The 112,500-nt window shown below is 46.1% G+C and overlaps 5 protein-coding genes across 7 annotated transcripts in view; 3 read left to right on the plus strand and 2 right to left on the minus strand.

The window, feature by feature from the left end:
- The window catches only part of nub1 (negative regulator of ubiquitin-like proteins 1), a 33,722-nt gene extending 11,294 nt beyond the window's left edge, over positions 1 to 22,428 (plus strand). The window contains exon 15 of the mRNA XM_070553538.1: positions 22,233 to 22,428. Coding sequence (XP_070409639.1) covers positions 22,233 to 22,258 — 26 coding nt within the window. The 3' untranslated portion in view covers positions 22,259 to 22,428. The remainder of the gene's footprint in view (positions 1 to 22,232) is intronic.
- On the minus strand, positions 1,203 to 5,050 carry crygn2 (crystallin, gamma N2). The gene is made up of 5 exons (XM_054736205.2): positions 4,968 to 5,050; positions 4,190 to 4,281; positions 2,164 to 2,320; positions 1,870 to 2,015; positions 1,203 to 1,393 (listed from the first exon to the last, which is right to left on the minus strand). Exons 1-5 carry the CDS (start codon positions 4,986 to 4,988, stop codon positions 1,258 to 1,260), a joined length of 552 nt encoding a protein of 183 aa, XP_054592180.1. The 5' UTR covers positions 4,989 to 5,050; the 3' UTR covers positions 1,203 to 1,257.
- Positions 22,429 to 32,777: 10,349 nt separating the features above from the next.
- LOC107373612 (uncharacterized) lies at positions 32,778 to 100,061 on the minus strand. Its single transcript, XM_070553451.1, has 15 exons — positions 97,294 to 100,061; positions 87,431 to 87,675; positions 74,332 to 74,380; positions 73,042 to 73,151; positions 72,238 to 72,319; positions 58,900 to 58,958; positions 48,141 to 48,186; positions 47,997 to 48,051; positions 47,771 to 47,897; positions 41,610 to 41,775; positions 41,496 to 41,533; positions 40,195 to 40,341; positions 36,555 to 36,648; positions 32,961 to 34,569; positions 32,778 to 32,811 (listed from the first exon to the last, which is right to left on the minus strand). The coding sequence occupies exons 1-15, from the start codon at positions 97,790 to 97,792 to the stop codon at positions 32,778 to 32,780; spliced, it is 3,360 nt and encodes a 1,119-aa protein (XP_070409552.1). The 5' UTR covers positions 97,793 to 100,061.
- On the plus strand, positions 42,055 to 45,774 carry LOC139070747 (uncharacterized). 2 transcript variants are annotated; one of them, XM_070553541.1, is made up of 2 exons: positions 42,055 to 42,350; positions 42,445 to 45,774. In XM_070553541.1, exon 2 carries the CDS (start codon positions 43,390 to 43,392, stop codon positions 44,557 to 44,559), a length of 1,170 nt encoding a protein of 389 aa, XP_070409642.1. In that variant the 5' UTR covers positions 42,055 to 42,350; positions 42,445 to 43,389; the 3' UTR covers positions 44,560 to 45,774. The 2 variants fall into 2 exon arrangements, with proteins under 2 accessions (XP_070409642.1, XP_070409643.1); XM_070553542.1 differs by having other exon boundaries at positions 42,479 to 45,774.
- Positions 100,062 to 100,143: 82 nt separating the features above from the next.
- On the plus strand, positions 100,144 to 111,160 carry galnt11 (UDP-N-acetyl-alpha-D-galactosamine:polypeptide N-acetylgalactosaminyltransferase 11 (GalNAc-T11)). Of its 2 annotated transcripts, XM_070553540.1 has the most exons (13): positions 100,149 to 100,285; positions 104,528 to 104,656; positions 107,058 to 107,297; positions 107,412 to 107,535; positions 107,626 to 107,792; positions 107,866 to 107,991; positions 108,071 to 108,320; positions 108,447 to 108,564; positions 108,672 to 108,824; positions 109,066 to 109,281; positions 109,360 to 109,464; positions 110,512 to 110,649; positions 110,759 to 111,160. In XM_070553540.1, the coding sequence occupies exons 3-13, from the start codon at positions 107,090 to 107,092 to the stop codon at positions 110,888 to 110,890; spliced, it is 1,737 nt and encodes a 578-aa protein (XP_070409641.1). In that variant the 5' UTR covers positions 100,149 to 100,285; positions 104,528 to 104,656; positions 107,058 to 107,089; the 3' UTR covers positions 110,891 to 111,160. The 2 variants fall into 2 exon arrangements, with proteins under 2 accessions (XP_015832702.3, XP_070409641.1); XM_015977216.3 differs by lacking the exon at positions 104,528 to 104,656 and having other exon boundaries at positions 100,144 to 100,285.
- Positions 111,161 to 112,500: the final 1,340 nt, after the last annotated feature.

Below are 112,500 nucleotides of genomic sequence, written 5' to 3' on the forward strand. Positions count from 1 at the left end.
CGTACACACGCACGCACACACACACACAAACACCCACACACACATGCACGCACGCACACATGCACACAAACTCACACACACACATGCACACAAACTCACACACACACGTGCACACAAACACATGCACGCACACACACACGCACACAAACACGCACACACGCACGCACACACACACAAACACACACCCACACACACAAACACGCACACACACATGCACACACGCGCGCACACACACACACGTGCACACAAACACATGCACGCACACACACATGCACACAAACACGCACACACCCACGCACACACACACACAAACACACACCCACACACACATGCACGCACGCACACATGCACACAAACTCACACACACGCACGCACACACACAAACACACACCCACACACACGCACACACACACACACACAAACACACACCCACACACACACATGCACACACGCACACATGCACACAAACTCACACACACGCACACAAACACACACCCACACACACACATGCACACACGCACACATGCACACAAACTCACACACACGCACACATGCACACAAACTCACACACACGCACACATGCACACAAACTCACACACACGCACGCACATGCACACAAACACGCACACACCCACGCACACACACACATGCACACACGCACACATGCACACAAACTCACACACACGCACACATGCACACAAACTCACACCCACGCACACACATGCACACACGCACACATGCACACAAACTCACACACACGCACACACACACACAAACACACACACACACACACACACACACACACACATGCACACACGCACACATGCACACAAACTCACACACATGCACACAAACTCACACCCACGCACACACATGCACACACGCACACATGCACACAAACACACACACGCACACACACACACAAACACACACCCACACACACACATGCACACACGCACACATGCACACAAACTCACACCCACGCACACACATGCACACACGCACACATGCACACAAACTCACACACACGCACACACATGCACACACGCACACATGCACACAAACTCACACACACGCACACACACACACAAACACACACCCACACACACACATGCACACACGCACATGCACACAAACGCACACACATGCACGCACATGCACACAAACACACACACAGTGTGTGTAATGAACAGCCAGACATCTTCTCTTAGTCGTGTTTGTTTATTGGACCGGGTCACAGATCAGCTGACAGCAGCATCAGAAGTAGTTGACGACTCTGCGGATGGACTGGATGTTGGGGTTCTGGGCCTGCCACTCATTGGGGCCACAGTAGTTTCCACGCTCCACGATGTACATCCGACCCCGGAAGTTTGGCTCCTCGTACATCACCCACCTGGAGAGGGGGCGGAGCCACACACAGGTGTAAGCTTGGGGGTTTCCTTCAGATGTGACTAGTTCAGAAGAAGTTTGAAGGTCTGAATGGAACTTTGCTCAGCCTTTTATCAGATCTGCAGTTATTCGGGTTCTTGCTTTAACTTCTCATGAAGTCCAAACAGGTGGTTCTGGATCACACAGGACCAGAACCTATAAGCTTTGGATTGGACCCCAACCCCCAGGTGTCACTGTCAGTATCAGGACTATCTTCACCCTGCTGGAGCCACAACCAGGCTCATCTCTCAGGGACTAAACTCATAAAGGTTTCTCATCTGCTCTCACCTGTGGGGGGTTGGGGATGTCCCAGCCAATGAGTGGACCTGCCAGAAGGTCAGTCCTGGCCTGTCTGGAACTGTTTCAGCCCCTCCAGGACAGGACTGGTGGTTCAGAAGCTTCAGGTTAAGCTGAAGGAGTGTGTGCTTGTGTGGGACTCACGCGCCGTCTCCGTAGACCCTGACGGAGTTGATGCAGTTCTTGGAGAAACCTCGGCTCTGCAGGAAGGGACAGTCATCACAGATCTCCACACACTGTCCAGAGAAGTTGCAGCTCTCAAACAGCTCGATGCGATAATGTTCTCCATGCTGTGGAGATAAAAACCAGACTCAGTGGCTTGGGACTGTAATCCGGACAAGCTCCTGCGTGGAAGAGTCCTGATGGGAAGGTCATGAAGATGAAGAAGCAAGAATGACATGAACATCAGCTGCCCCTTTCACGCCGTGGGGTGCCTACCATGCGGATTGGCTTGCACGAGCCCATGTGGTCATTGTGGGAGTTCCACCTCTGGAATTCTGGGTACTCGCCATGCTCCAGGATGTACTGCTGTCCCTTAAAGTCGGGGTGGTCGTAGCAGATCCAGGCTCCGCTCTCCACACGGATGGAGTTCACTCTGAAAACGAAAACCCATGCTGCTTATTCAAATCAAAGCAAAGGCAGCAAAAACATGCTTTTATGGTGAAAAGCATGAGTGAAATACTTCCTAATGAAGAGTTGGTGAAGCCAGTGAACAGACTGGAGGGGACCAGTGGCGCTGCCAGGGAGTTTTGGGTCCCGTCACCAAAGGCGGGTTAGGGTTCCTTAGAGTACGCTGACAGGTGTTGGTAACTATCCAACATGCCTCATGTTTATGTTTATGTTTATGTATTTAGCAGACGCTTTTGTCCAAAGCGACTTTCAAGTGATAATCGGCATGTTGCCCTTGAGGCTAACAACAACAATAACAACAACAACAACAATAACAACAACAACAACTTGACATCAGTCATGGAGAGGAGGGAACAAGGAGTGGACAGTAGAGAGGGGGGCGGGTGCAGGGAGGGTGTTAGTTTAGAAGATGCTCTCTGAAGAGCAGGGTCTTCAGGAGTTTCTTGAACATTGAAAAGGAAGCTCCTGTTCTGGTAGTGCTCGGAAGGTCATTCCACATTTGTGGAACGATGCATGAGAAGAGTCTGGATTGTCCTGAGCGTGGTGTAGGCACTGCTAGCCGACCATCCTGTGATGACCGGAGCGGCCGGGCCGAGACGTAAGCCTCTGCAAGAGGATTCAGGTAGATGGGAGAGGTACTTGTTGCTCACCTTGGTGGACCTTTGGGTTGGAGACGTGAGGAGACACCTGCTGACATATCAGCTGCTGAGTCTGGTAAGGACAACCCGTTCAGTAAAATTTGGTGGTTCCTGTCACCGTGGAAGTCAGACTAGCAAACCCCCCACTGACTCCGCCCACCTGTCCTGGAAAAAAACTAGGGACTTACGACAATAATTCAGTATTTTATTTAGCTTCAACTGGGCTGCCTTTGAGTGGATTTTAATATTTAGAAAATTCTTAAGTTTTATTCATTTCAGTTATAGTTTGTGCGTTTAAAGTTACACACCTGTGGAAAAACTAGAGACGGGCATCTGTTCATCCCACATTTTACAGCTTTTTCTCATGCAGGGGGTGCAGCTTCTGTTAGGAGGACTAATTTGGCACAACACCGTCTGAAAACAGATCATGTGACTGATGTAGCAGCTGCTGGTTTGATGCAGCAAGAACATAAAACAACCCAAACTGGACTTCATACTAACGAAGCACATTTTAGTTTTAGGAACACTTGTTTTGTTTTTATTTCAGTTCTAATGTTCAGCTCTGGATTTACCGGTGGATCTACGTTCCTACCCTCACCTATGCTCACGAGCTTTGGGTTGAGACCCAAAGAACGAGATCGCGGATACAAGAGGCTGAAATGAGTTTTCTCCTCAGGGTGGCTGGGCTCTCCCTTAGAGATAGGGTGAGAAGCTCGGTCGTCCGGGAGGGGCTTGCAGTAGACCCGCTGCTCCTCCACATCGAGAGGAGCCAGTTGAGGTGGCTCGTGCATCTAGTCAGGATGCCTCCTGGACGCCTCCCTGGTGAGGTTTTCCGGGCACGTCCAACTGGGAGGAGACCTAAAGGTAGACCCAGGACACGCTGGAGGGACTATGTCTCTCACCTGGCCAGGGAACGCCTTGGGATTCCCCCGGAGGAGCTGGGGAGAGGGAAGTCTGGGCCTCCCTGCGTAGGGCTGTACCATTTTCCCACATAGAGACCTCTGATGTAGACTACACGTTATGAAAAGAAATGATTGTTTCTTCATTGGGAATAGAGTGTTAATTAGGATTTGTTTGGTTCGGGTAAATTTAATGTTATTTAAATTAAAATATAAAAATCTGGGCCCACTTCAGTCCTGGGCTCCTAAAATAGTTTAGGGTTTTCTGGGTCGAAATCCGAAACTAACGTGTTTCACCTGTTCATGAAGCCACGGTCCTGGAAGTTATCACAGTCACCTCTGACCTCCAGCTTCCTGCCAGTGAAACATTTCCCCTCGTAGAAGGTGATCTGCAGACAAACAGATGTGCAGTTTACAGGAGATGAGATGAGAAGCTCCGCCCACTGACTCGCTGCTCTCAGGTTTTTAGTTGTGGTCAGACGTAACAGATTCATGCCTTTCAAAGCTCCCACAGGCAGCAGAGGTCCCGCCCCAAACACACAGATCAGCCCCGCCCCTACACTGCAACCCTGAAACCAAAGCATTTGATTGGATGCTTTCAAAGACACACCCCCAGGTGCCTCTGTGCTGTTTTGAATTTAAAACTGCAACAATAAGAGTTTGTGAACTGAATTTTAACTGCAGCTGATGATTATCTAAGTTCACAGAATTCTTCCCAACGTGTTGAACTCAAATCTGTTTAATCTGGAAGCTTTTAGTTAGAAGTGATGCCCCCGCTGGTCCTGCCTCCACCGTCGGGCCTCCGGTGGACCCGAGCCGTCGAGCCGTCGGGCCTCCGGTGGACCCGAGCCGTCGGGCCTCCGGTGGATCCGAGCCGTCGAGCCGTCGGGCCTCCGGTGGACCCGAGCCGTCGGGCTTCCGGTGGACCCGAGCCGTCGGGCCTCCGGTGGATCCGAGCCGTCGGGCTTCCGGTGGACCCGAGCCGTCGGGCCTCCGGTGGACCCGAGCCGTCGGGCCTCCGGTGGACCCGAGCCGTCGGGCCTCCGGTGGACCCGAGCCGTCGCCTGTCACTCACCTTTCCTGAGTACTGCGACATTTTCACCCACTGGATGCCGTCTGAGCTGGCCCACAACCACACACACAATGTCACAGAGAAAAAGTTGGAAACCCCAATTTATATGTCGGGGGGCGAGGCGGGGCCCGGGGGGGGGGGCAGTCCTAAGCTGGAGGGGACAAAAGGGAGGGGGGGGGGGGGTTTAGAGGTTCCTGTTGTCTCAGCATTTCCCTTCATTCTGATGGGTGCTGATTCTGCTGCGTGTGTGTGTGTGTGTGTGTGTGTGTGTGTGTGTGTGTGTGTGTGTGTGTGTGTGTGTGTGTGTGTGTGTGTGTGTGTGTGTGTGTGTGTGTGAGAGAATAGAAAGTGCTGGTGTGCAGCTTTGCAGCTGAGTGCACGTGTCATGTTTCTCCACAGACAAAGGCTCCCAGCTCTTGTGATGTTTGTTAAACCAGAAAATGGAACCAGACACTTGAACTCTAATGAAGACCGGACGCCGGGAGTTCTGACTGCAGCTTCACCGTCTGAAGCTCATTCAGCCCTAAGAGTCGTGTGTTCATCAACAACAATAACTTGCATTCATGTCGGGATGTCTTGTGTGCCTGCAGCTCTCTCTCTCTCTCTTGGTCAGCTTGCTTCTCACATCAAACCTTCTGTCAGGAATCTTGGTGTGACCTTTGACCCAGCTCTCACCCTGGATTCTCATGTCAGTTCTCTTGTTGGCTCTTCCTTCTTCCATCTCAGGAACGTTGCTAAGCTGAGTCCCATTCTGTCCCGCTCTGAACTTGAGACAGTTCTCCACACCTTCATCTCCTCACGCTTAGACTACTGTAACTCTCTTTTCACGTGTCTGAGCAGAACCTCCCTGAACCGTCTACAGGTGGTTCAGAACGCCTGTGCTCGGCTTCTGACCAAGTCCTCCAAACACACCCACATCACCCCGCTTCTCCTCCAGCTTCACTGGCTGCCAGTCAACTTCAGGGTTCATTTCAAGATCCTGGTTCTGGTCTATAGGGCCTTACATGGACAAGCACCATCTTACATTGGTGATCTTCTTAGTCCCTACACCCCCAGCAGGTCCCTGAGGTCCAGTGATCAAAGCCTACTGGTTGTGCAGCACCAGGCTAAAGGTCAAAGGTGACAGATCATCTGCTGCTGTGGCCCCCAGACTCTGGACCTCTCTCCCCCTGAGCCTGAGATCAGTGGACTCAGTGGTCTCCTTTAAAAAGCAGCTGAAGACTCACTTGTTCAAGCTGGCTTTTGTATGACCTTCTTCACCTCTCTCTCTTTATTCTGCTCTCCCCACCTATTCCACCTTCCTCAGGATCCACTGGTTTCCCTCTTTCCTGTTCACTCTCTCTCTTTCTTTACATTTTTTAATCCCAATTGTCTATTTTTGCTCATTTTAAATATATTTTTAAACATTTTCTAAATGCTTTTTTATATTTTTACATATTTTTTGTTTTTGTGAAGCGCCTCGTGGTTTTTATCTTGAGAGGCGCTCTAGAAATGATATTTTCTTCTTCTGCTCTCTGGCTGGTCTGGAAGCATCAGCAGATGGTTTCTGACCTCCTCAGCTGCGGTTCCAGCCGGATCAGATTTGAATGATTACAAATAAATAATTTTCATTCCACTTTGTGTTCGTAACACAAAATCTAAACCATTTATAATAATAATAATAATAATAATAATAATAATACATTTTATTTAAAAGTGCCTTTCAGGACACCCAAGGTCACTTTACACAAAACACGTAATAAAATACAATAAAACAATAATAAAACCCAAAGAAGAAAAAACAAAGAGAGAAACAGTTCAATAAAATCAGAGGTTGTAGGCAGATTTAAACATGTGTGTTTTGAGTTTTGTTGTGAAAAGGGTGAAACTGTCGATGTTCCTGATGTCTGGGGGAAGTGAGTTCCAGAGACGAGGAGCAGAGCGGCTGAAAGCTCTGCTCCCCATGGTAGTGAGACGGGCAGAAGGAACCGCAAGATGGATGGAAGAAGAAGATCTGAGTGAACGGGACGGGGTGTGAATACTTATAAGGTCTGAGATATATGGAGGAGAGAGGTTGTGGATGGCTTTGAAGGTATGGAGGAGAATTTTGAAGATGGACCTGAATTTAACTGGGAGCCAGTGAAGCTGCTGGAGAACCGGCGTGATGTGGTGAAAGGAAGGGGTTCTGGTGATAATACGGGCTGCTGAATTCTGGACCAGTTGCAGTTTATGAAGGAGTTTGTTGGGGAGACCATAAAGAAGTGAGGTGTGTTGGTGTGTTGTGATGTGTCAACATGTTCAAGGGGTGTGGATGCCTTTACTTCACCATCAGTGTGAATACATGATTAACTGTTGTGTAAAACACACCGGAGTCCTCCGACTCAGAAAGATGCCCCGCAAGTGCAGGTCCTTTACCTTTTAATGGGCCTTACACTAGACCGGGGACCACGTTTTCTGCATTAACGTCAAACTTTGTTTTGGTGACATCATGATTCAGAGTTAATCTGATCCCAGGACACATCCTTGGGGTACACCTTTATCAGGCAGAATAAGCTTTCTCACGTTCTGATGAAAGATCCTCCCACCAACAGAATGTTCTGGTAGTTCTGGAGAGACTAGTCTTCCTCAGATGGATAAATCAGTACAAAGAGCTGCCACAAGTGGACAGGGACAACTGGACCCAGATGGAACTAACAGAACCGCCCTGGGTCATTCTTTTCTCAGCTGCAGCATCAGGGCCACTCTGGTTTCAGCGCATCCAGACCCATCACTAGAACAGAACCAGCCCGCTTGGGTCTGAAGGCTTCATGTGGACCCCTGAGGGGACAGACAGACCAGATGTGAACTAGCTGATGACAGAGACTGGTTTAGTTCTGGCGTACCAGTTGTAGCCCAGCACAGTGAGTGTCCAGGATTGTGGTCTCGGGCGGAGTACCCACACCACAGACGGGGTTATGTGGATGCCTAATGGGCCATTCCCATCTGTACCGGGTCGGCCCGGGCCGGGTAGCCACAGTCGGCCCCAGCCTGGCCCGGTTGATTCCACACATCCTTGTCTTAAGCCCATGTGGGCTGATTCTACCCACCAATCAGAGGCTTGCTCTAATGGAAGGTGTGGATTTGCTGTCAGCAGTGGGTGTGTTGGCCCTGGTCGGCCTGAAGCAGACCCCCTCGAGAAGAGGGCTGGGAATGAGCCTTGGTTGGCCCGGGAAAATACCAGGCCACCCAGATATGTAAACAACCTACGCTACCCGGCCCGGGCCGACCCGGTACAGATGGGAATGGCCCATAATGGGGCGCTGGAGAGTGTAACAGCATTGCCACCATATTGGATGGGTCCTACTCTCCAAACCCAACTGGAGTCAACGCAGAATAACTGTTACATTTTCTATTCTTCATTATAAACCTAGTGATGAGGGTTTGTTGTTACCTTTGCTGACTTGTGACATTTCAGTCCCGCCTTCGTCAGAGCAACGTCAAGCGAATTGTAAAAACATGTCAGCATAGGTAACAACAAACCCTTATGGGTCCTTTTCAGGGGACGTATGGGGTGCTGTAGCGCGTGGCATGGTGGAATAGCTAGGTTAATAAACAAAGGAAGCGCCGGTCGCTTATAAACCTGCAGAAAATGGTCCACTAGAGGGCGCCATGCTGCCGTCACAAGAAGGCAGAAAAGTTGCATATTGGCAGGGATGGCGTTAACTGGATAGTCTCCGTTGTTGACCGTTTATTTTGAGGAGCAATCGTAGGGCTGTTGGTCATTCTGACAGACTGGAAGTACCCGACACATGCAGGCGTGCAGACATTTTAAACGTCACGCACATGAGAACATCTGAGCATCATCTCAGACCTGGACACCGTGATCAGTGCAGCTCTGGGCGCATCTGTGGGTCACAGCCCAGCCGCAGGTGAAACCCTTTAATTATAACATTAATATGATGCTGGACACGCTCATCAGCTTGTTTATCTACTTTTGATTATTTATTATGTGAGAAATGAAAACGATCATGACTGTTTTTAACCTGAAAACAAACACGTCTAGCGTGACCTCAGCATGCTTCTGTACCTGCTTGTAACTTATATTAATAAGAACAGAGACGCGCCGTTGCTATCTGAGCTCAGCCAGCTTTCTTCTGCTGTCGGTCACCGCAATTATTTGGTTACTCTTTCTCAATGTTTTAGTTTGCCTCGTTCTCTTCTTTCATTTGTTTTTGAAGTGAACCGAGTCGACATGCGCAGGTTTCTGGTTTCTAAACCGAGCAGCTGCTAAGGCACTAGCGGCAGAAGCCGGCTCGTCGGTGCTTCTCAACTCGCCACAACCCCCCGTGTTCAGGGCAGGACTGGAACAACCAGTGGCACAAGCACCGCAGCCCCTCCTGCTGTCCCCGTCGCTACCAACCCAGCCGTCGCTGTGGGTGGCACAGGCCTGAACAGTAGCGCACCGTCCCAACCCACCGCTCTGGTTTTCCCCAAGCGCCATTTTGGGAAGAACATGCGCTCATTTTGCCCTCCTGGTACCGTGGGAGACCATGGCTGGAATATCCAGTAAAAATAGAAACGCTGCCGTTTTCATGAGGATAAACGAACGTTTCTGACATCAGAGTGGACATAACACGGCGTATTAGAACAGGGGCACATGTTTCAGTCAGCAGTTAGAGAATTCCTTTATAAAGGCGCGTTTATAAACCACACACACCTTAACTGAGCTAACGGTGTGTGAGAAGCAGGCAGGTGCTGCTGCGTTCAAGTGTTTCAGTTTTTTTATGAATTTGGTTAAAAATAAAGGCGCCCGGCCGGGTCCGGCCCGTGTCCGAGGTAATTACACAGTCGTTGGCCCGAAGCCCGGCCCGAGGGCCAGGCCGACCCCCAGGCCTGGGGCTCCAGTGCAGGGCTCTACAGCAGATCATGACCTTTAGGTCAAAAACAGGACATTCATGACGCTACAAATATATTGTTTTTGAATATTGCATCGATTTGTTTTCCACTTCATGTTGGGTTACTTCACATCCGCCACAATGAGCTGCAGCAATAATACGTGAAGCCACGTGGTACTAAAATACAAACCACGTGCATAGAATTAAAAAAAATACATTTTTAGTTTACATGCATCTATTTTTCATAGCCACGAACTCGGCTGTGAAAAAAGTGACAACTAAAATAACTCCCCCCAAACAAGGTCCTCACGTGCTGCAGATGTGCATCCATTCCACCGTGGGTTTTGGAGTGACCGCTGACATTTATATACTTTTATTTTATTGAGAATATTAAAAAAAATATTTTTATGTGATGTTTTTGCAAAATGCAAGCAGTTTTCTACCAGTCCTACTGTTCAAGAGAGCTGAATATAATAAACCGAAATAACTAATCAGGGATCATCATATAATAATTAACTATTATTATGAGGTTAATTCATAAACACCAAACATAAAAACATCTGAAAATATTCCAAATGACTGTAATCATTCTTCAGCAGGACGACCAGATCCCAGCTCACCACATGTGGGACAGAGACCGCTCCTTGTGGGACGTGAAGCTTCAGTCTAACCAGATAAAGTTAAAATGTTTATTTTTTATCTATTCTGCCTTTTATCTCTAACATGACTGTTAAACATACATACAATTATGATATAACTGATGTCTCATATATTCTATTTGAATTAAATGTGAACAAGCAAACAGCAAACGCTTTAATGCTGTTTCTCAGCTCCTCTCCAGCTACCACAGCCAGGGCTGGACTGGGACAAAAATTCAGCCCGGGCATTTTGACTGGAGACCGGCCCATCACCTGTTTTTTTTGGAAAAGACATTAAGCCTTACGCTGTTTCTGACACACACCAACGTACACTTTCTTATTGGTAGTATTTATGTATCAATCTAATAAACATAAACCTACACCATCCTTCCTATCCTGGTATTCTAAAAAGTAGGGTTGGGGGTAACTGATTATTTTTAAAATGATTATTCTGACGATTATTTTATCGAATAGTCGACTATTCTAATGACTATTTAGATGATTAATCTAGCGATTACTTTTCTATTGCACAATTAATAAAAACCAAAAAATTCTCAACTAAATTCCTCCCAAAAATTGATAAGTCGTTACTGTAAGAGAATAAACACTACAGGCCTTCCATTCTTTATAACACTGCTTTTATTGTGTTGGTTGTTTATGTTCTGGTGACGTGTAGAACTTGGGAGTGCAGGCTGCTGCCTGAGAGGTGGTTGGAGACGGAGTGTCTCCATGCTGCTTTGATTTGTTCACTTATGTGCATGAGGCAAGTGGTGTTACGACCCTTCCTGGGGAGTCACGTGTTTCTCCTATTTTAACTGTAAATCCTTCTAGCTGTTATATTTATAACAAGAAACAGATATTCGGACAGAATATTTTCACGTTTATTCGAATATGATTGTGGAACACACCCAGCATCATAATAAATGAAGTAATATTTATGCCAATTTAAGCCTTTATGGGTGACCAGGACTCTGCGTTTATGAATGTGGAAGACACCCAGCATCCTGTGATGGCACTAATAACATCAAGAGATAATAAATAAGGTAATATTTAGGTCAATTTAACCCTTTACACGTGACCAGGACACTGTAATCAATTTTTGGCAAGGGAAATTATCTTCTTTTCTTTTTTTTTTTTTCTTTTTTTTTTGCCATTTTTGGGGTGTTTTTGATGACACAGTAGGCAGTATGAGTACAGTAACATCAACAGATAATACATAAACCCTTATTTGGTCAATTTTAGCCTCCATGAAAATCTTAGCGATTCAATCACTTTTTGGCAAGTAAAATGCCATTTTAGTTGTCTACAATTAAATCATCAATAAAGAATTTAAAGATATTTTGAGGCATTTCTTATAGGTAAACGGGAGGGTGTAGTCTCTATTTGGCAAGTGACAATCTTAATTTTATGTGCTGAAGTGCTTTTATCTTGTTACTTTTAAATAGAGCAACGTAATGTTTAGTAACTTACAGTGTCATTGTAAAGCCAAAGCTTGATCATTTTAAATACTTTTTTTCAAGTAAAAATGTGCCCCAAACTAGTTAACCGTGGCTCCATGTCAAGTGGACTAAAGAAAGGAAGGGGAAAAAAGTTAAATCGCTGGAGAATTGTTTATTTCCATTTATACAACGTTTACATTCAATACAGGGTGCCATTTTACATTGTTTATTTATTTTTTTAGTATCAAGGCTGTAACATAAAGAAAGCCAGTTCTTACCACAAAGTTTGTGGCACAAACCATCTTTCAATCGCAAATATTGCAAAAAGGATTAATATATCCTCATTGTGAACGTTTAAGATAAATAGCAACACTTAAAACAACTTCCCAACTGGAAAAACTAATGTGGCAAGGTGCAGAAAGGAGTGCCCGGGCGGGATTCGATCCCCAGACTCCCGGGTGAGAGTCATACGCTCTAACCAGTCAGCCAAAGAGGCATCTCCTTGGTCATGTAGCCAGGGCGCATCATCAATCGGGACACTGTGGATGCTCACACTGCCACATCTTCCTCCCTCTTTCCACAAGCACGTCCTCGTGCTCCCGCGCAGGTTGCCACAAGCACTGCCACACTAATATCCGCGATAAACATCTGTTTAAGTACCGGAAGAGGTTATCTTTGCTTTCTGAATGTCCATATTGCTAGATATGCTGAGTTTTAGGGCGAAATCCTGGGGAATTTTGTCTAGAAATGCAATTGCCTAACCGTGCGCGATCCCGCGGTGGCTAATTGTTTTTTGGCAGCGAGTCAATTTATGGCACAACACCGGCTCGGGTTTCTCCTCCTCCTCCCTCTTTTCTTCTCCAACCTGTCGCTGGGCTGAGGCTCCATCACTTCCTAAATTGATTTTACTTGAACCTTCATTACCAAACAACTGTGAGATTTTAACACATGTGCCAGCATCAGCCTGAAGGGCCAGTTTCTTTTTAGTCGAATTTTCTCCGCTCCTCCTTTCCGTTTTTTGTTCTCCATTTTGTAAAGCTCGTCTGTCTGTTTACTGAGATTCACAAACAACTGGCGGGTGCATCAGACCTCTGGCTATTGGTCCAGCCCAGAGTGTATTATTACCAATTGGCCAATCCACCAACTTTTACGAGGCGTCGCGTGGGGCGGCGCGGACAAGTTGTCAGCAACAACTAGAGGCCAGGAAAAAAAAAAAAAAAAAAAAAAACAGACACCGGCCCATAAAAGATGAAAGGGTCGGCCCAGCGGGCAGTTGCCCGCTATGCCCTATGGTCAGTCCAGCACTGACCACAGCTTAACTCAGGCTGGACCTTTTACTGTGGCTCTGAGTAACTTTAGTTACAGTTACTTTAAACAATCAACTGATTTTATAAATATAGACAGGCCCACTATAAAATAATGAAGGTTTAAGCAGCTTTTTAAAGTTTTCGCTGAATATTTGTGCTGACTTTCAATTCAATTCAACTTTATTTATAAAGCGCCAAATCACGACAAGAGTCGTCTCAAGGCACTTCACATAATAAACATTCCAATTCAGGTCAGTTCATTAAGCCAATCAGAAATAATGTTTCCTATATAAGGAACCCAGCAGGTTGCATCAAGTCAGTGACTAGTGCCAGTGACTATACAGCAATCCTCATACTAAGCAAGCATGCAGCGACAGTGGAGAGGAAAACTCCCTTTTAACAGGAAGAAACCTCCAGAGAATCCTGGCTCAGTATAAGCAGCCATCCTCCACGACTCACCGGGGATGGAGAAGACAGAGCAGACACACACACACACACACACGCACACGCACGCACGCACGCACACACACACAAAGACTAGTAATGTGTCTATAGTTATATTGTGATGTCTTAGTAAATATTTTATTTGGTGGGAGATAAACTTTATTGTATTTATCCTAGTGGATCTATAATTAAACGGATAAACTAGTAGTAGCACATCCAACGTCAAGGAAAGCAAAAAGTTATTATCAGGAGAGGGAGAATGTATTAGTGGTTAGCAGCAGTGTGCTAGTCGATGGCCCCCTCCATGAGGCCACCACAGCTCAGCAGAACATCGTTGTAGCTTCTTCTGGGGAGAAAAACACTTAGAGAGAAAATAAAGTTAACAGCTGAAATAGCAGGAAATAATACAGTTAAAGAGCAGATAGTAGAAGAAAGTAGTAGAGTGTGGAAAGTGGTCAGTGTATCCTCCAGCAGTCTAAGCCTATAGCAGCATAACTACAGAGTTAACTCTGGATAATCTATCCTATTTAGATGGAGGCATGTTGGAGGCAGGGCAAGGGAGAGCCGTCTTTCCACAACAGAATGATGGTAAAAGTACCAGAAACATCTTTAGATCTATTTATGTTTAATTTCCACTAATAACATCTCATTAAGAACATATTCAAACTGTGTGGCAAGTTTTTCTTCTTGATTTCAAATCTCTTATATAACATGTAGGGAAGATGTGCCTAAAGGGTTTGGCCTGTATGTAGTGATGGGAAAAACAAAGCGAGGCACCGGAGCGTGTGTCGAGCAAAAGTGGGCGTACCAAATGAAGCCCTGCTTCGAGGCTTGTGTCAGGAAGAGGAAACCACATGACCGAGGCCTCGGTATGTGCCGGTGACGTCATTGGCTCAGCCAGCGTGTCGCTTCTTTATAAGCTGCGTGAAAAGCTGTGAAACTTTGTGGTGTTGTTGGTGTTAGGGGAGAGTGAGTGAGTGAGTGAGTGAGTGAGTGAGTGAGCGAGCGAGCGAAGCAGTCAGTCTGTAGCCAATGGTTAGATTTCTTTTAGGACACACTTGGGAGTAGGTTAAAATTTGTGTTTGTTTGAATGAGTTGTCACAGAATCTAGGTTTAAACACCATAAAAAAAAGATAATATTTTTTGCTGTGATGCGGAGCTATAAGCCAATGCAAGAGTATATCCCTCAGTTAATTCACACATTCTTCACCTTATTCTGAGAGACCAACTCATATTAAGTCATTCTGATGGTGCTTTCCAAAATAAAGGCCTTTTTAAATGGTCCACAATTGACCTACCTTTAACGATTTCAAATGTAGTATATGGGCACTTTAAAAAGGCCTTTATTTTGGAAAGCGCCATCAGAATGACTTGATATTGATATGGTATCACTGTGGGGTGGTGTAGGGTTGATCTAAAGTTGAATGACCCAGTGGAAACAGCATTTTTCCATTTTAGAGCATTTTGAAATCACTGAAAGTTTGGTCGTTTATGGGCAATTTATAAAGGCCTTTATTTTTGAAAGCACCATCAGAATGACTTGATATTGATATGGTATCACTGTGGGGCTTTATACTGTTGATATAAAGTGGAATGACCCAGTGAAAACAGCAATTTTCCATTTTAGAGCATTTTGAAATTTTTAATTAAATTTTTTTTGAATTGCCCATATACGACCAAACTTTCAGTGATTTTAAAATGCTCTTAAATGGAAAATTGCTGTTTCCACTGGGTCATTCCACTTTAGATCAACAATATACAACCCCACAGTGATACCATATCAATATCAAGTCATTCTGATTGTGCTTTCGAAAAATAAAGGCCTTTTTAAATGGTCCACAATTGACCTACCTTTAACGATTTCATATGTCGTACATGGGCAATTTGAAAAGGCCTTTATTTTTGAAAGCACAATCAGAATGACTTAATATTGATATGGTATCACTGTGGGGTTGTATACTGTTGATCTAAAGTGGAATGACCCAGTGGAAACAGCAATTTTCCATTTTAGAGCATTTTGAAATTTTTTATTTAATTTTTAAAATTTTTTGAATTGCCCATATACGACCAAACTTTCAGTGATTTCAAAATGCTCTAAAATGGAAAATTGATGTTTCCACTGGGTCATTCCACTTTAGATCAACAGTATACAACCCCACAGTGATACCATATCAATATCAAGTCATTCTGATGGTGCTTTTTAAAATAAAGCCCTTTTTAAATTGCCCATATACGACATTTGAAATCGTTAAAGGTAGGTCAATTGTGGACCATTTAAAAAGGCCTTTATTTTGGAAAGCACCATCAGAATCACTTGATATTCATATGGTATCACTGTAGGGTTGTATACTGTTGATCTAAAGTGGAATAAACCAGTGGAAATAGCAATTTTCCATTTTAGAGCATTTTGAAATTTTTAATTTAATTTTTAAAATTTTTTGAATTGCCCATATACGACCAAACTTTCAGTGATTTCAAAATGCTCTAAAATGGAAAATTGATGTTTCCACTGGGTCATTCCACTTTAGATCAACATTATACAACCCCACAGTGATACCATATCAATATCAAGTCATTCTGATGGTGCTTTCCAAAATAAAGGCCTTTATAAATTGCCCTTTTACGACCAAACTTTCAGTGATTTCAAAATGCTCTAAAATGGAAAATTGCTGTTTCCACTGGGTCATTCCACTTTAGATCTACAGTATACCACCTGTAATAAAAATGAACTTGTCATCTGTTGTATAATTGCTTTATACAAGTTATTGATCACTACTGTTTGTCAATCACACTTATCATGAGGATAATCATGGTAGAGCCGAACATAATGTGATCATGAGGATGTAATCAAGGTAATCTTGGTGGAGGTGTGCAGCTTTGCACGCACATCAGGGAATGTATAAGGAGCAGAGCAGAGCTCAGAGCTGTTAGAGCTGTTTGAAGGATTCTATTTGACGAGGTTCATGGATTACGTTTTCTAACTGGGGTGTTCAGCTCTCCACCCATAAGCAACGGTAAGAGAAATGTTTCGTTCATGATTGATAACTTGTATGAATGCCGGTTGAATAAAGCCTTGTTGTTCATCTGATATTCAAGTTGTGTTTCATTGTTTCTGGCGTCGACTTGACAACGATCCTGATTAAATAAATATAAAGTGTAAAAAGAGACTTTGAGTATTTTAAGGTAATTAAAATAAAATAAAACATTTTATTTTAGAACATTTTTGGCGTCACGAACAGGATCAGTCAAGCTATTCCAGCAACAATGAAGTGTTTTTGGAGAAGCAAAAAGGAGCCGAGTGCTTCTGGGGAGGGAACGCCGATTCCCGTGCCGATTCCCGGCTGGGAAACGGAGGAGTTCCGAACCATTGGTGATATGTTAAGGCAGCGCGGTGGACGCCCTGGGCCGTGGGGAGAGTTAAATGGAGTGGTCAGCCCCGCCGTGGTGCTGGACCGTTTGACGCGGATAGAAGTTAAAGAAAAAGCGCCGCTGGCAGGAGTGAGAGATATGATGTGGCTTTTTGCAGAAGCATGGAAAAAACAGGAGTTAGAATTGAGCAGTTGTAGAGAGCGAGCGGCGCAGGAGAAAATCCATGCTGAAGAAGTTGAAAAATCATGCTCAGAGTTTGAGCAGAGAGTGTGTGTGATGGGGAAAGAGCTAAAGCATGCTCAGAATGTTTTGGATAAAACGCTGACTTTTGTGTCTCGAGCGCAAAGGAAGGAAAAGAAGCGACCTCGTAGAGCAGGTCCTGCTCAGATCCGGGCGTTTGTAAAGAATGTTGGTGAAGATTGGAACCCTGAGAAATGGAACGGGGATCTTTGGGGGGATGATGAGGAGGAGGAGTGGGCGATTAAACCTGACCCACCACCTCAGCCCTTGTATCCATCATTACAGGGGATAAAGATGTCAGAACAAAGACCTATTACTAGGCGTCGGCGAGAACAGCAAATTATTCCACCAATACTGGTAGATATGGTGGATGATCAGGGACGGCCGGAACTCGATGAGGCGGGTAATATAAGAAGGATGTTACAACAGCAGCCACAACCCGCCCCTAGGCTGCTAACAACGCTAGAGGATTATTCACAAGATGAGTTAAATCACATGAATGGGAAGCTGAAACAGCGCCCAGGCGAACCAACTGACTCCTGGCTTAATCGCCTTATGGAGGATGGCGCGTGTGATATAGCCATAGATGCCGGTGATGCCATGAGATTTTCAGGATTAAGTACTGATGCACAGATAAATGCTGAATACCGGGCTACAGTCCGGGCATTGCCAGCTGATGAAGATTTCAATGTGGGGGATGCATATGCTCTGGCATGTCATGTAATCTATCCTACCACGGCGGACTGGTCTGAGATTAAAGGGCAATGGCAGACAGTGAGAGATGCCATTCAGCGGCTCACCAGACTCACTATTAGAGAGCAAGTGGCTCGAAACGGGGGAGCTGGAGTGGTGGACTGTAACATCTCTAAGGCAACTAGAGATCACCTCATCAGACATGCCCCACCACATTATAAACCCATGGTGACCAGCTTGTTGTTTGGCGCGGCAGACCAGACTTTTGCCGCGATAAAAGATCGTCTTGGCGAACTCACCACGCTGGGTGATTGGTCTGAGACGAGGAGAGAGGGAGCTAGAACTGAAAATAAACCCAGGATTGATCCACATTCAAGGGGTCGTAAAGGGGGGGCAATGGGCCCCTCTAGAACAGATCTGTGGAGGGCACTGCGACAAGCGGGAGTGCCGTTTGAGGAGATTGATGGATTGCCCACTAATGCATTGATGGAGAAATGCAGACAAATGGGACTTAAGGTCCATTGTCAGTTCAGACATTGTTCTGAAAAGGATGACAGGATGTCTGTGTCAGAATTGGTTGGAATGTTGCAGAATGTGATCAGGGAGGTGGCGTCGAAGCCTGCTGAACCTTCCGCCCCTCCCAAGGAATCTTCAGAGGAGGAGAGTTCAGATGAGTGTTATCAGGTGGCGGCAGTGAAGCGTAGAAAGGAAAAACAGCACCGAAGGGAACATGATGATGAATAGGATGAAGGTCAAGCTCGGGTTGTTGCCAGTGCCTCAGGATGGTCAATAAATGATATCAGACCACATGTGGAATTACAGATTTATTGGAAAAAATCAGTACAGACAGTAATGGCATTGGTTGACACTGGGGCGGAGGCCTCGGTAATTCATGGCAATCCTGATAAAATAAAGGGAAACATTGTACCTTTGACTGGACTTGGGGGGCAGATGTTAGTAGGAAAGGGAGTAACTTTACCCTTAAAAATAGGAAATCAACCTATTAGAAATTACAGTGTAGTAGTGGCTCCTGCAAAGGAATGGATTATTGGAATGGATATATTGGCCGGAATGACTCTTCATCTGAAACATGGTCGATTTTGTTTTGGTATAAACAGAATCCACACCATTTTGGTAGGCAAGGTCAAAATGACACCTTTTCCCATTCCTGAAGCAACACAGGTGGTATCACAAAAACAATACCGGTTGCCTGGGGGTCAGAAAGAAATTACGGACACTATTAAAGAATATCTGGAGGCAGGAGTTTTGAAAACATGCACCACACGGTGGAATAATCCCTTATGGCCAGTGAAGAAATCAGATGGTTCATGGAGAATGACTGTGGATTATAGAGCGCTGAATAAACATACTCCTCCTTTAACGTCTGCGGTTCCGGATGTTATCACGATTGTGGAAAGGGTGCAGCATCACTCTGGTACATGGTATGCGGTGATAGATTTGGCCAATGCTTTCTTTACCATACCTATCCCTGAGGACAAGATGGAACAGTTTGCCTTTACATGGGAAGGAAGACAGTACACCTTCACCAGATTACCACAAGGGTATTTGCATTCACCCACAATCTGTCATAGGATAGTGGCTGAAAATCTGTCGACTTTAAAGATCCCATCAGGCATATTGCTATCACACTACATTGATGACATCATGATTCAGGGAAACACTAAAGAAGAGGTTGAGCAATTGCTCCCACTTCTGATAACACATATGAAGAATCATGGATGGGAGATAAATCCAGAGAAAGTGCAGGGATCTGCACAGTCAGTGAAGTTCTTGGGAATTATCTGGAATAGAGGGGAAAGAGAAATAACAACTAAAGCTAAAGAGAAAATAGCACGGTTCCCAATACCACAGAATAAGACAGATGCTCAGCGGTATATTGGGTTGTTTGGGTTCTGGAGACACCACATACCTCATTTAGGACAGATCTTGCAGCCTCTGTACAGATGCACTCGGAAGAAGGAGCAGTTTGAATGGGGGCCTGATCAACAACAGTCATTTGAACTAGCTAAAGAGGCCATCCAACAAGCTGTTTCTTTGGGGAAGATGTTGTCAGGACCAGTGGAGTTACAGGTTTCTGCAGTAAATGATTATGCTAACTGGAGTTTGTGGCAAAAACAAGATAGGTGCAGAAAACCTTTGGGTTTTTGGTCTAGGAAATTGCCTGATGCAGGACAGAGATATACTCCATTTGAAAAACAGTTGTTGGCATGTTATTGGGCTTTGTTGGAAACAGAAGCCCAAACTGTGGGGCATGAAGTAATGATGAGAACACATATACCCATTCTAACTTGGGTCATGAGCAATCCTACAACTCACCGCATAGGGGTAGCTCAAGAGGCTAGCATCATAAAATGGAAGTGGTATGTTTCTGAGAGAATGAAACCAGGAGAAAAAGGAGTATCAATGCTCCACGAGCAAGTGGCAGACGTTCCAGAAATGGATGAAGTGCCTTTTGAGGTAAAACCAATCCAGGATTCTCCTGTGAAACTGGGGGTAAGATGGAGCGAACTCACCCCAGAGCAGCAGGAGCGAGCCTGGTTCACTGATGGTTCCTGTCAATATGTGGCAGGAACCAGGAAATGGAAGGCTGGGGCATTTAACCCTGGTACACAACAAGTTATGGAACTCACAGGGACAGGAAAGAGTAGTCAATGGGCGGAGTTGAAAGCAGTACACATGGTAATAATGGCGGCTGGGGTGCAGGGAGTAAGTATTTATACTGACTCCTGGTCAGTAGCCCAAGGAATGTTAACTTGGATGCCAACTTGGCATGCTACACAATGGAAGATACATTCAAAAGAGGTTTGGGGAGCTGACCTATGGAAGGACATTTGGGAGAAATGCCAAAATATTCCTGTGTCAGTATTACATGTGGATGCTCATACTAATAACAATGATCCTGAATCCCTGCATAATCAGACTGTAGATAAGATAGTGAAAATTCAGGCTGTAAGACAATCAAGTCCTGGATTAGCCAAATGGGCTCACGTTACTGCTGGACATTGGGGTGTGCAGGGAACATTGAAATGGGCGAGGGACAGAGGAATAGATCTCATCATTGATGATATTAAAACTGCCATAGAAGATTGTGAACCTTGTCAACATCAGAAAAAGAGAATCCCTCGACATATACAGGGACAGATACATCGAGGTAAACAAGCGGGACAGTGTTGGCAGATTGATTTCATTGGACCATTGCCAAAAAGTAAAAACTGTAAGTATGCATGTACAGCCGTGGATACGGTGTCAGGGGTACTGGTGGTGCATCCGTGTCATAACGCCAATCAGGAGGCTACATTGAAATGTCTGTCATTAATAGAGACCTATTATGGACTACCTTTGCAGGTTCAGACTGATAATGGTACCCATTTCACTGGAAATAAGATCAAAGAATGGGCAGAGAACAACGCGGTAGAATGGATCTATCATGTAGCATATCACCCGAAAGCTAGTGGACTCATTGAGAGAATGAATGGGTTACTGAAAGAGAAACTAAGGAAACTATCGGTTACTAATTCTTTGGACAAATGGAGAGAAAATCTGACTAGGGCAGTACATCAGTTAAATAACAGACCCGTGGGGGATGGAGTTACTCCACTGATGCTAATGGTTGCCAGGGCAGGAAGGGAAACAACTTCTACTGACCCTCCTATACGAATGTGGAAACTAACTTCTGAGGCAGAACTCCCTGTTAGAGCAACTGCGGGCTCTGTGGGATTAGATCTTAAAATCTTGGAAAGCATCACTTTAGTAACCAATAAAGTGACAGTGGTAAAAACAGGATTGGGAATTCAATGTCCACCAGGAACTTATGCTCATGTGTGTCCAAGAAGTGGTTTAGCTTTGAGGGGTCTAACCATTTTAGCTGGGGTAATAGACTCAGACTATCAAGGGGAAATAGGTGTGGTGTGTCAGCATACAGGTAAAGAACCGTTGGTACTGGAAAAAGGAGACAAGATAGCTCAGTTAGTAATCAAACGGTGTGTAATGTCCAAAGTTGAAGAGATTACTAAACCTACCACTATCACTCAGAGGGGTGAAACTGGGTTTGGATCATCAGACTTTACTGCGGGGGCAAAAGTGTGGGTGGAGCAGCTCAATGGTCCTCCCAGAGCTGGAGAGATTATTGCACAGGGAAAAGATGCTGTGGTAAGTGTATTGTTCCCCGGAGAGGAAAAATGGATTAATATTCCGATAAACAAATGTTACAGGAGAGAAAATTAATGCTTGTCATTCTATCTGCAGTTTTGTATGTATCCCATAGGCGGGTGTCTGAGTGACGGTGGTTGACTGGGTCCCCTTCCCCTACAAAAGGATTGAACCCTTGTCGAGGCGATGGATGGGCTCCACGGACCTGGTGGTGTCGGATGTTTGGTCATCGTCCTCCATGTCCTCGCTGTCATCGCACTGAGGGCACATTTCTGTTGGGGGCTCACGGAAGGACAAGTGTTGGAAGAAGGGGTCATGGGCCATCTGGAATTGGTTAGCAGTATGTCCAACCGCACTCAAGGCACATTCACATGCAGAGCAAATGACGCTTGCTACTTGGGAAACCTAACATCTACCGGTAAGATGTACCGGTGCAGAGGATGTCTTAAAATCCGAGGAAGGGTGATCAGCCCGGGGGTGTTGGTTCAAGGATCAACAGTAACCTTTAATTCTGCAGCGCGCATCTGTGCATACCATCAGGGGAATGGTACTTGCATACAAAATGGCACAAATTGGAGTATGAAGGTTGATCGCGATTTCCGGATCAGGAATGGAACTGTAATCACAGGAGGATACGCCTATTTGTACATATTCTGGGTGCTGCCCGACACAGCTAGAGCTACGCAGACAGCTGTAGCTCCCCTGGTTCACACTTGTCAACAAATGGGACAAATAAGGGTAGCCGAATATGTGCGATGGACTGTGAAATTCCCTCCTATTCCGCCTTGTAACAGGAGGAGGCGAGCATGGTATGACACCGTGCTAGGAGGAACTGGAACTTTGTATGGTCTGGCTAACACAGCAGACAATGAGGTGACACGAACTATGCTGTCCAACACTGGAGAATACACCGCACAAGCTGTCACCAAGACTGCAAGATGGATGCCTTCGACTGTATCTAGTCAGTTAGAAGGAAGTGATGTGTGGAAAAGTGTATTTAAATGGAATCTAAAGCTTTGGAATGAAACTTATGATGCATTGCATAATTTGTCACACATAGGTAATTGGACAGTCTGTTCCTTGCAGACTATTCATGCTGAGACACAGAGAAATAGGTTTCAAATACAGGTAATGAGTAATAACTATCATGCATGGCGAACATTATGGAACATCAGTAGTTCATTATGGCTACAGCTACATGCAGAAATGACGATTTGTAATAAATCTATGTGTACTGGATACTGGGATCAGTATAATATGACATCAGTAATGACTGTGTGTAGATATCAGATACTGCCGGTGATAACCACTAAAGGGTTTTGGTATCTCCATGTTAGTGGAGAGTGGTGGGATGTTAAAACAAATCGAACATATGAAGTAAAACACTGTGATGAGACTGATAAGGGTTTAGCCTGCCCATTGGTAAAAGGACATAGCAATCCATGTTTCACTGATTCAAGGGTCGTACTCTGTGATTGGACGGTCACACCCCCAGAGGAACAGTTTTGGCAGGTGGGTCCTAACACCTTATGCGTGGCTACAATGACCAATTCCCCACAGGTACCTTCAGTTCCCTTTTCAGGTTGTCTCAAGGGTATACATATGTGGGAATGGAATAACGTGACCTATTGGTTGAGTAATTACACTGTATCTAGTCGGCTGACTAAGATACAATGGGAGGTTTTACACTCCCCTTGGACACTCTCACTGGAACAATTCAAATGCGCATTGGATGGTTCCACTGAAGTGGCAAAATTGATTGACTCTCATAGGTCCAACCTTTCCAGGCTCATGGTGTCTACTCTTGTGGCACAAGGGGAAATAAAACATGTTGCTACATTGATTGAACAGGCTTCCGCTCATCATTGGTGGGATATATTTACAGGCATGTCGAGTACCGCTAATAAAGTGCTAATTCCACCTATGATTGCAGCATTAATTATAATCAGCATTCTAACATTGTGTATGTTATTCGATTAAGAAGAGAAATAAATTGGGTAATAATGCAAAGACTACGATGAAAATTAAAGTGGAACTACAAGGTATGTTATAAATGACGTTGGTTTTGATGGGGAAATGGTGATGGATCCATGATGTTACATAAATTAGATGAAAAGTTCAAGAGTGGAATGTAATAAAAATGAACTTGTCATCTGTTGTATAATTGCTTTATACAAGTTATTGATCACTACTGTTTGTCAATCACACTTATCATGAGGATAATCATGGTAGAGCCGAACATAATGTGATCATGAGGATGTAATCAAGGTAATCTTGGTGGAGGTGTGCAGCTTTGCACGCACATCAGGGAATGTATAAGGAGCAGAGCAGAGCTCAGAGCTGTTAGAGCTGTTTGAAGGATTCTATTTGACGAGGTTCATGGATTACGTTTTCTAACTGGGGTGTTCAGCTCTCCACCCATAAGCAACGGTAAGAGAAATGTTTCGTTCATGATTGATAACTTGTATGAATGCCGGTTGAATAAAGCCTTGTTGTTCATCTGATATTCAAGTTGTGTTTCATTGTTTCTGGCGTCGACTTGACAACGATCCTGATTAAATAAATATAAAGTGTAAAAAGAGACTTTGAGTCTTTTAAGGTAATTAAAATAAAATAAAACATTTTATTTTAGAACACCACCCCACAGTGATACCATATCAATATCAAGTTATTCTGATGGTGCTTTCTAAAATAAAGGCCTTTTTAAATGGTCCACAATTGACCTACCTTTAATGATTTCAAATGTCGTATATGGGCAATTTGAAAAGGCCTTTATTTTGGAAAGCACCATCAGAATGACTTGATATTGATATGGTATCACTGTGGGGTTGTATACTGTTGATCCGAAGTGGAATGACCCAGTGGAAACAGCAATTTTCCATTTTAGAGCATTTTGAAATAACTGAAATTTTGGTCGTATAAGGGCAATTAAAAAAAATTTAAAAATTAAATTAAAATTTTCAAAATGCTCTAAAATGGAAAATTGCTTTTTCCACTGGGTCATTCCACTTTAGATCAACAGTATACAACCCCACAGTGATACCATATCAATATCAAGTCATTCTGATGGTGCTTTCCAAAATAAAGGCCTTTTTAAATGGTCCTCAATTGACCTACCTTTAACGATTTCAAATGTCGTATATGGGCATTTTTAAAAGGCCTTTATTTTGGAAAGCACCATCAGAATGACTTGATATTGATATGGTATCACTGTGTGGTTGTATACTGTTGATCTAAAGTGGAATGACCCAGTGGAAACAGCAATTTTCCATTTTAGAGCATTTTGAAATAACTGAAATTTTGGTCGTAAATGGGCAATTTAAAAAGGCCTTTATTTTGGAAAGCACCATCAGAATGACTTGATATTGATATGGTATCACTGTGGGGTTGTATACTGTTGATCTGAAGTGGAAGGACCCAGTGAAAACAGCAGTTTTCCATTTTAGAGCATTTTGAAATCACTGAAAGTTTGGTCGTTTATGGGCAATTTAAAAAGGTCTTTATTTTTGAAAGCACCATCAGAATGACTTGATATTGATATTGTATCACTGTGGGGCTTTATACTGTTGATATACAGGTGCTGGCCAGTAAATTAGAATATCATCAAAAGGTTGAAAATATTTCAGTAATTCCATTCAAAACGTGAAACTTGTACATTATATTCATGCAATGCACACAGACCAATGTATTTCCAATGTTCATTACATTTAAATTTGATATTCATAAGTGACAACTAATGAAAACTCCAAATTTGGTATCTCAAAAAATTAGAATATTCTGAAAAGGCTGAATATAGAAGACACCTGCTGCCACTCTAATCAGCTGATTTACTCAAAACACCTGCAAAGGCCTTTAAAAGGTCCCTCAGTCTTGTTTTGAAGGCACCACAATCATGGGGAAGACTTCTGACTTAACAGCTGTCCAAAAGACAATCATTGACACCTTGCACAAGGAGGGCAAGACATAAAAGGTGATTGCTAAAGAAGCTGGCTGTTCGCAGAGCTCTGTGTCCAAGCACATTAACAGACAGGCGAAGGGACGGAAAAAATGTGGTAGAAAAAAGTGTACAAGCTCTAGGGATAACCGCACCCTGCAGAGAATTGTGACGACAAACCCATTCAAAAATGTGGGGGAGATCCACAAAGAGTGGACTGCAGCTGGAGTCAGCGCTTCAAGAACCACCACGAGGAGACTCATGAAAGACATGGGATTCAGGTGTCGCATTCCGTGTGTCAAGCCACTCTTGAACAAGAAACAGCGCAAGAAGCGTCTCGCCTGGGCCAAGGACAAAAAGGACTGGACTGATGCTGAGTGGTCCAAAGTTATGTTTTCTGATGAAAGCAAGTTCTGCATTTCCTTTGGAAATCAAGGACCCAGAGTCTGGAGGAAGAGCGGAGAAGCACAGAATCCACGTTGCATGAGGTCCAGTGTAAAGTTTCCACCGTCAGTGATGGTGTGGGGTGCCATGTCATCTGCCGGTGTTGGCCCACTCTGTTTCCTGAGGTCCAGGGTCAATGCAGCCGTCTACCAGGAAGTTTTAGAGCACTTCATGCTTCCTGCTGCTGACCAACTTTATGGGGATGCAGACTTCACCTTTCAACAGGACTTGGCACCTGCACACAGTGCCAAAACCACCAGCACCTGGTTCAAGGACCATGGTATCCCTGTCCTTGATTGGCCAGCAAACTCGCCTGACCTTAACCCCATAGAAAATCTATGGGGTATTGTGAAGCGGAGGATGCAATACGCTAGACCCAACAATGCAGAGGAGCTGAAGACGACTATCAGAGCAACCTGGGCTCTCATAACACCTGAGCAGTGCCACAGACTGATCGAGTCCATGCCACGCCGCATTACTGCAGTTATTGAGGCAAAAGGAGCCCCGACTAAGTATTGAGTGCTATACATGCACATTCTTTTCATGTTCATTCTTTTCAGTTGGCCAACATTAGAGAAACAAACATTTTTTCATTGGCCTTTAGAATATTCTAATTTTCTGAGATACCAGATTTGATGTTTTCATTGGTTGTCACCTATAAATATCAAAATTAAACGTAATAAACATCGGAAATACATTGGTCTGTGTGCATTGCATGAATATAATGTACAAGTTTCACGTTTTGAATGGAATTACTGAAATATTTTCAACCTTTTGATGATATTCTAATTTACTGGCCAGCACCTGTAAAGTGGAATGACCCAGTGAAAACAGCAATTTTCCATTTTAGAGCATTTTGAAATTTTTAATTAAATTTTTAAATTTTTTTTAATTGCCCATATACGACCAAACTTTCAGTGATTTTAAAATGCTCTTAAATGGAAAATTGCTGTTTCCACTGGGTCATTCCACTTTAGATCAACAATATACAACCCCACAGTGATACCATATCAATATCAAGTCATTCTGATTGTGCTTTCGAAAAATAAAGGCCTTTTTAAATGGTCCACAATTGACCTACCTTTAACGATTTCATATGTCGTACATGGGCAATTTGAAAAGGCCTTTATTTTTGAAAGCACAATCAGAATGACTTGATATTGATATGGTATCACTGTGGGGTTGTATACTGTTGATCTAAAGTGGAATGACCCAGTGGAAACAGCAATTTTCCATTTTAGAGCATTTTGAAATCACTTAAAGTTTGGTTGTATATGGGCAATTTAAAAAGGCCTTTATTTTGGAAAGCACCATCAGAATAACTTGATATTGATATGGTATCACTGTAGGGTTGTATACTGTTGATCTAAAGTGGAATGACCCAGTGGAAACAGCAATTTTCCATTTTAGAGCATTTTGAAATTTTTAATTTAATTTTTAAATTTTTTTGAATTGCCCATATACGACCAAACTTTCAGTGATTTCAAAATGCTCTAAAATGGAAAATTGCTGTTTCCACTGGGTCATTCCACTTTAGATCAACAGTATACAACCCCACAGTGATACCATATCAATATCAAGTCATTCTGATGGTGCTTTTTAAAATAAAGCCCTTTTTAAATTGCCCATATACGACATTTGAAATCGTTAAAGGTAGGTCAATTGTGGACCATTTAAAAAGGCCTTTATTTTGGAAAGCACCATCAGAATGACTTGATATTGATATGGTATCACTGTAGGGTGGTATACTGTTGATCTAAAGTGGAATAAACCAGTGGAAATAGCAATTTTCCATTTTAGAGCATTTTGAAATTTTTAATTTAATTTTTAAAATTTTTTGAATTGCCCATATACGACCAAACTTTCAGTGATTTCAAAATGCTCTAAAATGGAAAATTGATGTTTCCACTGGGTCATTCCACTTTAGATCAACAGTATACAACCCCACAGTGATACCATTTCAATATCAAGTTATTCTGATGGTGCTTTCTAAAATAAAGGCCTTTTTAAATGGTCCACAATTGACCTACCTTTAATGATTTCAAATGTCGTATATGGGCGATTTAAAAAGGCCTCTATTTTGGAAAGCACCATCAGATTGACTTGATATTGATATGGTATCACTGTGGGGTTGTATACTGTTGATCCGAAGTGGAATGACCCAGTGGAAACAGCAATTTTCCATTTTAGAGCATTTTGAAATAACTGAAAGTTTGGTCGTATAAGGGAAATTAAAAAAAATTTAAAAATTAAATTAAAATTTTCAAAATGCTCTAAAATGGAAAATTGATGTTTCCACTGGGTCATTCCACTTTAGATCAACAGTATACAACCCCACAGTGATACCATATCAATATCAAGTCATTCTGATGGTGCTTTCCAAAATAAAGGCCTTTTTAAATGGTCCTCAATTGACCTACCTTTAACGATTTCAAATGTCGTATATGGGCATTTTTAAAAGGCCTTTATTTTGGAAAGCACCATCAGAATGACTTGATATTGATATGGTATCACTGTGTGGTTGTATACTGTTGATCTAAAGTGGAATGACCCAGTGGAAACAGCAATTTTCCATTTTAAAGCATTTTGAAATCACTGAAAGTTTGGTCGTATATGGGCATTTTTAAAAGGCCTTTATTTTGGAAAGCACCATCAGAATGACTTGATATTGATATGTTATCACTGTGGGGTTGTATACTGTTGATCTAAAGTGGATTTTCCCAGTGGAAACAGCAATTTTCCATTTTAGAGCATTTTGAAATCACTGAAAGTTTGGTCGTATATGGGCAATTTAAAAAAATTTAAAAATTAAATTAAAAATTTCAAAATGCTCTAAAATGGAAAATTGCTGTTTCCACTGGGTCATTCCACTTTAGATCAACAGTATACAACCCCAGAGTGATACCATATCAATAAATAACCTTCGGAGGAATAGCTCCTTCATCACGTTACACACCGCATGCTTAAACTCCTGGGGAACAATCCCCGTCCTAAGGCTTGCATTAAGGATCTCCAGGATCAGTTGAGTAATAACTGGGAAGACTTCCTTCAGGAAGCGAGGGGGCATAACATCACAAGGAGAGCCAGAGGGCGTCATAGCAGCCTCTGTCTTCCATAGGGAGGAAGAAGAGACGGGGAAAACGCTCAGAGGAATATAATGGAGAACAAACAGGGGCTTCTGGGTGAGAGGGAGGCAGAATCTGAGCCCCAATTGTGGCAACTTTAGAGATAAAAAACTGCAAAAATTGGGTGCACCTTTCCTCAGACGTATTAGGCAGAGGAACGTTGGGTGACAAAAGTGCATTAACAGAGGAGTAGAGGACTCGCTGGTTACCCGAAAACTCGGTAACAATAGCAGCAAAATAGTCAAAACGGGCCTTCCGAGCGACGCGTTGGTAATTCCTCCAGGCCTCACGGAGAAGCTGGAAGGAAGCCGGAGATTCAACCTTTATTCACCGCCGCTCACATCTCCTACATTCCCATCTAGCAGTACAGGTATGAAGGTTGAGCCAAGGGTCAGAGCGACCGCAGGAGCGTCGGGATCTTAGAGGGGCAATCTGATCGAGCACGGAAGTGCAAGAGGCAGAAAAGAGGGATAGGAGGATCTCAGGATCAGAAGAATCCTCATAGGAAAACACAAAATCTGAAAATAAAGCAGAAAACTCAACTATTGAGGAAGGGGAAATGCGGCGAGTATGGCAAATCCCCACCTGCCTAGGAGAGACAGGCCGGGCCACATCCACAGAAAACAAAACAGGAACATGATCAGACAGAGAAAAAACATCAGGTCGGACCTGTTACATTAACGCCAAAAGAAAAAACTAAATCCAATATGTGAGACCCCCCATGAGTGGGGAAGTCAACCAACTGAGTGAGTCCACAGGAGTCAATGAAATTACAAACATCAGCCACCAGGAACTTCTGAGGACAACAGACGTGTAAAGTACGGGTCGTTTACATCTTACTTATGAACCATAAAATGTGAGATTCCATAGAAATATGAAATATCAATCTGATGGATCTTTGAATATTTTAACCAGAAGATCAGAACTTTTTATTGCAGGGATTAAGCGACACTTCGTATTAACTCAGAGGAAAGAGAGAGAGTCAGGTTCATGATAGTTAAGACATTTATTTCTACACAATTTAAACAAGACCAGCTTAAACACTCTGTGTACTGATGGACTAAGGTGGAGTGAGACGTGAGAGGATGGTGTGTGTGTGTGTGTGGAATGTTACTATCCGAACCAGTGGATCCGGAGAAGCAGTTAGTTCTGAGTGGGAGTGAATGTTTCGCTCTAAACTATAGTTGGAGATTTATAACACACACGAGACGCCATCTGTCGGTCTACGTACCCAGGGGAAGCCTCCGTTTAGATCCAGAATGTCGAGGTCCTCTTGGACCCTCCTTGGTACCGAAGTCGGTAGAAAAGCAGCGGTGCCGACCAAACTAGTCTGGGAATGCTTCCAGGTCACGACAGGTTATCACTGGTGTCTCCGAGACCCTGAAGGGGTCGTGAGGTTCAGCTTTTATTCTGAAGGAACCGTTGTGGTCAGGTGTAACGCAACAGATTTTATCCAGCTTGTCGAGGCTCTTTTGGCTGAAGAGGAAGTCCGGATGGCCGGTCCGAGACTTCTCTAGAACGCTTGAACTAAAGAAAAGGTGGCGTGGGATAGTTTTTATAGTTGTCATATTTTGGTTTACTGGCGAATCAGAATTTGACATGCAAAAGAGGGTTTATACAAACACCACAGAAAACCACGCCTAGCCAGAAACGAAGGTTCTGATTGGGTCAGACCAGAGGAAATGTGTCGTGTGACTGTAGCATTACGTGTCTTTTAGTGTCTAGTGCAAATGTTCAGGATTATAATAACTTATAAAATACTACTGATCACAGGATTGTAATATCAAGTAATAACATTGTTATTTCACAGATTGATTGAACATTGGGCTCACATTATTATTGGTAATAACAAAGTTGTTGATAATGTGTTTATGAAGAGAGTTCTTCATCTTTGTCTTAAGCTGTAAAGAGGTGAAGCAGTTCAGATGAGCAGAGTGCATGAAAGACCTTGGCCACTATCTCATGTAGATTAGCCTGTCAGAGACTTTATGTCTCTGCTTGAGCAGACGCAGCAGATCATGACCTTTAGGTCAAAAACAGGACATTCATAAAGCTATACATGAATATTAAAATCAATAAGTATAAGCACATGATCATACTTAAGGAGGACATCAGCAAGAACGTCCGAAAATTGGGAGAAGAAAGAAGAAGAATTTGCCTCAGGGGGACTATAATAATACACAAAGTGTTGGAGGAGACAATCCCAATTCAAAGGTGGACAGTTCGAATAAGTCACAATTTCCCAGGTAGGAGGTAGGCCGACAGGGAATATTAGCCTTAAAAATAGTTAATAAACCCCCGCCGCGGCCCGTTGGCCTGGGGACATTCAAGTAGGCACACCCAGCAGGTAACAGTTCGGCGATAGGTGCCAACTCACCCGGCACAGTCCACGACTCGGTGACAAAGAGGACGTCCAACTCCCGATCGATGAAGAAATCCTTCAAGATGAATGTTTTATTCCGGATCGAGCGTGCGTTGATCAAAGCGCACTGCAATGGCGCCGGCGGCTGAATGACAGGACCTACAGAGGTGTGGCAGTTGTTGACATGTCGGAGATTAGACGCCGTCACTCCTCGCTAGCATCTGTCACAGGTCCGGGACAGCAGCTCTGGGAGACGGGAAGCACAGTGAATGGAGCGACATCGAGGCCCAGATATCAGACAGAGATGCTGCGCTCTGACAGCGCAATCCAGAGCCGAACCTGGCGGCCACTACGACAGCCCCGCCGGCGGCGGTGTTATGGGAGTCTCTATTGAGGATGGATCCTCCATAGGGTGACAGGAACAGAGGGAAACTGATGTTGGAGCGTTTCCCGGAGGTTAATGCTGCCACGCAGGGGAAAACGCCCAGAATAACGGAGATCCAGAAGGGTAAGTCTGTCATAGGTCGTGAGTGAAGATCCCAGGGAGAGCACAAAACATAGAAGAATAAAAAGTAGAAAGAGTCCATGGACGGGTTCTGGCTCCAGAGCCAGTATGGTCCTGCCAGAACTTCATGGATCCTGATTCCTTTGTCTCATTCACCAGCAGAATCATGAAACTCTTCCAGAACCAAACTAAATAGAACCTTCCACTAAGACATCCCTGATTGGCTCCAGTAAGTGTCTGTCACTATCAGGCCCCTCCCACTCATGTAGCAGCTTCCCAATCACAGCCTTCTAGTAGACCGCAGATGGACCTGGGTCACTGAGTCTTCAGAGTCCAAAGAGACGTAGGCAGACGATGTCACACCTCCCCCTCACCATCCTCTTCCTCACCTCCACCTGTCTGCTCCCTCGTCTGTGCCTCCTCTATGCCCTCTGTCTTCTGCCCTGGTGTCCTGCTCTCTGCTGTCTCGCTACCTTGTTGTCCCCCCTTCTGCTAGCTCCTGTCCTGTTGTCTCCCCCTCTTCTGCCTCCCCCATTGCTGTCTCCCCCTCTGTTGTCTCCCCTTCTGCTAGCTCCTGTCCTGTTGCCTCCCCCTCTTCTGCCTCCCCCATTGCTGTCTCCCCCTCTGTTGTCTCCCCTTCTGCTAGCTCCTGTCCTGCTGTCTCCCCCTCTTCTGCCTCCCCCATTGCTGTCTCCCCTTCTTCTGTCTCCCTCTCTGCTAGCTCCTCTCCTGTTGTCTCCCCCTCTGCTGTCCCCCCTTCTGCTGTCTCCTGTCCTGTTGCCTCCCCCTCTTCTGCCTCCCCCATTGCTGTCTCCCCCTCTGTTGTCTCCCCTTCTGCTAGCTCCTGTCCTGTTGTCTTCCCCACTTCTGCCTCCCCCATTGCTGTCTCCCCCTCTGTTGTCTCCCCTTCTGCTAGCTCCTGTCCTGCTGTCTCCCCCTCTTCTGCCTCCCCCATTGCTGTCTCCCCTTCTTCTGTCTCCCTCTCTGCTAGCTCCTCTCCTGTTGTCTCCCCCTCTGCTGTCCCCCCTTCTGCTAGCTCCTGTCCTGTTGCCTCCCCCTCTTCTGCCTCCCCCATTGCTGTCTCCCCTTCTGTTGTCTCCCCTTCTGCTAGCTCCTGTCCTGTTGCCTCCCCCTCTTCTGCCTCCCCCATTGCTGTCTCCCCTTCTGTTGTCTCCCCTTCTGCTAGCTCCTGTCCTGTTGTCTCCCCCTCTTCTGCCTCCCCCATTGCTGTCTCCCCTTCTTCTGTCTCCCTCTCTGCTAGCTCCTCTCCTGTTGTCCCCAACTCTGCTAGCTCCTGTCCTGTTGTCTCCCCCTCTTTTGTCTCCCTCTCTGCTAGCTCCTGTCCTGTTGTCTCCCCCTCTTCTGCCTCCCCCATTGTTGTCTCCCCCTCTGCTAGCTCCTGTCCTGTTGTCTCCCCCTCTTTTGTCTCCCCCTCTGCTAGCTCCTGTCCTGTTGTCTCCCCCTCTTTTGTCTCCCTCTCTGCTAGCTCCTGTCCTGTTGTCTCCCCCTCTGCTAGCTCCTGTCCTGTTGTCTCCCCCTCTTCTGCCTCCCCCATTGTTGTCCCCCTCTCTGCTAGCTCCTGTCCTGTTGTCTCCCCCTCTTCTGCCTCCCCCATTGCTGTCTCCCCTTCTTCTGTCTCCCTCTCTGCTAGCTCCTCTCCTGTTGTCCCCCTCTCTGCTAGCTCCTGTCCTGTTGTCTCCCCCTCTTCTGCCTCCCCCATTGCTGTCTCCCCCTCTTTTGTCTCTCTCTCTGCTAGCTCCTGTCCTGTTGTCTCCCTCTCTGCTAGCTCCTGTCCTGTTGTCTCCCTCTCTGCTAGCTCCTGTCCTGTTGTCTCCCCCTCTGCTAGCTCCTCTCCTGTTGTCTCCCCCTCTTCTGCCTCCCCCATTGCTGTCTCCCCCTCTTTTGTCCCCCCCTCTGCTAGCTCCTCTCCTGTTGTCCCCCCCTCTGCTAGCTCCTGTCCTGTTGTCTCCCCCTCCTCCTTGGTGTCTTCTCCAGGCTCCTCGTCTCGCTCAGGTTTACACTCGGTCTCTGGTCTCTGATAGGGTGCAGACTGACTAGGGATGGACTCCTTCCTCCCCAGACCTGAGGACACAGAGACAGGAAGGTCAGAATCAAGAGCAGCTGGTGACGCTGATGAATCAGAACCAGGCTCAGGCAGAAGTTCTGGGTCTGCTGGAGACATCAACGGCACCACTCAGCATAATCAGCTCGGTACAGCGCGGGTTGACTCGGCTCCAACGGGTCGTTGGGTTTTCTCCCAGCTCCGAGACAAAGGGGGCTGCACCCCCATGGCAGGATGAAAGAGGGGGTCCTTACTCGAGACACCTAGCAGACAGTTGCATTTGTGGACCGGGTCAGTGCACTGAGAACCAACGATCCACCTGTGTTGTAGGAAAAGGCTGCAGCCATCCGAGTCACGCTGAGTGGTGCCGCTGGAAAACGCCGGTCCCCCACCGAGAAACTGTTACTGACGTGGACATAAGTCCTGTCAGCGGAGACCCAGAGGGTCTTCTGGACCACCATAAGTTGGACTCAGCTTGACAGTCCTGATGGAGCTGCATTCCGTCTCCCCAGTCGCTGACCACACCGGGATTTAGAAGGAACCAACAGACGGGCGTGGTGTCCAGGTGTTGAGGTCCACATGCAGGGGAAACTTGTACGCATGTCCCTCTGCAACCAAGCGTTGATGAATGCCATGTTTGTACCCAGGTGCTCATGTTTGTTCAGAAACACCCTCAATTTACCATATTTGGTCACACCACACCCTCTAAAGCTCATGCAGGAAATCCCTGTTCTTCCTGAAAAAAACCAGCAAGATGAAGGCTCTGGTTGTTGAAGTAGAAGTTCTCCCAGCTCAGGGGAACCAGTGAAGACAGAACGCTGCCTGGCAGACAGCGTCAGAGGTGATACACGCGGTCGGGTCAGAGGAGACGTCCATATCAGCAACAAAAAGAGGTTCCTCATACAACTGAAGAACCGTAGAGGACAGGGGGAGCACTCCTCGGATCCTCTCTGGTAAAGTCCATCAGGCGTCCTGGAGAGGAGGATCCATCAGATGGTTGTCTGGGCTGTGGAACACCGGGTTAGGGTTTAGCAGGACCCCCCCCCCCTCCAAAAGAAGATCATCAGGGGGTCTTTTGTTCCCTCTTCGGGGGAAACTCCCACTGGGTTTGAATCTGGGACTCTCCACCATTTGACCTTAGAACTGAAGAAGCCTCTCGGATGAGAGGTGAAACATCTCCAAGCAACTCAAAGAAGTCCAGACGCTTTTCTTTCAAAGCTCCTTACACGACTTTGGGTTTTCTGTATCAAGTGCCTCCATTTTTGTGAATGAGTTGATGGTCTTTCCACGTATCATCTGGGACTTCTTCACCCAGCCTCATCACTTCTTTGGTTTTCACAGAGAGTGAAGGGATTTCTGGACTGTAACAGACTTTTATAGAAAGTTTAGGTTTAACTCTTTCATACACCTGCGATAATACTGAATTTGATTCATGTCCTCCTCTCTTTTTTGTTTTCTTTAATATCCTCTCATCTGAAACCCAATCCTTTCCAAGGTCTTTGTTGTGATTCATCTTCCTGGCCACTGCTTAAATATACCCCCAGGTAAACCAGTGTTCATAAATCATGTTAAGGGGTTAGGGTTGTTTGAAAGACAACCGTAGATCCCGCCCCATGACTGAATCCCGTCTATGACCAGACTATACATGACGGCTAGCCAAGCTAGATTGTATACATCTAGAATTCTCCGGCAAACCAACAATAACACGTTCCATACCCAACGCTTTCGGACACAAACTCAAAACACACAACAACCTGAAGTCAGTTCCAACAGGACGCGATAACTGATGGTAACTGTCCCCTCAGCATCTCAGGTAAAGCCCCTGAGGGACAGAGCCTAACTAGTTGCTTCTTGACATTACCCAACTTCTCACGCTAGCCACCCCGAAATACCCCTTTGATATGAAGACAGAGACTTCCTGTCAGCAAGTCAGCATGAACCCCTGATGGAGAGGCTAGAAGTCAGAGTTCAACTCCTAGTGCTGTTTCTGCTGAAGGTGTGTTACCTGCAGGGGTCAGAACCAGCGCCTGCAGGATGTCCGACAGAGACACGATGCCGACGATGTGAGAGCCTTCATCCACGACCACCAGCCTGTGAACCTACACACACACACACACACACACACCCGCACACACACACACACACACACCCGCACACACACACACACCCGCACACACACACACCCGCACACACACACACACACACACACACACACACACGCACGCACGCACACCCGCACACACACACACACACACACACACACACACACACCCGCACACACACACACACACACACACACACACACACACACACACACACACACACACACACACACACGCACGCACACCCGCACACACACACACACACACACACACACACACCCGCACACACACACACACACACACACACACACACCCGCACACACACACACACACACACACACACACACACACACACACACACACACACCCGCACACACACACACACACACACACACACACACACACACACACACACACACACACGCACGCACGCACACCCGCACACACACACACACACACACACACACACACACACACACACACACACACACACACACACACACACACCCGCACACACACACCCGCACACACACACACACACACACACACACACACACACACACACACACACACACACACACACACGCACACACACACACACACACACACACACACACACACGCACACACACACCCGCACACACACACACACACACACACACACACACACACACACACACACCCGCACACACACACACACACACACACACACACACACACACACACACACACACACACACACACACACACACACACGCACACACACACACACACACACACACACACACGCACACACACACACACACACACTCTAGTTAACACTTTGTTACTAAGAGTTGCGTAAGAATCGATTCTGAATCGAATCGTCACCCTGAGAATCAGAATGGAATTATGAGTTAAATACCAGAATGAACACTGATGGTTTGAAATTGTGCCTCTCAGTATTAAGGTAAACAAATCTGTATAACGTGCTGTAAACATAGTAAACATGACAGGAAATGACATCATACCATTACAACGCGAGGAGGTGAACTAAAGGAAAGAAATGTTTTCAGGTGTATTTATTAGTTTTCCTGCACTAATGTACCAAGGTGGACCTCCTGAATGTTTTTTCCCACAAAATCACAAAACGACCAGATACACCGCTCCATCAGTTCGGTTTGGCTGTAGCTATCTGCTCCTGCCCTCATTTGCTCCCCCACCTCTCACTGTTGCCACTGTAACCATAGATGTATCTATGACCGTAACCTCTCCTTTCCACTGGATGTGAAAGCGGCATGAAGAAGAAGTTATGTTTAAGTATGTGGCAGACGCTTTTGTCCAAAGCGACTTACAGGTGATGATGAAACCAGCAGGTTGCCCTTGAGGCTAACAACAAACACTAACCAGCCAGTCCTAGGTGGCAGTGAGACAGCATGATGAATCATTAAGAGAAGCGAACATGGAGTGGACAGTAGAGGAGGGGACGTGTACTGGGAGGGTGCTAGTTTGGAAGATGCTCTCTGAAGAGCTGGGTCTTCAGGAGTTTCTCATCAAAGACGCCCTGTTCTGGTAGTGCTTGGTAGGTCATTCCACAGATGTGGAACGACACATGAGAAGAGTCTGGATTGTCCTGAGCGTGGTGTAGGCGCTGCTAGCCCATGGTCCTTAGATGACCGGAGCTGCCGGGCTGCGATGTAAGCCTTTCCTAGAGGATACAGGTAGATGGGAGCCGTACCATCCAGGACTTTGTATGCTGGTGACTGAATGTGATCTGTGCAGCTAGCGGTAGCCAATGGAGCTCAGTGAACAGAGAAGTGACATTTAGGCTGATTGAAGACCAGACACACCGCTGCATTCTGGAACATCTGAAGAGGTGTCACAGTCCAGGCTGGAAGGCCAGTTAGAAGGGCGTTAGAGTAGTCGGGGCGGGAGATGACTGTAGATTGCACCAGGAGCTGGATGGCATATTGTGATAGGTATGGTCTGATCTCTGGAACGAGCGACAGAGGCAAGGTGATATTTGAAGGTCAGGCGGTTGTCAATCACAACAGCCAAGTTTCGAACTGCCTTTGAAGGAGTCAGAGATGGAGAGTCATTTTGGATTGATATTGTGCCGTATGGATAGTTTCACTGGGACGACAAGTAATTCACTTTTGGAGCGGTTGAGTTGGAGATGGTGGGATTTCATCCATCTTGATACGTCAGAAAGACGGTCTGAGATTCGTGGGGAGACTGTGAGTTCATCTGGCGGGAATGACAGATAGAGGTGGGTGTCGTCGGCATAGCAGTGGTAGGAGAAGCCATGTGATCGAATGATCTCACCCAGTGATGTATATGGCAAAGAGAAGAGGTCCCAGTACAGAGCCCTGGGGGACTCCTGTGGCAAGATGGTGAACAGCAGAAGGTCAAAAGCCCTTGGGAGTGCAAAGTTTAGCAAACTAACAGGCACATCCGACTCCCTTTCACCACTGGCAACAAGTGAAGAGGTAAATGTGTAAAACAACAACATTTAAGAATGACAAAGGTTTTGTAACCGTTTGTTATAAATCAGTAAATGCATTTTGTCCTCTTGGGCTCCCATAAAAGGAAACATGGCGTCTAACATGGCGTTGCCCAGAGACCCGCTCCCATGTATGTCAGACCTGATTTTTATGGTTATATGTTACGAAGCCGCAAATATTTTTCAACAACTGGGCATCATTTCATTCATAACCAACAACATTTTGATGGATAATCCCAGAACTTGATGGTAAAAACTACACATGGTCTTTTTAAGTGTAGTTAGAGTGTATTAGCCTTCGGTGATGTCTGGTATTGGTTTGTTTAAATGCATCACACCGAACCGGGCTAAAAGGCTCTGCTTCACTCTGCTCCTTCTGCATGGACCAGGCTGCAGGAAAACTGGAAATTAACCGCGTTTATCTCCTTGACTACGTTTAAAACCAGACTGAGAACCCTTGAGACGGATTCCCTGTGTCGTAACTGTAGCTTCTGCTGCCTCTTGGCCGCGACTCCTTTGAAAATGAGGATTTTAATCTCAGTGGGACCTTCCTGGTTGAATAAAGAATACATAAATACGATAATGTTGTGCTCTCTTTCTAATTTAGACCACACCAGTTCATCAAAATAAAGTGATTTTCTGACCGGAGTCTGTTCACAGTGCCCTGAACCTAACCCATCGTAACATCTAACGTTTTCCTCCCAGCCACGGACAGCTCTTCCTTTTAAGCATCAGGTATGATGTCTGTGGCAACCGCTAGCTTGTTCAAACAGCGGCCCTCTCTGATTGGTTCTTCTCTCGCCTAGCCCCGCCTGTTCCATTTGCTGATTGGTTCTTTTTTCTGTTCTCCCATTGTTGTTGTCATGTTTCATTCAGTGATGAAGATGTGGATTCAATTCATTCAAATGAAAAAACCCAACCCCTAACACTAGCACGCAGCTGAAAACACACAGACACATATTACTAGGAATGCTTCCTATCAAAATAAAAGCTCTGAATAAGAACAATCAGCTGACCCACTTCCTGTCTGGTGTCAGCATCACATGACCCATCAGCTGTTACCTCAGCCTTCACAATACGGTCCACAATGGTCTCCAGGGTCTCCAGCTTGTTGCACTTCATGACTCCCTCAAAGTACTGAGACCTGTGTCTGAGGGCCTGGGTGACCGTCACATCCAGGTTGTTGTAGGTCTTCTCAGCCGCCAGGTTCTGCACAGGATGGGAGGCAGATCTTTTAGTTATCAGGCTCCTCTCCTGTGGAACCAGCTCCCAGCTTTAGTCCGTGAGGCAGACACCTTGTCTACTTTTAAGAATAGGCTTAAAACATTTTTATTTGATAGGGCCTATGGTTAAAATCTGATGTTAGCCTAAATCTGGACAAGTGGGGGAGTAGAGGGAGGTGGAGTGTACAGTCGGTAAAGACGGCTCTCCCTTGCCCTGCCTCCAACATGCCTCCATCTAAATAGGATAGATTATCCAGAGTTATCTCTGTAGTTATGCTGCTATAGGCTTAGACTGCTGGAGGACACACTGACCACTTTTCACACTCGACTACTTTCTTCTACAGTCTGCTCTTTAACTGTATTATTTCCTGCTACTTCAGCTGTTAACTTTATTTTCTCTCTAAGTGTTTTTCTCCCCAGAAGAAGCTACAACGATGTTCTGCTGAGCTGTGGTGGCCTCATGGAGGGGGCCATCGTCTAGCACACTGCTGCTAACCACTTAAACATTCTCCCTCTCCTGATAATAACTTTTTGTTTTCATTGACTTTTCATGTGCTAATACTAGTTTACCCGTTTAAATACTAGGATAAAAACAATAAAGTTTATCTTTCACCAAATACAATATTTACTAAGACATCACAATATAACTATAGACACATTACGTGTGTGTGTGTGTGTGTGTGTTTGTGTGTGTGTGTGTGTGTGTGTGTGTGTGTGTGTGTGTGTGTGTGTGTGTGTGTGTGTGTGTGTGTGTGTGTGTGTCTGCTCTGTCTTCTCGATCCCCAGTGAGTCGTGGAGGATGGCTGCTTATACTGAGCCAGGATTCTCTGGAGGTTTCTTCCTGTTAAAAGGGAGTTTTCCTCTCCACTGTCGCTGCATGCTTGCTTAGTATGAGGACTGCTGTATAGTCACTGACACTAGTCAGTGACTTGATGCAACCTGCTGGGTTCCTTATATAGGAAACATTATTTCTGATTGGCTTAATGAACTGTGAATTGGAATGTTTATTATGTGAAGTGCCTTGAGACGACTCTTGTCGTGATTTGGCGCTTTATAAATAAACTTGAATTGAATTGACTTGACACCACAGTCAGTGTTCTCATCTGGTCCACACAGCTGGCACAACAAGGCTGCACTCACAATCACGTCAAACTTGGAGTAGATGTCCACCACCTTCCCTGCAGACAGACAGAAGGTCAGAAGGTCAGAGCAGCTAAGCACACCAGGACAAGCAGGACGAGGGAGCAGGGGTACCGTTGTGGTCCACGACGGGCAGGGCGGAGACACGGCGGTGTGTGAACACGGACAGAGCCGTGATGAGAGGCGTGTCGGGGTGGATGTAGGCAATGTTGGAGTAGGTCCCCACCGCCAGGTCCTCCAGCGTCTGCTTCATGAAGGCTGGCATTGGCATCTCACACACCTCACACACACACACACACACACACACACACACAGTGTTTTAGATCGTCTTCTTGCTCTGATACACCTCTCTCTATTCCAGCCCTGCTCTGAAAAGACCGGTTAACCCCGCCCACTCGGCCAGGACATGAATATGATAATGAGCTGTTCGCTGATTGGTTGGATCCCCAGAAGGCCTCTGAAGGCCAGAAACTAGACGCTCCGGTTACAGCCGTGTGTAGCATTAGCAGCTAGTAGCCTGTGTTTAATTCTGCAGAGAACTAGTCTGGTTACTCGCAGGCACACGAGGGGCGGGACTAGCCAGCTGAAAAATAACCAATCAGAAAAAAGGTGTACCGCGTGACACTGTCGTTTCTAGCTGTAGTCAAAAATGGTGTCTGGTGCCATTTGTTCCATCTGCAGGTGCTTCTGAGGCTGGAGGGGGTGAAGCTCATATCCATAAGGAGGTTGGAAGGAGAAGGGCTGTGTGCAAGATGCAGCCGCCTGGAGCACATCAAAAATCAGCAATCTGCAGCTCTCCATGCTCTGCTGGAAAGAATCCCGGTACACTGCGTCCACGTGAATAACGTCATACAGGTAGAACGCCGGGCTCCCCTTAGCTCCCCTGTGTAGCGTACCCAAAGGACAAGTTTACACCACAAATGACCAGAAACTAACTTTTAATTTGCAGAAACAAACACCCCATCTGTCTGGTCTCCCAACAGGAAGCACTGCACAAGACCTGGTCACCGCACAAGGAAGCCATAATGTGTTTGCTCAAGGTCTCAGGCAGGAGACGAGACCTTTTACTCTCACTGAATAAAGTTCATCTTCCTTCCATCATAAATGACAAGTGTCACATAATCATCTCTTTTTAAATCCAAGGTGTGTGAATAACGTGTGCTTCAGTCAGTGACGAGTTCAAATGAATATTTTTCCTGCAGTGGTTCATGTCAGTCACCGGGTCAGTGTTTGTTGATTTAACAGGTTAGTCTACCAGCATACTCATGCATGATCTGATGAGGAACCAAGATGGCGCCGGTGTACGTGGCAAGCCGTCTGTCTCCTCTCAGTTATTTTATCTTTTTATTATTTTTGAGTGTTTTCGTGTGTAATGTGACTTTGCTGCTGACTTATGACCGAGAGGCTCTTCTAGAACTTCGGTCGGCTGCTGGCCTGGCGAAACTGGGTGCTTGGACGGGCTGGAGGAGTTCCGGTTTTTCGTCCTCCTGCCAGTGCCGCTCGGCACCACCAACGGCTCCTGGATCGGGCTAACTGGAGGAAGCGTTGTAGGGGTCGTGGAAGGCGTGGTGGACGGCGGGTGAGACTACGGTCCAAGCTGTCACAGTCCCGTAGGGAGCTTGCTGAGCTGACGGGTATCAGCTGTCATCTTGTGGCGCCGTCACGCCTGTTGGAGCCGGCCCCGTCCTGCCTCGTGCCGTTGGTGGGATTTGATGAGGAGACTGCGCACCCGCCCTTTCGTCCGGTGTCTCGGTGCCGATGGAGGGGAGTCAACCCAGCGAATCTCCACCCGGTGACCTGTACGGGGGTAGCACCCACGTCCCTGGGCTTAAACAGCGCTGGGCCGACGACTCCACATCTCACACGGCTGGGTCTGGTCAACGCCAGGTCGGTAATGAATAAAACTTTCATTTTGAAAGAGTTCTTTGTTGCACAGGGGTTGGAACTCCTGTGCATATGTGAGAGCTGGCTGCCCATGGGAGATTCGAGTGCTTTACTGGAACTACTACCAGTGGCTTGTAGCTGTTTTAATGTCCCGAGGTCTTCTGGCAGAGACGGTGGACTGGTCGTCTATAAATCTCACTTCAACTGTAAACAGCTTATTCTGTCGAATCCTCCTTCCAGCTTTGAAATGTGCCTGTCTGAACTTGGCCCACCTCCTCTGTTGCTCGTAGCGTTGATATATCGTCCTCCTAAGTTTGATGTGGACTTTTTAAAGGACTTCTCTGACCTCCTGTCTGTAAACATGCTAAAGTATGATCATGTTTTGATTCTTGGTGATTTTAATATTCATGTGTGTTGCCCTGATAAGCCATTGGCTAAAGTCATCTTACATCTGTTGGGCTCCCTTAATCTGTCACAGTGGGTCCTGGGTCCTACTCATGCGCAGGGACACACCTTGGATTTGGTGCTCTCTATTGGTCTCTCTGTTGCTGGTGTAGAGATACTGAGCCCGGTTTTTTCTGATCACTCGCCCATTCTATGTGATTTTAACTTGCCCTGCGTGTCTGCTGTGGCTTCCTCTCATGTGAGATTTTGTCGTGTTTTAAATGCAGCAAAGGTTATTGAGCTTGGCGAGCTCCTATGTGCAGAAGGAAGTGAGCTACACACAATGTCACTTAATGCAGAGGAGCTTACACTCCAGTTTGACAGTATCTGTAAAAACATTTTGGATAGAATTGCACCTCTTAGGATTAGAAAGCCGAGGCCTAGGCCAGAACCATGGCTCTCTGATGATGTTCGGGCCTGCAGGAGGGCAGAAAGGAAATGGAAGAAAGACAGACTCCAAGTCTCTCGTGAGATATTCAGAGAATCTTTGTTTAGCTACCAGCAAACTCTTAAGGAAGCGAGGGTGAAGTTCTTTGCTGATATCGTGGAAAAAAATTCTCACGATCCACGCTCTCTTTGTTCTGTAGTAAATTCGCTTCTTGAGTTCTCTGATTCTAGTTCTCTGCCTCCCACAGGTGAAACTTGTAATGACTTTCTTCACTTTTTTGTTGATACGGTTAGAGCTACTCGAGCTGCCATTACAAACTCACCATCTGACTCTCTACTCCCAGAGTAGATCTGTTTCTCCTTTATTGGACTGTTTGAAGGACATAAAATGTTGGATGGCTTCTAATTTTTTGCACCTAAATGAGAGCAAAACGGAAGTCATAATACTTAGTCCTGGCAGAAGAAATGGCTCAGGTGCTGATATTGACCTTGGCTCATTGACCCCCTATGAAAAGAAAATAGTAATTTGGGGATTAAAATTGACTCATCACTTAATCTTGACACTCATGTAAATACAGTGGTGAGGTCCTGTTTGTTTAACCTGAAAAGACTATCCGGGATCAGGCCTCTGCTGTCCAGAGCTCATCTGGAGTCTGTGTTGCATGCTTTCGTCCTGTCCCGTCTGGACTACTGTAACGCTCTGTATGCTGGTCTGGCCCAGTGCACGGTTGCACGGCTCCAGTTTGTGCAGAACTCTGTGGCTAGGTTCCTGACAGGTACTAGATGTCGAGAGCACATTACTCCAGTGCTGACTGCTCTGCACTGGCTCCCGGTGCAATATTGAGCTAAATTTAAAATCTTAACTCTCGTTTATAAGGCCCTCCAGGGCAGTGCCCCCTCGTACATTACTGCACTTTTGCACAGGTATGCTCCGTCTCGGTCTCTTCGCTCAGCCGAGCAGGAACTTCTGGTGGTCCCCCGGTCGAAATATCGATCGAGGGGTTATCGTGCTTTTTCTGTTTTGGCTCCAGCTCTGTGGAATGAATTACCATTGAGCATTAGGCAGGCGCCGTCCCTTCCAGTCTTTAAGTCTCGTCTAAAGACTCATTTCTATTTGATTGCTTTTCAGCGCCAGGGTTCTTTGAATTGCCCTGACATGATGGTTTTAATTCTTCTTTTTGACCAGGATGCTTGATCTTATTTTGTCCACCATTTGTTTTTAATTGATTAGTCTTATTCCGTTATCTCTCTGTATTTGTAATATTGTTTGCTTGATATTTTATGATTTTATGTTTTTATCTTGCTTTTATGCCCAGGTACTGGGAATGTTTGTATGATGATGCTGTTCAGCACCTTGGGCTTCTGAAACGTTGTGGAAGGTGCTCTACAAATAAAATTGATTGATTGACTGATTGATTGATCCATCATCAGACTAATATTAAGGTTTTAACTTTCACGTCACCTAAGAGTTAACCTCTCTGAGTATCCGAGGGAAGAGTGATTTCTGGTAACGCCTTTTAAACGTGTCCACTTCTGATTTTTTTGTTTATAAACAATGAAGGTGATAAAACAGGAATTACTTCCTGGTCTGGTCAGTCTTCGCTGTTCCCTTGACCAGGCCAGTCGGGTGAGCAAGCATTTTGAGACCATCCTCTCCTTCGACCTCACGGTCAAAGCCTCTCTGCAGCGCTTGTGAGTGATTTCAGACAATGCCGAACACCCTCACACGCAAAACAAGCACTCCAGCCTCCTGCCGTCACCTGGAGGTATCTCAGACTAGACGGGTTGTACCGGAGCTAATATACAAGTTCCTGGTACCTAGAGGCTCACGCCACCGGCAGTGTCCACCCCAACCTCCTGACCCTCTGGATCGCTTGGGGATCTTCACACCAGGGTGCGTCGACTCGGCACATACTGCGTCAGAAGGTTTTATAAAGAAACTTTAGCTTATTAAACCAAACAGCCAAACTGATTTTATAGCCCAGACTCCACTATCTCTCTCAGATACTTAAGAGTTAGCTAAAACATCTAGCTCCATTCCATCCATCATCTGTTATCGACACAACCATCAGCTTGTCAAGTACAATCATTTAGTTTAGGAAAACAGAATAAAAATCATTTTCATAAACTTTTCTTGACTCTGTCTGAATTATATGAAGTGTTTTAAAACGTGTAAATAGGTATATATTAGTTTATGTTTGGTGATGTTCAGACAGTGGTGCACGTGTATGCATGTGGAGGTCCTCTTTTGTTTGCCATTTATCTGCTACCTCTGGGGTCAATCTTTCGTAAACATGGCCTATCATTCCATCTGTATGCTGACGATTGCCAGATTTACTCTCCATTGTGTCAGGAGAAAGGTCACTCTATCCAGTCCTTTGTGTCCTGTATTAATGAGGTGAAGTCTTGGCTAATGGCCAACTATCTACATCTGAATGAGGGAAAGACAGAGCTCATTGTTTTTCACCCCAACAGCAGGAATGTGGATCGTTATGTTGATCTTGGCCCTCTTTCTCTGTACTCAAAACCAGTTGTTACCAGTTTGGGGGTGAAACTTGATGCTGGACTTAAATTTGATGCTCACATCAATTCAGTGATCCGGTCCAGTTTCTTTCACCTGAGACGCCTTGCTAAAATCAAGCATATGCTGTCGAGAGCCCACCTGGAGCGGGTACTGCATGCCTTTGTAATTTCTCGGCTTGACTACTGCAGCTCTCTCTATGCAGGGTTGTGTCAGTCATCACTGCGTCGCCTACAGGTTGTGCAGAACAGCGCAGCCAGGTTCCTGACTGGGACCAGGAAACGGGACCACATCAGTCCGGTTCTGGCCTCCCTGCACTGGCTTCCGGTTCGCTATCGCTCACAATTCAAAATCCTCGTCTTTGTTTATCATTTCTTCCAGGGTGGTGGTCCCCCCTATCTAGCCACTCTCCTGAACAAACACTCCCCATCCCACGCTCTGCGCTCCTCTGACCAAGGCCTGCTCGCTGTCCCTCGGTCTAGGTGTCGTACCCGTGGGGACCGGGCTTTCTCAGTCCTAGCACCGTCACTCTGGAACCAGTTGCCACCCTCAGTTAGGCTGTCCCCATCTCTGCCAGTCTTTAAGAATCACCTAAAAACCCACCTCCTCCGCTTGGCGTTTCCTGAACATGTTTGATTTTGGCCTCTTTTATGTTGATTTTATCTCACAGTTTTCATTGGTTCACTCAATCCCTTGTTTTACACATTTGTTCTGTGCCAGAATGTTTCATCTATCTTGTAATTTATATTTTGCAATTTGTATTGTGTAATTTGAATTGCTTTTATTGTTGATTTATTCAATATATTTACTTACAACTGTACCATGTTCAGCGCTTTGGGCTTCCTGACAGGGTTGCGGAAGGCGCTTTATAAATAAAGCTTTGATTGATTGATCCTTCCCACGGATTCGGACACACCCTTTGTCACTTCTCACCAAAGGAAGTGCTACCATGGTAACAGAGTAAAACTATCAGGAACCCCCCCCCCCCCCCCCAGTAAGGTTTCACCCAGACTGTTATGCCCCCCAGTCATTGACTCACAAACAGCTGTAGGAACTTGAGGATCCTCTTGTGGGTCAGGATGTAGAGAGCATTCCCACTGATGGGATCGATGACAGGGAGTCGGTGGATCTTGTTCTTTATCAGAGAGTGGACCGCTTCAAATATACTGGAGGTGGGGTGGGTAGGATATGTCTGGTCAAGACTCTGGGATGTTTAGGGTGTTTGTGGGTTTTTCTCTGCAGATTCACAACAAGAACTAAGATACCTGGCATCAGGTGGGATGTGGACTAGGGGTTTGAAGGTCTCCTGCAGGTACAGCTCTGTGAACACGAACACAAGCAAGTTATTTCCAACATGTTAGTATAAAAGGTATATTAGTGGCTGACCTGTGGTCAGTGAGATCTCCCACCTCTCCAAGTCTCAATCTTGTGTTCCTCTAGCTCGTAGATCTGCACCTGGTGAACACAAACACACCTGAGGGTCAGAGCGAGGCCAGGTCCCAATCTAAAACTAACCGATATTAGAAATAAATATTAAAATTAAATATCAAAACTAAATTATATAAAACAAAACTGAATGATACCTCTCCCTGGGCTTCCACCTTACCGTTGTAATGGTTTAATTTACATGTTATTTAATGAGCCATAGGATTCCATAGTAAATATGAAATCAACCTTATGGATCTGTGGGTACTTTTAACCAGAAGATTGGACCTTTTTATTGCAAGGATTATGTAACACTTTGTATTAACTCAGAGACAACAGAAGAGAGAGTCAAGTTTAAAAGTTTAAAGATTTATTACTAAACAAATTAAACTAGACTAACTTTAACACTAAATGTATGATGTAACTAAGGTGAGTGAGACGGAGAATGGTGTAGTGTGGAATGTTGCTCAGAACCAGCAAATCCGAAGAAACAATTAGTTCTGGTGGGAAGTGAAGGTGATGTCTTCGCGCTAAGCTTTGATTTGGAGATTCATAAACACATAAGACGCCATTCTGTCGGTCTACGTACCCTCAGCAGAAGTCCCCGTCTAGATCAGGAGGTGTAGAGCAAGGGCGTAGGAACCGGGGGGGATGGGTGGGACGTGTCCCCTCCAATATTTGACAAACGCGCATTCGTCCCCCCCAATAACATGGAGAAGAAAAAGAGTGATTTTTAAATATTTGACTCGCGAGCTTTTATTTTGAAAGACACCGCGGACTTCTCTCCGACACAGGGCCTCCCCTCAGGGAGTTAGACAGGCTGGCTGAGAGAAGCAGGAGTCAGAGCCGGGGCAGACAGGTGTCAGACAGACGGCAGCAGCGCAGCGAGTTCTTCTCATGGGCAAAAAAAGAAAGAAAGGAATTGTGAGTTGGTAATAATTTAGTCCAAGAGTATAATTTTATTTCTGATCAAACGCTAAAATGGCTGACTAGCGTAAACATCTTGCTAGTTAGCATTAAACATTAAACAACACTTCTAGTCAACAAAAAATGGCGAATTTTACAGTAACAGACAAAAACCATTTGACACGAAATAAATAAAAAAGTAGAATCTCCACATAAAAATGGAGTTTGTAAGTGTGACTGTTGCTTGTTTGTGACATTCTCATCACATTTCATTTTTAAACCTTATTCATGTCACTTTTTTCATATAAGAGACCAGAGGAAGTTCAGCAGGAAATGATGAAGAAGGTGAGACAGGCAGCATCAGACCTGCTGAGGTGCAGGTAGGTGCTACAGTGGAGTGAGATTTTAGATGGTTGATGATGAGAGGAAGATTCGAGTATGATAACAAGTGAACACGACTAAATAATACTATAACAACCATGATTTTAATGTTGCACTAGTCGTCCAACAGTATTTTTACTCCTTATTCCTGTCCACTGTTTTTATATTAGAGATCAGATGAAGTTCAGCAGGAACCAGTTGAGGGTGAGACAGGGAGAGCCAGACCTGCTGAGGGTGAGACAGGGAGAGCCAGACCTGCTGAGGGTGAGACAGGGAGCGCCAGACCTGCTGAGGGTGAGACAGGGAGAGCCAGACCTGCTGAGGGTGAGACAGGGAGCGCCAGACCTGCTGAGAGTGAGACAGGGAGAGCCAGACCTGCTGAGGGTGAGACAGGGAGCGCCAGACCTGCTGAGAGTGAGACAGGGAGAGCCAGACCTGCTGAGAGTGAGACAGGGAGAGCCAGACCTGCTGAGGGTGAGACAGGGAGAGCCAGACCTGCTGAGAGTGAGACAGGGAGCGCCAGACCTGCTGAGGGTGAGACAGGGAGAGCCAGACCTGCTGAGAGTGAGACAGGGAGCGCCAGACCTGCTGAGAGTGAGACAGGGAGAGCCAGACCTGCTGAGGGTGAGACAGGGAGAGCCAGACCTGCTGAGAGTGAGACAGGGAGAGCCAGACCTGCTGAGAGTGAGACAGGGAGCGCCAGACCTGCTGAGGGTGAGACAGGGAGAGCCAGACCTGCTGAGAGTGAGACAGGGAGAGCCAGACCTGCTGAGGGTGAGACAGGGAGCGCCAGACCTGCTGAGGGTGAGACAGGGAGAGCCAGACCTGCTGAGGGTGAGACAGGGAGCGCCAGACCTGCTGAGAGTGAGACAGGGAGAGCCAGACCTGCTGAGAGTGAGACAGGGAGAGCCAGACCTGCTGAGAGTGAGACAGGGAGCGCCAGACCTGCTGAGGGTGAGACAGGGAGAGCCAGACCTGCTGAGAGTGAGACAGGGAGTGCCAGACCTGCTGAGAGTGAGACAGGGAGAGCCAGACCTGCTGAGAGTGAGACAGGGAGTGCCAGACCTGCTGAGAGTGAGACAGGGAGCACCAGACCTGCTGAGAGTGAGACAGGGAGAGCCAGACCTGCTGAGAGTGAGACAGGGAGCACCAGACCTGCTGAGGGTGAGACAGGGAGAGCCAGACCTGCTGAGAGTGAGACAGGGAGTGCCAGACCTGCTGAGAGTGAGACAGGGAGAGCCAGACCTGCTGAGAGTGAGACAGGGAGAGCCAGACCTGCTGAGAGTGAGACAGGGAGCACCAGACCTGCTGAGAGTGAGACAGGGAGAGCCAGACCTGCTGAGAGTGAGACAGGGAGCGCCAGACCTGCTGAGAGTGAGACAGGGAGTGCCAGACCTGCTGAGAGTGAGACAGGGAGAGCCAGACCTGCTGAGAGTGAGACAGGGAGCACCAGACCTGCTGAGGTGCAGGTAGGTGCTACAGTGAAGAGTGAGATGGTTTTAGGTTACTGATGAGAGGAAGATTTGAATGTAATAATAAGTGAACACAGTTAAATATATGTAATCCCATTACAAGCAGGGCTGGGCAGTACGGTTTAAGAATAAATTACATTCTGTACACGCTTCCTTAGAAATATTAGAAAAATAAGTGTTAAACTCTGCTTTCTGGTGCATTTAGACTGCAGTTTTGGCCACTGTTTGTTTCTTTTGTCCATCTGAATAATAACGTAGTTCCAGCTGTTGTTGTAAGTGAATTATTTCTTTTTCATTCTGTCAGAAACAAACAGATTTTTCTGATTGTTGGTCAGCATTGTTGGCTGATGTAATTTAAAATATTCTGATGAGAGTCAGATCAATTCAGACTGAATATTCACAGCTTTAGTCTGGTATTAAATCTGTTTACACGTCTACCCATAGGAATAAGATAATATATCCTACATTCATATTATTAAAATATATCCTACATTCATATTATTAAATAAAAATAAAACACTACTGACACATAAACAGCTTTTTTATAATTAAAACGTCCACGTTGGCCGGTAATCACCTGGATCTGGCTAATGGGGAGTAAGTAAGTAAGTAAAAGTAAGTAAGTAAGTAAAAGTTTATTTATAGAGCGCCTTTCACAGGCATAAATCACAAAGCGCTGTACAACATGATAAAGATCAGGGCAAATACCACTAACCAATAAAAACATCAGAAAAACAATAGCAGTGATAAAATAGTAAATAAAATCATGAGTATAAACAAAGTGAAGGTGTGAACCCGAACAAAGCCATCTTTTTGAAACATTTAGGGAGGGAACGCCTGGATGAAAAGGTGAGTTTTTAGATGGTTTTTAAAGACCTCTACAGTGTTAGAGAGACGGAGATTTGAAGGTAGACTGTTCCAAAGTCTGGGTGCAATAGTCTGAAAGGCCCCGTCCACTTTGGTTTTCAGTCTGGTTCGAGGAACAGCCAGGAGGTTTTCAGATGTGGATCTAAGGTTCCGAGAGGTGGTGTGTGGGGATAAAAGCTCAGATAGGTAGCTTGGAGCCTGGTTGTTAAGAGCTCTATAGGTCAGGACTAAAACTTTAAACTGTATTCTATATTCTACCGGGAGCCAGTGGAGGGACTGTAAACCTGGAGTGATGTGAGCTCGTCTGCTGGATTTGGTTAGGAGTCTGGCTGCTGCATTTTGGATGGCTTGAAGGCGTGAGAGGGAGGTTTTGCTGAGACCAGTAAAAAGAGCGTTACAGTAGTCTAAGCGTGATGACACAAAGGCATGGATGATTTTTTCCAGATCTGCAGTAGAAACCAGTTTACGGACTTTTGAAATGTTTCTCAGTTGAAAGAAACGAGAGCGGGAGATGGTTTTGACGTGTGAGTCTAAACTTAAAGCTGGATCAAAAATAACTCCTAGGTTTCTAATGTTGGCCTTGGCTGATGGGCAAAAAGAGGCAATTTCCTGCTCGATTTCTGGCCGAAGTTCCGGGGGTGCAGAGATCAGGGTCTCTGTCTTGTTAGCATTGAGGACAAGAAAGTTGCTGGACAGCCAGTTACTGATCTGGGTCAGGCAGAGTACAAGGGTGGCCAGCCTGTCCAACTGGTGTAGCATAAAGGACATATAGAGCTGAATATCATCAGCGTAGATGTGGTAGGAGATGTCTGGGAAAGACTGAATGATGCCAGCTAGGGGAAGAATATAGAATGCGAATAGTAGAGGCCCTAGAACTGAACCTTGTGGGACCCCACATGTTAGAGTGGCAGTATCTGAAGAGAAGGTTTCGCACTTCACTGTGAATGTTCTGTTGGTGAGATAGGAAGAGAGCCAGTCTAGAGCAGAACCTGAAATCCCAGCCAGGGCCTTTAACCTGTTTAGTAGAACGTTGTGGTCTACAGTGTCAAAAGGAGCCTAAGTCTCCTCCCCTTCTGGCTGGCTCATGGGTCCCCGATCAAAAAAAAAAAAAAAACAGAATGTTAGTGAACTGGGCTATAAAAGTTATTTTCTTGTCTTTCTGGGCTTTGCCTTACGCCCTCAGTCACATCTGTCAGACTTTTCTAATCCTAGAGTTTCACCGTCTATCAGATTTTCTATCAGAGGCTAAAGCAGGAGATAGCGGCAGGAGACTATGTTCATGTTCAGCCTGCATGAAACACTCAGTGACACGTTAGAATCAGAAATAATCATTTAATGTATTTTTTCAGTGAAGTTGACCTACGGTATATATTGACCTAAAACAGATTTGTTAGATTTCCAAAATGTGTTCCCCCCAATATTAAACTCGTTCCTACGCCCTTGGTGTAGAGGTCCAGCTTGGACCCTTTGGAGCCGAAGCTTGTAGAACAGCCGCGGCAGCCGACCAGTCCAGTCTTGAGATACTTCGGGGTCACGACAGTTTTGTTGGCATCTAACAAGACCCAAAACGTGATGATTCAGCTTTTATTCTGAAAGGAACCGTTGCAGCAGGTGGAACAGCAACAGATTTTATCCAGCTTGTCGTTGGTTCTTTTGGCTGAAGAGGAAAGTTATGGATCGGCCACTCCGACAACTTCTCTAGAACACTTTGAACTGGCGTTAAAGATGACGTGGGCATAGTTTTATACTTTGGATGTTTTGGTTTATGGTCGAATGAAAAGATGACAGATTTACCAAACACCACCAAAACCACGCCTCCGTCAGATCTGGCAGATTCTGATTGGATCAGTAAAGCAATGTGTCATGTCTTAACGCTACGTGAGATCAGTCCTAGTGGAAACATTTAAAGTCATATTACTTATTTTATTCTATAGGATTATAATAAAGTAATTAATATTGTCATTTCACAGATTGGTCACATCTTATTATTGACTAACACTTTGTTTGATTAGCTTTATTAAAAATAAAGTTCTTCGATTTATTAAAAAGAGAGAGTCCTTTTCTTCATTCTTCTCTTGAGCTGGAAAATAAGCAGTTTAGAGCAAATGCATGAGATCTCGAGGCCATATCTCATGCAGAATAGTTCTGTGTCAGAGGAGAAGGGGAAATGACTTTTAGGGGGAAAACAGTAATTTCATTCTGTTACACTGTGGTGGAGGGGTTTGAGTGTCTCAATGATCCTAGAAGCTAAGTTGTCTGAGGCTTTCTGCCTCTGGTAGGGTCAGCCATGGCAAACAGGTCCTAGGTGAGGGATCAGACAAAGAGCAGCCCGAAGACCTCTTATGATGAATTATATAAATGGAAACCGTGTTCCCTCACCTGGACGTGGGTCACCGGGGCCCCCCTCTGGAGCCAAGCCTGGAGGTGGGGCCCATTGGCGAGCACCTGGTGGCCGGGCTTTCACCCATGGAGCCTGGCCGGGCACAGCCCAAAGAGGAGCGTGGTAGTCGAGGGCGGGGACCTTGGCGGTCTGATCCTCGGCTACAGAAGCTGGCTCTTGGCACATGGAATGTCGCCTCTCTGGTGGGGAAGGAGGCTGAGTTGGTGTGTGAGGTTGAGAGGTTCCGACTAGATATAGTCAGACTCACCTCAACGCATGGCTCTGGCTCTGGAACCAGTTTCCTTGAGAGGCGTTGGACTTTCTACCACTCTGGAGTTGCTCCCACTGAGAGGCGCCGAGCAGGGGTGGGCATACTAGTTGCCCCCCATCTTGTGCCTGTACGTTGGGGTTCACCCCAGTGAATGTGAGGGTAGCCTCCCTCCACCTACGTGTGGGGGGACGGGTTCTGACTGTGGTCTGTGCTTATGCACCAAACTACAGTTCAGACTACCCACTGTTTTTGGAGACCTTGGAGGGTGTGCTGGAGAGCGCTCCTTCCGGTGACTCCCTCGTTGTGCTGGGGGACTTTAACGCTCACGTGGGCAACGACAGTGAGACCTGGAGAGGTGTGGTTGGGAGGAACGGCCCCCCTGATCTGAATTTGAGTGTTTTGTTAATGGACTTCTGTGTCAGCCATGGATTGTCCATAATGAACACCATGTTCAGACATAAAGGTGTCCATATGTGCTCTTGGCACCAGGATACCTTGGGCCGCAGCTCGATGATTGACTTTGTTGTTGTTTCATCTGACCTGCGGCCGCATGTCTTGGACACTCAGGTGAAAAGAGGGGCGGAGCTGTCAACTGACCACTACCTGGTGGTGAGTTGGCTCAGATGGTGGGGGAGGATGCCGGTCAGACCAGGCAGGCCCAAACGTATCGTGAGGGTCTGCTGGGAACATCTGGCAGTCTCCTGTCAGAAGGAGCTTCAATTCCCACCTCCAACAGAACTTCCAAAATGTCCCGGGTGTAACGGAATGAAATGACTGTTTTCCACCTAAAATTAATTTCCCCCCTCTCCTCAGCAGGAACTAATCTGCATGAGACTGCCTCAAGGACTCATGCATTTGCTTCTAAACTGTTTTCCTTTCCAGCCCAAGAGCACAATAAAAAAAAGGACTCTCTTTTTAATAAATCAAATAACTCTCTGTTTTAATAAGCTAATCAAACAAAGTGTTAGTCAATAATAAAATGTGAACCAATTTGTGACATGAAAATATTAATTACTTGATATTATAATCCTATAGAATATAATAAGTAATGTAACTTTAAATGTTTCCACTAGAGACTGATTAAACGAAAGGTTAAGACATGACACATTGCTTTTACTGATCCAATCAGAATCTGCCAGATCTGATGGAGGTGTGGTTTTGGTGGTGTTTGGTAAATCTGTCATCTTTTCATTCAACCATAAACCAAAACATCAGAAGTATTAAACTATGCCCACGTCATCTCTAACGCCAGTTCAAAGCGTTCTAGAGAAGTTGTCGGAGTGGCCGATCTGTAACTTTCCTCTTCAGTCGAAAGAACCAACGACAAGCTGGATAAAATCTGTTGCTGTTCCACCTGCTGCAACGGTTCCTTTCAGAATAAAAGCTTAACCCTGTTTTGTGTCTCGCTAGATACCAACAAAACTGTCGTGACCCGGAAGTATCTCAAGACTGGTCTGGTTGGCAACCGCTGCTTTTCCTACTGGCTTCGGTTCCAGAGAGAGTCAAGCTGGACCTCGACATTCCTGATCTAAAGGGGACTTCCGAAAGGGTACATAGACCGACAGAATGGCGTTGAATGTGTTTATGAATCTCCTAACCAAAGCTTAGCACGAAGACATCACCTTCAATCCCATCAGAACTAATCGTTTCTCGGGATTTGCTGGTTCTGAACAACATTCCACACTACACCATTCTCCGTCTCATTCCCCTTAGTGACACCATACATGTAGTGTTTAAAGTTAGTCTAGTTTTAATTTGTTTAGTAATAAATCTTTAAACTTTTAAAACTTGACTCTCTCTTCTGTTGTCTCTGAGTGAATACGAAGTGTTACATAATCCCTGCAATAAAAAGTTCCAATCTTCTGGTTAAAAGTACCCACAGATCCATAAGATTGATTTCATATTTACTATGGAATCCTATGGCTCATTAAATAACATGTAAATTAAATTCTTACACGGGGGAGGCGGGGGACATTAAGTCTGAATGAACCCTGTTCTGTGCCTCCATTGTTGAGGCGGCCAACTGGAGCTGTGGTCGCAGGATTGTCGGTGCCTGTCGTGGTGGCAACCCCTGAACCCACTGGTGGACACCAGCGGTTAGGGATGCTGTCAAGCTTAAGAAAGAGTCCTATCAGGTCTTTTTGGCCTGTGGGACTCCAGAGGCAGCTGACGGGTACCGGCAGTCCAAGCGGAACGCGGCTCAGGTGGTCGCCAAGGCAAAAACCCGAGCATGGCAGAAGTTCGGTGAGACCATGGAGCAAGACTTCCGTATGGCTTCGAGGAGATTCTGGTCCACCATCCGGCGCCTCAGGGTGAAAAGCAGTGCGCTACCAACACTATCTATAGTGGGGACGGTGTGCTGCTGACCTCTACTCAGGATGTTGTGGATCGGTGGGCAGAATACTTCGAAGACCTCCTCAATCCCACCGACACGTCTTCCAGTGAGGAAGCAGAGTCTGGGGACTTTGAGTTGGCCTCTGGTGCTGAGGTCACTGAGGTGGTTAAAAAGCTCCTCTGTGGCAAGGCTCCAGGGGTGGATGAGATCCACCCAGAGTTCCTTAAGGCTCTGGATGTTGTGGGGCTGTGTTGGCTGACGCGGCTCTGCAATATCGCGTGGGCATCAGGGGCAGTCTCACTGGCCTGGCAGACCGGGGTGGTGGTCCCCTTATTTAAAAAGGGGTACCGCAGGGTGTGTTCCAACTACAGGGGGATCACACTCCGAGCCTTCCTGGTAAGGTCTATTCAGGGGTTCTGGAGAGGAGGGTCCATCGGATTGTTGAACCTCAGATTCAGGAGGAACAATGTGGTTTTCGTCCTGGACGTGGAACACTGGACCAGCTCTATACCCTTAGGGGGATCCTGGATGGTGTGTGGGAAGTCGCCCAACCAGTCTACATGTGTTTTGTGGATTTGGAGAAAGCGTTTGAGCGCGTCCCTCGGGGGCCCTGTGGGGGGGGGTACTCCGGGAGTATGGGGTACCGGGCCCCCTGAAGCGCCTCGTGATTTTTATCTTGAGAAGTGCTATAGAAATGATATTTTCTTCTTCTTTTCTTCTCTGATACGGACTGTTAGGACCCTGTATGACCGGTGTCAGAGCTTGGTCCGCATTGCCGGCAGTAAGTCGGGCTCGTTCCCAGTGAGAGTTGGACTCCGCCAAGGCTGCCCTTTGTCACCAATTCTGTTCATAACCTTTATGGACAGGATTTCTAGGCGCAGCCAAGGTGTGGAGGGCATCCGTTTTGGTAGCCTGAGGATCAGGTCTCTGCTATTTGCAGATGATGTGGTCCTGTTGGCTTCATCAGAACGTGATCTCCAGCTTTCACTGGAGCGGTTCGCAGCCGAGTGTGAAGCAGCTGGGATGAGAATCAGCTCCTCTAAATCTGAGACCACGGTCTTGATTTGGAAAATGGTAGAAAGCCTTCTCCGGGTCAGGGATGAGGTCCTGCCCCAAGTGGAGGAGTTTAAGTATCTCGGGGTCTTGTTCACGAGTAGGGATGGGTACAGAATTTGGTACTTTTTAAGGTACCGACCGAATTCCACAGTACTGACCGAGCACCGATTCACGTCATTTGAAACGGTGCCTCGTTTCGGTACCCGTCCTTCATAACGAGAACTTGCCAAGACAGTTGCGCATGCACAAGAGCGTTATGTCGTCGCTCGCTGCGAGCCAGTTGTAAACAGAGCAGCATGGTAGAAAGAACGAAAGCTAAAGCTTGGGTCCACTTCACTAAATGTGATGGGTAACTGGGTGAAGATGAAACCAGCAACAACGATCTAAGTGTGAGGCATCATCGTTTTAATCTGCTCCAGCAGTTAAATAAACTGTTTAAGATAACGTTAGCTTGGTATGTTAGCTTCCATTGCCACCGTTGTTATCAGCTAATGGTGCGTTCGCTTTCTCCTCGGAAATTCTAACTTCCCAGTAGGAAAAATCAAATGAAAAAGGACGGCAAAAGGAATGAAGATACACAGTAAATTTAGTTCACAGTAAAGATGTTTGCTTCAGTTTAATTATCAGCTTATAAAACTACAAGGACGATGTTAAAATACAAACAGTTGAATGTTATTTATCGTGATATTTATCAAATATGGTTATATAATGAGAAAAATATATATCTAATTATAAAAGAGAATTAAAATAATAAACACTCAAAAGTATCGAAAATTGGTACCGTTGAGTACCGGTATCGATTCGTAGGTACCGGGAATTAGTACCGGATCGATTCAAATGTCAAAGGTACCCATCCCTATCATCACGAGTGAGGGAAAGCTGGAGCGTGAGATTGATAGGCGGATTGGGGATGCATCTGCAGTGATGCGGGCGTTGTATCGGTCTGTCGTGGTGAAGAGAGAGCTGAGTCAGAACCCTGATTTTGTGTGTGTGTGTGTGTGTGTGTGTGTGTGTGTGTGTGTGTGTGTGTGTGTGTGTGTTTGTGTGTGTGTGTGTGTGTTTGTGTGTGTGTTACCATGGGGGATTTGTAGTATCTGGTCAGAATGTTGATGAAGTCTGTGATGGTCAACATTCCTGAAACAGAAATACCAAAGTTAAGGGTGCAAGTTGTTACCATGGTGACAGATGCAGCAGAGGAGAGGAGGGAGAGCAGAACCAGGGACGTGGCTCAGAAGAAGTCTAGAGGGGCAGCAAAGGGTCCGACTCTGAGCTAGGAACGCCAAGTTAACATCTACTGTGTCTTCCTGGACTGTTGTCTATGTAACGTCCAGCAATGGTCAGTTTTTAGGTACAGTTTGACCATTCAACATCTGGTCAACATCTGGTCAAAAAGGAGACACAAGACTGCATGTGTTCCCTTTAAATTGGCCTGCCTTCATCCCATCAGATGGAGCTCAGAGCGTGCAGCTCTGAACGCATGATAACGGATTGTCAACAATAATGTTCTCTCCTCAAGGTCCATCCTTATCGTCCTACAGGATTCTTCATGGCTTTGAATAAGGAACACTCGCAGCTCAGATCAGTTGCTAAATCAAAGAATGACTTCCTAAATTAAATGTGAACTTCTACAACTTATAAGCTAGATAATCATTAAATAAACGTTTGTTTATTGCTACTTATAATAATTATAATATAATGAAATGTTTCATTAACATGCTCATTGATTGAAGTTTGAAATGAATGTTATGTTATGATTACAGTGATTGAAATACGTTTCAGCATGTTTACGTGACAAGGTAATCACCATTTGCACTCACACAAGAACAAGTAAGGTAAAGTTAAACTCATGACACATAGATAGTCCTTTACCCAGATCAGAGCTTCCGGTATCAAAGAAGGCGTGTTTCTGAGATTCTTGGTAACATTCCTCAAACTTGCCAACCTCTGGTTGGCTACACAAATCATAACATGAGAACCTTAAAACCAGATCACTCTGGTGATTCCTCAGTTCTAGAGAAAGCTTCAGACAGGCCACCTGAAGCAAAACCTCTTAAAAAATATATATTTTATTTATGTATTTGCAATTTTACAGATTATGTGAATTGTACAGTTGATGTGAATGTCAACAGTGAAAGTACAAATAATGAGGCGCTAGAGAGCACCACATGGAATAGACGCGTTCTTGTCGAGCTCCGCGAAACCCTCGTTAAATTTGCTTTTAAAATTGCACTTGCATCACCTGAGCATCGCCATGGGCAAGCCTAAAGCCAAGGGTAAACCCACTATTCCTGACTCTCCTGCTGAGGAAGACAATAGAACAACTCTGTCGGCTGAAGAAGGAGCTAACCTCAGAGGCTACTACCGGCATCAACCAGCGCCCTAACTCACAACCAACGCTCGCTAACGTCCTGGCTGCTATCACGAGGCTGGAGTCGGACTTAACAGCAAGATTTGATGGATTCGACGCGAAACTACACCTTGTTCAAACCTCCCTCACCGACCACACCGCACATATTACCGACCTGGAGGGAGCGGCAACAGACCATGAAGGCCGCATCACAGACCTGGAGCAACGCTACAAGGAAATATTGGATTCCAACACGGCCATGAAGCGAAATCTACTTGACCCTGAAAATCGTTCAAGGCGCTCAAACATTAAAATTACGGGCTTACCAGAGACTGCCGAGAAGGGAAATCCAACTCACTTCATAGCTGATCTCCTGCCAAAACTTCTCGGACCCGACAGCTTCCCCAGCGGCCTCAAGGTAGACCGAGCACACTGGATAGGTGCAAAATCCTCCTCGGCATGCCCGCGCGCAATGATTGCCAAAATCCATCACTTCCCAGCGAAAGAGAAAATACTCAGCCTTGCCCGTCGGCAATCCCCCCTGCTATTCAACGGAGCCCGGATCAGCATTTTCCCAGACTTTTCTCCTGAAGTCTCTGAGCAACGCCGGGCCTTTGACGATGTGAAAAAGAAACTGAGGGAGGCGGGTATAAAACATGGCATCCTCTTCCCTGCGCGACTGGTCCTCACGTTGGGGACCGAGCAGAAAATATTTCTGAAACCCGCCGAGGCTGAAGAACTCATAGACAAGTTCGTCACATCCACTGCTGCTGCACAGCACACCTGAGCCACCCGCGGAGTTGCCCGGCACAGGATCAGCTGACTGTCTGCGGTTTCCCCACATGAAATAAATACTGTTGTTCTCTGCCCAACTTAATTTATCTGCAAGCTGTGAGACATGAGGGTGAACGGGCCACTCGGAAAGCTCACCGTTAAGGTACTTGTATGTTATGGTTACTACTAGTCACAACGCCAGTTTAACTGGACTTTTCCATGTAGTGTTAGTACGTTTCCCAATGTTTATGAGGGTGTTTATGCTCTGCTCCGTTTGGGGGAGCAGACAAGGGGATGGCGGAAGGGAAGGGTTACTATTTTGTTGTTGTTTTTCATTGTTTTTTCATTCTTCTTTTCAGTACTAGCGGCTTCATTATTGCGGATGGGTCATATTAGTTTGGTAGTGTCTCTACATGGCTATTGATACTGCTCCGTCTTCACCACAAGGTGGCACTCTAACCATGCTGAGTTGGAATGTTAGAGGTCTGAGAACCAACCTGAAAAGAGGCAAGGTTTTTTCTCACCTGAAGTCTTTAGCTGGGGACATTATTATTTTACAGGAAACACATATTAAACATACAGAACAATGGAGGCTAAAATATAACTGGATCTCTCAAATTTATCAGTCAACATTTTCTTCTAAAGCCAGAGGGGTAGCTATATTACTACGGCGAAATATCTCATTCCAACACATTTCTACAATCTCTGACCCAAACGGTCGCTATATTATTGTAACAGGCCATATTTTGACGCGACATGTAACTTTCGTTAATATATATGCGCCCAACTTTGATGATCCCGGATTTTTTAGAAAAGTTTTTAATCTCATCCCGGATCCCTCCACCACTCATTTAATCGTAGGTGGGGACTTCAATACGGTACTGGATTGTTTTACTGACAGACTTTCTTCATGCCCAACTGTTCCTTCCAAATCCACCTTTACCATAAACAGTCTGATTAACTCTATGAACCTCGTTGACATCTGGAGGCTTCAACACCCCACTGGCAGGGACTACGCCTTCTTCTCCCATGTACATTAATCATATACAAGAATCGATTATTTTCTAACAGATGCTAAACTGACTCCAGAGGTAACTGACACCAAATACCACAACATTTTAATTTCCGACCATTGCCCCGTTGAAGTTAAAATCAGCATAGGCGGGACCAAACCTGTTTTCGACTGGCGGTTCAACCCACTACTACTTAAAGATGAGCATTTTCGCCAATACATGGATAATCTTATAACGGACTATCTGTCCCAGAACGACACAGGCGACGTCACAGATTCCACTCTTTGGGAAGCTTTTAAAGCTGTCGCACGGGGCCACATCTTAGCCTATTAAGCTAAGCTGAAGAGGGAAGAGCAGAGAAAAATGTCAGAAATTAATACCCAATTATCAATCCTTGAGAGTGATTACCAACAGTCTCCTTTACCCTCTAAACTAAATGAGATCTTGAAACTTAAATTTAGATACAACACTATCCTGTCTAAGCGAACGAGCACCATGCTATTAAAAATCAGACAAAAAGCATTCGAACTGGCCGACAAACCACACAAACTGTTAGCTCGTCAGCTCAGAAACAATCAGGCTAAACGAGCAATTCACAAAATTAAGACAAACACAGGCATAGTCACCACTAACCCAGCAGATATTAACAAATGCTTCCAACAATTCTATCAAGACCTTTATTCATCAAAAACCGCAGCGGATACCACACAAATCTCTGACTTCCTTCACGCCCTCAACCTACCTAAACTGAGTGCCACGGCTCAAGCGGACCTAAATGCAAACATCATTCAGGAGGAAGTTGCAGAGGCAATACGCTCCTTTCCCAGTGGAAAAGCGGCCGGCCCAGATGGCTTTAATATAGAGTTCTACAAAACATATTCAGATAAAATCACCCCTTTTATGCTACGGATGTTCAATCACTCTATCACTACTGGGCTGCTTCCTGAAACTTTGTATCTAGCTAACATTTCCCTTATACTGAAAAAAGGTAAGGATGAATTGGACCCTGCCCCATACCGCCCTATTGCTCTTCTTAACTCGGACTTTAAGATGTTCACCAAAATTCTTGCTAACAGACTAAATAAACATATATTGACCATAATCCATCATGACCAAACTGGATTTGTCCCAGGAAGATTCTCTTTCTTTAACGTTAGGCGGCTGATAAATATAATGTACACCAAATATGATAATAAATCCAAAGCCTCTATTTTAGCTTTTGATGCAAACAAGGCTTTTGACCAGGTCGAGTGGAAATACCTTCTGGAGTTTCACTTGAGTGAAACTTTAGCCTCCTGGGTTGAAATGCTGTACGCCTGCCCGAGAGCCTCGGTAATAATTCAATTCAATTCAATTCAAGTTTATATATATAGCGCCAAATCACGACAAGAGTCGTCTCGAGGCACTTCACATAATAAACATTCCAATTCACCAACTATGATAAATCAGCTACTTTTTTATTGCAGCGCTCCTGCCACCAGGGCTGCCCGCTGAGCCCTCTGCTTTTTGCATTAGCAATCGAACCCCTTGCCACTAGTATAAGGAATCACTCTTCCATAGCCCCGCTAATATTAGGCACACTAGACTATCATATCTCGCTCTATGCGGACGATATAATACTTTTTCTCTCTCAGCCTGAAGAATTTATCCCTCCGTTGCTTGAGTTTATTAAAATGTTTGGTGAACTATCTGGTTACACTGTGAACTGGGATAAAAGTGAATTTCTGCCCCTAAAAAACAACTTGAACCCACATTTTCTCAACAGCTTGCCCTTCCATATTGTTACAGACAAAATCCGATACCTGGGCCTGATTATTCCTAAAGATCCAAAGCCGATTTATAAACTGAACTATTTAAATTTATTAGAAAAACTTAAATCTAGTACTGAAACCTGGAGGTTGCTACCCTTATCTGTGATTGGGCGAGTCAACGCCATCAAAATGATGGCTCTTCCTAAGTTTCTCTATCTTTACCAAAATGCACCAATATTCCTAACTAAAACGTTCTTCAAGCTCCTAAACTCTATAAATTTCCCGTTTATTTGGGGATATAAACCACATCGCATTTCTAGAAAGCACATCTTCAAACTTAAATCCGCGGGAGGTCTTAACCTACCTAACTTTCAGCATTACTATTGGGCGGCAAACTGTAGAGCCTTGATGTACTGGCAAGACGCATACCCCGGTAATATCACGGACTCCACTCCTGCATGGCTTGCGATCGAACAGGACCTTCCAACGGGCTCTCTCCCTGCCCTTCTGTTTTCGACCAACATACCTCCAACGGCCGTCACTGGCTTCGGCTTTGTAGTGGTCAGCTCCCTAAGAATTTGGCGACAAATAAAAAAAATATACAATTTGCCAGAATTTTCAGTTTATACCCCTATCTGTCACAACCCGTCCTTCCCCCCATCTCTGTATGATAACACTTTTGCAATCTGGAAGAACAAAGGCCTCATCACTCTAACGGACCTTTATATTGACAAAGAATTTGCAACCTGTCCCCAACTAAAGGGAAAATTTACACTCCCATCTTCACATTTCTTTTGCTTTCTCCAGATTAGAGATTATACAAGCAAACACATAACAGATTTTGAAACACTCACTGCCTTTACAGATTTGTATGCACTTATAAATCAGGCTCCAGACTCTAAGAAACTTGTCACTCGTTTTAACATTTTTACGGCTTGTGAGCCTGTCTCTACACACCATCTTAAGGAAGCCTGGGAGGAAGACTTGGGTGTCACATTTAGTGCAGAGGACTGGGATGCCTGTCTTCTGGCCATTCACAGCTGCTCAATAAAACTCCAGACTTCAGCTCATCCAATTTAAAGTAACCCATAGACTACACTACTCATGCACTAAGCTACACTCATTTTACCCTTCTGCGTCCCCAACATGTCCCAAATGTAAAGCGGCCGACGGCACTCTTGGTCACCTCTTCTGGACTTGTCCCAAACTAAGCAAATACTGGTTAGACATCTTTAGTTGCCTCTCCGTATAACTGTGATCTTATTCCAGACCCTTACATTGCTATACTAGGCGGGACTCGACATCTCATTAAGCTAACCCAGCCTCAGCAAAAAGCTATACAACATGGCATGGCTATTGCCAAAAGAAATATTTTAACAATGTGGAAAAATGAAAGTGTACCTTCCTTTGCGACCTGGTTGACAGAGATTGTACGCTTGCTGCAACTGGAGAGGATCCGTCATGATGTTTGCCTAACCTCTGCTACCTTTAATAAAATGTGGCAGCCTTTCGTATCTTATCTGTCAAATCTGTAGCCTTGTGAGTGATCGGCAGATGTGTTGTACTGACTAGTACTGATAGTCCTACTGACAGTGCAAATATTTAACATGTTGTATTTCTTTGTTGCTGTTGGTTTGTTTTTTATTATTTTTTTTTTCTGTTGGTTTTGTTTGAAAGGGTGTCTGTAGTAAGCAAAACCTCTTTAACCATTGTTACGTGCAAAGAGTTTTTGCTGGCAGTTTCTATAGCTGTTTTCTTTTCCAGGTTCAACTTGCCTGATACACTGAGGTGAACCTTCCCTTTTTGTCGGTGATTGGCTGCTGTGTACCTGGTTGCCCAATCAGCTGTGGAGCCTGCCTTTAAATAGCCTACACCTGGTGGACACGGCGGCCATTTTGTTCTGATCCTGCCTTTGAGCTCAGAGTTTTTTTTGTCCCTGCTCTCTAGTTGTGAAGTTGAAGCTTCACCCTAGACTGGGGGGGGAACGTAACAAGTGGGGGCTCGTCCTTTCCCGGCGCTATTTGACAGTCGCAGTTGGATTTGGTGGAGTTTGCTACGGACCATGATGAGGTTTGATTTGCAGGAGTTTCTTGATTGTCCTGGTCTGGAGAAGCTTGATTCTTGTCGCAAAGATGACTTATTGTGTATTGCTGCACATTTTGATGTCTGTGTGGTTAGGTCGGATGTCAAAAGGGACATTAAGGCTGCCTTGGTGGCTCGTCTGGTGGAACTGGGGCTTTTTGACGGCTCTGCTTCTGATGCGGGGGTTTCTGTCGTGGATGTTTTGACGGGTCCGTGTGTTTCTCCAGTAGGTGTGGCGGTGTGTGGGGCCCCCCATACCCCACAGAGGCCGGAAAAGGATGATGTGGCTTCTCCACCAGCCCTTCTGCATTTTGGTCCATTGTCTCCTGATCGCCAAGGGTCGAGCATGAATGCTGGGCTTAAGGTTCGTCTGGCTTGTCTACAACTGGAGGCTCAAGAAAAGGAGCAGGTGCGAAAGGCAGAATATGAGCTTCGGTTGCAGGTTCGTAAAATGGAAATAGAGGCTGACAAAGAAATAACGTTGAAAGAATTAGACATAAAGGCTGCCCAACTTTCTTTGAACAATGTACCTCCTTCTGTTTCTGCTCAGGCTATGGCTGTTGAAGCTGGAAGTCATAAGTCAGGGTTTGATGTCAGTAAAAATATAAGTTTGGTACCAACATTTCGTGAAACGGAGGTGGATGCTTATTTTAGTGCTTTTGAACGCATAGCTATCGCTCTTGCGTGGCCCGAAGAGATGTGGTCTATTTTGCTTCAGTGCAAATTAGTTGGTAAAGCGCAAGAAGTAGTTTCCTCCCTTTCAGTCGACGATAGCTTGAAATATGGGGTGCTTAAGGATGCAATTCTGCGTGCATATGAGCTGGTGCCTGAAGCTTATCGGCAAAAGTTTAGAAATCACAGGAGGTCTGACAGCCAGACTTTTGTTGAATTTGCGAGGGAGAAGGGGTATCTTTTTGATAAATGGTGTTCTGCTAATGATGTCAAGGGTAACTTTGACTGTCTCCGCCAGCTGATTTTGTTGGAAGATTTCAAGTCTGGCCTTCCGGAGAAGATGGTAATCTTTCTGAATGAACAAAAAGTTTCTTCTCTGTCCAAGGCGGCAGTCTTGGCCGATGAGTTTATTCTAACTCATAAGAACACGTTTTCCTCTTTTCAACCAGCCAGAACTGTGGTACCTCGCTTTGTGAGGCCTGACCTTGATCATGATTCTCTAAAAAAGCAGAGGGATCCCCAATTACCATCTCGTGGCATTCGTGAGTGCTTTTACTGCCATAAGAAGGGTCATATCGTTGCAGATTGTCTTACTTTAAAGCGCAAACAGTCTCTGATGAACACTGACAAGCCCAAGGGAATGGGATTGTTTAAATGTTTGCCAGCTCCGGGCCCGGGAAAACCTCCAGTTGAACAGCGTGAACCTGACTCCTGTTTTAAACCCTTCATTTCACAAGGTTTTGTGTCGGTGACGGCTGATCTGAAAGATCAGCGCTTGGTAACCATCTTGCGAGACACAGGTGGTTCTCAGTCCATACTTCGTGACGGTGTCCTACCTTTGTCTTCCTTGTCCTCATGCCAGTCATCTGCAATTGTGCAGGGTATTGGGATGACGTTTGTTTCAGCTCCCTTGCATAAGCTTTATGTCCGTTCATCATTCATTAACATTCATTGTAAGGTCGCAGTTCTTCCTGCCTTGCCAGTAAAAGGGGTAGATTTTATCTTAGGCAATGACTTGGCTGGTGGGATGGTTGTGCCTGTTCCAGATGTGTTGGAAAATCCTGTGACGAGTGCTGGATCAGAAAGTTCGCAGATTGGTGCTGAGATTTTTCCGGCATGTGTGGTCACAAGAGCTCAGACAAAAAATATGGTCTTGATCTCTCTGACTCTTTTATTGTTACACAGTACCCTCCTGACCAAGTGGACGATGAGGTTCAGCTTAAAGTCGCAAAGCAATGTCTAAACTTGCCAAGTTTTGAGGGACTGAAGTTACCGATTTCTCGGGCAGACTTTATTGAAGCACAGACGAATGATGAGACTCTAAAAAAAATGTCATGCTTCTGTTTCTTCAAATGAAGCCATTGGGAAGAAAGCATCCCATTTTGTTGCTGATGGCATGTTGATGCGTCGATGGACTAGGGGAGAGTCTGAAGACTGGGACACAGTTTATCAGGTGGTTGTACCCAAATGTTTCCGTTCGGAAGTGCTACTTTTAGCTCATGATAATGTTTGGTCAGGACATATGGGGGTAACAAAAACTTACAAAGTCCTAAAGCATTTCTCTTGGCCAGGACTTAAGTCTGATGTTGTTAAGTACTGTCGAACCTGTCATGTATGCCAGATTGCAGGGAAACCGAATCAAGTGATTCATTCAGCTCCTCTTGTTCCCATCCCGGCAGTGGGGGAACCATTTGAAAGGGTGATTGTTGACTGCGTGGGACCTTTGCCGAAAACAAAGTCTGGAAACCAATTTTTGCTGACTGTTATGTGTGCTTCTACTAGGTTTCCTGAAGCTGTACCATTGCGGAGAATAACGGCACCAGTTATCTCCAAGGCGTTGGTAAAGTTCTTCTCAGTGTTTGGCCTACCAAAAGTAATCCAAACTGATCAAGGTACCAACTTTAAGTCAAAAACTTTTGCAGAAGTGGTTAAAATCTTGGGTGTCACTCATGTTACGTCAAGTTCTTACCATCCTGAGAGCCAGGGAGCTTTGGAACGTTTCCATCAAACTCTTAAATCAATGTTGTGCAAACACTGCCAGAGTTCTCAGAAGGATTGGGATGATAGTGTCCCACTTCTGTTATTCGCTGTCCGTGAAGCAGTTCAAGAGTCACTGGGTTTCAGCCCAGCGCAGTTGGTATTCGGACATGACGTAAGGGGCCCTTTGAAGGTTCTGAAAGACCAGTTGACTTTGCCAGAGAGGACTACTAAGACCATCCCAGAATATGTAGTTAAACTAAAAGATAAACTCCAGAAGGTTCGCGCTTTAGCTGAAAGTGCTCTGGCTTCATCTCAAAAGAGAATGAAGCAACGTTATGACAAAAAGGCAGTCATACGTTTGTTTAACCCAGGTGATAAAGTCCTTGTCTTATTACCTGTTCTTGGTTCTGCACTCTCCACCAAATTTGCAGGTCCATATGTCATCAGAGAAAAACTCAGTGACACCAACTACACTGTCAACACTCCTGATCGCAAGCGGCGAGTAAGGTTATGTCATGTGAACATGATAAAACTGTACTGTTCCAGGGAACCTGACCCGGTGGGGTCCACGGCGAAGGGGGAGGAATCCGTCTCTGCGGTGGCACCAGTGGTAACAGTGGAATCCCTCAGAGTTGACGAAAGTGTTGGTTTGGTGGAACCGACCCTTATGAAACATGGGGCCAGACTTGCTAATACAGAGGTGTTAGCTAATCTTTCTGAGTATCTTTCTCACCTTTCAGATGACCAGCGGAAGGACGTGGAAAAACTCATTTATGAGTTCCCTACACTTTTTGGTGATGTTCCTTCACAAACTGACCTAGTCTTTCATGACATTGTTCTGGTGGATCCAAAACCCATCAAGCAGAGTGCTTACCGGGTTAACCCTGTAAAAAGAGAGCTGATGAAGAAAGAGGTAGAGTATCTCATTGAAAATGGATTAGCAGTTTCAAGTAATAGTCCATGGAGTTCTCCTTGCCTGTTGGATATGAAACCCGATCGAAGTCCAAGATTCTGTACGGATTTTCGAAAAGTGAATGCTGTCACTGTGCCTGATGCACATCCTCTGCCTCGCATAGATGACTGCATCGATGAAATTGGTCCTGCTACCTACGTTAGTAAACTGGATATGTTGAAAGGTTACTGGCAGATCCCATTAACTGAAAGAGCTTCTGATGTTTCTGCATTTGTAACACCTGATCACTTTCTTCAATACACAGTGATGCCTTTTGGATTGTGTAATGCTCCAGCTACCTTCCAGAGGCTTGTGAACCTACTACTGGGAGAGGTGCAAAACTGTCAAGCTTATCTAGATGACATCGTGGTGTATTCCGACGACTGGACGAGACACGTTGCGACCTTGAGGGAGGTATTTCAACATTTATCGCACGCTAACTTGACTCTCAACCTTGCCAAATGTGAGTTTGGTAAAGGAACTATCCTTTACCTTGGTCAGAGGGTGGGAGGAGGATGTGTCTGTCCTGAAGATGCTAAGATCCAAGTGATTAATGCTTTCCCTGTTCCAAAATGCAGAAAAGAACTCCGCCGATTTTTGGGTATGATAGGTTACTATCGCAGGTTTTGAAAAACTTCTCATCTGTAGCATCTCCGTTAACAGCCTTAACCAGTCCATTACAACCTTTTACTTGGTCTGATGAGTGTCAGCAGTCTTTCGAGCATCTCAAAGCCATGCTCTGTTGTACTCCGGCGTTGTCTGCTCCGAATTTCTCTTTACCCTTTAAGATCGAGGTTGATGCCAGTGCAGTAGGTGCCGGAGCTGTCCTTCTGCAAGAGGATGTGCAGGGAATTGACCATCCTGTGAGTTATTTTTCTAGAAAGTTCAATACTCACCAAGTTAAGTATTCTACTATAGAAAATGAAACCCTTGCACTGTTACTGGCCTTACAACACTTTGAGGTTTATGTTGGTTCGAGTTCTGAACCTGTTAAGGTTTTCACTGATCATAATCTAGTGTTTCTCTCCAGGATGTTTAACCAGAACCCCCGCCTTATGCGTTGGGCTTTGATCATTCAAGAATACAACCTGGAGATCCATCACAAAAGGGGTTCAGAAAATGTGTTGGCTGACGCTTTATCTCGTGCAACTTCACTAAAGTAATAGATTCAAACGGTGTTTGACCTTTAAAGGGTGGAGGTGTTACGTGCAAAGAGTTTTTGCTGGCAGTTTCTATAGCTGTTTTCTTTTCCAGGTTCAACTTGCCTGATACACTGAGGTGAACCTTCCCTTTTTGTCGGTGATTGGCTGCTGTGTACCTGGTTGCCCAATCAGCTGTGGAGCCTGCCTTTAAATAGCCTACACCTGGTGGACACGGCGGCCATTTTGTTCTGATCCTGCCTTTGAGCTCAGAGTTTTTTTTGTCCCTGCTCTCTAGTTGTGAAGTTGAAGCTGAAGTCCTTTTAAAGCTGATTGCCAGGTATGTGGTGGGAAGGTTGTGGACCAGGTAAGATGGGGTACCCTGTACATCTGCACACGTAGTATCTGGATGTCTAAAAACACTAGGTAAGCGTGGGTAGTACCTCTCTTGTACTGGTTTTAGAACACCATTTTTGTAGATAAGTAAGTTAGGGTTTTCTTTCTCTTTTTATTCTCAGGATTAAGAGTTCAGTTAGGGTGTGTTTTGTTTTATTTATTTCATTTATTTGGTCAACCCACAGGTCCCTACTTTTCCCCCACATTAGTTTTTTTATTATCTTCAGCAAATAAACTTTTTTGCTCTTTAGCAGAACGGCCTCCTCCATTATTGTGACTGTCATGTTGCTTCCCCCACACCCTAGACTGGGGGGGAACGTAACAACCATCAAAGCTTTTGACACGTCGTCAAAACCTTTTTGCACCTGCAAAGCTGATACAGCAAACAGTTCCTGCAGAATGAGCTGATAGTGTTCAGGCTCCATCAGAGTCCCAGACACGCGGTTCCATCCATCTGTCGTGACCCGAGACATCTCTTGACTGAAGAGTCGGTGCCACGGTATTCTACAGCCCTTCGGTGCCAGAGGTCAACCGACCTCTTCGACCTTCGGATCCACCAAGAGGGTCTCCAGAACGAGTGAAGTAGACACACAGATGGCGTCTGATGTGTTTTGATAATAATCGACTTCTTAACTTAACGCAAACACAATTCTTTTACATCCAGAACTCGGCTCTCCTAGATACGGAAGTTCTGACCAACATCACATTCACACCTGCATCACATCTAGTTCCATCCATCACAGGAAATGTTAGTCAACCTGTCATGTTTTAATTGTTGGTCAAATAAATTCTTACTTTTATAAACCTGACTCTTTTCTGGATCTAAACGAAGTGTGTACATCCCCCGATAAATAAAGAACCCTAGAATCTTCTGATAAACACACAAAGACCAAGCAGGCTGATATTCTATGTTTAGATCGCAGCTTATTGGTCATAAGTAGAGGTAATATATACGGAGCTCTTAAAGCACTACATTTACCAAACCCTACATCTACGTTTGCTGACTTTCCTCTGTAGCTCATAGCTACATCAGGTCAGAGTGTGTTGGGTGTCAATCATCTGACTCCACCCTCACAGCCCCACTCTCAGCTCCAATTGGTATTTTCCAGGAATGACGAGACAAATGAGGTGGCCAAGATAGCAGTGGTGGGAACCGCCCACTGGGCTTCCACTCTGCTCTTCAGAAACCTACGGGTGACCGAGCGAGGGTTTGTCCATCTTTAATACAGTTTATATATCCCACTCAGAAACAGTGGAGCTTTTACTTTGAAGGTAGCCACAACAAAACATCTTGTCCAAGCACTTACCCACAAAGCTTTGCTTCTTGCTCTCCCACAGTGGAGCAGCTCGTACGCCGTTTGCCACCAGAGCGAAGAAGGCCTTCTTCACCTGAAACGATCAATCATTGGTGGATTGGTTGTTATTGAAGCCATATTGCTGTGTGTGTGTGTGGCTCCTGATCTTGTCTGAATCAGGAACTCTAAGAATATTAGATTTTTGACTTCCATCATCAATATTTCAAGGATTCATCTGTAATAAGGGCAATTCCTGCTGGTGACCTCACTGAAGGTAGGCGGAGTCTATCAGAACAGGAAGGGGTCCTCTAACTTGAGCAATACTCATGACTAGCCCATAATAGTAGCTAATCTCCTAGAGGGAACCCATCGTTACCAGGCGATGGCCCAGAGCACACTGGTCATCTGCAGCACTCACAGTCTGCCTCTATCAGTCATGTGTGCATCATCTTTTCTCTCGTTATCACTAAATGTTGCTGTTTGGTTTAGAAAAACACCAAAGAACATGCAGGTTGAATCCAATCAGCAGAAATGATCCAGTGGTAGGGATGGTGGTGGTCACCGTGCAGCTTCAGTAGCAAATTACAGTCCCCACTAGATGCATGACTGCTGGAACCACCAAGGTCACTAAATCAATAATCACCAAGCGTGTGATCCAACAAACATCAGCTGTGGCTTTTCAGCTCAAGACCATGCACCATGTGACTTCTGGTGTGCTGGAGTCCCTCAGAGCTCTGTCCTTGGACCGGACATCCCCTCGTGGCCAGCTGGGCTCGTCCTGTGGAAACATCAGAATTGGGGTGGAGAGGGTCTCACCTGCAGGGTGGTGTCAAACACCACCAGTTTGGAGCTGGTGGGGATGATGTCGTAGCATTTATGACATTTCATGAAGCGCATGTAGATGTCCCTCTCTGACTCGTTAGAAGCTGTGGAGACACAAACCAGATCAAAGACCTGCTAAGAGACCAGCAACCAGGAAACGGGTCTACGGCCTGGTCCAGAACTGAACAGGACACAGCTTCATCTAATTAAATAGTAGAGTCCAATCAGGTCCTGGTTCTGACAAATAAGGACCTGTGTGATGTCACTTCCTGTTTCTCTGATGAGCATCCTGATTGGCCACTGAGCAGATTCACCCTGTAGTGACTCTGGGTCAGAGTTTAACCTTTGACCTTTGCCTCCATCCAACTACACATCTTGGTGAAGTCCAGGGAGACATTTGACATCACTTCATGTCACCTGATACTCTAACATGCTGAGTCATGGAGAAATTAGAAACAATGGCCGTCTGTCTGCATCTCTATCAGATTATCATAATAGCGTTACAAGAAAACTAAGTGTTGTTGTTTCTAATCAGTTCAACTCAAAGGTGCTTTATTAATCCCAGAGGGAAATTAGAGTTTCAGTACACACAATTCTGAGATCAGACATACATGGGCAAGAGATCAGACATACATGGGCAAGAGATCAGACATACATGGGCAAGAGATCAGACATACATGGGCAAGACACATGACAAGAATTGGTGACTGTGGTCATTTGCAACCCGAGTCGCGCTACCATAGAGATCAGAGGGTTTACATAAGGACTGAGTCAGGTGGAGGAAAAAAGGCACTTCAGAGTTACCCTCCACAGGGAGGGCAGCTTTGCTCTGCAAAATGCAACAGACTTCAGACATCACACAACATAAGTGTCCACCAGGTGGGGTGGTGGGTTTGGGACTCTCCACACATCAGTTCCTGCAGCAGCGATAAGCAGCGCTCGTCACCTCAGTCTGGACAGGGGAAGGAGTTCGTTGGGTTTGGAGGGCACAGTGACTCCTGGAACGATTCAGCGGCCTTCACAGCTCGCAGTCCCGCCCAGGCTGGGATAGGGAGACAGAGTTGCCATGGCGACGGCAGCATTCCACATTCTGAGGGGGAGTATTCATTTCAGCCTCACAGGCTCAAGGGCACCAGATTCAACACCCCGATCAGCTGAGCCTAAGCTGCCTGTTGCTATGACAACATCACACCTGGCTGTCAGGCTCAGTAGCACCTGCCTTACAGACACCACTGAGGGCACAGAGCTCCGGTTAACTTTGGAGTCTTCATCATCATCACCTACCGGCATCATCCAGGTCCGGCTGGTCCGACATGCCGTCTGAAACCTCCACCTGTTGAGGAACACACAGAATGAGCCGTGGTGAGCCCCATCACCCTCACCCCCGGTTGCAGGAGGTAGCTCCGTTCCAGGTGTTGTGCTGAGAAAAGAATACCTGCTGGGATTTCTAACATGTTTACCCTACAGAGTCAAACATATCTGAAACCAGTCATCATCGTACGTCTTGTGCTGCTACACTCTACCACGTGACTTACATGGCAACTTAAGAACTCTAGATGTTCTTCTAAAAGCCCATAAGGATAACCACCAGCCCAGCGTACACGAAACAACAGAAGCCCTTGTCATCAAACTAAAACGACTGAAATCTGGAGACCTGGTTGACTTGTTTCTGTTTAAATCAAAAACCAACCCCTACCGGGAATTCTCCGACAGCGTTTCCAGCTGTTCCCTTAAGGAGCAGAAAGTGACATCTGTCCTAAACATGTGCACTTGTTCGGGTTTGATCCGGACTGCCTCTTTAGGGGTAATCGTTCTTATTTCTGTCTGGTGCTTTAATAATCAGATTACTATAATCTGGACCAGCTGATTTAAGACTTTATGAGTCATCACGTGATCCAGATGACACTCACTAATGAGTCGGAGCGAGTTTGTTCATTAGGTCATAAATAAAGCAGAGCGCGTATGTAGAGCTCAGCTGTTTTCCACCACCATGGATGTCACGTGATTTACTGCCCTACGTTCAGCACCGGTGCGCGCTCCCGCGATAGCGCGCGCGGTGCAGCGTCCGCATCATGAACGCTAGCGGCTTCAGCAGCAGCAGGAGGTGTTGCGCAGCATCTGGTCACCATCACGTCTCCGTGTTAGGGTTAGGGTTAGACGGTCACACTACCGGTAGGGTTCGGTGCTGGGACCAGCGTGAGGAGGTGACACCGCGCTGCCTATGACGTCAGACCGTTTCCTTGGTAAAATGGGTTAGATTCGGCGGTGATGAGCAAGTCAGCACCTACCTGACCTCCGCCGTCCACCCTGTCGCTGCTCTGGCCGTCCCCGCACGAATACATCAAATATTTACCGTTCCGTCTTGCGCCTCAGCCCGGTTAGGGGGCTCCTGCGCCGGTAAACGATCGTCTACAGTCGGTAAAAGTCGTGTGGGTCCGTCCACAGTCCACTGTCAAGATGCTAGCATACTTCCGGTGATAATTTTCACAATAAAAGTTCTGCGATTAGAAACCGAATGCATTAAAAAACGGGACAAGACACGGTTCTGTTATAGACGGTATTTGTAGATAGCAGTAAATAATTATGTGTTCATCCCATTAAAGTCCAGATAAAACACACACACACACACACACACACACACACACACACACACACACACACACACACACACACAGGGGGGTGTACAGTGGAGTTCCAGCTGATGGCCTCCAGGAGAGAATCAGCAGAACACCAGACCAACTGTAGCTTCTCTGGGGAGAAAGTAGTACTAGTTATCTCCTCTCCTCTAGTCTGTGACTAGTTATCTCCTTAACTAGTGTGTGACTAGTTATCTCCTATCATCTAGTCTGTGACTACTTACCTCTTATCACCTTTTCAATGACTATCTCCTTTCATCTAGTCTGTGACTAGTTATCTCCTATCATCTAGTGTGTGACTAGTTATCTCCTATCATCTAGTCTGTGACTAGTTATCTCTTATCACCTTTTCAATGACTATCTCCTTTCATCTAGTCTGTGACTAGTTATCTCCTATCATCTAGTGTGTGACTAGTTATCTCCTCATCTAGTTTGTGACTAGTTATCTCCTATCATCTAGTCTGTGACTAGTTATCTCCAATCATCTAGTGTGTGACTAGTTATCTCCTATCATCTAGTCTGTGACTAGTTATCTCTTATCACCTTTTCAATGACTATCTCCTTTCATCTAGTCTGTGACTAGTTATCTCCTATCATCTAGTCTGTGACTAGTTATCTCTTATCACCTTTTCAATGACTATCTCCTTTCATCTAGTCTGTGACTAGTTATCTCCTATCATCTAGTGTGTGACTAGTTATCTCCTCATCTAGTTTGTGACTAGTTATCTCCTATCATCTAGTCTGTGACTAGTTATCTCCAATCATCTAGTGTGTGACTAGTTATCTCCTCATCTAGTTTGTTACTAGTTATCTCCTATCATCTAGTCTGTGACTAGTTATCTCCTATCATCTAGTCTGTGACTAGTTATCTCCTATCATCTAGTGTGTGACTAGTTATCTCCTCATCTAGTTTGTGACTAGTTATCTCCTATCATCTAGTCTGTGACTAGTTATCTCCTATCATCTAGTGTGTGACTAGTTATCTCCTCATCTAGTTTGTGACTAGTTATCTCCTATCATCTAGTCTGTGACTAGTTATCTCCTATCATCTAGTGTGTGACTAGTTATCTCCTCATCTAGTTTGTGACTAGTTATCTCCTATCATCTAGTCTGTGACTAGTTATCTCTTATCACTTTTTCAATGACTATCTCCTATCATCTAGTCTGTGACTAGTTATCTCCTATCATCTAGTGTGTGACTAGTTATCTCCTCATCTAGTTTGTGACTAGTTATCTCCTATCATCTAGTGTGTGACTAGTTATCTCCTCATCTAGTCTGTGACTAGTTATCTCCTATCATCTAGTGTGTGACTAGTTATCTCCTCATCTAGTTTGTGACTAGTTATCTCCTATCATCTAGTCTGTGACTAGTTATCTCCTATCATCTAGTGTGTGGCTAGTTATCTCCATCATCTAGTGTGTGACTAGTTATCTCCTATCATCTAGTGTGTGACTAGTTATCTCCTCTCATCTAGTCTGACTAGTTATCTCCTCTCCTCTAGTCTGTGACTAGTTACCTCCTCATCTAGTTTGTGACTAGTTGTCTCCTATCATCTAGTCTGTGACTAGTTGTCTCCTATCATCTAGTCTGTGACTAGTTACCTCCTATCATCTAGTCTGTGACTAGTTACCTCCTATCATCTAGTCTGTGACTAGTTACCACTTCTCCTTTATTCAGTGACTAGTCATCTAGTCTTCTCTGGTCTGTGACTTGTTATCTCCTCTTATCTAGTCTTTAACTCAATATCTCCTGTCCTCTAGTTTGTGACTAGTCATCTCGTCTCCTCCAGTCTGACTTGTTATCACTTCTCCTGTAATCTCTGACTAGTCAACTCCTCTCCTCCAGTTTGTGACTAGTCATCTTGTTTCCTCTAGTCTGACTTGTTATCACTTCTCCTGTAGTCTCTGACTAGTCAACTCCTCTCCTCCAGTTTGTGACTAGTCATCTCGTCTCCTCTAGCCTGACTTATCACTTCTCCTGTAGTCTCTGACTAGTCAACTCCTCTCCTCCAGTTTGTGACTAGTCAACTCCTCTCCTCTAGTTTGTGACTAGTCATCTCGTCTCCTCTAGTCTGACTTGTTATCACTTCTCCTGTAGTCTCTGACTAGTCAACTCCTCTCCTCCAGTTTGTGACTAATCATCTTGTCTCCTCTAGTCTGACTTGATATCACTTCTCCTGTAGTCTCTGACTAGTCAACTCCTCTCCTCTAGTTTGTGACTAGTCATCTCGTCTCCTCTAGCCTGACTTATCACTTCTCCTGTAGTCTCTGACTAGTCAACTCCTCTCCTCCAGTTTGTGACTAGTCAACTCCTCTCCTCTAGTTTGTGACTAGTCATCTCGTCTCCTCTAGTCTGACTTGTTATCACTTCTCCTGTAGTCTCTGACTAGTCAACTCCTCTCCTCCAGTTTGTGACTAATCATCTTGTCTCCTCTAGTCTGACTTGATATCACTTCTCCTGTAGTCCCTAACTAGTCAACTCCTCTAGTTTGTGACTAGTCATCTCATCTCCTCTAGTCTGACCTGTTATCTAGTCTAGTCGGTCGGCAAGATGGTGCCTGTGCTTGGCCTAGCCGCGGTCACCGGCCACTTTTTCAAACTTTTCTCCACTATCCTCCTCTTTTCCACCTTGCTCCTGTCTGCGATCCTCTTCAGTAGTGTCCCCGCTACCATCTCCCATGATCACCAGACTCTTTTGTCCTTCCGTTCGTTCACAATAGCCCAAGATGCATCGAGGATGTACCATCCTGTTTGTTTACCTGAGCGGCGCACTGGCCCGGAAGCAACCGACGATCCAGAGCTGCGCACCTCTAGCGATGTTTGTCCGGTCCCGGGAAAACGTCGGAGGAAAAGAGGTAAACGAGCAGGAATCCAGGTGAGAATAAGACTTCTCTTAAAGCGTGGTTTATCTGGTAAACATCGGCGTGATCTTCTAGCTTCTTGTCCTTTGTTTGGTGACCTGAGCGCCACTTCCGCATTCCCGCCAGGCCGCGTTGCGACGCGGTTCATCCGTCCAAGTTTTTAAAGGTAGGTTTGTCCTCATTCCTCAGTGGTTTCTCCTGTTCCCTCCATAAGTGGTTTTTATAAACACCGTGGATCTAACCCTGCTAATTTACGTCCACTAACTCCAGCTGGTTCTGTAGTTTCTGATTCCTCCACCTCACTCAGCATGGCTCTATTAAACACCTGCTCTGTTAGCAATAAGTCCTTCCTGCTCGATGATCTAATTATGTCTAAAAACCTGGATTTTCTGTTTCTGACTGAAGTTTGGCAGCAAACATCTGATTATTCTGGTCTGATTGAACTCTGCCCGAGTGGTTATTCTTTTCTTAGCCAGTCCCGGGGTTCTGGTCGTGGTGGAGGCCTAGCTGTTGTTTTCAGAGACCATCTTCCATGTAGCTCTACAACCTCTGGTCACTTTGCTTCCTTTGAACTGCAGCTGATTAAAGTCGGGCGTAAGGACCCGTTCTACTGTGCTGTGGTCTATCGTCCACCTGGTCCAAACAGTTCTTTCCTTCAGGAGTTTAGTGACTTTCTATCCTCCACTGTGAAGCTGTCCAGACTGGTGATTGTTGGTGACTTTAACATCCACGTTGATGATCCCTCCGATCTCTTTGCCATGAATTTCTCCAGCCTTATGGACTCCTTCAGCTTTACCCAGCATGTTTCTGGCCCCACACACACCAGGGGGCACACTCTAGACCTTGTTTTTACGCTGAGTCTAAATGCGGACAGTGTTTGTCCTGAGGACGTTTATATTTCAGATCACCATTGCATTTTCTTTAACTTGTCAGTTTCTGCGTCCCCACCTCCTGCTCGCCGTATGGTTAGTTCTCGTTTTCTTAATGAGAGCACAGCTAGCAATTTTTCTGCTGCTTCTGATCCACCCTGTTCTTCTGATAACGACCCAGATTCCTTAACTTCTCAGTTTAACGAGCACTGCCTCTCCATTCTGGACAACATCTGTCCTGTCAGAACCAGATCAGGTCCTGCAGTGAACCCTACTCCCTGGTTTAATGACAGCCTTCGCAGCCTGAAGCGCCAATGCAGAAAAAATGAGCGTTTGTGGAAGAAAACCCATCTCCACGTCCATCTGCTGCACCTAAAGGATCTTCTGACATCCTTTAACTCTGCAGTCAGAGACGCCAGGGTTTCCTATTTCTCCAACCTGGTGTCCCAGAGCAAAGGGAACCCCAAGGTGCTGTTTAACACCATCAGCAGCATCGTCTCTCCTGCCTCTCCTACAGCCTCCATCCACTCTGTTGCAGACTGTGAGAACTTTCTGTCTTTCTTTGTGGACAAAGTCAATAAGGTTAGATCTAGCATCTCTCCTTCAGCCTTATCGCCGCCTCTCCCGACTCCAACCAGGCCCATCATCCTAGATAGCTTTGCTCCTGTTTCTTTGCCTGAGTTAACCAAACTAGTTAACTCTATGAAGACCTCTGCATGCCCCCTCCACATCTTACCCTCATCTTTGTTTAAAAGTGCTTTTCAGTCCATCGGTCCCAGCGTGCTCTCTATAATTAATGCTTCTCTGGTCTCTGGTCAGGTCCCTGCTTACTTTAAGAACGCTGTAATCCACCCGCTTCTTAAAAAACCGAGTCTCGACCCCTCTCTCCATAGCAGCTTCAGACCCATCTCTAAACTTCCGTTCATCTCCAAGATCTTGGAAAAGGTTGTGGCTAAACAACTCACAGCTGCTCTTGATGAACATAACATCTATGATAGCTTCCAGTCAGGTTTTCGTAGAGCTCATTCTACTGAAACAGCTCTTCTTAGGGTCTCTAATGACCTTCTGACTCACAGTGATGCAGGGGACTGTTCTGTTCTGGTCCTGCTGGACCTGACTGCAGCCTTTGACACTGTTGACCATCACCTGCTACTGGAGAGGCTGAGAGACTGGGTAGGCCTATCAGGATCTGCTCTGGAGTGGTTCTCCTCTTATCTATCTGAGCGCTCCTTCTCTGTGGCCGTCTCCAAGTTTAGGTCCTCCACCACCTCTCTTACCCATGGTGTCCCACAAGGATCTGTGCTGGGGCCTCTGCTCTTCCTCCTCTATCTGCTTCCTCTTCAGCACATCCTGAGCTCCTTCAAAGAAATCTCCTACCATCTTTATGCAGATGACATCCAACTGTACATCTCCTTTAAGCCCCATGAGATGTCTAAGCTGCAGCTGTTACACACCTGCTTAGACTCTATCAGAACCTGGATGGTGGGAGCTTTCTTCAGCTGAATGAAGATGAGACTGAGATCCTCATCTGTGCCCCAGACAAGCTGGTTCCCAAAGTCAGAGACTCTCTTGGTCAGCTTGCTTCTCACACCAAACCTTCTGTCAGGAATCTGGGCGTGACCTTTGACCCAGCTCTCACCCTGGATTCTCAGTTTTCTTGTTCGCTCTTCCTTCTTCCATCTCAGGAACGTTGCTAAGCTGAGTCCCATTCTGTCCCGCTCTGAACTTGAGACAGTTCTCCACACCTTCATCTCCTCACGCTTAGACTACTGTAACTCTCTTTTCACGTGTCTGAGCAGAACCTCCCTGAACCGTCTACAGGTGGTTCAGAACGCCTGTGCTCGGCTTCTGACCAAGTCCTCCAAACACACCCACATCACCCCGCTTCTCCTCCAGCTTCACTGGCTGCCAGTCAACTTCAGGGTTCATTTCAAGACCCTGGTTCTGGTCTATAGGGCCTTACATGGACAAGCACCATCTTACATTGGTGATCTTCTTAGTCCCTACACCCCCAGCAGGTCCCTGAGGTCCAGTGATCAAAGCCTACTGGTTGTGCAGCACCAGGCTAAAGGTCAAAGGTGACAGATCATCTGCTGCTGTGGCCCCCAGACTCTGGACCTCTCTCCCCCTGAGCCTGAGATCAGTGGACTCAGTGGTCTCCTTTAAAAAGCAGCTGAAGACTCGCGCTGCTGCGAACCGGTTCCGCCGTCACATTCCCGCAGAAACTGGTTGATCACACCGGGGCCAGACTACTAACATGTGGCTTTACAACCACAATGTCCTCAGAACTGAAAACGCTTTTAAAAGGGAGGGAGGAGTCCTAACTGTTGCTGCAGGCGTGTTGTGTGAGAGTGCAGTTATATACTGGTTAATATATGTTTGGGTTCAGTTGCTTTCATGTGGCCTAATGTGAGTCTATTTGGGATCATTGGAATGATCAGCAGCATTTCTTGATGTGACTTTATGGCAGTTGCCCAGGGCATCATCGCAAGGAGGATGGCATTCATTTACTTTTGTTTTATTTGGTATTTTTTCAGTCATTTTTGGAAATAGTGATTAATTCACAGCCTATGTTTAATTTCATTTAAAAATTAGTTGTTTGACATCCCCAATTATAATAAATGTCTACAGATGAGATCAAACAAAACAGATGAGAATTGCCCTTAAAGAGCAAGTCACCCCCAAATAAACTTTTTTTTGCTGATAAACTAAATAAACGAGTGTCTAATCGTGCTGCAGACACGTGTCGTCAATAATTTGGCACTTCAGTGCATCTTAGTTAAAATTTAAATATTCTGCCTAAAACTGTCAGTGCTGTGCCGTTGTCAAAAAAACTGCACTGTATTTTAATTTAAATCTGCCACCGCTATTGGCTAAGAAGTATGCTATGATGTAAACTGGTACATTATGATGTCACATTGCTGTCGTGAGCCTGAGTGTGTGTGTATTTGTTAGCGGCTCCGCCCTCTCGGTCTGCCAGGCAACAGCATGTGTTGGATTTTTCAAACATGAAGTGGGAGTGGAGTTAGACTCTGGTAGGGGGTGACTTGCTCTTTAAGCTGTTTAACTTGGACCAAGCTTTTTAGGTCACAGATAGGTGTAGCTTAGGGTCTCTGTCTATACACCTTATTAGACAATTTAGGTGATGGCATGTTGTTTTTCTGCTATTGAACTGTTTTCTAATAATGTTGTGTTTAATAAAGTGAAGGAAGGAGAGAAATAACGTTTACCTAGCTGTTTTTAAAAATGTCCCCATGTAATCCGATTAATCGATTAATCGTGTCGAGACCCCATCCGATTCATCGATTATCCAAATAATTGTTTGTTGCAGCCCTAAACGACAAGCTGGAATATTCTTTGCTGCTCAAACTGCTGCAATGGTTCCTTTCAGAATAAAAGCTGAACCATCAAGACCCAGGCTAGGGTCTCACCAGACGCTAACATTGTCGTGACCCGGGAGCATCTCACAGACAGGTCTGGCCGGCAACTGTTGCTTTTCCTACCGGCTGCGGTTCGGAAAAGGTCAAGCTGGACCTCGACATTCCTGATCTAACGGGGGCTTCCACGAAGGGTAGGTAGACCGACAAATGGCGTCGAATGTGTTTATGAATCTCCTAATCAAAGCTTAACGCAAAGACATCACCTTCAGTTCCCATCAGAACTAATCGCTTCTTCGGATTTGCTTGTTCTGAGCATCACACGTCATCCATTCACCGTCTCATCCTGCTTAGTTACACCATACATGTAGTGTTTAAAGTTAGTCTAGTTTAATTTGTTAGTAATAAAATTCTTAACTTTTAAACTTGACTCTCTCTTCTGTTGTCTCTAAGTGAATACCAAGCTGTTATCTAATCCCTGCATTAAAAAGTTCCAATCTTCTGGTTTAAAATAACCTCACAGATCCATAAGGTGGATTTCATATTTCCTATGGAATCCTACGCCTTATGGCTCATTAAATAACATGTAATTTAAATCATTACTGAATGGCGAGCCATAGGCTGATATCTGTACATTATGAACACTTCGTGCTCATTCTGAGACATTTTTAAACAGTAAAACACAAACTTATGTTTCTGGTTGAAAACGGGACGATCTCGTACTGCGCCACTAGAGTGCAGCATCTCCATTTAAAACAAGGAGGCGCTGATCCATCTCTCTTCATCTAAGTCTGACGTCATACACAGCCATTTTAATTCCACCTACAACCATTGGAGTTTCTAGCAAAGAACGCATTTTTTCCTTCTGTCATCTTGCATGTAAATATATGTTTGAATATGTTTTTGGAGTAATTCGTGACACTGTGTGATAACTTGTGTAATAGAGATAGAGATCTCCACCGGGAGTTCGCTTCCAGATTGCCGATTTGATCGGTAGTCAGCCCCGTTGAGCTGCTTAGCAATAGCTGCTAAATATAAGCTTCTTAAATGGAATAGCTTCCGGGCAATACGAATTGTCCACGCTAAATTAGGCCGAATATTAATACGAATACTCACGAACGTTCGATTATTCGCGCCGGCCAGTTCTACTGCAGAATTGGACAAAATCGCCTGATTCAGCTGACAGGTCCTGCTAGCTTAGCGCTTAACTGCTAAGCTTAGCTTTCGATTTCGGCAAAAACAGAGTTGCAAACCGTAGCTGAAAATCGATCGACACAGCGCTCCCGTGTCTTCTAAATCCGCTACCCACAAAGGGATAAAAATTTGCTTCGTTCGAGTTGATTTAGCAGCATTTTTAACACTTCGGTGTGAGAAACGGACCTCGGTAGCATTTGAGCCACCGCCAGTGGACGGACGGCGCATGCGCACCAAATCGCCATCTTGCCTGGTAAGACCACGCAGCTCGACCAGGCATTTGTGGTAAGGTCAGTAGAGTGACATTTCGGGGTCATTACTGTTATGCCTGAATGTTCATTCAAAACACAAACATTTCTCCTGTAACAAAGCTAATTTACAATCAACCGGTAAGAACTGTTTCTTATTCAACTTCCATTAATTTTATAACAAATTAAAGGACTGGTGGTATTAAAATAAGTTCAGAGGAAATTAACCATTTAACATCCCTCATTCTACAGATGAGAAATGAGTTTCAACTGCAACTTTCTGAACTGAAAGATATGCAGCTTGCTGAGATGAGAAGCATAAAATCGCAGCTTTTCAATCTGCAACAGGAAGTCACAGAAATCTGAGATTTTGGAAATGATTTTCAAGTGGGAGGGGCGGCAACCCTGTGTTCTGCTGATCTGCCAGATAAAATGAGAACGCTGCAATCGGATGTTTTAATTGGCTCTGAATTACAGGAAACCCTCAACACCTCGTAATTCACTCCATCCACATTGATGATAAGTGACACCCCCACGGACAGTGGCCCGTCGCCCCCTGGTGTCGAGCCTGATGAAATACTGCTGGGACCGCTCCTGCCACAGTAGATGTCATTTTGCAACAGGTGCTCCCCTGCAACGCACTTTTAGATACAGGTTCAGATTTTACTATCATGAGCAAGTCTCTTTATGGCCATGTCTGCTTGGATGTGGGGGGGGGGGGGGGGGCGCCCTCCAGAACTGATTCCCTGTGCATTAACTATCCGTGATTTCTCTGATTCTACAGTGCTCTTGTCTTCTAAGACTCTGCTCCAGTTCACGATCGGGCCCATGAGCTTGACACACCCCGTGTACAACTGTGAGAGTGGGACCATGCCTTTGCTCATAGGTATCGATCTTTTGAAGTGCTAGGACGCTTTTATCGACATTGGAGACGGAGAACTGAGGGCAGGTGTTAGAAGACCTCGACCGTTCACTCCACCTTCTTTCCCTGACTCACACTGCCTTGCGGTAAGTGGTCCTGAGCGGAGGGAAACCGCATGCTCACTGCCGAGCTCAAAGCCATCAGAGACTCCCTCTGATGTTCTGTCTCAGATTGAACAGGTTGTGGACTAAGCAGATGCTCTTACCAACGATGTCGAGCGAGACAAACTACAACAACTTTTGTTAAAATACAAAGACTTTCCTTAACTCGACTCCTTGGACTGTGGTCTAACCTCTATCCATGAGGTCAGGATTCCTACACTGCCACACGCTGCGCCGACTTTTGTGGGTCAATACAAGATTCCCCTGGCGTCCCACGGACCAGTCCAGGAAATCATTGGAAGTCTCTTGGCTAAAGGGATCAGCCGACCCTGCAACAGCACCTACTCGGCTCCATTGTGGCCATAAAAGAAGCCTAATGGTGAGTGGCGACTAACCATTGACTACAGGCAATTCAACAAACAAGTTCCCTTGTCTAGGTGGCCGATGGCGCGCCTGGAACAAGAACTTCCAAAAGTGAAAGATGCTAAATACTTCTCCACCCTTGACATTGCGTCTGGATTCTGGACAATTCCTATCCATAAATTGGACCAACACAAACGAGCCTTCTCCTTTGCCAACCACCAGTACACCTTCACTCTGTGTCCTTTTGGTTATTCCAACTCACCAGCTGAGTTCAAAATCTTCTTGGACAAAGCCTGCCCTGATGCTCGAGAGTGAGGTACCCTCATCTATGTTGACGACATTCTTGTTCGTAAGCGTACCTTGGATGACCACCTGTCCGAGCTGGACCACGTCATGGGTCAACTCGCAGCTGCAGGTGCAAAGATTTCTCTCACCAAAGGTCAGTGGTGCAGGTCACAAGTTCAGTTTGTTGGCCTCCTAGTGGGACCACAGGGAGTGCAGCCTCAACTTGGCAAAATTCAAGGTGTGGCCACCATCGCACCTCCTACGAACGTCTCTGAACTTCGGAGCTTCCTAGGTGTGTGCAACTACTCGCGCTTGTTCGTAGAACATTACGCTGAGATAGCGAGACCTCTGACTAATCTACTGAAGAAGGATGTGCCTTTCGAGTGTACTGAGCAGCAGCAACAGGCCATGGATGACCTGAAGGCCGCGTTATGCTCAGCTCCGTGCTTGGCGCTCCCCGATTGTGACAAGGAGTTCCACCTTGAGGTCGGTTTCTCAGCTCACAGTTTGAGTGCTGGTCTCTACCAAGTATATGACTGCGACAGGCGTGTTGTAGCCTATGCTAGTAAGCTCTTGTCCGGTCCTGAGTTGAAGTACTCTGGCTGTGAAAAAGTTTTGCTGTCCACCATGTGGGCGGTGAAACATTTTCTAGCTACATCGGTGGACAGAAAATCATCATTGAGACTCAGCACCAGCCAGCGACCTTCCTTAACAGTCAGCACATTAGAGATGGTGTGGTGACCAATGCGCAAATCGCGTCATGGCTGCTGGTTCGTCAAAGCTTCGACATCGAAGTACGCTACGCCCAGAACCGCCGTAGCCCTCTTGGCATGGGTTTGGCTGCGTGCCAACACTGCTCGGATGACGCTGTCGCGTCAGTCCTGCCAGCTAGCCCTCCTCAGACTCTTCTAAACCCCAACCTTCACTACTTCGATCAGTCTCTCTGTGTGGGCTTGCCGACCGTGTGCATTGATGGCAGTTCTTTTCGACACGGTGCTGCGCCTAGGGCAGGCGTGGGTGTCGTCTGGTTGAACGCTGACCAGAAGGACTCCCGATGTTACTGGTTGGGTCCTAAGACCTCACAATTTGCAGAAGTGGCTGGGATTTTGATAGTACTACACCTTGCTGTGGACCGTGGGGTCCGTGAGCTAGTGATTTCCACTGACTCAGACTACGCGCGTCTCAGTTTCATTTGTCATCTACCTTCTTGGAAGAGTAACGGGTTCCAAATCTCTAATCGGAAGCCTGTTAAACATCAGGGCCTCTTCATGGCTTGTGATGCCCTAGTGACGGCACATGACATGAACATTTATTGGCGTAAAGTCAAAGGACATTCTTGTGCACCTGGAACTGATAAGGATCTGAACGACCTTGCAGACTATCTTGCCAAACAAGGCGTGGACATTACATCACTTCTCCTGTAGTCCCCGACTAGTCAACTCCTCTCCTCTGGTTTGTGGCTTGTAATCTCTTCTCTAGTCTGTCCCTTTGGAACCTGCACACAGTGCTGTCCAAACCAACACTCACCAGCCTCTTCATAGATGGAGACGCAAACATGGGTGGAGCCTGAGGAGGTGGCTGGCTGCAGGTGGAGGAGAAAGAAGAGACTTGGAAGGCTCCCAGTCCAGGATCAGGTGGGGAGGAGAATGAGCGCAGCCTCCTGGTCTCTGGACGCCGTGGCTCCGTGAGGTATGTCTCCAGCTCAAAACCACTGAACTCCTTCTGATAAGTGGGTGGAGGAGCAAGTGGAGTAGTGGAAGACAGGCTGTTGGCTGCAGGGAGGAGGAGGAGGAGGAGGAGAGAAATTCAATTCAGTTTATTTCTACAGCTCCACATCATTGAGTCATCTCAAGGACCTCCACACAGTAAACAATATAGGTCATTAAGCCAGTCAGTAACAAGTTTCCTATATAAGGAACCCAGCAGGTTGCATCAAGTCACTGACTAGTGTCAGAGTCTTTACAGCAATCCTCACACTAAGCAAGCATGCAGCGACAGTGGAGAGGAAAACTCCCTTTTAACAGGAAGAAACCTCCAGAGAATCCTGGCTCAGTATAAGCAGCCATCCTCCACGACTCACTGGGGATGGAGAAGACAGAACACACACACACACACACACACACACACACACACACACACACACACACACACACACACACACACACACACACACACACACACACACACACACACACACACAACGCGCTTATTGTCAAACGGGGGCAAATGTTATTTTAGGTTTGTGTGAAAAGACGTGTAGGACTACAAATGCGTCTGACCACACGACATTATTGAACCAGATACGGAATCTTCCATTGGAAGGGGAGGAGCCTAAGGCTCCCTCCATCTAGAATCTTTGATCTGAAGTAGGTCTCTACAGGCTGATTGTAAACTCAGTTGAAACCCCATCACAGATCTCCCTGACTGATGCAGGAAGTGCTCTCCATCAAGGCCCGGGGTGTTTCTCAATGTCAAGGAGCCTCGCCTTGATGTCTTGCCCCCCCCCCCCCCCGCGGTTGCCTAGGAGATACGTCATCAGGAGCTGCCAAGACGTGTTCCAATGTTTATGTTCTACCGAGGCGTGTTCTCCATTTGTTAGCCGTTTAGCTAGCTGAGCAAGGATACACGGGAGGTGTCTTGTAGCCTAGCCTTGGTCAAAAATTACCCAGAATACACCGCAGATTTTTCAAAAGGACAGCAGATCAGAAGCCGGCAGCTACTTCAGGACAAATTTCAAGTTTAAAGGTAAGTCAACTAATTTAAAATGTTTTTTTAGATCCAAAGAAGTTATCTATGGTTGGTTAGTAGCTTAGTAGTTGCAGCTTCGGTGGCTAGCGGGTAGTAACTCACTTATATTTGTCATTTAGTAAACATAAACACAATTTAAAAAGTAAAAGGTTCATTATATATTTATGTTGAAACTAATACGTATAAAAGAACACACGCCTCGGTAGAACATGAACACTGGAACACGTCTTGGCGGTTCCTGATGACATATCTCCTAGGCAACCGGGGTGGGGCCAAGACATCAAGGCAAGGTTCTTTGACATTGAGAAACACCCCCTGTTTAGTCTAGGTCATCCATGTTGGTCCAGGAGCATCAATCATCACTTCCTCCGTGACTGATCCATCTCGGCTGAGCTGCTCCAAAAACCACAGCAGTCTCCATGACAACAAGGGTGAAACAAGGACAAATCTGAAGGACAGCTTCAGGGGCAGATGAGAGTACAAATGACAGGATGTCAGTGAAAGCAGCAGCAGCTTTGCTCTGAGGTGGTTTACTTGCTCAGGTTTCCTCTCACATGGGAGTTAAACTCACCTCAGCCTGATCCCAGATCAGTTCCAGAGAAAACCTTCAGCTGGTTTCCTGGAGCGTGATGACTCAAGTGTGATCGGTTGGACAGAACACGGCGAAGCACAAGGAGATTAGAACCCGGTGAAGTGATACACACCGACACGCGGGGCAGATGGGCCGAGTGTGGGGCGCGGCTGAGCTGGAGCTGACAGCAACAACAGGATCAGGTTTGTTTTCACATGATCCTCCTTTTCCTGAACTTTCAACACTCGCCAGTGAGGAGCAGAACCCTGCAAACTGGTCTCACTGCAGAAACCAGCTGCAGGCCTAAAGGAACCCGGGACAGTCCAGGCTTGCTTTAGCACCCCCAGTGTCCGGTTTAAATCCCTGTCCTACAAACAAACGGACCGCCTTCTCTTCACACTGCGGTTTCTGACCGTTCTGCCTCTACTCCCGTCTTCTTCTGCAGTTGTGTCCTCCTTCTCATTTTCCAGTTTGAAGTTAAACTGAGTTTAGTCAAAATCATTTCCATATTTATTTATGTTTGTTCTTGTGAAGAGCCTCGTGATTTCATCTTGAGAGGTGCTATAAAAATGGTTTCTTCTTCTCCAATAAACCCCAACCATCAAGAACTAGGGATGCACCGATGGATCGGCATTTGATCGTAATCGGCCGATAGCTCCCCTTTCGGTTTTGATTGGAATTTTCAAATAGATCAAAGCAGACCGATCAGGTAGGGTTGTCACGGTAACCAGTGTAGTGGTAAACCCCGGTAAAAAAAAAGTTGACAATAATAATAACCGTCTTGTTTTTAAAAAACTATATTATCTTGGTGGATTACCGTGGCTGCGGTGTAGGCGCGGTGACCCTTACCAGCCACCGTATCATCTGCTGAAGTTGCCGGCGGCACATGCGCACTTTGTTGTTTACAACAAAACTTTCTTGAAGCTAAAGCTGAAATAATGGCCAAAGGAGGAGACGGCAGCGCTCGGGACATTTATTATCCCTCAAAGAAGACAAAGTGGGAAGTACGGACATCTTTTAGATATCTGAAGAATGCCGAGGGACAGTTGATAGAAGACGGCTATCCTGTTTGCAGCACGAGCAGAAAAAGAGTCTGTGAAAGGCAGCAACGCTTCAGATCTCATGACACATCTGCGTGACCATCACCCACAACTCTGCAGTCAACGCAAGGCAAGCTAACGTTAGCGTTTTAGCTAAAATGCGTGATCCGAGGATTTGGGTTGAGGGAGAATGCAACGAGTGGCTATATAAAGCAGCCGCAGCGCCGCTACCTGCATATAAACCGTGTCGCGGACACCGCCATGTTGAAATGACGCTATGCATTACGGGGCTCCCAGCGGCAGATAAGAGTTGGTCTCTCTCCTAGAATAATTATGAATTTAACAACGATTACTGCCTGATGACATTTTCCCACATCTGCAAAGCTCACTGGAAGGACACAAACCGAGGACAATATTTTCCTGATATAGGGTTTATTACTCAAGTAAGGGTAAAAAAGTATCTGATTAGAAGGCTACTTGAGTACTGAGTATCATCTGATCTAATATTTTTAAAATGATGACATCAAACAGACATAAAATAAGAAGTTATGGGCAAATATTGGTATTTTAAAGACTAAAGGGGAAAAATGTAAACAAATAAACAACATAATTACAAAATAACACATTTTAGGCTAAATTTAGACACAAACTGAGGACAATATTTCCTGACATACAGGGTTTATTTAATCGTGTGAAAATGTAGCACGTTTAAAAAAATACAGCGATAATACCGAAAACCGTGGTAATTTTGGTCACAATAACCGTGAGGTTACATTTTCACACCGTGACAACCTTAATACAGACCATTTTGGATTAGGTTACATTCCCTTTATTCCCAGATTATGTAGTTTGTAGCACTCATTATAATGTTGTAGAAAATTTCTGGCCAATCCACGTGATCGGTATCGGTGATCGGTATTGGTGATCGGCAGCAAAAAACCTGATCGGTGCATCCCTATCAAGAACACAACTCTAACAGTGCACATTTAGTATAATTAGAAAAGTGCAAACAGAAAGTCTGGAGAAGCTGTAAACATATTTGTGCCTCAAAGGCCTTGACTGTAGCCTACAGTTGAAGTTTAAAAAAAAAGCCCAAACTCATGAACTCAAAAGCTCAGTGCTACATTATGTGAAAACAGACTATTTCCTCCATTTGTATTTCTTTTGAGGTCTTGCTGCATTTAGGAGTTGTTTGTCTTTCAGTACTGCAGAATAAAACTGAGCAAGACATGTCATAATTTAGAGTGACAATGAGCTCACATCTAATTCAGTAGAATCAATCAATCACTCACTCAATCAATCAATCAATCACAGATACTTTATTAATCCCAGAGGGAGATTAGAGTTTCAGTACACACAATTCAGAGATCAGACATACATGGGCAAGACACATGACAAGAATTGGTGACTGTGGTCATTCACAACCTGAGTCGCGTTACCTTAATAGAGGTCAGAGGGTTTATATGAGGATGGGTTCAGATGGAGGGAAAAAAGGCACTTCAGAGATACCCTCCACAGGGAGGGCAGCTTTGCTCTGCAAAAAACACCTCAGACAGATATGCAACAGACTTCAGACAACACAACATAACATTTGTTCCGCACATCAGTCCACTTATTCTTCACGAGAGAGAAAATCCTCTCTGCAAACCCAGTGGAAGATGGGATGCTGAGTACAAAGGATACAACAGGCTGGATGTTGGGGAGGTCAGCTGCCTGAAGAATTTCCATCCACTGCTGTTCCCTTGAACTGCCACTTTTCCTTCTCCTGAGGTCCTTTGGTGAGGTGCTCCAGAAGGCTGGTTGCAGTGACACACTCGTCATAAAGCTCACCCATAGAGATGTTTAACCTGCCAATGGAGATAAGAAGTAAACCTGGGTTATAAGCACCACATAGAACACTTACAGTGGTAAATACATGGAAAACATTTATTGTATATTTATTGCATTGTATAGCATTTATACTATACAATAGCTGACTTCATTTATTATATATTTATCCATCCTTATATTAAGTATATGAACTGTCTGAATTTGTAAAATAGTGTATAAAAGACTGCATGTTTGTATGTATATATATATATATACTCCAAAGTTATTGATTATAGTTTTAGTTGTACATGTTATCAATTCCATTTAGTTATCTGTAACCATCATTCATTTTAAAACATGGTTTATCGTATCTCCAGCAAGTGTTTCCTTCCTACCCAGAGGCGGAGCTGGCCTAAATGGCGCCCTGTGCGAGATTCCCCCCCCCCCCCCCCCCCCCACACACACACACACACAAGAAAAAAAATTACACCTACAACTTTGTTTCAAATTGCGTGGAGTGTATTATATATAACAACGTTTGCTAACTGAATACAACATCCAGCTCCTGGCCACCTTCTCACCACTTGTCAAAGTTCTACTGAAATAGTGATGATGACAACACCTGCCATCGCCTTCATTCCTGGGAAATATGAAAGTAGTTGGCACCTTGGTAGGTCCTCTTCGAACTAGCTCTGTGTGTATGCTGTCGGTAATTGGTGATGACCACTTGGCTGGGTCTGAAGAAGAGGCTCATCATCACCTTCAATGGGACTCATTGGTTGATCGTTCAGGCTTCTCTATTGACAGAAAACAGAAGCGTAACTCAACACATTGCTAAGTGGACCATTTCACATATTCTATTAAAATACAATATGTGACATTCAAATTTCTCTAATGTTTGCAGGACACACACACACACACACACACACACACACACACACACACTTGTGCAAACCTTACCTGACGTATCTTGTTGGGGAGACGTGGCAGCTGGCTGTCCCTCATCAAGTTCACATATACTGGTAGGTCTCTCTATTGACAGAAAATGGAAGCATAACTCACCACATTGCTGTATGGAACAATTCCCATATTCTGTGAAAATACTATTTAAATGTCTATAGCTAAATGTTTGCTGGACACACACACGTGTGCAAAACCCACCTAAAGTATCTTCCTGGGGAGATGTGGTGCCAGCAGACTGTCCCTCCTCAAGTTCAAATACTGGCCTACTGGTATGAGCAGTGGAGGTAGATGGCTGTTCCTCAGTGGCAGCTGATGTCATCCCAAAATATCTGCGTAGGGCTGCTGATGTTGCATAAAACAAACAATACAATCTTCATGTCACGTCTGTTGCTTTAGCATTTTAATTAACATGTTACAATGAGCATTTACAGTTTTCAGCAGTGGTAGAAAGAATTCTGAAAATCTGTACTCAAGTACAAGTACTGTTACATTGCTAAAATATTACTCATTTACAAGTAAAAGCACTGGTGTTAGAGAAATACTCAAGTAAAAGTAGAAATTATTCATAAAAACGTCAGAGTATTATTTATTTTTAACGGCTGATGTCACCATCACTTCTCCAGACTGGGGCTGCCTGGAAATTGTGTGTTTTCCTTTACCAAAAGTTAAAACACCAACAATCTATTAATCATTAATAATTGATAAAATATAAAACAAGTGTTTTTCCCTAATTTTTTTGTCATTTTAAGTTTTTATTTCCTTATTCAGCAAATGTCTCCGGCACACAAAGAACTAAATGACCAGAGGAGCCACAACTATTGATTAAATATCCATTAATCCATTTTAACTGGTTAAATTCTTCAACTCTCCCACGCTGCTTCAAGGACACTGTGAGTTAACATAGCCGCGGTGTGCTGTGCAGCACACTTAACGCAACACGATGACATCATCGACTTGTACAGTGCTGAAAGACGAGACAGTCTCAACTTTCAGCTAAAAGAAGACCGCTCTAGCTATTATAGTTTTTATTTTATGGCAGTTTACAGTTTAAACGGGATCTTACTAGCAGGGCACCTCCAGCGGCCCGCTGCTGCTCCGTTTTTCGTGGGGTAAATAATACGTAGCTCATTTCCCGAGTCCAAAAGGAAAGGCGAATGGCGCCGGCGCGAGACCTGCCGCCCGCCGTCAATGTATTTCAGCAAAATTCTCAAAGACTCATTTTAGTTTGATAGCGTTTGGTTATCAGCCTTTCGGTTTTCCCACTCTTAGCTTTTCATAAAAGCTCATTTGACAAAGAAAAAGCTAGCGGTTGGAAGTAGTTCTAATTACATGCAACGTAAGAAGCTAGCAAAAGACATCTGAATTAAGGGATCATCATAGCACCATGCAAAACGTACAGATTAGAGAGGTTAGTTAATCAATAAGTTGGGGGACAGGCGGGAAAAATACCAACTAAATAATAAAGAGATGCATACCTGCATCTTTTCCTCGTTTCTCCTCCTCTTTTTTTCCGAAATTGGGCACCATGGCTTCGACCGTTTCTTCTCCATTATGTTTGAGTGGTGATATGTGAAACGGTACCTGTATCCCTCCATCATCACTCTCCGAGATCCCTCCGCCCCCCACCTGATGAAGGGCGCTATAGAGCGCACAACAGAGGTGCGGCGGACACAAGGGGGCGCAATAAAATCCCAATATAAACGCAAACAATGACTTTGTTGTGCTTTTATTACAGAAATATTATTATTATCATCACTAATCACTATTATTATTATGAAGAACATGTGATTTCTATGTTTTGTTGATGTATCGGTTGATGGAAGAAGAAAAAAAAAAAAAGAAATTAAATGCCGCCCCCTCCAGACTGCCGCCCTGTTCGGCCGCACATGTTGCACATATCAAGCTCCGCCACTGTTCCTACCTGCCAACCAGGTGAAGCCACTCAATGATGTTCTCCATGACATCAAACAAGATCTTCCCAGATGATAGAGAGAGGGGCTGCAGGTGGAAGAGCCAGTTTTCTTCTGAGAAGTCAAACCACTTCCTGACATAGCAGATGGCCGTGTCTAGGAAGGCTGTAAACTCCTGCCTGGCACCTTCAGTATCGGATGGCGAGAGACGCTGGAGTTTCTGTCTTGTTAGGTACCCGCAGAAGCCATCATCTCTTCTCTGAATAAGTCTGTTCAGGAAACAGTCCATGATGCAATAGAGGTCCACATGTGGCAACATTCTTCTCCAGTTTTTTCACCACTTCTTCAAACAGACACATGATATTATTACAGAAGAGGAGGTAGACCTCCACAATGTCTGCCTCTCCTTCAACTCCAGCAGCATCTTCTGTCAACTTCAGCAATTCCTTCAGGCGCCTTGGACACTCCTGACCAATGCTGATGAGATACGACTTCAGCGGGTCCCAGTTCTGCAGAAGGCGGGTGATTGCAGGGTTGAGTGACAGCCATCTCGTCACAACATGGCGCAGGATTTCGTGGAATTCAACGTCACAAAATTCACAGAACTCCTTCGGGTCTCTCTCCTTTTGGCAGAGGTGGAAAGAAGCTGTATATCTTAGGGACACTATTTTCCACATCAACTGAGAGCGTGTCTAGGGCTTTTTTCTCAGTGTTATGGACAATATGTGCATGACAGATGCCATGAAGTCTGAGTTGTGGATGCCATAATTGACATTTTCATTGTCAGCACTGAATGCAGAAACCTGATCTAGGGATAGCCCCACGTTTTCTAGAGAGCTTTGTATTAATTTTACTATTCCCTCTGCAGACTCATCTGGCCACTAGCTGGATTTCCTACCTCCTCGACGGAGGATAGGCTGGTGTTAGCATCGGAGAGGCTAGCCATTAGCATGTCTCAGAGAGTCACTAGAAAGCTAGTGGCCAGCCTAGGCACACTAATGGCTAGCCTCTCCAATGCTAACACAAGCCTGTCCAGGCTAACGCTAGCCTATCCATGCTAATAGACAGCAGAGGGAGTGTGAACCAGTCAATGACCAGCCGAGGGCTGCTAGTCCCTAGTGTATGTAGTAATAACGCCGGTAAAGGTGCTATTCCTCAGTAAGCAGCGCCAGCCTCTCAGTTACCGGCGCCAGCTTATCATTAATCAAGTCGGTAGTTTACTTCAGAATTTATATAGCCTCCTGCTGCTGGGCAGTAGTCTTAATTTTGGCCCCCATACCGCGCCATAGTACACGTCAGGCGGCTCTAGGCAGTGCAACAAGGGCTCATGTCAGAGCTACACCAGGTTCAAATAAAACCTGGACTCAGGTGTGTTAACCAGGGCCCCCCTGCACAAATGCTGGATTAATTAATCCAGCATTAGTGGCTGAGCTGAGAGTACAAGAGAGTCCAGCCTTCACTGGTTGAACAAAGACCGGGCCAAGATGAGCAGACATGGGTTCATTTTAGGCTCCCTCAGACAGACCCTGCAGCCGATCACAGATTCACCGATTCACCGTGGAGAGTAGAGCGGCTTACTTTTCCCGTCAGTCAGAAATCTCATGGATGCACGAGCAGGTGAGCTGGAACACAGATTTACTCTGGTTTCAGAAGCAAGGCTATCCTGAAGCCCCTCCCATTCACCATGGGAACACGTGCTGGAGGCAGGCTTGCTGAAGCTTGGTGAATATGATTGGACGAGGCATGTTACGTCCCTTTTGCATTGGCGCCACCTCTGGTCCACAGCGGATGCAGCAGCTTCAGCTATTTTCTTGGTGGCCAAATTATTCAGGAAGTAGAGCGGGTTGTCCAGTAATCCGAAGGTTGCAGGTTCGATCCCAGCTCCTGGCAGAGAACTCTACTGTTGTGCCCTTGTGCAAGACGCCTAACCTTCCCTACCTGCTGGTGCCTGTGCACCCCTGGGCAGCGGCTGTAGCCACGTGCGATACGAGTGCGGGTCAACTATATCATTTAAACGTCTAACTGAATTATGTCTCATCATTCTAAGATGGAGGTCCTCTGTGACATCACGTCTCGTCCAATCATATTCACCCAGCTTAAGAAGCTTTGCAGCTAGCCTGGTACAGAGCAGGCTTGTCCCCTTAGTGAATGGGCGGAGCTTCAGTCTGGGCTAGAGCGAGACAGGGCCCGCTGTGGTGGGTTAACTAGTTGGAGTTAAACCAGGTGAAGGTGGTTTGTAGCGTCCTTCAGACCCCTGCTAGCTCTTCTACTGAATGGTAAGAAGCTCTGTGCTGATGGACAGAGCTCAGCTGGTTACCATGGGGATGGATAACCATGTGTGTGTCTTACTGTTTGATGAGGATGTCCTCCTGGTTACATGACTGTCCCCCTGTCTCCTGTTCACCTCCTCGTTACAGGACATTCTGCGTCCTGTCCATCTCTTCCTGCAGGAAACAGGAAGAACCTGGACCTGCAGGACACCACAGGGCTCTGACCGGCGCCTCGCTGTCTTCCTACCAACTTCAGCTGGATCCTCCACCAAGAAACAGGATGTAGACTTTCTCTGCTGTGTCCCTCTACTCGTCTCCATCCTCCTCCTGTCCTCCTCCATCATGAACTCAGACCCTCTCCTCTCATTCTTTTTCTTCTCGGTCTTTTCATCTCTGTCGATTTGTCCACATGGCTCAGAGGTCCTAAGCATCTGCCTGTGGGTCTGTCTTTGTCTCAGGTCTGTCTTCTCTTCGTCCTCTTCCTCTTCTCCACCCCTTGAAGGCTCACTTGTCCTTCTTTCCATCCATCTGTCCTTGTCCTTACACTTCCTCAGCCAAACGCTGCTCAGACGCCTCATGTCAGTGAAAGCGGATCGATCCGGGACGTTTCCTCACCTCTGACCGGACCGCGTGGAGTCTGTGTGTTTTCATATGTGGGTCCAGCTGATTCAGGGTCAGCTCAGGCGGAAGCCTTTCCTCCTGTAGCTGCAAGCTCCTCCCCCCGCCCTGACCAGCTGTTCTCTATCAGGTTCTCACTAATGATTGCTCCATATGTGTCATTTAGTTTAGTTTTATTCTGATTTAGTTTGTTTTCTTATAAAAAAGTATTTAAAATGTTAAATTGAACCAAATAATAAAAACTCCAAACAAAACAAATAAACAAAAACAAACAAATAAATGGCCTGTATTTGATACATTTCTCCTAGAGTCCTGGAACCCCCCAAGGCTCTTTAGACTGCAATCAGCCATTCACACGCTGGTGATGATGAGCTACGATGTAGCCACAGCTGCCCAGGGGCGCTCTGACAGAGGCGAGGCTGCCGAGCACAGGCGCCACCGGTCCCTCCGACCACCACCAGCAGGCAAGGGGGGTTAGGTGTCTTGCCCAAGGACACAACGGCAGACTGAGCGGGGCTCAAACCTGCAACCTTCCGATTACAGGGCAAGCGCTTAACTCCTGTGGCACTGTCGCCCCAAACTAAACAAACAAACAAACAAACAAACAAACCACTTCTTCATATAAAAACAAGCGATCATAATTAAAATGTAATAAATTAGAAGTAGTAATGAAACTAAACTGAAGTTAAACAAACGGAGGTCTGAAATAAATCTCTAAAGTAAACAGCCAATCACTGCACCCAACCAACTGATGCTCTGTTCTGATTGGTTCCTGCAGTTTTTCTGTTGACCTTGGTGAGTTTGTAGTGAAGTTGGTCTGAACTAGACCCGAGTCCCCAAACACCAATCAGATCTCCTCTCCGTACTTAGCTCCGGTACCTCTGCTCCTATGTCCCCCCCCTCTCTGTCCTGTTGTCAACAAGTCTCTGGGTCAAACCCTCAGGGGCGCTCTGACCCGGTTACTGATCAGAACAGACAGTGTGGAGTTTGAGGACATATGGGATACTGGACGTTCCCGTGTCTCTGGGTTTGGACTGCTGCCCAGGTTAGCCCCGCCCCCTCTGCTCTGGGTTATGCCAAAAGCTCAGCAGGTGAAGTTCTGCCGGCTGAAGGAGAACGAGGAAGTTAGAGACCCATGGATGAAGCTTTATCTGCTCAGCAGAACCAGAATTGATTTCTGATCCAATCGTCGGGCTACCCTTCATGGTGCCACCATCATTATGGTTCGGCTGAATGTTGGGTTTCCATCTTGGTGAAACATAATGTATGTTCCCTGCTCCTGATGACATTCCCGTGACTGTGACCTTCATGCTTCACCCTCACATCATCAGCACTGAAGGTCACGTGATCCACTGCTGACTCTGGATATCTGGAGCAGAACCGATGAAGCTGTGGGCTCAGTGTTACCATGGAAACAAAGACAGAAGCCTTGCCCCAAATGGTCCAGACCCACTAGATCCTGGGGTCCCCCAGTTGTCCTGAACTTCAGCTGCATCAGTGATGAAATGTTCTCAGTTGCACACCTACTTTGTCTTCAGCATATGCACGTTTCTTCAGTTCTGGGTCTGCCGGAGACGCTTGCAGCATGTCTGAAACATTTAATTGTGTGCAAAGTGCGCTCCAAAGACCCCTTACTAAGATAAACATTGATGGATAGGGCTTCCTCAGCAGGACGGGGGTCAGCAACGGTCCGGTCCAGCAGGGCTTTTACTGATGGAGCTCAGCTGTCCACCTTCCCATGGGCTCACCACTAGGGGGAGGGGCCAAAGAAGTTGGGGTGGTGGCAGAAGGCCTGATCCTCGCCTACAGAAGCTAGCTCTCGGCACGTGAAACATCATCTTCCTGGCGGGGAAAGTGTGTGAGATGGTGTGTCAGGTTGAGGGGTTCTGCCAGGTGGTTGGACTCACCTGGATGCATGGCTCTCTGGCTCCAGAATCAGTTTTCCTCGTTCACCCTCCTCACCTGCCGGTGGTGGTCGGAGGGACCGGTGGCACCTGTGTACAGAATCCTGTCCAGGAGTCCTCCATCTGTCTCCACCTGGTGACTAACGCAGCTGGATCGCGCTCAGTGAACCAACTCCGGCATGAGTGTTTCAGAGGATGAATGAGTGAACACGCATAAAACACAAAGTACGACCAGAACCAGAAGCTGAGCTTACACGTGTAACACAACTTTCTGAAACTGTTTCATCCAACCGTGGGGGTGGTCCTTGAACTAACCACAGAAACGATCTTGATCCGTTTATATTTTGAAGTCTTATTTTGAAGGTTTCAATAATTTCCTTTTGCGTATCTGACACGTTTTACTTTGAAAGAGGAGCTCAGGTCACGTGGTTCCTGTGGCTCTGCGGCTCCGTTAGAAAGTCGCGGGTTTTGGCTTACCTGCCAACGGGATTCTACCGGAGTGCCGCTGAGCAAACAGCTCGGGGCTCCTGGACCGTGACTACAGAGCAGGTGAGTCAGGTGTGGCAGGCTGGTTGTGTTGTTTCGCTTTTTACTGAGAGCAGCTAACATCGGCTAAGCTAACGAGTCCCATTATCGGACGCAGGACTTCTCACCTGTAACCGGGTCCAGGTGAGAAATTCAAACACGGTTGCTTGGACTGTCTCAGTCTCACTAGAATCAGGTTCAATCTGGCTTCAGTTCGGTTCCGGTAAATCTGTTGTTGGACCGAGCTAAGTCAGAACCTCCGCTCTGGGTTCTCATACGGATTTGAACCGCTGTTAAGACACCTGACTTTTGTCTTGAAGTGTTCACAGGTGAGCAACAGGTTGAATGAACATAATCCTGCTGCTCCTGGCCTCCTAATATAATCCCAAAAGTCCCAATATGCGGATGAAGTTCTGAATCAGGACTCCCTCCCTCCTGTTTCATGAATGTGTGACGAGATCAGCTGATTTCCATGAACCATTAAACGGCTCACTTGACACCTGTCCTCAGGTGTTGCTGACATCAGCAGTCACATAATCTGCCCTCTCACAAGGCAGAGCAGGTTGTCCCCAGCTCGGTTTTAGTTTGTTGTATTCATGGGTAAGGCCACCTGGCCCAGGTGAGTGCTGGAGGTGGTCAGGGCTCCATGTTCTAAGCCAACTCCACGCACGCACGCATGAGAACACGCCAACTCCACGCACGCACGCATGAAAACATGCCAACTCCACGAACGCATGCATGAGAACACGCCAACTCCACGCACGCACGCACAGGGAGAACACGCCAACTCCACGCACTCACGCATGAGAACACGCCAACTCCACGCACGCACGCACGGGGAGAACACGCCAACTCCACGCACGCACGCTTGCATGAGAACATGCCAACTCCACTAGGGCTGCAGCTATCGAATATTTTTGTAATAGAGTACTCTATCGAATCTTTTTTTCGATTAATCGAGTACTCTAATAAATGACCCTTTTGTGTTTGTAAACCATTATATCAAATAGCATGTTATAAAATATGAAAGACCTCTCAAAATGAGCAATTGCCAGTTATTCTTCAAGTTTTATTCAAAATTAAGTTTGCAAAACTTCAGCACTTCAACTTTACTTCACAGTGCAAAAAATAAGTAAACAACCTGAGCCGATTTTCCCCTCGTGCGAGAATCTACCAGCCTGCAAGCCAGACAAAAACTAGGAGGATAACTGCTGAAGTAGCGCTGCGAGCGGCTGCGGCCCAAACAGAACCAGAACCGCTCACGGCGCAAACAGCTCGCCGGCTGTTTCCTTATTAACACACGTTCGTTTTAATTTCTACACTTTTTTCTCACACTAACAAGGATTGTCGAGAAAGCATGTTTGCTGTGGTTTTGTCCAATTATACTGATCACACAACATTTGTTTACTTTCTTTCGTTTTCCTCTCATAAATACCCGTGTCCTCCTGCAGCAATCCTGAGGGACAACAAACATCAATAACAACACAATAAAAAGTCCGACATGTTGTGTAAAAACTGATATTTTTTAGCACATTTTAAGTCCGACGTGTTGCTACCAGACGTACGGTGTGAGCTGAAACTGACTGCTACAAACGAAAAAGTCGCACAGCATCTGCAGAATACATAGAAATAAAGGCTAAAATGCACTATCTTGTAGAGGCTCCGAGTCCGCTTGCAGAAGTGACATTTACAGGTGCTGCAGCACGGAGGATGTGGTGTTGTGGTAGGCTAAATCCATTTTACAGTATTTATACTGGACTACGTTTTCCACCTTACGACGTGAAAAATGGTTCCACATCTTTGACTTTTTCTGTCTTTTTCGCACTCCACCGGGGTTCAAGTTGTCCACCATGGCTTAAGAGAAAGTTGAGTTACATTCGCTACTCGCGTGTGCATTCAGTCCAGTGGGCATGTGCGTCACTTATTTCAGTCCAGGTGAAACATGACCCCGTGCGTTTGCAAAGCCATGAATTAATTAAATATGAATTAAACGAATCCTCGAGGCAGAGAATTTGACTCGAGGATTTTTTGTACTCGAATTATTCGAGGTACTCGAGGAATCGTTTCAGCCCTAAACTCCACGCACTCACGCACGGGGTGAACACGCCAACTCCACGCACGCACGCTTGCATGAGAACATGCCAACTCCACGCACTCACAAACGGGGAGAACACGCCAACTCCACGCACTCATGCACGGGGAGAACACGCCAACTCCACGCACTCACAAACGGGGAGAACACGCCAACTCCACGCACTCATGCACGGGGAGAACACGCCAACTCCACGCACTCACAAACGGGGAGAACATGCCAACTCCACGCACTCACGCACGGGCAGAACATGCCAACTCCACGCACGCACGCTTGCATGAGAACATGCCAACTCCACGCACTCACAAACGGGGAGAACACGCCAACTCCACGCACTCACAAACGGGGAGAACATGCCAACTCCACGCACTCACGCACGGGGAGAACACGCCAACTCCACGCACGCACGCATGAAAACATGCCAACTCCAAGCATGCAGGAAGAGAACATGCCAACTCCACGCACGCACGCATGAAAACATGCCAACTCCAAGCATGCAGGAAGAGAACACGCCAACTCCACGCATGCACACATGAGAATGCGCCAACTCGACGCACTCAGGAAGAGAACACGCCAACTCCACACATGAAGAGAAGATTCAGAGTCCAGTCCTTACTTTGTGGCTTCTACAGCTGATTTTTGTTTTTGACCGGTGGTGTGTACTAGGGACGCACCTGTAACGATACTCGGTACTAGTATCGTTACAGGTGCGTCCCTAGTGTGTACACTTCTAAGCAGTACCTTCAGCTTTTGGTACTGGGCTGTTTCCAGGCTGCACAGTACCGTCTCAGCACATCCTTGAATGATTTAAAGGATTTGTGGTCCCTTGTGGCCTCTAGTTAGGGCAGCGGTGGCCCAGGAGTTCACCTGTAGTTGGTGGGTTGTCATGTCAGTGGTTGTGTCCTTGGGCAAGAAGACACTGCTGGTGGTGGTTGGAGGGGCCGGCGGTGTCTGTCTACGGCAGACTAGCCTCTGTCAGGGAGCCCCGGAGCAGCTGTGGCCACATCACCACCAGCGAGTGAATGTGTGTGTGTGTGAATGAATGAGTCCTCTGACTCTGGCAGTATACAGGTGCAGGCCTTTTAATCTTGATGAGGTTTTTGTTAGGGGTTGTATGAACTAGTTGACTTCACCGCTCTGTAGTGACTTGTTATGCCTGTCATCGACTAGTCGCTGTCACGTGATAATGACCGACAAGATGCAGTCCTCGGAAAAGACAGCAGCCTGCTGTCAGCAGTAGGGCTGCAACAAACGATTATTTGGATAATCGATTAATCGGATGGGGTCTCGACACGATTAATCGATTAATTACATGGGGACATTTTTAAAAACTGCTAGGGAAACGTTATTTCTCTCCTTCCTTCACTTTATTTAACACAACATTATTAGAAAACAGTTCAATAGCAGAAAAACAACATGCCATCACCTAAATTGTCTTATAAGGTGTATAGACAGAGACCCTAAGCTACATCTATCTGTGACCTAAAATGCTTGGTCCAAGTTAAACAGCTTAAAGAGCAATTCTCATCTGTTTTGTTTGATCTCATCTGTAGACATTTATTATAACTGGGGATGTCAAACAACTAATTTTTAAATGTAATTAAACATTGGCTGTGAATTAATCAAAATTGATCACTATTTCCAAAAATGACTGAAAAAATAAGTTGTCACACACTCCATGGAAACTTTCAGAGAATCCACAAATAGTGGCTTTCAAATGGTTTTGTTACTTTTTGCAAGTTTAGAAAAGCAGCAGATGAGACAGCATGTCTGATAATTTAGTTTTTCATCTGATATATTAGAACATGTCAGTAATGTCTGAGGGGCTTTTATAAACACTGTATAACTAACACTACTGGAGAGGGTATGAATTACACAGAGGCTTCTGGGGAGCCCAGTTATTGGGGGGGGGGGGGGGGGGGCATTTCGCCTTGGCCCCCAAAATGTCTTGAAACGGCCCTGGGTGTGTGACTGAGTGTTGAAGGTGACCTGAATAGTATCAAATTTATAAATATTACATGTGTGTAACTTATTGTTTTATACAGGTAAAAACGTGTAGTGGAGATAAATCTACCTACATTTTACTTTTCAACACTTTGTTTTGTTGTTTTTATTGAACTATTTTCCTGTCCTGTCTGTCTCTCATCTTCCTGCATCTCCTCTAAACTCTCCAGAAAATCTGCTGCCTGGATTCTTACTTTTTCACCTCATCAGTTACTCTGAGCAGATCAAAGATCTCCTGACCGCAAAGCGGAGAGCGCGATTCGATGCTGCGTCAGTGAGGTGACATCACCGCAGCACAGGTGATGAGCTCCGCAGTAGCAGAGCGCTTCAGGCACAAATAAGACAGAAAGTAGAGAACATGTGCAGACATGAACGATCGTGTGCTAATTATAGTTTTTTGGTTGCGCCACTTTGAGAATGGACCGTGCGCCGGAAGCAGCTGCCTGGAGCGCTGCGCAGCAACGCGCTGTGCCGCTCTCTGCTCAAAAGAGTCCAAAAATGATATAATATAGAAAACTTTTTCCGGCTCCCTGGATGTGTAGGATATCCAGCTCCCCCATAATTCGATCCCTGCTCCTGGATGAAAAGCCGGACATTTTCATCAATACAAGAACCCGCAGTCCCGACGCCCGGACAGAGAGTGAAAAGTGGACACGTCCGGGGAAAACGGAACGTACGGTCACCATAGTCCTCATAAAGCGGGAAATTATAGATACAGTAATTTGCTCGTGCCCTTGCTGCCCTGGGCCCTTTAGAGTTCGTGGGCCCTGGGCAATTGCCCAGTTAATCCGGCCTTGGAACCGGTTCGCAGCAGCGCGAGTCCCCCCGCTCATCTAATAAGCGTCGCGCTCACGACTTTAGACTCTTTTTTTACGAGCTCAGGGCATGTCTAGCCGGTGTAATAATCCGGGACTTGGATGAATCACTTTTGAAAAGTTTTTAATTTACCCGGACACAGAGTTCTCTCCTTCCTCGCTGATGATCCCGACAAGCTTGCGTTTAAGACGCTGCATCATCCCGTGCCATGCCAAGTCTGACCTAAACGTTGCAGGTAACGAATGTCTTCGCCTGATTTAACTGAAAATGCTCCCAAACTTAAAAAGCTTTTACTTTTTTGACTCTCGCTGCTTCTGCCATGTTCCTCTTCCAAACAACTGCCGGCTCTGCCTCGCGCTGATCTGTCTGCGCGCAACGGCGGGCGGGAAGGGGGGGCGCTTTTGGAAGAGTTGTGCGACACAACGAATCGATGACGCAATTCGTTGCCAACGCTTTTAGTAATCGATTTTCATCGAATTTATCGATTCGTTGTTGCAGCCCTAGTCAGCAGGTGACAAGCTCCTGCGTGTCAGACACCGACGCGTCGGTACCGACACCCGCCGTAAAACGGACATTTAACCAAATTGTGACCTTTACCCTCTTGCAATTTAACCTTCCCCTCACCCCCATCCTAACCTTAACCAGCTTGCGCATGCAAAGCTCTGATCGCTGACGTGCTCCAGACATCTGCGTCCTGAGCACGGCCACAGTAACATGATCAAATCAGAAACCACCTCAAGCCACCTCAAAAACTAATTTAACACGCGATCGTTCCCTTTTATGTTTTTCTGTCTAAAGGGACCACAAATCCTTTTTGTCTTTCTGTCAAATAAAAACAAGTTAGTTTTTGTACCTGCTGGTTGCAACAAACAGACACCATTGAAGGTAATCAGAAGTGAGGAACAGAAAATGTAATAATTATTTTAATGTTTAGAGCAGCAGGAACTCTGAGAGGCTGCAGGCGCATCAGTGAGTTTGTGGCCGCTGCGCAGGGGGAGGGGGGGAGAGGGCTGAAGCAGGGGGAGGGGGGAGAGGGCTGAAGCAGGGGGAGGGGGGAGAGGGCTGAAGCAGGGGGAGGGGGGAGAGGGCTGAAGCAGGGGGAGGGGGGAGGGCTGAAGCAGGGGGAGGGGGGGAGAGGGCTGAAGCAGGGGGAGGGCTGAAGCAGGGGGGGGGAGGGGGCTGAAGCAGGGGGAGGGGGGAGGGCTGAAGCAGGGGGAGGGGGCTGAAGCAGGGGGAGGGGGGAGGGCTGAAGCAGGGGGAGGGGGCTGAAGCAGGGGGAGGGGGGAGGGGGCTGAAGCAGGGGGAGGGGGGAGGGCTGAAGCAGGGGGAGGGGGAGGGGGGAGGTCTGAAGCAGAGCAGTATAGATGCAGGAACTACCGTTGTTAAGAGATGTTTACCTTTGAAAATGTGGACGAAATTTTAATTGTCAAAAACTCCAGCGAACCCCCCGCTGCTTCAGGTGCATGACGTCATCGACTAGTAAAGTCTACTCGATTTTCATTACTTGACTGTCGACTTTAAAAAAAATGAAGTCATGCCGCCCCTAGTTTTTGTTTCGTGCCGCTCACGTTTACTCCACAGACGCAGCGCCACATTATGAAAACGACTGTAAATGTTCCTCTGTCTTCTGATGGTGGCCTTTAGAGAACACTAGCAGGAGCCCAGGTGCATCGCTGCCCCCCACACGTCAGGAGTGCAAACCACCTTTTTTAACAAGCCGTGGGGACTTGTTTTGTTTCAAATTTACACGCCACCTCATAAATGGACCTGCGTTTGGCCTGTGGTGGGTGCTGACTTCTACCCGTTTATCACATGTCACCAGTTAGGTGTTCAACCCACAAGTGGACAAACCAGTTACCTGACTTCTCCCTGCCCCCACCATAGGTGAGATGTGAGGCAATGCTCCCTCAGCCACCATGCCCAGTGTCACGCTGCGGTACTTCTGTTATGGTTGCCTTGTTACCTCGGCAACCTGGTCCATCCTCCTCTTCCTCTACTTCTCTCTGGGGTCAGAGCCTGGCAGGATCCCAGTGCCGCACCACAACCAGCCAATCAGCAATGGCCTCAGTAAGGGGCGTCACCCTCCATCAGCCAATAAGGGGGTGGAGCTGTCGCCAGAGATGGGTGAGTGTTGGAGGTGCGCTCTGCACCCGCCCTCCTGATCCTGGTTAGGGTCAGGGACACATCCAGGACCTACAATGTTGGGTGAGATCCAGAAGGTTCTGCTTCTGTCTACAGGGATGATCTTTAACGAAGCGGACCAGGAGGTCAGGGATTCTGGCTACCATCGACACGCCTTTAACGTCCTGATCTCCAACAGGTTGGGCTACCACAGGGACCTGCCTGATACTAGAGACCACCAGTAAGACCTGCAGGTTTGCTGTAGACCAGGACCTTGACACAGGTCAGGCTTTATACGTGTCCACTTGATGGTCCACTCCCTCTGTCTCAGGTGTCGTCAGAGGTCCTATCCTCTGGCTCTGCCCTCTGCCAGCGTAGTGATCTGCTTCTTCAATGAGGCGTTGTCTGCCTTGCTCAGGACCGTCCACAGCGTGCTGGACCGGACTCCGGCCTACTTGCTTCACGAGATCATCCTGGTAGATGACCACAGCGAGCTTGGTAACGAACCCAACCGTAAACACTTGCAGGTGGAGATTACCTGAGTCTGAATCCTGTCTGTGTGTTGCTGCAGAGGAGCTGAAGGAAGACCTGGACCGGTACGTCAGGGAGGAGCTTCAGACCAAGGTCAAATTGGTGAGGAACCAGAAGAGAGAAGGGCTTATCCGAGGACGCATGATAGGAGCCTCTCATGCCTCAGGTAGCTACTTCCTCAGAATTTCCTCTCAAAAGTCCTGCTGTGCCCCCAGGTAATCCAGGACCCACCTGTTTGTCTGCAGGTGAGGTGCTAGTCTTCTTGGATAGCCACTGTGAGGTGAACCAGGCCTGGCTGCAGCCTCTGCTGGCTCCGATACTGAAGGACCACCGTACTGTGGTCTGCCCCGTCATCGACATCATTTCTGCCGACACACTGGCCTACTCCCCCTCCCCCATCGTCAGAGGGGGCTTCAACTGGGGGTTACACTTCAAATGGGACCCCGTCCCATCCTCGGACCTCAACGGGCCGCAGGGACCCTCTGGACCAATCAGGTACGGCAGTCCCCTGATCATCCGACCAATCCGAGACCCATCTACACCTGATTCAGTTCTGTTAATGATAAGGAGATTCATCAGTGTAGAAGGACCCCCTCAGTCTCACCCTGTCACGCCCCCCAGGTCTCCCACCATGGCTGGTGGATTATTTGCGATGAACAGGAAGTTTTTTGACGAGCTCGGCCAATACGATGCTGGGATGGACATCTGGGGAGGAGAGAACCTGGAGATCTCCTTCAGAGTCAGTGAAGGCATCATTGGGTCCACTGATCCAGGATCTGCCCAGTCTTTTAGATTGACCGGGGTGGACTCTGGCTTGTCCTTCAGCGACCTGTCCTGTCTCCTCAGATCTGGATGTGTGGGGGTCAGCTTCTCATCATTCCGTGTTCCAGAGTCGGCCACATCTTCAGAAAGCGCCGTCCGTACGGATCTCCAGGCGGGCAGGACACCATGGCCCACAACTCTCTGCGCCTGGCACATGTGTGGATGGATGAGTACAAGGTACACACACACACACACACACACACACACACACACACACACACACACACACACACACACACACACACACACACACACACACACACACACACACACACACACTCACACACACACACACACACACACACACACACACACACACACACACACACACACACACACACACACACACACACACACACACACACAAGCTGTTGTGGAAGCGTCACCTCACCTCACTTCCTGTTTGTCATCTAATCAGGAACAGTACCTGTCCCTGCGCCCAGAGCTCCGTGACCGTGGTTACGGGGACATCAGTGACCGCGTGGCGCTGAGGAAGCGTCTACAGTGTCATTCCTTCCGATGGTATCTGGACACGGTGTACCCCGAGATGCAGGCTGTCGCTAACGGCAACAAGCAGCATCCTCTTTTCATCAACAGGGGCCTGAAACGGCCCAAAGTCTTACAGCGAGGAAGGGTACATGAACGCAGTCTTCACTTCATCACAACATCAGCTCCCTTCACCCTCTCATCCTCTGTGTCTGCCATCTTTTAGCTTCATAACCTAGCAACAGGGCGTTGTCTAGTGGCCCAGGGTCGCGTGAGCCAGAAAGGAGGGGCAGTTATCCTGAGACCATGTGACCCCCAAGACCCAGAGCAGGTCATTTCATGTGAACACACACCTGAACACACCACACAACCTGAAGCCTGCCGCACATGAGCGCAAGCTGCTGAGCAACCAGCCTGGGATGCCTGTTAGCTCGGCAGACAGCTCGCAGTGCGCCTGTTTGTCACGGAGTTTCCTGCCTCAGGAGACGCTGAGGCAGATATCTGACCGCCTCACGGGGGTAGAAACTCGCCGCGTGCGCTACGTGGACTGCCGGCTCAGCTGAAATATTCTAGTGGCCAATCAAAGCGCGTTCTCCGCTCACATGATTCCAAGATGGCAGCCTCCTGTCTGCATGTCAGAAAACAAACAAAAGGGAGAGACCCCATGCTTTCGTTCTTTTTTAAACACAGAAACAGTTTTGTTTACCTGTTTGTAGCTACGGCTTCGCCGGCAGCTGTCGGCGAAACCGTAGCTACAAACAGGTAAACAAAACTGTTTCTGTGTTTAAAAAAGAACGAAAGCATGGATTTACAAAGACACAGCAAGAACACACCTAAGATGTTCAAAAAGGGAGAGAGCTGGAAAACAAGGAAGTGCCGCTACTTGTTTTGTTGACTGAGGCGTCGCCGCCGCCGCCATTTCAAAGTTAGGAGAGTACAGGTACGGAGGCAAAGAAGGGCCGGGCAAGGAGTTTATGCCAACCTACTCCAAAGACCCAGAATGCTTCCGACCGCACCGCCGCGCGGATCCTTAGAGAGGGTGGTGGAACCGAGGGCCCATTCCTTTATTTTCTGACATGAAGACAGGAGGCTGCCATCTTGGAATCGTGAGCAGACAACGCGCTTTGATTGGCCACTAGAATATTTCAGCTCAACTGGCAGCTCACTTAGTGAGTACACTGTGAGTTTCTACCCCCGTGAGGCGGGAAATATCAAACCGGTTTGATTTTTACCGGTGAGGCAGAAAAAAAGGTGCACACAGCGAGATATCTGCTGAGCTAACGGTTCTTCAAGGCCTGATACCTCGCTGTGTGCACCAGGCTCCAACCAAAACAGCCTTCAGTCTGACCCTGAACCGTGTCACCTGACTTGTGTGCAGGATTGGGCTTACGATGAGGACGGCCAGCTCGTCCTCGCAGGTCTGCTCTGTCTGGACGTCTCAGAGGTCAGGACCTCAGAACCCCCCAGACTGATGAAGTGTCACGGCTCAGGGGGGTCACAGCAGTGGAGCCTGGGGGTGAGCAACACACACACACACACACACACACACACACACACACACACACACACACACACACACACACACACACACACACACAGTGTCATGTGATGGTTGTCTTTTGCAGAAGTCCAACCGTCTCTACCAGGTCTCAGTGGGTCAGTGTCTCACCATCTCCCAGCCAATTGGACAAAAGGGTTACGTCTCCATGGCGATATGCGACGGATCTCGGACACAGCAGTGGCAGCTGGAGGGCTGAGGACGAGGCTGATGATGGACGGATGGAGACGGGGACGTCTCCTAAGGACAATCAGGAGGACCATGTTTTAGAGTGATTAGATTCTGTTGGGTCTTTTTATCGAAGACGAGACACGGACGGTCTCTGGCTGGAAGACGGATGTTTGTGTGAGGTTTTAACTGAAACTACTTGTTTCAAAAGAACATGGGGACATGTGATGTAACATATCTGCTAGCCGTATACAGATTTTAATAAAGCTCAATGTGTCTTCAATAAATCACTTTTACAAGACTTGCGGAGTTCTGTCCTTTAGTCCTCACCAGTGTTGTTTTGGATTTTGTTTTTAGTTTTACAACAAATGAGGTTAGACGTGTACTCTGAGCCATTTTTAGGGCTACAGGACAAATCTCAGCTGCTCCAGATGTAAAACTGCACATGTGTGCATCAATCTGTAGACTTTCACAGAAGAAACTGATGGACTAGTCAGTATAGTGCCCAGTTATCAGACCTCCAAACCAAACACCTGTGACTGAACCGCCCACTCTGATGGAACCACCAGCGCGCCAATGGAACCGCCCACTTTCTAGTGGAACTGCCCACTCTGGTGAGATGACCCACTGGTGGAACCGCCCACTCCCTGATGGGACTGTAATGGTTTAATTTACATATTTAATGAACCATAAGATTCCATAATATGAAATCAACCTTATGGATCTGTGGGTACTTTTAACCAGAAGATTGGACCTTTTTATTGCAGGGATTATGTAACACTTCGTATTCACTCAGAGACAACAGAAGAGAGTCAAGTTTTAAAAGTTTAAAGATTTATTACTAAACAAATTAAAACTAGACTAACTTTAACACTACATGTATGGTGTCACTAAGGGGAGTGAGACGGAGAATGATGTAGTGTGGAATGTTGTTCAGAACCAGCAAATCCGAAGAAACGATTAGTTCTGGTGGGAAGTGAAGGTGATGTCTTCGCGCTAAGCTTTGATTTGGAGATGCATAAACACACATTGAGATGTCATTCTGTCGGTCTACGTACCGTCAGCGGAAGTCCCCGTTAGATCAGGAGGTGTAGAGGTCCAGCTTGGACCTTTTGGAGCCGAAGCTTGTAGAACAGCCGCGGTAGCCGACCAGTCCAGTCTTGAGATACTTCCGGGTCACGACAGTTAATCGGCATCTAACAAGACCCAAAGCTGGGTGGTGATGGTTCAGCTTTTATTCTGAAAGGAACCGTTGCAGCAGGTGGAACAGCAACAGATTTTATCCAGCTTGTCGTTGGTTCTTTTGGCTGAAGAGGCGAGTTACGGATTGGCCACTCCGACAACTTCTCTAGAACGCTTTGAACTGGCGTTAAAGATGACGTGGGCATAGTTTTATACTTCGGATGTTTTGGTTTATGGTCGAATGAAAAGATGACAGATTTACCAAACACCACCAAAACCACGCCTCCGTCAGATCTGGCAGATTCTGATTGGATCAGTAAAAGCAATGTGTCATGTCTTAACGCTACGTGAGATCAGTCCTAGTGGAAACATTTAAAGTCATATTACTTATTATATTCTATAGGATTATAATAAAGTAATTAATATTTTCATTTCACAGATTGGTCACATCTTATTATT

This window comes from Nothobranchius furzeri, chromosome 7, assembly GCF_043380555.1.
Source record: "Nothobranchius furzeri strain GRZ-AD chromosome 7, NfurGRZ-RIMD1, whole genome shotgun sequence".
NCBI lineage: Eukaryota > Metazoa > Chordata > Actinopteri > Cyprinodontiformes > Nothobranchiidae > Nothobranchius > Nothobranchius furzeri.

What these genes read in the sequence shown, in the direction of transcription:
- crygn2 (XM_054736205.2), bottom strand. Translation starts at nt 4,988, where the DNA reads ATGTCGCAGTACTCAGGAAAG. An exon ending in TGTCGCAGTACTCAGGAAAG is followed by an intron (nt 4,282 to 4,967) that starts GTGAGTGACAGG and finishes GTTTGTCTGCAG; the next exon opens with ATCACCTTCTACGAGGGGAA. An exon ending in AGGGTCTACGGAGACGGCGC is followed by an intron (nt 1,394 to 1,869) that starts GTGAGTCCCACA and finishes CCCCCTCTCCAG; the next exon opens with GTGGGTGATGTACGAGGAGC.
- LOC139070747 (XM_070553541.1), top strand. Translation starts at nt 43,390, where the DNA reads ATGAATAAAACTTTCATTTTGAAAGAGTTCTTTGTTGCACAGGGGTTG.
- LOC107373612 (XM_070553451.1), bottom strand. Translation starts at nt 97,792, where the DNA reads ATGAGGCGTCTGAGCAGCGTTTGGCTGAGGAAGTGTAAGGACAAGGAC. An exon ending in GCCCGTCGTGGACCACAACG is followed by an intron (nt 41,534 to 41,609) that starts GTACCCCTGCTC and finishes GTCTGTCTGCAG; the next exon opens with GGAAGGTGGTGGACATCTAC. An exon ending in GCAGAAGGGGGGACAACAAG is followed by an intron (nt 32,812 to 32,960) that starts GTAGCGAGACAG and finishes TGGACTCTGAAG; the next exon opens with ACTCAGTGACCCAGGTCCAT.
- galnt11 (XM_015977216.3), top strand. Translation starts at nt 107,090, where the DNA reads ATGCCCAGTGTCACGCTGCGGTACTTCTGTTATGGTTGCCTTGTTACC. An exon ending in GGACCCTCTGGACCAATCAG is followed by an intron (nt 108,321 to 108,446) that starts GTACGGCAGTCC and finishes CACGCCCCCCAG; the next exon opens with GTCTCCCACCATGGCTGGTG. An exon ending in AAGTCTTACAGCGAGGAAGG is followed by an intron (nt 109,282 to 109,359) that starts GTACATGAACGC and finishes GCCATCTTTTAG; the next exon opens with CTTCATAACCTAGCAACAGG.